This window comes from Choloepus didactylus, chromosome 6, assembly GCF_015220235.1.
Source record: "Choloepus didactylus isolate mChoDid1 chromosome 6, mChoDid1.pri, whole genome shotgun sequence".
NCBI lineage: Eukaryota > Metazoa > Chordata > Mammalia > Pilosa > Megalonychidae > Choloepus > Choloepus didactylus.
The window spans coordinates 110,075,722-110,219,900 of NC_051312.1; the positions used below are offsets into that span (position 1 = coordinate 110,075,722).

General features: G+C 36.9%; 3 protein-coding genes across 7 annotated transcripts; 2 read left to right on the plus strand and 1 right to left on the minus strand.

Annotated features, from left to right (window-relative positions):
• Positions 1-2,408: 2,408 nt before the first annotated feature.
• Positions 2,409-79,634, minus strand: MRE11 (MRE11 homolog, double strand break repair nuclease). 3 transcript variants are annotated; one of them, XM_037841140.1, is made up of 20 exons: positions 79,531-79,634; positions 78,571-78,698; positions 77,593-77,725; positions 73,041-73,201; positions 67,757-67,844; positions 66,859-67,000; positions 63,610-63,724; positions 59,965-60,150; positions 57,659-57,830; positions 53,664-53,744; positions 40,982-41,108; positions 34,680-34,780; positions 32,355-32,528; positions 30,459-30,521; positions 23,733-23,955; positions 22,638-22,727; positions 16,766-16,824; positions 14,270-14,337; positions 8,266-8,341; positions 2,409-5,790 (listed from the first exon to the last, which is right to left on the minus strand). In XM_037841140.1, exons 2-20 carry the CDS (start codon positions 78,588-78,590, stop codon positions 5,734-5,736), a joined length of 2,136 nt encoding a protein of 711 aa, XP_037697068.1. In that variant the 5' UTR covers positions 78,591-78,698; positions 79,531-79,634; the 3' UTR covers positions 2,409-5,733. The 3 variants fall into 3 exon arrangements, with proteins under 3 accessions (XP_037697068.1, XP_037697070.1, XP_037697069.1); XM_037841142.1 differs by lacking the exon at positions 22,638-22,727; XM_037841141.1 differs by lacking the exon at positions 79,531-79,634 and having other exon boundaries at positions 77,593-77,696; positions 78,571-78,628.
• Positions 79,635-79,708: 74 nt separating this feature from the next.
• ANKRD49 (ankyrin repeat domain 49) lies at positions 79,709-86,023 on the plus strand. Of its 3 annotated transcripts, none has more exons than XM_037838501.1 (3): positions 79,709-79,833; positions 82,462-82,816; positions 84,483-86,023. In XM_037838501.1, exons 2-3 carry the CDS (start codon positions 82,559-82,561, stop codon positions 84,942-84,944), a joined length of 720 nt encoding a protein of 239 aa, XP_037694429.1. In that variant the 5' UTR covers positions 79,709-79,833; positions 82,462-82,558; the 3' UTR covers positions 84,945-86,023. The 3 variants fall into 3 exon arrangements, with proteins under 3 accessions (XP_037694429.1, XP_037694430.1, XP_037694431.1); XM_037838502.1 differs by having other exon boundaries at positions 79,833-79,967; XM_037838503.1 differs by lacking the exon at positions 79,709-79,833 and adding an exon at positions 79,858-80,032.
• Positions 86,024-118,690: 32,667 nt separating this feature from the next.
• C6H11orf97 (chromosome 6 C11orf97 homolog) lies at positions 118,691-136,100 on the plus strand. Its single transcript, XM_037839779.1, has 4 exons — positions 118,691-118,835; positions 124,644-124,748; positions 133,878-134,003; positions 135,110-136,100. Exons 1-4 carry the CDS (start codon positions 118,691-118,693, stop codon positions 135,112-135,114), a joined length of 381 nt encoding a protein of 126 aa, XP_037695707.1. The 3' UTR covers positions 135,115-136,100.
• Positions 136,101-144,179: the final 8,079 nt, after the last annotated feature.

Here is a 144,179-nt window from a genome sequence, read left to right on the forward strand (position 1 = left end):
ACCTCCATGGTTGCTAACATGACCACAGACATAGGGGACTGGTGGTTTGATGGGTTGAGCCCTCTACCATAAGTTTTACCCTTGGGAAGACGGTTGCTGCAAAGGAGAGGCTAGGCCTCCCTATATTTGTGCCTAAGAGTCTCCTCCTGAATGCCTCTTTGTTGATCAGATGTGGCCCTCTCTCTCTGGCTAAGCCAACTTGAAAGGTGAAATCACTGCCCTCCCTCCTACGTGGGATCAGACACCCAGGGTAGTGAATCTCCCTGGCAACGTGGAATATGACTCCCGGGGAGGAATGTAGACCCGGCATCGTGGGACGGAGAACATCTTCTTGACCAAAAGGGGGATGTGAAAGGAAATGAAATAAGCTTCAGTGGCAGAGAGATTCCAAAACGAGCCGAGAGGTCACTCTGGTGGGCACTCTTACGCACACTTTAGACAACACTTTTTAGGTTCTAAAGAATTGGGGTAGCTGGTGGTGGATACCTGAAACTATCAAACTACAACCCAGAACCCATGAATCTCGAAGACAGATGTATAAAAATGTAGCTTATGAGGGGTGACAATGGGATTGGGAAAGCCATAAGGACCACACTCCACTTTGTCTAGTTTATGGATGGATGAGTAGAAAAATAGGGGAAGGAAACAAACAGACAAAGGTACCCAGTGTTCTTTTTTACTTCAATTGCTCTTTTTCACTCTAATTATTATTCTTGTTATTTTTGTGTGTGTGCTAATGAAGGTGTCAGGGATTGATTTAGGTGATGAATGTACAACTATGTAATGGTACTGTAAACAATCGAAAGTACGATTTGTTTTGTATGACTGCGTGGTATGTGAATATATCTCAATAAAATGATTAAAAAAAAAAAGAAAAAAAAAAGTATTTGTAAAGTCCCCTTGAGGAACTGGGGAAAATTCTGGAAATATTAAACTTCTCCACTTGAGAGAATTCCTGATATTCTCTCAAGCATCAGGGACTCTCAACTTAATAAGCAAAGCCCTCGATCTTGAGGCTTACCCTTATGAAACATATTCCTGTAAAGGAAAAGCTAAGCCTATTTATAATTATGCCTAAGTCACCCTCAGAGAACTTTTATTGCTCAGATGTGGCCTCTCTCTCTAAGCCAACTCTGCAGGTAAACTCACTACCCTCCCCATTACTTGGGACATGACTACCAGAGGAGTAAATCTTCCTGGCAACGTGAGACATGACTCGTGGGGATAAGCCTGGACCTGTCATCGTAGGAGTAAGAAGGCTTTCTGGAACAAAAGGGGGAAGAGAAATGAAACAAAATAAAGTTTCAGTGACTGAGGGATTTCAAATAGAGTAGAGAGATCATTCTGGAGGTTATTCTTATGCATTATAGAGATATCCCTTTTTAGTTTTTAGTGTACTAGAATAGCTAGAAGGAAATACCTGAAACTGTTGAACTGCAATCCAGTATCCTTGATTCTTGAAAACAAACATATAACTATACAGCTTATACATTGTGACCATGCAATTATGAAAACCTTGTGGCTCATACTCCCTTTTTCCAGTGTATGGACAGATGAGTAGAAAAATGGGGACAAAAAGTGAATGAATAATAGGTGGGCAGGAAGGGTATGGGATGTTTCAGGTGTTTATTTTTTTTGGAATAATGAAAATGTTCTAAAATTATGATAACAAATGTACAACTATATGATGATACTGAGCCACTCACTGCTCATATACTTTGGATGGATTGTATGGTATGTGAATATATCTCAATAAAATTGCATTAAAACCAAAAAAAAAAAAAAAATGTGCTCTGGACTTAAAGTTCTACTAAAAACCTCAAGATTGGGATGATAAGCCACTGGAGGCTCTGAGGTATGCCTTTAACAGGTGGATTTATTTATGTAATGCTGTTTACTTTATTCCCCATTGTAGCTAATTTTTTTACAAAAAACAAGGTAAGACATTTTAATGAATATAAAATGGATGCCCTCATTTCACAAATCTTATTTCCAGACTATTGAAAGACCGACAGAAATGCAGTTGCACGTCTCATCCTACCGTGCAATGGTCTTTTGCCTCTAACAAAATTTGCTTGAAGCCCAGATGTACCCCACAATCAGTTCAAACACACTAATAGGTAGACTGAAATTATATTTGTAAGCTTGAGTGTAGAAAATACTGATTTTTAAATATAATAAACATGAAGCCCTTGAAATGAACCTGTGACGAAGAGTACTCACATGCTAGTTTTGGGTATTTGCACAGCTCATCAGGAGTGCACAGTGGCCCTGACAGACAGAACAAAGTGTGGCCACACAGACCAGCCCAACATCCACAGAGCCTCTTTGGGCTCATTAACCACCATATGCATTCACTAGCTGAGAGCACTTTGAAAATCACTTTGCCACTTTGCCATCAAGGCAGCAAGGATTAGATATGCTTTTATTTGACCCAAACTGAACAAGAACATTTAAATTACACAGTTTAAAGCAGTGCAGTTATCCCTCAAAATAGGCAATTATGGTTCAATTAAAAGAGGTTGACAAAGCATATGTGAAAAAATCAGGACATCAAGTAAGTACCAAGGTGGAGGTATACCTCGATATGAGAAGAAAACTATTTGGCCATATCATTCAGGGCTCTAAGTCAACAATTTGTATTAGTAGTCATGACGAAAGTAACTGGAGAAATAGGCACCAAGTTGTTGACAGGTTATGTCTGGGGATTACAGGGAAACATAGGCCTTTTGACACACATCTTAAAGGCTGAATTTTGAAGAATAAATATGTATTGTTGTTAAAATTTACAAACAGCCAAAATCAGGTCTAGTGATCAAAGTCAGGGTAAAGATGTACAATGTGCACGGCAAAAGCAAGCTATGTGAACTGGCCTTACAGCGATCAAGCTAAAATTCTAGTATTTTCATTCCCAGTGAACAAACATGTTCAAAAACATTAAAATGAACTATATAAGCAAATGATTACAAGTGGACATTTTTCATTCAAGAATATGAAAGCTCTTTGGGCTCAAAACCCCAAGTTTTTATCACCTGAAACATTCATAATCTTAATGATAATTAGCTTAAAAAAGCCACAGAGTAGTATGAATTCAATATATGATGACAGATACAAAAAAGTATCTGTGGGGAGGAGGGGAGTTATTTTTAAATATAGTACATTCCAAAAGAAAAATTTTATGTTGGGAGACTTTTACTCAATTTTCTAATAAAGGACTTTTCTCTTTGTTTATTAAAAACTAAAACATTTTCTTCTTTAACCTCTGTAAGTAAAATTTATCAAACTGGTAGTTTCCACGATAACATGTTGAGCTAGCTGAAATATGAAAGGCAATTTACATATGAGATTAGAAGGCCAATTTTGGTATTACTGCATAGGTTTCTAATTTATTGCAAAACTGTACTAACTTTTTAATTTTATATTTGCAGTTGCATCTAATGGTAGAGGCACCATCTTGTGACAAAAGTAAGAATTACAGAAGTCAGGCCAGTGGTTACCAACAAAAGAGAGAACATTTCCAGGGTGCTAACATTCTATTTCTTGGCTTGTGTAGCAATTATATGAGTGCTAGCTTTATAACTATTTGTTAAATTGTACAAATATGTTGTACTGACCTTTCTGTATTATATTTCACAATTTTACAAGTTTAGAAAATATTTTTGTCATTGTACCTGAACTCAAGTTCACATGCCAAAATGCTTGAATTTCCCAGCACTACAATGAATTCTTACTCTTGTAAATGCACTATGTTTATTTTTTAGGATAGGAAATAAAACACTGAAGTAAGCTTCATTCTTTGGTAAGTGACGGAGGTTTTCCTATAGATGCTTCCACCTGAATGTTTTCATCATTGCTGTTTCAGAGCCTCCAAAAGGAACTGCAGTTGCTCTGCAATCATCAGAGAGCCCTCTACACTCCTATATGAAAGTATGAAAATTGTCAAAAACAATTTAATTTTGCTGCATCAATACAGAATGGCAAAGATATATGGCATATTTAGCTATGCCAAAAATACTTAATCAAAAAGGTTTTTCTTTCACATTGTATTTACAAAATCTCTAGGGCCTGACAGGCTACTGTTCACAAAATGACCTAAGTGAAAAGATTTTCATCATCTGTAACTGCCATGTAATCACTTTTCTTAGCCACTGTGTCCCATTTGGCACCTCTTTCATACCCTAGAGCAATTTTTAAAAAGGGAGAAGCCTTATTCTTTTTTCCCAGGAACCCCTCCTCATGGGGCACCTCCAGCCGGCAGTAGAGAAAGACCCTTGCCAACTTCCTTATTTTTAAAGAAACTTATTAGAATGTTACACTGCAATTTTTTTATTTAAGCCATTTCAAAGGTGCCATAATATAGAGGCAGCTACTATCCAAATGTTCTGCTTCTTATATTTGACACAATCTAGATCTGACAATTATGATAGTCATGAATATTGCTGTCAGGTATTTATTTCTGTATATTAAGAAATGTCAGGCTGTTGTACAGCCAGTACCTATCCTTCCTTAAGGAGTCTGCCTTAAGTAGAGCTGCTTCTTAAGATCAAAAGAAGAAAAACTCTCAGAGGCAGTCTTAAAGGGGACGATGGGATTGTTCAACAAATCTAAAGAGGTCAAATTCTCATTTCTCTTTAAAACAAGTAAGAAATTACAAAATTAATCTGAGCAGCTTCACTAAGATTTCTGGAATTGCCCATTCAGAAATATTTTATATGAACCAACATCAAGATAAATTATTATTAATGAGAAATCTAGGCATCAATATTCCATAGAAGTTGCATTTCAATATTTTAATCTAATATAACCATAAGATTCAAACTGACTACCCTATCATAAAAAAGTTCTTCAATATTTTTAAGAATACATAGTTTAAAAAATGTTTAACTTTTTTCCTCATAGAAACATAAGAGAAAGAGAGAATCATTAATGAGAAGAGAGAAAATCACTGCCATTCAATGAGAACACAATCGTTTGAAATCTTTGCTACAACTGAAATAAAAAACACAATTCTGACAGACTGTTCTATTTTTAATACAAACATATCTAATTATTAAAAGTGTAAGGTACAGCTAATCATTCAAAATCTCAGTGACATATACTCTAAAACAAGTTTTAGAAAAAGCAAAGTACTTAGTAGTAAATTGGGCTCAGGCTTGGTTTCATACAGACTGCTTAACCTTCAGGAAACCAATGATTTAGAAATTATTAAAATTATGAGGTTAAATTTTATAAGCTGTTTTCACTAAATTTTGGTTAAATGTAGCCACTTTAGAATACTGGCATAGTCTCTGACAATGAAACAGAAGAACACAATGTTTGATTTATTTTTATCCTTACTCAAGAATGATATTAAGCAAAGGTCTCCATTAGCAATATATACACTAATATTAATGCCAGAAAAATAACATTCTGAATTTTACAGAGCATCCTCAGGTAATGATAACAAGATAAAAAATAAAGAGAACCAATCCTATTATATATGCCCTTGAGCTGAGAAATTTCTCAAGTAATGGAGTCATGTTCTAGAAATAATGTTCAAAAATATAAATTCTAATACATCATTTCTTTGTTAAGCAAGCCTCTTTCAAATACTTCTGTTAACAGCAATACTTTAAAAAGGAGCTATCTGACAAAGAAAGCCATTCCTAAGAAAAACATTCAACTGTAAACTCTCTATTTGCGATGTTTTGATTTATCCTGAATCTCGAATGTTTCTACATGCCATTAAATATATTATCTTCTGTTTCTTCTTAAAGGATTAATGTTCAGAAAAGGATCATCATCATCGTCCTGAAATGACACACAAATGTTAGGTTAGTGATCATTTCATGCTCTACCAAGACAAGATAGAAGTTCTTACAAATGAGACAATGCAAGGAAGAGTCATTTTCACCAGGGACAGACTTTCACTTTTCTATTTCCTTTACCAATGTGAGTAATTCAGCAATTTATCTTTTCTCTTTTCCCTTCCTTAATAGCTATTTCACTGTTGAAATAAATAAGTCCAATTAAATTCTTAGTATTAGAAATAAAAATTTATCCTAAGCATGTGTGTGTGTATACCTAAATACTTACTATAAATGTTTCCCTCAATTATTAATCTTAATTATGGCAAACAGGTGTGGGTAATCCAGAAAAAAAAATACCCCTTAAATCATTTCTATTTGGCTTTCAACAGGTTTTTTTTTTCACTTACATTTTATTATTGGTGTATCTGCTGTTCTGAAAATTCATAGCCAAAAATATAAGCCACATTGAGAAGATCTAACTCACAATAGCTATAATTCTTACTTTCCCCTTATAATCTTTATTTTCTTAAATTCTCATTTTAATGCTAGAAATAGATAGCCACACTCAGGCTGATGCAAGAAATAACTTAACAAAGCAATCTTTCAAACATATTTTGGAAAAGGAAGTTGGAGTATTTCAGTTTCAGAGAGTTCTCATGCTGCTGGGCTGCAGATTATGTGCCTAGTTAAGAATAAAGAGGAATATCATATATCATGCAAGAATTCAATTAAACAGAATAAAAAGAACTAACAAATTTTGGATAAGCCCAAGTTACACAATTTGATGAGGATAACAAAATATTCAGAGGAGAAGGTAAATTTGTTTGCAATTTATTTATTTATTTTTCTTTTAAGACATTAATAAAAGGTATAATTATTTGGTGCTAGGCTTTGTTGATGGTATTAATACATTCAAATGTCAGCTAAGTCAGCTATTTTGGGTGAGGAATGCATGCCTTGAGAAACACAAATTCACCTTTATATAGTAATTCATTTTCTGCTACTATCAAAGGCAGAAATTGCTACTAAACCAGAGATAATCCAAACTGAAGTATAATAGAAAATTATTATAAAGGAGCTCTTTGCAGTTAACATGAACTAGTTTGCAGTTTTTAACTGTAACATATAACCACATGTATATCTAGCTGCCGTGGAATTAACAAATGAGCCAACAACGGCCTGCTCTCCTCCTGGAGGCAATGCAGGTATCTAATCAGTAGACTGAGCTCTCCATGTGGCTTATTTTTTTGGCCATGAATTTTCAGAACAGCAGATACACCAATAATAAAATGTAAGTGGAAAAAAAAAAACAACTATTCAAAGTCAAATAGAAATGATTTAAGGGGTATTTTTTTTCTGGCTTACCCATGCCTATTTGCCTTAATTAAGATTAATGATTGAGAGAAATGTTTATAGCATGTATTTAGGTACACACACACATACTTAGGATAAATTTTTATTTCTAATACTCACTGAGAATTTATTTGGACTTATTTATTTCAGCAGTGAAATAGCTATTAAGGAAGGGAGAAAGGGAAAAGATAAATTGCTAAGTTATTCACATTGATAAAGGAAATAGAAAAGCGAAAGTCTATCCCCTGTGAAAATGACTCTTCCCTGTATCGTTTTGTTCGTAAGAACTTCTATGTGCCATTCTTCTCTGCAGCCTGAGTTCCAGTGAGTCCTCTCATCAAGCTGCTTCAAAACCACAGCTGGGATAAGGGACCAAGATAGCAGCAGCTGAATCTCAAACTGAAGATGGTGTTAGGCTGATGAGGGACACCTGCAAGCAATTCAACAAAAACTAGCAAAGGCCCTCAGATGGCAGCCATGGAAGAAAAGCAAAGGCCAGTAGAGTTGGCATTGTATCTTTAATCCAGCTAAACTGAAATAACAAATGAATAAAGGGCAAGCAGCAAGTCCTGATTACACCTCTTCCTGTTCCTCCTTATTCAAGCTAGAAGAGATTTTATGGTTTTCTGTTCCAAATAACCAACTTGAATTTGAGTTCCTTCAATGTATCCTGCAAGATGGCGCTTTAGTCAATGTCTAATACCTCTGTCACATGAAAATCACCACCACATATCATCTTATACATGACACAAGGAAAGCATATAAATACTCTATTTAATATTCTATTGAAATAACATTAAATGCCTTTAGGATATCATCAACACCATTTCTCCAGAGATAAATGGCAGAAGGTGGAAAGCTGTTCTGATCCTACTGTTAATGGGTCAAATTAAGAGATAAGTGAATATCATATTTTAAAAATCTGTAGGCCTTTTGTATCTGAGAGAATAACAATGACAGGCATGCAACAGATGTTACTCATACTTAACATTAACTACATTCAAAGGAAGGTTACCAATCAAATTATTTTTTATAATTATTTTTACCAACTAACTAGCAGCCCTATTTAAAAATTTATAAACAGATTAAAATTCATTAAAATGTAACAATATTATTTTATTACCTCATCTGATTCAAAATCAACCCCTTTAGCTACTTGGCTCTGGGACATGCGTTTGCTAGATGATGTGCTTGACCACCTGAGGCAAAAACATGGAAAACACAAAGAAAACAAAGCAGAGAATGTATCACAAGTGCCTTTCTTGGTGAGGTTTTCAATCTAATAGCAGACATAAAAATATCTAATATAATTCCATTCAACCTATATGACAGGCAATAAAACCTAGTAATTAGAAAAAGGACTCTGAGGCTGGGGTTTGAATTTCAGTTTCCCTATTTACTAGCTGTGTGTCTCGGACAAGTTACTTAACCTCTCTGGGCCTCAATTTCCTGATCTGTAAAATGGGGATAATAATAGTACTTACCTCACTGGAGATTTGAAAGATCAAATGTTGTAATACTTAAACATTGGAACACTGCCTAACATTTATTATTATAGTTCTTAGCATATATTATAATATATCTACTATCACATCCCCCACTTCTGAAAAATGTGGCAATATTTAAAATAGCTTTTCTTCAAAGCTCAGTTATATTTCTGTCATGGGATAGAAGGACCTTAGGAAAGGCTCACCACTCTTCAGAGTGAATTATTCATGTTCAATTCAATTCAAATGCCAAAAATTCACTGAGTGCTTGCTCTTTGCCAGACACTGATAGGCCCTGGGAAATATCAGTGAACAAGAAAATCATAATTCCTACCCTTACAAAGCTTAACTTGTGGTAATGAAATTTATATTCCAATATTAATGTCTTTGTATTAACAAGAGTTTTAAGTCATCTTAAACTGTCATTTGTTTTTTATGGCCTGTAAGATAAGAATGTTTTCACATTTTTAAATGGCTACCTTTTAAATAGTTACATATGTACCTATATAATATATTCAATTTTGACTCTTTACCCTCAAGGACTAAAATGTTTACTACTATCCAGTCTTTTAATGAAAAGTTTTGCCAACTTCGGTCTTAAACGAAAGTATGAACAGAGCAGTATTTGTGCATGCTTAGCTAACAATTTTATTAATGTGATTTAAGATGTTATTATTTCAAAAGAAGTATCATCTGGACCAAAAAGTGGACAGTCAAGGATCCTGTGTCAGGACAAGAGAACAGAAAAATCCACAGGTTCTTATGCACAAAAGTTAAAGGACAGAGGGATTTATCAAGCAAATTTAAAGAGCAACAAAGCTTCACAGGTAGAGGATCAGCGAATCTATCAACTGATCAATCTGGGTGAGTCCCAATCTCTCCGAATTTGACCTAAGCAGGAACTGGTCAACTGTTGACTTGTTTCTCTCTCTGACAGAAACCAGCAGCTCAGCAGGAGCACAAAGCTATAGTGCCAAGGCTGGCAAATTAGGTTTCTGTTTTGTTACTGCTGGGGCTAAGGAAAGGGTGAGGGGAGGGGGACAGAACTGTAGGAAAAACACCCACTGAGACCTGACCCTGCTTTCTGATGTTTCCTCAGACAAATAACCAAAGGGGCTCAAAAACAAGCCAGGCATCTTTGATGGATTGTGGCTCATTTAATCATAGCAACAGCCATAATTCTGTAACAGAAGGTCCCAAGGAGGTCCCAAGATCTACAGAATCTTATGTACAAGTTCTCCTACCCTTAGAAACCAGTGGTGGAAGGGAAAGGAAACAGCAGTTTCGACTGCTAAATCAAATAAATGGATTTTTGTCCTGGATGCTAAAAGTATTTTATTTGATTAGCCTCATGTGGATGGGTCAAAAATAGCAGCTGGAGGGAGGTGGGTTAAAGTATCACATTGAGTATAAAGAGTTGAACATTTTCTCCATTTTTGTTCAGGTATAATTTGGGGCCATAAGTAAGAATTCCTATCTGCAGAGGTTTAGCCAAATAAGTCAGTTGTAGCAGTGTTCTCAGTGTAAGGTAACAAGTTAAATTAGGCTTATGCTGTGCCTGGCACATATAAAGGTATACTCAAAAAATGTTAGCTCCCTACACTGTGAGGTTACATAGAGTCCCCTCCCAATCCCTTCCCCTCCACCCGGCCCTATGGAGCCAGGTCTCTCCCTTGCTACTGAGAGGTGAGGGTGGTTATTTGCAGCTCTATCAAACCTGGAAGAGCCCTCTTATTCCCAGTACAGCAGGGCAGAATTTGGAACAATTTATCCAGCGAAAAGGAGGCTTTCCACTGCCAACTGGCAGCAGAAGTTTTATGGCTGGAAGCTATTTCCCTTTTTAAGCTGCCAGCAAAATTACTGCATTTATATTTTGTGTACCGTTCTTCTTGTTATCTTGTTCTATTTCCCTAGGTGGTTATTTATTTTATTTAATAAGCATGTATATAGCTGTTGCCATTTGTACTTATATAGCTGTACTTACTGTTTTAAAATATTAACCCATTTAAGCCTCATAACAATCCTATGAGGTAAATACTATTCTTTCCATTTTACAAATGAGGACACTAAGGCACAGAGAAATCAAATAACTTGCCCATAACTAGTAAATGGCAGAGCTTAATACTATAAATTATAAATGAAATAATCATTCACACCATGTTATCACTAAATAATTCAGTGAAATCAGCATAAATTGTCATCCAGTTGATGACATCAGGAACAAACCTGCCAATGTTGATTTCAGATTTGTTCCTAAAATGTCAATTTCTAAACAGCGTCTCATAATTGAAATGATTCTTACTACTTGCACAATAGTTCGAGAACTTCATCTATTATGTTGAGAGGCAGCAGCACAGATGAGCTCTGGAGCAGAATGGCTGGCTTGTGTAACCAGTTGAGTGACCTTAGGCAAATGACTTAACCTAACTCATGCTCCTCATATGGAAAATGGGGATAATAAAGGCATAACTATATCTGACACTGTGAGCATCACCAGAAAAATTCATATATAAAGGGCTCAGAGCTGCCTGACAGGTTGGAAGTGCTGAACAACTGCAGTTTATTATTACTGTTAGTACTACATGATTAAATAAGACTCTACTGAAAAGTAAACCATTCAAAATCATAAACAAAACCAAGATTTTTTTCCCTTTGATACTTTTAAATATAGGTCAACATACCAAAATAGTATTTCTATTAGTTCCAATAACGAAAAAATAAGGCCTCTCTGTTAGCTAAACTTCCATATTCTACTCAACTATTGATCCAATACTGAATAAAAATCAGAGAGCTGGGCCTGATTTACGTGTGTGTTTTAACTTACAAAAGCGAAAACAACCAAACAAGTATTTAGAAAAGGACTCTTTCTTCAGTGACCTATAGATATCCCAATACCAATGACCAAAGAGATTCCAATCCTCTTCCAATAAATCTCCTATTCCCTAAGTGAATCTGAGTTGGGTTTCTACCAGCTAGAACCAAAGGCGTCCTGATTAATACATATAACTCAGTTTGCAGAATTCAAGTAAAACTTCACATGAGCTAAAAGAAATCCTTCAACTACCTACCATGAATACACAAACCAACCTAATCTGTGCCTATCTTGGTTTTTTTTTACTCTGCAAAGGCTAGTATTGGCCTCTGTAGCTCTAAACTCTACAGGGTTTTTTCCTCATGTTTTGTTGTTGTTGTTGCTTCTTTACTTTGTCCAAGTGCTAAAAGTTTAAATGCCAGGATTGGAACAGGAGCCCTCTTTTCTCTCTACCTTCTCTTTCGAGGTGATTCCATCCATTCCAAAGGCTTTAAATACCATCTTTATGCTGTTGGGAATGAAACTTAGATACTTGTCTAAACCTCTCATCTGAGTCCTGGACTTATGCTTCCAATTGTCTACAACATCGCCTCCTGAAAATGCCACAGGCACCTCAAACTATAAATGTCTAAAACAGAGTTTTGGATGCCTTATCATCCCCTACAAAGATCCATTTCTTCTTTTTTGCCCTTGAGCACTATCGAAGCACTCAAGCTGGAAATCTGAAAATTAACCATGATTTTTTGTTCTCCTTCAACCCAAATACTCAATTCATCCCATGTTCTGCCAAGTCTACATCCAGAATACATCCCAAAACTGTGTATTCTCTCCATTTCCCCTGCCACCAACTTGGTGCAAGTCACCGTCATCTCCCTTACCTGGACTATGGACTACCTACACTAACCTCCTTTCTGTTCAGCCTGTTTCCACTCTTCCTCCTGCAACAACAGGGATCCTTTATAAATGTAAATCAGATCATGCCACTCCACTCTCCAAATACTTTTGCAGCTTCCCACTGCATTTATAGTAAAATCCTTACCATGCTCACGTGTTCCTGCTGCCTGATTTACCCTGCCTCTGTTTTCCAATCTCACCTCAAACCACCTCCCTTTTCCACTACTCTGTGGCCATGAGCCTCCCTTCAGTTAGCTCCTAGATTACACTATGGTCTTTTCCTCCTCCAGACTCTGCAAGTGCTTTCCCTCTGCTTTTTGCAAGGCCAAGTCTCTTATCTTTAAAATTTCAGCCCAAATATGACCTCCTCAGAGGTTTTCCCTGATCACCCTTTCAAGGTAGACTAGTCTATTCCCTCTGACATTACTCTTTATTTCGGCAGCCTCTTCACATCCTTCAAAGCATTCCTACACATCTTTTGATGATCAGCTCAAATGTAACCTTCCTTGGGAAATCTTCAGTGACCTTTCCCAGAAGGACATTGGCACTTAGATTTCATTATAGTTGAATGAAACATTTATCTTGGTGGATCTTAATGCCCTGTAATATTAGCACACCAGTAAAGTATAAATTCTTGTAGGCAAGTAATTTTTCATCTTTCTATCCCAACATCTAGCATATTTAACTGAATGCATAAATGTATGTGGAACTTTATTAACCAATTTTTCCAATCTAGACCCTTAATTCAGTAAAGCATTAATTCTCAGTGGGGTCAATATTGCTCCCAAAGTACAAAAATTGGGTAAGGGGATGTGGGAGAGTGGAGCTTAGATATTACAATGTTTCTTGGCCCTCCTACCCCCCCCCACAAATTTCACTCTTTAGTATTTCATTTCTCTTGTTAGGCAGAAATTAAATTAAATTAATTTTAATTACTTTAAATAAAATTTAATTTTTCTCAAGTAATAAAAGTTGAGTTCACAAAAAAAAAAGTTTGAGAGACATCAGTATAAAACTTTTTTTCTCAATTTCCCTCTTATTTCTATAACTCTTGCTAATGTCATTACTCTCACCTGGGATTACTATTCTTCACTCCACCTTTCCAAATAATTCCTATTTAAATTTTACCTCCTCTACGAAGCTCTTTCCTCCACTACAGTCCACACTCCTTGCCCTAGAACTCAAACATGGTTTGCATCAAAATCTATCACATACAACTAGCTGACTCAATCATCCTCAAATGGATTCAGATGTGTTTATCTCTGTTGCACTGCAATGTAATTATCTGAAGGCAGTAATCATATTAAAACATGTTTATGTCCCCACCAGGCCTAATACAATACAACACAGAAAATAAGTGCACACAAAAAAGGGCTGTTGATTGTTTTCTTAAGCTGAAATCTTCACTCACTGAGCTCTAGTTAAGCAATGTTCAACTAAACATGTAGAGAAGAAAATGGTAATACAGAATCAAGTCAAGCTTTAGAGTAATAGGCAAAAAAAAGTCTGTTAATTATATAAGTACTCTGAGGACAGAGTGAGCTTATGTAGTCCTCTTTTTAGTGCTTAGCACAGCACCATATGTTATCACATATGTGGAAATACGATAACAAAGAACAGCTGAAATCAAATGTTAACAAAATGCAAAACCATTTTCTGTTAATTGGGGAGAACATAGTCCTTCATCAAGAAAATCACTGGGGTAATCAAGATCAAAGGAAATTAATCATAGATTATTTAAATTTTCAATAAAAATACTTCGAATAATGCTGGATCAACTCTACGAAATAGCTCTTGGTCTGTTCATTTTGTACATCTTTAATGGTTGAAAATAAATCTGTTAAACTTCTATGACAGAAAAAAGTGTAACTGTAAAATTCTATATAATTTAAAATTTTTCATGTTTCTTTTTGCAGTTAAAAAAACCAAACTACCTTTGATCTGGTTTTGAAGTGGTGGGGAAAATCTCTTCTTCCACATCTGATTCATCCACCTCAATCACCTTAGGGGGAAAAACAAATCAGTTTTTGTGGGAATGGAACAATCTGAATAAAAATGAATTAAGTAACTGAATCTTAAAATGATTTTTTTAAATATACAAAAATGTCACAAGGAGGCAGAAGCCATGTAATCAGTGACTACTAAAACTAAAGCCCAGTCCTGACCTTGCTTCAATGTCACCCTTTATTCATTCACAAGTGGCATTCTCTAAGCTCCTGGGTGGACCGTGCCCTAGGATTTTCTTCTTCTGATGAAGAGTTAGACCATTGGTGTTTAAGTCTTCAATTTTAAATGAGGTATAAGACCACGTCCACATTACCGGATATCTGTCTTTCTCTGTTACATTTATCACTATTAAATATGATTAATTAGTTTTAAGCTCCAATAAAAATAACTCTGATTCTTGATTCTATTATCCAAAATACTGACTACTCCTCTACATTTTGCATTATCCTGACACTTGATAAACACCTTTGCTATGTCTTCATCTTAATATTGATAAAAAGGGCAGACAAGGATGAAGGTAAGGACAGAATACTGAAAAACAGCACCTGAGACCTCCCTTTCAGGCTGACACTGAATTATTAATCAAAAGTTATTAAATGCAGTTGTCCAAGCAGCTATGAGACCAGCCAGTATTTCTGCATTTTGTCCATAAAACTATCAGAAGATTGTCCTATGTGCTTTGAAGGAATCAAATGCATTCAACATTCCCCTGATTTACCACTGTGTAGAATCAATCAAAACATGAAAAAAAAAAAAAAAGGCTAGTTTGGCATGATTTGCTCTTTTTGAACTCATATCCTTGTCCTATGATAGAAAAATCTAGAAGGGAAGATACTTTGCAGTCTTGATAATGATTCTGGTTGCAGATATGTTGATCTTGAAGTGAAAGCAGAGCAATAGTTGATTGGAAATAATAAAATGGAATTTAGTTGGGAAAGTGATTAAACTAGAGGAAGGGGTAGCAACAGACAAGATGGAATTTAACAAAGGATTATGAATACTGAATCCACATAATTTTCTTTTTCTTAGTTGCTGGAGTATTAAAATAGCCAGAAGGAAAGAATTGAAATGGTGGAACTGTAACCCATAGCATCCTTTGAAATTTGTTCTATAGGTACTTGTTAAATTGTAATTTGAAAGTTATTGCCTTTTTGTATATATGTTATATTTCACAATAAGGAAATAACTGAAACTATGGTGCTGTAACTCATAACATTTTTGGAAATTTCCTATATAACCACTTGTTAAATTATACTTTGAAAAATATTATCTTTTTGTGTATGTGCTATATTTCACAATAAGGAAATAACTGAAACTGTAGAACTGTAACCCATAACATTCTTTGAAATTTGCTCTCTAACTACTTGTTAAATTGCACATGGAAAGTTTTCACTTCTATGTATATGTTATATTCTACAATAAAAAATGATTAAAAAATGAATTTAGGATAAAAGTTAGCACTGCTATATCCACATGTAAATGGGTAATAGGAAGAAGAGAAAAAAAAAAAAGAAAGATGAAGTTAAGAGACATAAAAGAACAAGATTAAAATCAGGACAGAGAAGTGTCCTGGTGAAGAGGTTGATCAACTATGTCAAATACTTGAGAGATCAAGAATGAAATTCAAGAAAAGGATATGGGGGCAAGATGCTATAAAGCAATGGTTCTCAAATGGGAGTGATTTTATCCCTACCCCACCCCTACCAGGGACATTTGACAATGTCCAGAGACATTTTTGAGTGTCATGTCTGGGGGGAGGAGTGCTATTGGCATCTAGTAGATAGAGAACAGGGATACTGCTGAACATTCTAAAATACACAGGACAGTCCCTCACAATAAAGAATTGTCCGGTCCCAAATGTCAATAGTGCCACTATTGAGAAACCCTAATATACAGGGAAGAGGGTATTGGCCCTGGACTTAAGACACATGGGTTTTGGAAGCAATTTAAGAGGAGATTCAAGCCCATACTGGACTCTTCTTGGAATCCAAAGGAAGAGCAGAAGCCTATGTTAAATCTATAGCTGAGGCATGCAGAGAGCCTTCAGTGTTTCAGGTGTAGTACCAGCTGTTAAGACAAGAGCCACAGTATCCTGACAGAATAAGTGATAAAAAGAACTGAGGTATAAATAACACCTCTATATGCAATGAACTTTTAAATATTAATATTCCATGCATGGACCCTTTGGGCTCATCATTGTCATCCTTTAAAATATTCATATATACATACATTTATGGATTTTTATTTATACAACCCATTATCAAAAAAAAACAAAAAACCCTAGAAGCTCTCAGTCAAGGTAACCAGTAAGGAGCTTTAGCTTTAATATTCTACACTTTTTCTTCTTTTGTTGGCTTTGTAGACAATCCATAATGTGGGAAATATAAATTATGAAAACACAACTATAAAACTTTTTTTCTTACCTCTGTATAATTCTTAGTAGCAACATTTCGTGAGGGCTGTTGTCTTGCAGATGTAAAGGCTAGAACAAAAAAAGATAAAACATCCATTATGTTATTTTTAAAATAACTTGGAAACATTTGCACATTTCTTTAGCTAAAGATTTCTAAGTCCTACCTGCGAAAATCCATGATGACTAATTATAAAACCATTTATATTTTTTTAAATCTGAAGGGAGGTGGAATTATAAGTCGAAATAATACAATGCCAAGCTGCCAGTCCATAATGATTTCCCAGCTTACTCAAATATAGTAACAGGCAGTGTTCAGAAATATACCCACACTAAAAACATTTTGCAGAAAAATACCTGAAGGATGAAATCTGATCACCTAATTGAGTGAAGTCCAAATACGTTGACCATAAGCCTCAAATAGGCTTTATTCACATATTCCATCTAGAAATAACCGGCCCTGAAAGCTTCCTTCTCTGTAGCTGGTGATCCCTTTCCCTGTAGCTGTATTAGGATCCAATGGGATTCTAGTAAGAGATTCCTTATCTTCCTCTGTCCCATTAGCCACATTCAGTACCTAAGAAATATACCAGAAGGGGAATTCTAGAAAACAGCATACCTTATTCCATGATAAAACCTTCCTTTGACTCTACTTTTTTAGCTTTAAAAACTTGGCTAGCAACTTGAAGTTTGGCTAACCCTTTGTCTTTTCCCCTTTTTCTTGAGACTAAAACCTAGAATAAATCTCAAACAATTACAGGCTATTTTCTCCTATGCTCATCTGTTTGCTAATATCAAATGTCTACCCCAAGATGACTCCAAAACCAGAGGACCTGAAAAAGCCAAATGCTCAAAGGATCCTGCAAAGCCCCAAATTCTCCTAGTCAGGAAACCTCAGGAATCATTCTAGCTGGTGTCAATTTCTGATTTGACCATATTTCCTATTCCAGGGCCTATCCACAATCATGTGATATCCACCTGAGAGGGGGATGAAAAGCAGAAGCAGAATTCTATCTGCCCTACTCAATAACTGACCTCACATCCTAGTGCACTCAAAAGGCTACAAGGGGCAAGTGGATAAAAACCCAGTGATCATGACACTTCCAAAGTATATTTCTACTCAATATTTACTCACTGACTCCTTAAACTTTGGCATCGTTGAAAGCAAAAACTCACCTTTCTTTTTATCCCTAGTGGATAGCAAAAGAGTAAAAAAATAAACGGACTTTACCAGAAAACAAAGCAGTGAATTTTGTTAGGAAGACAATACAGTATAGTGGTTAAAAGATCCATTTTTTTTTTAAATTCAGTTTTATTGAGATATATTCACATACTGTACAATCATCCATGATGTACAAAAAAGATCTGGTTTTGGAGTCAGATTCATTTTGACTTACTAGCTGGGTGACTATGGCCAAGTTCCTTGGCCTCTTTAAGTCTCAGTTTCCTTACCTGTAAAATAATATTAATAATATTCCATGCAGAAAATTGTTGAAAGGATAAAAAAGAGGTAGTTAATGTAAATTGCTTTGGCAAGTGCCTAGCAGGTAGCAAGCATTTAAATAAATGTGGCTCTCAGGAGGGTAGTAGAGGTAGCAGCAGTGGTGGGGGCCATGGTGGCAAATTAAATGTACACGTGGTAGCTTCAGAAGTATCTTTTGTTCACTTAGTCACAGTCCTTTTCAGGCTGATTCCAATGGAAAATTCTTGCCAACTCTTTCATTTACAAACACTGCTGGCTCTATATGTAATTTCTACCTTTCCTAGTAAAATTTCAGTATAATAAATAGCTATACTCCAAAGAGCTTGTTATAATAGAATGCGACCTTTATTTATCTCTACAGTCCTCCACTTATAACAGAGATCTAAAAGTTATAGTTTTAAAGTTGCTTTTGTATCCGGGTTATGGCAAATACAGTTAATAACCCATAGTTATTCTATTAGATTTTATAAAACAACAAATCTAACCTGAAAAAAAAAATGCTTTACACATTCATATTAAAAAATCAGTTTCAAAATCTGGACCCAACATCATGGGATTGAGAACATCTTCTTGACCAAAAGAGGGATATGAGATGAAATGAAATAAAGTTTCACTGGCTGAGAGATTTCAAATGGAGTCGAGAGGTCACTCTGGTGGACATTCTTATGCACTATACAGATAATCCTTTTAAGGTTTTAATGTATTGGAATAGCTAGAAGTAAATACCTGAAACTATCAAACTCCAACCCAGTAGCCTTGACTCTTGAAGACGACTGTATTAACAATGTAGCTTATAATAGGTGACAGTGTGATTGTGAAAACCTTGTGGATCGTACTCCCTTTATCCAGTGTATGGATGGATGAGTAGAAAAATGGGGACAAAACTAAATGAAAAATAGGGTGGGATGGGGGGGAATGATTTGGGTGTTCTTTTTTACTTTTATTTTTTATTCTTTTTCTTTCTGGTGTAAGGAAAATGTTCAAAAATAGATTGGGTGATGAATGTATAACTATATGATGGTACTATGAACAGATAATTGTACAACATGGAAGACTGTATGGTATGTGAATATATCTCAATAAAACTGAATTTAATTAAAAAAAAAAAAATCAGTTTCAGTTTTCAAACAAGGCCCAACATGAGAGTTAGTAGCTAATTAATAAAACCATGAGATCAAATCAATTAAAGAGAAATTTAGACCAATGATTTATAAAACATCTACATTCACAAATTTATTGCAAAACTGTGTCACTGATAGAAATAGCAGTAATCGTCTATTCAAATCTTACTAAGTGTTGCACTCAGTACTGTATATACATATGCTCATTTAACATGTAAAACTACTCTGTGAAGTCAGTATTACATTGCCAATTTTAAAGTTAAGGAATATGAGGCTTATAAAATAACAATGGGTTTCAAGTTAACTGAGGGCTTAATATGTAGTGATACTGTGCCAGGTGCTGCATATGTATTTTCTCATTATTTCTCAAAATAACCCAATGAGATAGATGTAATCATTACCCCATCTTACCAACGAGGTCCCTGAATCTTAGAGAAGCAAAGCCTAAGTAATGTGCTGCAGGGTACACAACTAGTAAATTAAGGCATCAGAATTCAAACCGAGGGCTTTCTGACTTTAGAACCATGCTCTTAAACTTTATGCTGTACCAGAGTCTCTAAGAGATTTTTTTACTCAGTCATTCTCAAGTGTTTAAGGAGCATCTACTATGTGCCAGACACCGTAGATATACTGATGAACAAGGACGACGCAGAGCACACACACACCCCTCCCCCCCACCTCATGGCACCTATGGTGTAAGGGCACTGAGCTGGCAGGTGTAGAGCTGGCAGAGCAAACCAGGCCTGACTCCAGAGTTTGGGTTTCTAACCACAAGTGCTATGCTGCAAAGGCACCATAGTCTTATATTTGTCTGGAACCTAATTCAGGAAATTTCAAGTTTCATATTAAGTTTGTTTACTTGCATAGCCTCTTTTCACAGATGAATATTACTACTTTAAAAAATGATTAGTTGTACCAGTTTGTGAAAATTTTAAAGCACCGTAACTGGTCTCTTGTCTTTCTACACAAATAGAATATTTATTTTACAATATCAGTCAATAACATAGCACAGTAGTCACGAAGGAATTTCTTTGAAAATCTCATTGGCATACTAGTTCTGAAAGGACCATATTAGAAAGTGAAAAAATGCTCATAAAAAATCCTGGAGACAATGGTCCTAGATGTAAAAGAGACAGCCAGACATGAATTTTGAATAAAGAAACTAAAGATAAAGCCTATGTTTCTGTAAATTGTAAGCTAGGTTATTTAGACAAACACTTCTGCTGAAAAGAACCCAAACTGCTATGTCAAACATTAAAAAATAAATTCTTAAAACCATTTAAGAGCTGATAACCTAGGTAAGGAATTACTAGGTCAAAAGTGAAGAAAAGCTATAACTTAGAGAAACAGTCCTTTTTCCTGAGGATACCTATTGATCTGGGCAAACATTAACATTGGTTTTAACAGTCTGTAGGTAAAGGAAGAAAGATCTCATAACTAGATATTAAGACTTACTATAAAGCCACATTAATTACAACAGTGGTATTGGCTAGATCAGTGGAACAGAATGTAGAGCCCAGAACACACCCGCACATAAACGAACAACTGATTACAACAAAGGTGGCTCTGCCAAGCAATGAGGAAAACACAGTCTTTTCAATAAATGGCATTGGAGCAATTGGATGTCTGTATGGAGAAAAATGAAACATGATTCCTATCTCAGATTATACCAAAAAAAAGTCAATTCCAATTGAAGCATAAGGATAAACATAGAAGAAAGAATAAAACTTTTAGAGAAAAAGCCCAGAAGTTTATTATCTGATAGAATGGACTTTCAAGTTGTTCTCCAGTCTGCAAGGTCCATTCTATCAGAGAATAAACTTAAATCTGTCTCCTTCTAGCTTTTCCCATCCATCCTCTTAAGGCTAGGAGGTCTTAATCTAGAGTCCTGGATGGGTTTTGTGGGGGTTCCTGAACCCTGTAAAATTGAGTACAAATTGTACATGAGTACTTATTTGGAAGAGGAGATACAGCTTTCAAGAGATTCTAAAAGAGAATCCATGATCCAAAATAGGTTGAAAACCATTGCCTTTGGCACTATACAAATCAAATCTATTCCATCTTTCACACAATAGAGCTTGAACTATACAAAGGTCTGAATCTTTGTCAAGATTTTTACATCTAACTTGTGTCTTGACATAACTTTATTTAAATTTCATTTTTGGAGTTGTTTCTAATTAATGAAAAACACCATAGCTACAGGCTCCTTCAACCATTTGTTATATTACATGGTTTCTTTTCTGAATGATTACATAGTTGATATCCTTCTTGAAATATAGTTCCAAGCATGAGCACAGTATTCTTGGCAATGATACATAGGGAGAAATTCCTTGTTGTAGAGATATATTACTTCTGTTAATATAGCTTAAGATGTCATTAGATGCAGACAGTCATGTTGACCTGCTACTAACGGTAACTCTTACTGACCAAAGTCATTTTTACTTGCATTGCTGCTGAAGTCAAGTACCTCTCATAACTCTATTTGTGCAGCTGTCTTTTTGGATTTAAATGCAGTTTATAGTTACTCTTGATAAATTTCATTTTTAAGAGTTAGCCCAACTCTCCAGTTGGCCTAAAATTAATTTCTCTAGGACTCAGTTTTTCCTAGCTATAAAATTATCCTCAAATAATAATTTAAGTAATAGACATATGAATTTAATCTGTATATGAATTTAAATCTGTATATAAGTAGAAAAAACATCACTACCTATCTTAACATATATATTTTATTAACATGACTAACAACTTAGTCTAATTTCACAAACTGTAATATTAAAAATAGTTTTAATAGATTGCCTAGGTTGAGGCCATTTTTAGACCATAGGACATATGCAAAATTAATTCAAAGAATTCAAATCGTAATTTCTCTTAACTAGATTGCATGACTTCTCTATACTAACAGTAGAGACAGATGAAAGCAGTATGAGGAAAGAAGTAGTATATTCAGAAGCAGTTCTTTCTCTACTTTAATTCTTGATCATTGTTGCTATAATGAGTTGCCTCACTTTTCTAAGCCCAGGTAAGCCATCTGTAAAAGGGAATAATCAAATTTGTCTAAAAGTAAGGAATTATAAAAAATAATTTTGAAGACTTACCTTCTTCAACAGCTCTAATGAATAGCAAAGACCTTTATATGAATAGTTTATCCTGTGATCCTAATAACCCTTTTAATTCCACAATGATACAAAAAAAAACCCGATGAGGTTTGCTAGTGGGGATTTCCTTAGTCTACCTATGTTTAAAAATGATGACTGGATGTTAAATAATCAGCCTATACTCACCATCTAAAATAGACATATTTCTAGATGATGTTGATGTAGGGGCCTTTGAACTTCTGCTTCGAGTAGAAGGCTCCAGACCAGTGCCTGTTACTAGAAAATATGATCACAGTCAGTAAAAATTCCATCAGTAGCTATGGTGTTTTTCATTAATTAGAAACAACTCCAAAAATGAAATTTAAATAAAGTTATGTCAAGACACAAGTTAGATGTAAAAAGCCAGACATACATAAGAAGAAACATTTAGACTCTGATCAATCAATTTTCAGAGATTACCATTAGGCCACAGTTGGTTCATACTGCTCCAATTAAAATCTAAAGAAACATTTTGTAAATGTAAAGATAAAAAAAATAATTATCACTAGAAGATGATTTCTCTCCCTACAGATTTTTAACTAAATCACTATTCATTTACCATCTTATAATTCCTACAGATAAATATTTTAATAGAAAGAAATTAAAAATATCCGCAAGGATGGATTTATATAATACATCAGGAAGTCACTAGATGACCATTTTCTATTATTTTGACTAGTAATGTGACAATGTGTCACATTAAATACATTAGTGGTAATTAATATTAATGACTGCTTTTAGAAATCAATTGTTTTTCTTTTTAAACAAATTTCATCAAGACTACCTTATACAGTGACTACTTTACAGCACATGGACACCTATAACTCACAACAGTAACAAAAATAATATTTTTATGGTCTAGTGTTTCCTTCCTGCTACCAATTAGCTAGCCAATATCCTTAACAACTCTTATTTGCCTCACTATTTCTTTGTGCATGTGAGAGTAAACACGACAATAAATGTACCCAAATGGTACTGTGTGAGAAACACAGTGAAGCCACAGAAAATACTTAAGAGAAATTAAAACCCATGTGTATGAAGCCATTCATAATTTATTGAAGTAAAAGTGTGTTGTAACTGCATTAAAGACTGACTTTATGAATTATAAAAATAAATTTTTAAAGGACTCTATTTTAGAAATAAAAACTCACATAACTCGATTCTGACAACAGGAATACAATTCTATATTTCCCACTCAATTGCCAAATTTGAATATGTGCAAAAGATTGTACTCAGTGTAACCTCGTCCTCTTTGGGACCCTCCTCTCAGGGCTGAATTCTGCCCCCTTCCACCTCTTCCTCGGCCTCTTCCTCGGCCTCTTCCCCTGCTGGCTGTCGCCGAGATGCTATCGTCAGAGTCGTTAGCCATCTGTTCTGCCACATCTATACTCATCAGGTCATCGGCGCTGAAGGCAGAGGCAGAGTCCTCCGACTGGGATCTCAGGGCTCTGGCCCTATTCATAGCCTGAGAGGGACAGCAAGGAGGAAGGACAGGTGAGCAGATGACACAGCATCCTAAACGTCACATAACTGAAAGGAGTCCAGTCTATCAGATGAACATTTAATATTGCCAAAATGTCCTCCCTGTTATTTTTCACTCACCATGCTATAAAAAGGTTAAAAAGAAGAGGAACCCCTCCCTATCAAATTCAATGTCTATGATTTGTCAGATTGATGTACACCACCACCTGTAAAATGAGACCTTTTGAAATGGTTTCACAAGAAAGATAAAATCTCACAGAATCAGAAGTTCCAGAATGTCAAGGAATATCAATAATCCCTCCTAATTCAACACCACATTTGCAGATGAAAAGACTGTCATCATTTGAGCTACTGTGTTACAATGGGTTCTTAATAATAAATAATAACAAAATATTTCCTCCACAATTGCTCTCTGTGGGTGGTGACATTTTAGGCTGCTTTTGTTTTCTTTTTTTTTGCTTGAATTTTACAAATTTTCTACAATAAACTTTTTTTTCTAAAATATTACTTTTGTAACCAGAAAAACATGAAAATAAATATTTACAAATATATAAGATAAAGGAGTAAAGAAGAGTAAATCAGTAGAAGGCTTAGAAAAGAATAGAAGCCTTAGGACCAAGAACATGCCACAAATTTTTAATTTGTCCAGAAAAACATTTTGAGACTTAAACAAATATGCTGACCAACTCTAAAATGAATACAGATTTTTCTGATTAAAAAAGGCAGAATAAAAGCAATTCTGCCCTGATCTGATCCCTTAAACCAATCAAAATATAACAAGGAGAACAAAAACAGAACACAATACATTTTCAATATTATAAAATAGTCAACCCCAAAACACAAAGTTGATAAAGAAGAATTAATGAACATAATCAACATTTGCCCTGGTGAAGGGAGAGTTGAGAAGAGACATCTGGCCACAGGTCTCTCTTGCTTATAATGGCAGGTTCTGGGTCTCAGAATGGGTGACTTGAGCATTTCTAAGCTCTCTGTGACACCACAAAGTAAGGGCGGGCAGGGAGAAGTACAAAATGAGAAGATGTGAACAAAGCAGGCAGGCTAGAAGTGCGAGTGGAGGTGGGAGAGGGAGGTAATCAGCTTCACAAAAATAATCCCAGCTGAAGGGAAATAATGGTTAAATCACTACATGAAGGGCTCAGAGTGGTATCACAATGCAAAAAGCAAAAGCTTCAGAACACAACAAAAGACTTAAATAAAATAATAGGTTTCAATTTCTCTCTCCTGGCTCAAAGGAAGTACATTAAAAAAAAGATTTAAAAAATAGGGTACCTACATTACATTATTAGTAAGCTAGATCCAACTGATACATGTTAAACTCTATACTCTGAAAACAAAGAACATCCTTTTCAAGACCCCATGAGACTTGTAAAGTGTTATATAACGGTACGCAAAGGAAAATTTCAGTAAGTTCTAAGTAATAGAAACAGTAACATACTGTCAAATTACAATGCAGTAAAATTATAAATTAATAATAATAAAATAAAAACACTACCTCCTAAAAATTAACTGGAGTCAAAATGTAAAACAAAAATAAAATTGTAAATAATCTAGAAAATAATGAAAGTAAAAAAAATACTGCATATCTGAGCAATGGGGCACAGCTAAAGCAGTGCTTATAAGAAAGCCCATAGCCCACGAAATACAAATGAATAAAAATAAGCGAATTAAGCATTAAAAAAGTTAGAAAAAAATAAAGCCTATCCAAGGAAACCACTGGAAAACAATGAATAAGAATATAATTATAAATAACAAACTTTAAACAAAGACACATTAGAATTAAAACATCCACGAATTGATCCTTTGGGACAAAATAATGACATTGATAAAAATTACTAACAGAGTAAAAAAAAAGGATGAAAACACAATATACATTATTCAAAATGAGAATGGGAGGCAAAGATTTAGGGAAAATTTTTTTGATTATGTAAATTATGACAGAACACTATGCTCAATTCTAAGTAATCTGGAAATACAAATGACCTAACCTAATCCAAGAAAGATCTCAATAGTACAATTATCAAAGAAATTTTGAGAAAATTGTTGATAGGATACACCCCCAAAAAGGACCAAAACTAGTAAGTTTCACAGGTGAATTCTACCAAATCTTCAAAAAACAGATAATCTCAATGCTATTTCAATAGGAACTGAGAGCACAGAGAAAGCAAGCTTACACATCCTTTGTATAAAGCCAGTATGACATGGTACTTAAAACTGACAAAGTATTACATGCACAAAAAGAAAACCACAGTATCTTACTTATGAATACTGGGGGTGGGGGTTTCACGAAATGATGCAAAGATGGGTCAATAATAGAATATGTAAAAATTTAACTCACCATGTTAATAAAAGGAGGAAAAAACCCATAGGCTCATTCATACCAAAAAGGCACTTAAGTGTCCCCATTTCTGATTTAAAACAAACAAAAAAGCTTCAAGGAGTAGGTGGCTACTTCCTTTCCATGACAAAAATCCTAAATATGCTGCACTATTATCTGTGAATGTGTATGCACACATACATAAAGAGAGATCACAAGTGTGTTCAAGTGAGTGCGCTTACAAAATCAATAAAAGACCAATGACTCATCCCCTCCCCCCCCCACCCCAAAATATGGGCAAAGTACATGACAATGTGTCTCAAATAAATATGAATGATTTATAAATATGAAAATTGCTCAAACTCACTAGTAATGAAAGAAGCATGAATTAAAAAACAACAGTAGGAAATAATTTCTCTATATTTGTAAAGTTCAAAAAATGTACTGAAAGATCATAATGACAAGGATGTGGGGTGATAAATGGTCCCAAACACTACTAGTTGAAATGTAAATTGGTGTAACATCTTTGGAGCTATTTGACAGTATCTAGAAAAATTTTAAGTGCATTGTGCCCTATTATTATTACTATTATTATTATTTCTTGTACTGAATTACCATCATTTCCAAATTCTGCACTTTTGTCTTTGCCTAATTATTGTATCTTCACTTGAATCATGTCAAACATTACATTCAAATATCATTTTAACCCAACTTTTTCTTTGCAAAGCCTTTGGGGTTTTTATTGGTATATTTAAAATATATTATTTCTAAGAATTTATCTCATGAGTGCAGGTCTGGAGCAAATGACAAAGGTGATGCCTCCATATACTTTTTACAAGATTTGAAAACATACTATTCTGGTATTATACTTTGAAAGGGGGTGTCAACCCTGCCTCAAATACAGGAAGAATGTAGAAAGGAGCAGAGGCTGGGAAACTGTGGCCTGTGGATTAGGCTAAGAATGGTTTTTACATTTTTAAATTTCAACAAATTTCTTTGTTTTTACAATGAATATGTAACAGAGAACATATGTGGCCTGCAGAACACAAAATATTTATCATCTGACCTCTTATAGAAAGTTTGCCAAATCCTGATCTAGGCTATTAGGATATTTGTTTATTTAAATATGAAATTATTACTATTATAAATTATAATTAAAGAAAATACTTGAGAGTTTTTCCATGAGAACAAGAGGCTTTAAAGCATAATGTTTGTTTTCCTAGATGGAAAGGCTACTGCTTTTGTTTGTTTAAATACTTTAAGCATGGTACTGGGATTCATGTTAAGCTAAACAATTCTGCAAAGGTGTACATTTCAGCTTGGAAAAGTCTCAAACTCTATTTCTCAACTTCTAAACAGTATGCTGAGAATAACAAAATTTATAATATCCCATGACAGGTTGAAAAATTACCTAGGAAGCCCTAATTTCCTGCCAAAACCTTGAAATATGGTTGAAAATCTAAACCCAAAAGTTCTTTCTTCTGAAAACCTCCCACTTAAAATTTGTAATACCTTCTCCTACACCTTCTTTGTATAAAATGCTCACTTTTACTCTGCTTTAAAGATTACTGAAAACTGAGCTTAGCAGCTTATATACAAAGCACCCATTGTAAAGAAATATTTCTTTAATCTATAAAATTGAAAGGGGTGATTAAGTTTAAGGCAGATGATCCAAGAACTAGGAATCATTTCTTTTCGCATTCATTCTTGACATTCGGCAAACTTTTCTATTTCAAGAGCACCTTGTAAGATGAATACAAATATAATAAATGTGGAAAGGAATCCCTGATCTATTTCTCTATTTCTTCTTAGCCTCAAAAAAAAAAAAAAAAAAAAAAAAAAAAAAAAAATTCCTGTAAAAGATACAGCAGTTTACATCTATGTTTATTATGAACGATTTTGATGTGCTGCACTGCAGTTTTAGAAGTTTAAAAAATTGTAGTCATTCATTGGCCATGCAGTGAATTAATGTTATTATAATCTAAAGTTTCGGTCTCAGTCTTCCTATTTGTAGAATGAGAATTGAGACAGTGTAAGTAAGGCACCCAGCAAAAAGAAAGTGATAAACACCATTTCCCTTCACCCCTTGAAAACAGTAATAAATAAAACCAAGTAGGTAATCGGTTCTGTTTTTCCCAATACATTTTGTTTGGAAGAACTGGGAATGAAACAGACGGTGGTAGATTTTTGTTCTGTAATCAGCTGTTGAAGGCTATTAATGAAAGGCATGGCATGGAAGAAACTGTAGACAACACTGGCACCATGGCTAGTAACGTTAGTTTACATTGCAAAATATCCTGTCCTTATTCCATAGAGATGACGCCAGTAGTATAAAGAGAGGGAATCTTAGACACTTAAAACTAGACATTCAGAAGATTATTCTAGGACAGTCTTTGTAGGGAAAAGGCTATTAACTGAATTACTAGAGCCTAAATTTTCCACAGATGCTAAAGAACTGGGGTACAATTTGGATGGGGGTTTGGACTTCTCCCCTTATAAATACAACATCGAACTTTTGTAGAGACAGAGGAACAAAAAAACACACCACCAAAATGTCACTTTCCTAGCCTCTAAAACTCCAGGTAAGTAGCATTTTTTTGATTGGGTTTATAACCAGGTCCAAAATCCTGAAGAGCCAGTTGGGAATAACAGATGATGAAGCAGATTAGATACATACCTGGAGGTTTAATTTTTAAAAAAGAAAAGAAAGAATAGTCTTGGAGTCTGTCTTACAGTCTCTAGAGAGATGGCACAGAAGAATTATTTGATAACTGATTTTTCCTATATCGGGGTCCAAAATTATTGTTTGACATTAAAGGCTGTAATATTACTTAGTAGTCATCAATAGATCAACTACTAAACAGAGATTCATTAGGAAGAGTTCAGAGGAAAAGAAAAAGTAAACTGAGAATCCCCATCTCCTTAGATAGGGATCTTTTCCTTCTTAGTGTCTCAGATACTGACTTTTCCTTAAGGAGTGTGCCTAAAATGAGGCAAAAATATTATTAAATTATAAATTAAAATATCATTAAGTGGGGAAGGGGTGTCTATTAATTTCTTTTTAATTATAGCAGAGAAAATAACAGAACTTGAAAAAGTTAATGTGAGGGGTATGTGAAGTGTTTCAACCCTTTTCTTTTCTTTTCTTTTTTTTTTTTTTTCACTTTCAAAACTATTTAACAAAAAGGAGACTGTACAAGTTCAACCCTTTTCAAATCACCAATGTCAGCTATGGTTCAGAAATGTTTCGAAAAGCAACAATGGACTAGTAGGACACTTGTACTACTTCAGTGAAGGTGAAACTTCAAGTCATGATAAGGCTTAGTATTTTTTATACATATTCCTGTCTACTAAACTGAAAATCCAGTGTGCTCACAGACCATAGTTTTTTCTTATTTGTATTCCTAATATAAAGCAGAATGCCTAGCCCATAATAGGTTCTAAGTAAAATGTCTGCTGAATAAAAGCAATCAAGACAAAATCCCAACAGTAAATAATTTAGAAACTAACTTTTGAATAGTAGAAAAAAATCATAAAACACTAAGGACAATTAGAAAACAAGAAAATATATTTCAATAATGAATTAACCAAGTACCAGACAGAGGCCTAAAATTTAATTAAATGGTTGCTAACCTGTAGTTCACAAACTGCAAACACGTAAGTATTGAAAGACAGTGATAGCGGTGCTTGAGCTTATTTCTAATTTCAGAAATGCCAATGGAAATGGAATATTTACTCATAACAACACTGCTAACCAAAACACTCAGCTGCTTCTTTTTGCCCAAAATAATATCAACTCAGTAGGGTTAGATATATTATAATAAGAAGATGTTCAGATAGCAATTATACATAATTTTGATTAATAAGGGCTCTTGTTACAAATACCACCCTCCCCCCAATTAAATAAGTTTTAGACAAGAGCCAAAGCAAAGGAATAAACAAACAGTAGTATCAGCAAGCAGAATATCTGCAGGCTGAACTACAACTAGTCAGAGGCAGCAATCCACCAGCTCATCTCCCATCTCCAGCTGACCACTGCCCATTCCCACCCATAACTAGAACCTGTAGACTGATTATTCTAAACAAATCTACTGTTACTCTAGTTCAGCAAACTTACATATAAGCATGAGAATTTACAGCAGAAAAATTACCTCTCGAACTTCATCATCTTCTTCATTTGCATTTCTCTGTCTACTTTCTCTGAAACGACGAACCTAGATCATAACAGAAAAAATCACAAACTTGTCATTTATTCCAGTTATGTAAAGATAAAATAATGGGCTACAACTGACGAAGAAACGCTTTTCACGGTAACTTAAAACTTTAACTATAGTTTTAGCTCACAAGAGATTGATGAAAGAAACATTTTCTTACTGACTTAAATCAAAATTTCAGGAATATACCCTACAAAATGAAAATATATTGGCCCTAAGCAAAGTTATATTACCTGCTGCCAAAATGTTCCATGTCATTGAAAAATAGTTTGTCAGACAGCAGAGGGTGAAAAAATTCTAATGGCCTATGAGTGTTATACTTTGGTAAAATAGCTTTTTAAAAATCTATTCCTTTAATTCCTTGAGTATTAAATTGCTCAAACCATTCCCGTGCACTTGGCTGCAGGACATCCAGGAGGCTTTCCGAGACAGTAGCTAAAGTGGGTCTGAAATGATATCTGAAGATTCATTTTGATCAAACAAGCATGCATATTTACTGTCTGCTGACCATGGCTGTGGTACTGCGAGGGATACAAAAGATTCCCTTTTTAATAGTTTCTGCTTACAAAGTTCTTCTAATATAGTTATGTTCTTGGAAAGAGAAACTCCATTTATTCAATAATTTATTCAACAAATGTTTACTGAGCACCTACTATGTGCCAGGCACTATTGCAGGAACTGAGAATACAACAGTGAACAAAATTCTGCCCTTGTGGAGCTTACAATCTAGTGGAGTTAGGGGATAGGCAATAAAATAAATAGATGAGTTACAATGTATTTTAGAAAGTTTGTAGGATTGAGACAACTTACAGCTAGACTGGGAAAGCTCTATCCTTACCTCTGGGGAGCCTCGGGCATCCCCCAGGGCCAATTTGCATACTGATCGTTTTCAACCACATGATCAGTTAGACAGCATGGCTTGATTATGTGATCAGAGGGCCATAAAAACCTCCCTCAGAACTTCTGCTTTGGCCTTACCCAAGATTCATGGCACTGATCCTAGTGGTCTGGTATATGAAAAAGGACCTTATGCCTGATGTCTTTCGATCCCCAATGCTTGCCTGCATTCTTTCTCAGGCTGCACTATATCCTTGGCCTTTAAATAAAAACCTTTAGTGAAAATGCTTAGTGGAGTATTGTGAGTCCTTTCAAATTTGCGAACTTGTAAAATCTCTGCAGAAGGTGGAAAGTGCTCAAAGAAAAATAAAGCAGGAAGAGGAATAGTAAGTGCTGTTGGGAGCATCAGCAAAGCCTTGCTGAAAAGATAATGTATGTGCAAAAGCTTTGAGAGGTAGGGACTGAATCACGAAAATAACTGGGAAAAGATCATTCCAATCAAAGGAAAGAAAAGGCACAAAAGCCCTGGGGCATAAGCATTCCTGGAGTGTTTTAAGAAATAGCAAGGAGGCCACCCTGGCTAGAACAAATACGAAGGTGGAGAAGTTACAAAGGCCTTATAAACAATTGTAAGGATTTTATTAGGCAGGAGTGGCACGATCTGAAATTTGTTAGGCTCACTCTGACAGCTGAATTGAGGATAGAATGGGGGTAGGGGGCTAGGGTAGAAGCAGGGAGACCAGTTAGGAGACTACTGGAATAATCAGAGTGAGAGATGGCAGTGGCTTGGACCATTTGGTAGTGGTGAAAGTGGTGAGAAGTAGTCAGAGGCTATATATATTCTGAAGACAGATCCAAAAGGATTTCTATGCCAATTTTATAGATGATGAAACTAAACAAATCAGAGAGGTTAAATATGGTTTATCAGAAAGAAATTCAGAGCTACTCTTAAGAAGAGACTGTCTAAATAAAACTATCCATACCCAAGTTACTTACCTCTTCATCAATTTTATCTTCTAGAGCATCAATATGACGTTCTTTAAGAAATCGCTGTGTTTTTTCCAACTGGTATTTAACTAATTCCTCTATGGCATCTTTCTCTTCCTTGTCTACAAATTCTTGTACTGCTTCACCCATTCCCCTTTCTGTTAGAAGTGACAGCTGCACATTCTATAAGAGAAATACAAATCACTAGATATAGAAAATAGTATCTATTCCTTATAAAATAATTATAGATAAACAAAGAAAATATTACCAGGAAAAATGACAAAAACAAAAATCCCACCTATTAAAGGGGAAAAAAACAACAACTCAGTACATAGTAATTAAGCCTACTAATAAATATTAAGGGCCAGAAAAAGCAGTCAAAGCAAGAAAAGGGAAGAGAGTTCAGGACAAGTGAAAACAAAAAGGACTGAGTGGCTGAGATAGAGAGACCAGAAATGGCAGCTGATACTTAATAAAGATAAGGCTAACCAGTATGGTAGACAGAATAATGACCCAGATGATCACATTCCAATTTTTAGGATCTGTGAATATGTTACACAGCAAAGGAGAATTAGGCTGCAGATAGAATTAAGGTTGTTAATCAGCTGACCATAAAACAGGGATATTATTACTGACTACTTGGGTAGGCCCCATCTAATCACAAGGATCCTTAAGAGTGTAAGAGGGCATCAAAAGAGGGGCATCAGAGAGAGATAAGACTATAGAGAAGTGGACAGAGAAACACACCAGTGCTAGAAATGAATATGAAGGAGGGGGGCTGTGCCACTTTGAAACCTTTATGCACCCCAGAAGAGCCATGGCCTTTTTTTTTCAAATATTCATTTTATTGAGATATATTCACATACCATGCAGTTATACAAAACAAATCGTACATTCGATTGTTCACAGTACCATTACATAGTTGTGCATTCATCACCAAAATCAATCCCTGACACCTTGATTACCACACACACAAAAATAACAATAATAATAATTAAAGTGAAAAAGAGTCATTAAAGTAAAAAAGAACACTGTGTGCCTTTGTTTGTTTGTTTGTTTTTTTCCTTCCCCCATTTTTCTACTCATCCATCCATAAACTAGACAAAGGGGAGTGTGGTCCTTATGAGCCAAGGCCTTTTAACCCAATCTTATTGGTGAAACTTTTGATTGTTTCCATGGAGATGTGACTCACCCAACTGTGGGTGAGAACTCTGATTAAGTTATTTCCATGGAGGTGGGGACCCCGCCCATTCAGGGTGGATCTTGAGTAGTTCACTTGGAGGCGCTTGGAGATACAGACAGAAGAACATTTGGAGATGCTAAGCTAAGAGATGAAGCCCAAAATTTGCCCCATGGAAGTAAGAAAGGACCCCCAGATGCTTAAAGAGAAATGCCCTGGGAGAAAGAAGCAAGGACGTACAGTAGCTGAGAGAGAGGAGCGAAAACAGAAGCCCAGATTTGGAGAAAGCCATTTTGAAACACAACCCAGGAGCAAAGGACCAGCAGATGCCAGCCTTCTGCCTTCCCAGCTGACAGAGGTGTTCCAGACGCCACTGGCTGTTCTTCAGTGAAGGTATCATCTCTTTGATGCCTTAATTTGGACATTTTCGTGGCCTTAGAACTGTAACTTTATAACCTAATAAATCCCCTGTATAAAAGCCAAGTCATTTCTGGTATTTTTGCATAAAGGCAGCATCGGCAAACCATAACAGGGGCCATGAACCAAGAAATGTGAGCAGACTCCAAAAGCTGGAAAAGGCAAGAAAATGGATTCTTCTGTACAGCCTCCAGAAAGGAACACAGCCCTCATACCCCTTGATTTTAGTCCAGCAAAACTTGTGCCAGACTTCTGACCTACAGAATATAAGATAATAAATTTGTGTTATCTTAAGCCACTATATTTGTGGTAATTCCTTACAGCAGCATAGGAAACTAATACAACCAGAGGGACTTGGAGTGGTAAATATTCTTAACAATAAAGTTGATTGACTTCACCTTCATGTGGCTGAATTAGTAAAGAAATTATAAAATTACATCTAGATGCAAGAAAACTAAATTGTGGATTCAGACTTCTGTAGTACGGCTACAAAGAAAGAAGATAACATCAACAATGGGCACACTAACAACATTAATAACTAACCTTACATAAGCACTAATTTTCTTGATGTATAATAATGAAAGTAATGAACTGTAACCATCATACTATGTGCTTCATAGAAATATTTTGAGGATTAATTTTATATAAACTATCAATTATATATACATATCCTAAATTAAAATGTGTTATTACAAGATAGCTATTATTCAAAATGTGAACTACAATTAAGAAATTACCTTCTCTGCAGTTTGAAAATACTGTTTTACAAGGTCTTCTACCCTTAGAGTTGTTCCTTCTGAAGGTTTTGTGATAAGCTTCCCAAAGTTGATCTCTTCTCCTAGAAAAGAGAAGTCCATCCAAAAACAGTTACCTTGTATTATCATGGGAAAGTGGCTAAACTCAGTTTTATCAACTGCCAGTTTGGTCAAGACAACAATAAGGCACTTTTGCTAATAGCCACTTCCTTTCCCTCCACAGTCATACTCCTTGTCCATATCTCCAAGAAGAAAGTTCTCCACGTGTGGTCCACGTATCTCTGGGGGTTCCCAAGACCCTTTCAGGGGTCTGAGAGATCAAAACTACTTTCATAATAACGCTAAGGCATTTTTGCCTCTTTTGTATAGTAACATTTGCACTGATGATGCAAAACTACAGGGTGTAAAATTGCAGTGACTTGGAGTGAATTAAGGCAGTGGCATAAAATTGTTCTAGCAGGCACCACCATGTAGTCAGTTATTTTTTTTCTCTCAGTTATCTTTTTAAAAGACCAGTTTCACTTAAGAATGTCCTTGATGAAACAGTAAAATTTATTCTCTTAATTAAATCTCAACTCTTGAGTACATATCTTTCTAATATCCTGTGAGATAAATGGGAAGTATGCATCAACTATTTCTGCTGCATTCTAGGTAGGATGGTTGCTCAGGGAAAAGCATACTGCAGCCATTTGAACTGTCAGCTTAACTAGGTGCTTTCTTCATGAAACACCATTTTTACTTCATTAGAGAACTGATGAACACACTATGATTATTCATACTTGGGAAACTTGGGCCACTTCAAGGAAAACAACAATAAAATTCAAGCTCTCAAGCAAAAATTAGAATTTTGGAAAATTTCTATCTGCTGTAAGCTTGGCATCTTCCCAATAAGCAAAGACTTCTCTGATGAGAATGGTAGCAATATTTATAAATGTGATCTTCTGATCTTATATAATCAACATCTGAAGACCTGCAAAAATCAGTCAACCGTTATTTTCCAAATGACCAATATATGATTTTACAAAATGATGCATGGGTAAAAGATCCATTCAAAGTAAGAGACCAATGGATTTTAATATAACAGTATGGAAAATACATTGATATGGTTCAGATTTCTTATCGCAACTAACCTTTAAGAAACCAACTACTACATACGAGTTTTGATATATTCTTGAAGAGAATAGCCACAATTATCTGAAAAGTCTATTAAGAACACTCCTTTCTCCATCTACCTATCTGTGGGAGGCTGGATTCTCTTCATATATTTCACCCAGAACAACGTATCACAAAAGATTAATTACAGAAGCATATATAAGAATCCACTTGTCTTCTATTAAGCCATACATCATACATGAAGAGATTTGAAAAATGCAAAATAATGCTATACTTCTCATTTAAAGTCTGTTTTTGAAGTTACTTTTTATAAAAATGTTAGTTATGTTAACACATAATGGGCTTGTTGTTACTTTTAAGTAAGTTAATAAGTAAATACTTGTGCTAGTTTGAGTCTGTTATGTTATGGACCTCAAAAAAGCCCATGTTCTTTTAATTCAATCTTGTGGGTGCAGACCTATTGCAGGTGGGACCTTTTGATTAGGTTGTTTCCGTGGAGATGTGACACAGACCTTCTGGAGTCCTCTATGAGAAGATAAAAGATAGATGAAATTTGGAGAGCCCAGAGAAGCTAAGAGAGAAGCTCAGTGACATTTTGGAGAAAGCCACTGAAACCAGAACCCAGGACAGACGGATTAGCAGATGTCACCATGTGCCTTTCCATGTGACAGAGGAACATCGGAGGCCAGCAGCCTTTCCTCAGAGAAGGTATCTACCTCTTGATGCCTTGATTTGGACATTTTCATGGCCTTAGAACTGTAAATTTACAAACTAATAAATCCCCATTGGAGAAGCCAACCCATTCCTGGTGTATTGCATTCTGGCAGCTTCAGCAAACTGAAACAATACTTGAAAATTTTCTCAGTTTTAATTTCTAATACAGTAAATATCAATAAACATAATGCACATAAACAAAGGCTCTTTGGGGTCCTCAATTTGTCAGGGTGAGAGAGGTTGGGTCACTTAATTTATTGCCTCCCAGCTCCAAATCCACCCTTTGACTGCTCCAAGGTGATGAAATGAACTCAGAAAATAGATCTCCTTTGCAGGCCATGCCGCCAATGCCAAGGTTTTCTCAGTAAAGGGTGCTGGAGGGACCTGGGGTAGGAAGGGTTTCTCTTCCTGGCGCTAGGGCGTGGGCTGCTTGTGAGGCTCCTGCAGAGTTCTTCCTATGGGCAACTTCCCCCAGCACACCCATGGCCCCCCCAGGATAGTGTCACAGTGGAGTGCCACTGGCCTTGGACAGCTTCCTTCACACCTCCCAGAGCTCTGCAGTGAGTTCTTCTGTGAACAGTTTCTACCAGCACAGTCCTTCAGGCAGCTTCACAGAGAATATCCCCGTTCAGGCAATTTTCATAGTGGAGTGCCACTGGTTAGTCACTCCTCTTAAGACTACTTCTCAGCAGCCCCGCTGAAGCTGTGCGGTGAGTTCCGCAGTGCAGCACCTCCCAGTGGGCAGCTTCCCTCAGCACTCCAGGGGGCAGATTTCTACCAAGTCCCACTGGCACAGCACCTCAGCAAACTTCTCCATCCAGTAAGCCACAGCTGAGCGCCTTGGTGAACTTCTCTATCAAGTGAGCCACAAATGAGCACCTCAGTGAATTTCTCCACCATCCAGTGAGCCACAGTTACACCCCCCTGAGAGGAGGATGGCCTAGGTGTGGTGCCTGCCCTTCCATCTGCTATTCCTGCATTCTTCAAAATTTTCCTTGTCTTTTAATAATCTGTTACTCCAATCCCTGTTATTATTTCTTTATATTAACCTTCCCCCCCGCTGGCCCCATTCAAATTACTTTATGTATTCTGTCACCTTCTTGGACTCTGACTGATACAAAGGTCCTGAAAACAAAAGGTTGAGAACCACTGGTCTGTTCTGTACCTCCTTCCCACAGTAGTTACTTTTAAAAATCAGTCCTTTATTGTTTCCCAGATGAGAGACTGAAAGTGTTGTTAAAAAACATTTTGTTGAAAATACTTTTATATTTCTTATATATAAATCTCACAAGAGTTTGGGGAGAAAGGATGACAGACATTCTCACTTTACAGGTCATATATTTACCAAAGGAACTCAAGAGGATCAGTTCTAGAAACTGACAAGTCTTTATATCACGCCAATCTTTATGGACAGAAATTTCAGACACTTCAAAAATTTGTGCAGCATGGTCAAGGCCTATACTTGTTTAATCTTGGTAAAATATAATTTTTGTATTGTGCCATTTACTAAAGAAGATATAGACAGAAGAAAAGGAATAACAACATTACAATTCTGTTTCCCAAAAGTGCTTCTTCATGATTCATAAAAGTAGAGAAATAGGATCAAAGTCTAAATTTTCAATTTACTTTAAGAATAGACTAAAGGTTTCCATTTCTGAAAAGTATACTGAAATATCAGATATAGGGTTAAATGTACAAAGTAAATGAAGTCACTTAAATCAGAAAACATAAACTACTGTATAAATCAAAAATACTGTCAAGTGAATGAATCCCTTCTTGCCTGGAAGAGTCATTGGAAAGTTTAGAAGGCAAAAAGGGTGAGGGGCATTCATTTATTGGATTTGCATGGTTTTTCTTATAAGTTAAGGTACTAAAAATAATTTGCAAAGCTTTATACATGTTTTTTGTTAAAAAAGAAAACAATGAGATTTCTCTACAAAAATCAATTAATTCTCTGTTCAAAATGAAAATACAAAGTATTATTAAGTCAGTCCAAAGAATTTTTAATTTTATAAGTATCAAATTGGAAGTGTTCACAAATATCCCAATCCAATTTTTTTTATTTGGCCCTTTTCCCCTATCTTCTAAAAATGCCATAGGTACAGACCAGGAAGAGCACTGGGCAGGAAATCAGGCAACACAGGGCCTAGTATCAGCTCTCATAACCTTCATCAGTTGAACAACTAAGTGTCTAGCAGGTACCAGACAGTGTTGAAAACACAATAGTAAAACAAGACAGGATCCTTGCCCATAAGAATAATTATTATGGTACAAGTAGATAAGTGCTACAGCACAGGCAGGAACTGATAATGTAACACCAAAGAAGAGGAAACAATGACTTTTTAAAGAAAGCTGAAAATAATGTGCAAAGAAGGTGTTACTCAAATGAAAACTTGCAGAATGAAGAAGATTCATGAAGCAAAAAAGGGGAAAAAAAACATTTCAGGCAGAGGAAGAAGTATATGCAAAGGCCTAGAAGGTATAAAGGCACAAAGTTCATTGTGCCTCTTGCTAAGTTTAAGCACAAGTGAACAAAAATCTTTTTTACATTTCCAAGCAGGATAGTTAATATTAATTAATAAATATGATTACTACATTTTATGATATACTGTAGTGTATGTAAATGACACTATGTGAAGACCATTTAAATATAGTGTGTCATCTACTCCTCCCAACAATCCCACGAGGCAGGAACAGTTATAATCCTGATTTTATAGACGAGAAAACCAAACATCAGAAAGGTTAATGTTCCGGTTTGCTAATGCTGCCATTATGCAAAATACCAGAAATGGATTGGTTTTTATAAAGGGGGTTTATTAGGTCACAAATTTACAGTTTCAAGGCCATAAAAGTGTCCAAACTAAGGTATCAAAAAGAGGATACCTTCACCGAAGAAAGGTGATGGCGTCTAGAAAACTTCTGTCATCTGGGAAGGCACAGGGCTGGTATGTGCTGTTCCTTTACTCCCAGGTTGCGTTTCAAAACGGCTTTCTCCAAAATGTTTCTGGGTCTCTCTTAGCTTCTCTAAGGCAAACTCTGGGCTAGCATCTCCATCTCCAAACATATCCAAGCATCTCTCAGCATCTGTCAGCTCCCAAGTGTCTCTCCAAAAGTCTCTCTCAGCAGCTCTTGGGGCATTCTGTCTTCTCTTAGCTCCTCTGGAGCCAACTCTGGGCTAGCATCTCAAAGCATCAGCAAGTGTCTGGGTCCACTCCTTTTAAAGGACTCTAGCAAACTAATCAAGACCCACGCTGAATGGGCAGGGCCACACCTCCACGGAAATAATCTAATCGGAAGTATCACCTACAGTTGGGTGAGTCACATTTCCATGGAAACAACCTAATCCAAATATCCCACAAGATTGGATTAAAACATGGCTTTTGGGGGGGACATAATATATCCAAATGGGCAAAGTTAAATAATCTGCACAAAGTCACACATCTAAGAAGGGCAGAGCTGGCCAATATAACAGAAACTGCTTTTAATAAAACATACAAACATGTCATTGTTTCCACAGAGTAATTTATGTTTAAACAAAAAAGGCATCACTAGAACAAAACTTGCTATGGATGAAACCCAAGAAAAATAAGGTACTAGTTCTATACTCGGTGTTCTTATGAATGCTCACCCATAAAATCTCAAGGAATTGATAGGGATGTATAATTAAAGAAAACCATTATCAATAAGCAACTAATTAATATCCATGCCATAAAAAAACAGTTTGCAGATACGGAATTTTTTCCCCCCTAAAACAATATTATATAAGCGACATTAAAATATTTGAATAACTGTTTGAGGATGAATTAACAAACCATGCAATTTCTGATGACCATGTGATATTGAAACTAGAAGCCCATTAAATCTGGCTTAATAAAAATCTAGGTAGCTTACTTTTTACTCAATAACTCCAAGAGAAGAACCTCCATATTTAACATGACCAATATTTCTTATAAAGGAGGACTACTTCAGTCAGATGACCTTTTTCGTAAATGGTAAAATAGGGGCAATTAATTAATTATCTGGAGAACAGAAACATCAAGGTATGGGACACTGCTTATTTCAAAAGACTGGAATCCTTTTAAACCACTGAAGTGAAAATACTTCATGCAAAAATTGGGGATGTATTCTCTGAACATTAATAATGTATTAGTAAATAATTGGTACTTATTTTGTGCAACAAACCTCTAAAATCTGTATATTGTTTAAAAAACAGCAGCATTGTTTACAAAAACAGCAGAGAAAGCCTTCCATGTCTTTATTGATATCCACTTGATATAATGATTGCTATCTAATTTTTAGAAGGCAATAGATTTAATTATTCGATAGATTATTTGTCTGAGATATTAGAAACATACTAAATCATCTTACGCTATTATTATTTTATACTTCTTTTACTAAAGATTCACTTACATAAACCTTATAAGAGCATATTTAACTTGCAAAAATAACTAGCTTACCTGTTTTTTCTTTTTGTTCTCTATGCCTGAAGAAATGGACAACATCTTTTGGATTAGCTACCCGATCCACAAATTTCTGGCTAAAGCGAAGAACACTGAAAGGCTCAAAACCTCCACTATAGTCTACCTGGAAAAACAGAATATGCTATGAAGGCTAGGAAACAATAATTTGCCAATTTTTTTTTTTAAATATATATTTAATTTTAAAATAACTATAATAAATCTATTACATTTTAACATGTTTTTATGAAAAAAATACATTTTCCAAAGAAGAAAAAAACAGAGAAAAGAGTTACAATTTTACGTTTTGTAAATCTCTTTTGTAACTGTCTTAGTAGAAGAAAGCTGGATTCTCATACGTTTCTTCTGTATTCAGACTCTTGCAGTATAGTTTTTTTTTTTAAATCTTCATTTCATTGAGATATATTCACATACCATGCAGTCATACAAAACAAATCGTACATTCAATTATTCAGAGTACCATTACATAGTTGTACATTCATCACCTAAATCAATCCCTGACACCTTCATTAGCACACACACACAAATAACAAGAATAATAATTAAAGTGAAAAAGAGCAACTGAAGTAAAAAAGAACACTGGGTGCCTTTGTCTGTTTGTTGGTTTGTTTCCTTCCCCTATTTTTCTACTCATCCATCCATAAACTAGACAAAGGGGAGTGTGGTCCTTATGGCTTTCCCAATCCCATTGTCACCCCTCATAAGCTACATTTTTATACAACTGTCTTCGAGATTCATGGGTTCTGGGTTGCAGTTTGATAGTTTCAGGTGTCCACCACCAGCTACCCCAATTCTATAGAACCTAAAAAGGGTTGTCTAAATTGTGCATAACAGTGCCCACCAGAGTGATCTCTCGGCTCCTTTTGGAATCTCTCTGCCTCTGAAGCTTATTTCATTTCCTTTCACATCCCCCTTTTGGTCAAGATGTTCTCCATCCCATGATGCTGGGTCTACATTCCTCCCTGGGAGTCATATTCCACATTGCCAGGGAGATTCACTCCCCTGGGTGTCTGATCCCATGTAGGGGGGAAGGGCAGTGATTTCACCTTTCAAGCTGGCTTAGCTAGAGAGAGAGGGCCACATCTGAGCAACAAAGAGGCATTTGGGAGGAGGCTCTTAGGCACAATTATAAGGAGGCCTAGCCTCTCCTTTGCAGCAAACGTCTTCCCAAGGGTAAATCCTGTGTTAGACGGCTCAACTCATCAAACCACCAGTCCCCTATGTCTGTGGTCATGTTAGCAACCATTGATGTGGGGTAGGCCAATACCCCTGCATTCTCCACAGGCTCCTCAAGGGGGCTCTACATATTTTTTTCCCTTGTTTTTTTTTAAACATTTTTTTTTTTAAATCAACTGTATGAAAAATAAAAAAATTAAAAAATAATTAAAAAAAAAAACATAGAATAAAAGAACATTTCAAAGAGACCATAACAAGGGAGTAAGAAAAAGACAATTAACCTAAGATAACTACTTTACTTCCAACATGTTCCTACTCTATCCCAAGAAAGTTACCTGTGAACTGGTTCCTACTATACCCTTCAGAAATTAACAGACCATAGCCATTCCTGGGCATTCCCAGAATGCTAAATATACCCATGATAGCTTATCTGTTCTTCTTGGATTATTGTTCCCCCTTCCTTAATTGCTCTCTATTGCTAGTTCCCCTACATTCTACATTCTACATTATAAATCGTTTTACATTTTTCAAAGCTCACATTAGTGGTAGCATAAAATATTTCTCTTTTTGTGCCTGGCTTATTTCGCTCAGCATTATGTCTTCGAGGTTCATCCATGTTGTCATATGTTTCACGAGATTGTTCCTTCTTACTGCCGTGTAGTATTCCATCGTGTGTATATACCACTTTTATTTATCCACTCATCTGTTGAAGGACATTTGGGTTCTTTCCATCTCTTGGCAATTGTGAATAATGCTGCTATGAACATTGGCGTGCAGATATCTGTTTGTGTTACTGCTTTCCAATCTTCTGGGTATATACCGAGAAGTGCAATCGCTGGATGGAATGGTAACTCTATATCTAGTTTTCTAAGGAACTGCCAGACTGACTTCCAGAGTGGCTGAATTATACAGTCCCACCAACAAAGAATAAGAGTTCCATTTTCTCCAGCATTTGTAGTTTCCTGTATGTTTAATGGCAGCCATTCTAATCGGTGTTAGATGGTATCTCATTGTGGTCTTAATTTGCATCTCTCTAATAGCTAGTGAAGCTGAACATTTTTTCATGTGTTTCTTGGCCATTTGTATTTCCTCTTCAGAGAACTGTCTTTTCATATCTTTTGCCATTTTATAATTGGGCTGTCTGTACTATTGTCATTGAGTTGTAGGATTTCTTTATATATGCAAGATATCAGTCTTTTGTCAGATACATGGTTTCCAAAAATTTTTTCCCATTGAGTTGGCTGCCTCTTTACCTTTTTGAGAAATTCCTTTGAGGTGCAGAAACTTCTAAGCTTGAGGAGTTCCCATTTATCTCTTTTTTCTTTTGTTGCTTGTGCTTTGGGTGTAAAGTCTAGGAAGTGGCCACCTAATACAAGGTCTTGAAGATGTTTTCCTACATTATCTTCTAGGAGTTTTATGGTGCTTTCCTTTATATTGAGATCTTTGGTCCATTTTGAGTTAATTTTTGTGTAGGGGGTGAGGTAGGGGTCCTTTTTCATTCTTTTGGATATGGATATCCAACTCTCCCAGCCCCATTTGTGAAAAGACCATTATGACTCAGTTCAGTGACTTTGGGGGCCTTATCAAAGATCAGTCGGCCACAGATCTGAGGGTCTATCTCAGAATTTGCAATTCGATTCCATTGATCTATATGTCTATCTTTGTGCCAGTACCATGCTGTTTTGGCAACTGTGGCTTTATAATAAGCTTCAAAGTCAGGGAGTGTAAGTCCTCCCACTTCATTTGTCTTTTTTAGAGTGTCTTTAGCAATTCGAGGCATCGTCCCTTTCCAAATAAATTTGATAACTAGCTTTTCCAAGTCTGCAAAGTAGGTTGTTGGTATTTTGATTGGGATTGCATTGAATCTGTAGATGAGTTTGGGGAGAATTGACATCTTAATGACATTTAGCCTTCCTATCCATGAACATGGAATATTTTTCCATCTTTTAAGGTCCTCCTCTATTTCTTTTAGTAGAGTTATGTAGTTTTCTTTGTATAGGTCTTTTATATCTTTGGTTAAGTTTATTCCTAGGTACTTGATTTTTTTAGTTCCTATTGAAAATGGTATCTTTTTCTTGAGTGTCCCTTCACTTCATTCATTTCTAGCATATAGAAACATTACTGACTTATGTGCAGTAATCTTGTATCCCGCTACTTTGCTAAATTTGTTTATTAGCTCTAGTAGCTGTATCGTCAATTTCTCAGGGTTTTCCAGATATAAGATCATATCATCTGCAAACAGTGACAGTTTTACATCTTCTTTTCCAATTTGGGTGCCTTTCATTTCTTTGTCTTCCCGGATTGCCCTGGCTAGCACTTCCAGCACAATGTTGAATAACCGTGGTGATAGCGGGCATCCTTGTCTCGTTCCTGATCTTACAGGGAAGGCTTTCAGTCTCTCACCATTGAGTAGTATGCTGGCTGTGGGTTTTTCATATATGCTCTTTATCATATTGAGGAAGTTTCCTTCAATTCCTACCTTTTGAAGTGTTTTTATCAAAAACGGATGTTGGATTTTGTCAAATGCTTTTCAGCATCTATTGAGATGATCATTTGATTTTTCCCTTTCGAATTGTTAATGTGTTGCAATACATTGATTTTCTTATGTTGAACCATCCTTGCATGCCTGGAATGAATGCCACTTGGCCAAGGTGTATGATTTTTTTAATGTGTCTTTGGATTCGATTTGCAAGCATTTTGTTGAGGATTTTTGCATCTATATTCATTAGGGAGATTGGCCGGTAGTTTTCCCTTTTTGTAGCCTCTTTGCCTGGTTTTGGTATTAGATTGATGTTAGCTTCATAAAATGAGTTAGGTAGTGTTCCATTTTCGTCAGTGCTCTGAAAGAGTTTAAGTAAGATTGGTGTCAGTTCTTTCTGGGAAGTTTGGTAGAATTCCCCTGTGAAGCCATCTGGCCCTGGGCATTTATTTGTGGGAAGATTTTTGATGACTGATTGGATCTCTTTGCTTGTGATGGGTAGGTTGAGGTCTTTTATTTCTTCTCTGGTCAGTCTAGGTTGTTCATATGTTTCCAGGAAATTGTCCACTTCCTCTACATTATCCAGTTTGTTGCCATACAGTTGTTCATAGTATCCTGTTATAATTCTTCTAATTTCCTCGGGATCTGCAGTTATGTCACCCTTTTCATTCATTATTTTGTTTATATGGGTCTTCTCTCTTTTTGATTTTGTCAGTCTAGCTAGGGGCTTGTCAAACTTGTTGATCTTCTCAAAGAACCAACTTTTGGTGATATTTATCATATTGTTTTTTTGTTCTCTATGTCATTTATTTCTGCTTTAATCCTTGTTATTTCTTTTCTTCTAATTGGTTTAAGACTGGTTTGCTGTTCATTTTCTAGCTTCTTTAGTTGATCCATTAGTTCTTTGATTTTGGCTCCTTTTTCCTTTTTAATATATGCATTTAGTGCCATAAATTTCCCCCTCAGTACTGCTTTTGCTGCATCCCATAGGTTTTGGTATGTTGTATTCTCATTTTCATTCATCTCTTTATATTTAGTAATTTCTCTTGCTATTTCTTCTTTAACCCACTGATTGTTTAGGAGTGTGTTGTTTAACCTCCAGGTATTTGTGAATTTTCTAAGTCTCTGATGGTTATTGACTTCTAATTGTATTCCATTGTGGTCAGAGAATGTGCTTTCAATAATTTCAATCTTTTTAAATTTATTGAGCTTTGTTTTATTTCCCAGCATATGATCTATTCTGGAGAAAGTTCCGTGAGCACTAGAAAAGTATGTGTATCCTGGTGATTTGGGATGTAATATTCTATATATGTCTGTTAAATCTAATTCATTTATCAGATTGCTTAGGTTTTCAATTCCCTTATTGGTTTTCTGTCTGGTTGATCTATCTATAGGAGAGAGTGATGTGTTGAAGTCTCCCACAATTATTGTGGAAACATCCATTGCTTCCTTTAGTTTTGCCAGTGTTTCTCTCATGTATTTTGTGGCACCTTGATTGGGTGCATAAACATTTATGATTGTTATTTCTTCTTGTTGAATTGCCCCTTTTATTAGTATGTAGTGGCCTTCTTTGTCCCTCAAAACATCCCTGCATTTAAAGTCTATTTTATCTGAGATTAATATTGCTACACCTGCTTTCTTTTGGCTGTAGCTTGCATGAAATATTTTTTTCCATCCTTTCACTTTCAATTTCTTTGTGTCCCTGTGTCTAAGATGAGTCTCTTGTATGCAACATATTGATGGTTCATTTTTTTTAGTCCATTCTGTGAATCTATATCTTTCAATTGGGGTGTTTAATCCATTTACATTCAATGTTATAACCGTGAAGGCATTTCTTGAATCAGCCATCTTATCCTTTGGTTTATGTTTGTCATATATATTTTTCCCCTCTCTCTATTAATATCCTTTAATGTACTCATACTGAATCTCTTTAGTACTGAACCTTTCTCCAAGTCTCTCTCTCCTTTCTTTGTTTCTGTCTGTAGGGCTCCCTTTAGTATCTCCAGTAGGACAGGTCTCTTGTTAGCAAATTCTCTCAGCATTTGTTTGTGAAAAATTTAAGCTCCCCCTCAAATTTGAAGGAGAGCTTTGCTGGATAAAGTATTCTTCGTTGGAAATTTTTCTCACTCAGAATTTTAAATATATCTTGCCACTGCCTTCTCGCCTCCATGGTGGCTACTGAGTAGTCACTACTTAGTCTTATGCTGGTTCCTTTGTATGTGGTGAATTGCTTTTCTCTTGCTGCTTTCAGAACTTGCTCCTTCTCTCCCGTGTTTGACAGTGTGATCAGAATACGTCTCCGAGTGGGTTTATTTGGATTTATTCTATTTGGAGTTCACTGGGCATTTATGATTTGTGTATTTATGGTGTTTAGAAGATTTGGGAAGTTTTCTCCAACAATTTTTTTGAATACTCTTCCTAGACCTTTACCCTTTTCTTCCCCTTCTGGAAAACCAATGAGTCTTATATTTGGACGTTTTATATTATCTATCATATCCCTGAGGTCCATTTCAATTTTTTCGATTTTTTCCCCACTCTTTCTTTTGTGCTTTCATTTTCCATTCTGTCATCTTCTAGGTCACTGATTCGTTGTTCAACTTCCTCTAGTCTTCTACTATGAGTATCCAGAATCTTTTTAATTTGGTGAACAGTTTCTTTAATTTCCATAAGATCATCTATTTTTTTATTTAGTCTTGCAATGTCTTCTTTATGCTCTTCTAGGGTCTTCTTGATATCCTCTGTACCTCGTACTGTGGTCTCATTGTTCATCCTTAGTTCTTTGATTAGTTGCTCTCGGGACTGTGTCTCTTCTGATCTTTTGATTTGGGTGCTTGGGCTTGGGTTATATCGTCTGCTTTTTTCATACACTTTATAATTTTCTGTTGTTTTTGGCCTTTTGGCATTTGCTTAACTTGATAGGGTTCTTTTAGGATTTGTAGACCAATTGAAGTCCTTATCTCTAATTTATCAGATCTACAGCTCCGTGGAGTACACTTTCTCTAACTAACCAGCAGGTGGTGTCCACAAGCCACCTGTTCTCCACGCGCCAGTTCTCCCCTGCTTTTCCTTTGTGGTGAGTGGGGGAGTGAGTCTCGTGGGGTCCAACTGGTGTACCAAGCTTGCGTGTGTAATTGGTGTTGCCCGCCCTGTATATGGGGCGTGGGTCTGGGCAGTCAGGGAGGGGGGGTGACTCTAACAATCAAATCTCCCTGGTGTTCCTGGAGTTTTAAAGCTGCTGCAATAGTCTAATCCTTCAGTTCAGTCCTGCCAGTTTGTCTCTGCCACTGACCCACAAGACCTTGGTATTGGCGTATGGCTCCTGAGACTTGCGAGTGGGTCCCTCTTCCAGGCCGTGCACCCCCTGGTCCTCTGTTGAAGGATGACTGTGCTATGTCACAGGTGAGTGCCGTCCCCCCAGGGCGGTTCTGGGCTGCTGGGCTGTGTAGGGAGGCTCCCAGTCTGCTGAAATGATGGCTGAATGGGGCTTTGTTAATTCACACTGCTCCACCTTCCCAACTCTGGGACAACCAGCTGAGGGTGCAGGGAAGGCTAACGTCCACGCCCAGTTTTGTGGTGTGTGCCTGTTATTTGAAGCACTTCCGTCACACTGGGTTGTCTGGGGCAGCTCTGGGCTATGGGGCTGGCAATGGGCAGGAGTGTTTCCTGTCCACCAGGATGATGGCTGTGAGCGGACACCCCCCTTTTCTTGGGAAGTTGTGGTGTTTAGTGAATTTTCTCAGCCACTGGATTATTGCGTTTTGTCTCAGGGCTCTCTTAGTTCTGCTCTTGTCTTGACCTGCCCAAATCGCAAGTCTTTGAGGCTTTCTGTATTGGGCTTCTTAGAGTAATTGTTTTAGAAACAGAAAAAAAAAAACATTAAAAAAAAAAAAAAAAAAAAAAAAAAAAAAAAGCCCTCCTCGCAGATCTAACGGGTTATTGAAATGCTAAGAGACAAAGCAACCAGGGCCATTAAGGAAAGGTCCACATGGCAGAGAGATCAGCTTTTCTTCGGGATTTGCATATGCGCCTCAGGGCCTGAGCTCTGCCCTTCCCCTTTCTATGTTCACCAGAACTCCAAAAATCCTCCGCTTTTATTTTGGAGTTTTTCGTGTTGTTTTTTTTCTATGCCTGTCTCCTCTCTGCTGGGCTGGCTGCTCTCAGATTCTCTGGTGTCTGGTCTCAGTCTATCTATGGTTGGAGTTTGGATCAGTAGAATGAGTTTCCGATAAGGGCTGCCACTGCAGTTCTCCCTTCTTCTTCCCGGAGCTGACAGCCCCTCCTTCCACGGGACTGAGCCTGGCAGGGAGGGGCGTGGGTCCCCTGGCCGCAAAAACTTACAGATTTCGCTGATCTCAGCAGTTCAACGTGTTCATGAGTGTTGTATGAAGTATGCCGAAAGTCAAATTGCTCTGTGGTGTCCAGTCCACGCAGTTCCTGGCTTTCTACCTACTTTCCTGGAGGAGTAACTAAAACATACAGCTCACCAATCCACCATCTTGCCCCGCCTCCAATTTGCCAATTTTTAAGAAACACACTTACCCTTCAGTATTTCTAGTATTAACACTCAAAACTTTTAAGTTAATATATTACTTTTCTATAATACATTTTAAATATCATGATGGGGTTATACTATTTATACTATTGAGAAAATAAAGCTTGGAATGTGTATAAGCTTAAGCAAAATACTTTATACCATGGAATTAGGATAAAGCAAAAATTTTCACTATATGGTAATAACTTCATCCCCCCATGATAAGACTAGGCACCAAGAGTACCACCTAAAAGGAGGGAAAATTTCTAAACAAATTTTAGACTTCCAAAACAAAAAGAAAATCCTTCACCAAAATAAAATACCAGCCCTAGATACATTAGTTAACCAGTCCATCATCTTGGAAATATGCTCTCACACTAGACAAGGATAAATGCTAAGAAAATCCATGTAGGAGAAGAATCACATCCATGAAATTTGAGAAATGATTACTTTTAAAACACAGTATATATATAGAACTAACAAACTCTCCCAGAGAAGCCTCTTTCTAAAGAAGCCTATAGTGGTAAATCAACCTTCATAAAGAGAAATACCCTATGTCCTTCTAAGACATAATCATTTTCCTAAACTAGCTGTTCTCAGTGTGCTCTGGGAAATAGCACTGTACCACATCACCTGCAAGAGAGGCCTTTCCCCATCAGCCCATCCCAAAAGTACTCCCTATCAACCACCCTGTGCCAGTTTGAAATGGTTATGGACCCCAGAAGAGCCATGATCTTTAAATCCAATCTTGCTGGGTGAAATCTTTAGATTGAATGTTTCCATGGAGATGTGACCCACCCAACTGTGGGTGTAGAGGTGACTCCAACCATTCCTGGTAGGTCTTACTTAGATAACCGGAGTCCTTTAAGAGAGCTCACAGAGAGAAGGAGCTCAGAGAAGCTGAGAGAGACATTTTGGAGAGAAGCTAAGATATGTAATCCAGAGTTTGCCCCTGGGAGAAGCTAAGAGCCAACAGAGACCCAGACACTTGCAGCTGCAGATGGAAAGACATTTGGAGATGCTAAGCTATGAGATGAAGCCCAGAGTTTGCCCCAGAGAAGCTAAGAGAGGACCCCCAGACGCTTAGAGAGAAATGCCCTGGGAGAACAAATGCACAGGAGCTGACAGACAGAAGCTAAGAGAGGCAGACGCCCAGAGACATTTTGGAGAAAGCCATTTTGAAACCAGAATCTAGGAGCAAAGGACCAACAGACACCAGCCACGTGCCTTCCCAGTTGACAGAAGTGTTCCGGATGCCACTGGCCTTTCTTCAATGAAGAGATCCTTGTGTTGATGCCTTAGTTTGGACACTCTGATGGCCTTAGAACTGTACATTTGTAACATAATAAATCCCCTTTATAAAAGCCAATCCATTTCTGGTATTTTGCATAACAGCAGCTTTAACAAACCAGAACACACACCACTTAAGACTTTTTATCAGATTTAGCCCTATCTGAAATTTTGTTCATTTATTTGATATTTGTTTATTTTCTCTCTTTATACCTCCACCTCCCATTACCTCCAAAGTTCAAAAGCTCATCTATTTTATGATCACTGTGTTCTCCAGCATCCAAAACGGAAGATACTCAGTAAATACCAACAAATATTTGTTCAGTGAATTAATCAGGATCCTCTAGTTGATATAATGTAATTTTGTAATATTACATGACAATATGTATTCTTTTGTTTCATGAACGAATTAATAATTTTCCTTGTTAAGGAAGAGAACTGCTAATCTTCTATTTAAGTCTAATTGGTTCTAACGGTGTCAGACAGATGCACATGAGGAACAAAGGATCTATCATGCTGATAAAGAGGACTACATGGCTCCCTCAATGTAACCATCTTTGTATTACCCAGCCCATCTGTATAGCTGCCATGTTATAAATGATGCATGTGGCAGCTGTTGGGTCTCCCCAAAAAATCTTCTGACAATTTAACAATTATACCCTAGCCTAGCTTCATTTGTGATTTTCGCCACCTAAGAATTCCCATCTCACTGATTTAACAAACATTTATGGAACATCTAGAATGTGCTAGGCACGCTGTAAGAGCTAGGGATACAACCATAAATAAGACACAATCTCAGTCATGAAGAAACTCATAAGCTGACAGGGAAGACCAACATATAAATAAGTAACTGAAAGCAAATGTGAATAGTGGTACGAGAGGTTATGTGCAAAGCAGGACGAGGACACAAAAGAAGAAACAATCAGTGCTGACTTCTCTGAAGGAGCGAGACTAATTAGGGGTCAAAGAAGATGTAGAGAAAGAAGAGGTACATTCCACGCAGCAGAATCAGCATGGGCAAAGGTGCAAAAGAGTGAAATGAGCTCACCACTGGGCTCAGGGAACAATAATTTCTAGTCTAATATGACTGGAACTTAGGATATACTGGCAGGAAAAGGAGGAAGAAGCCAAAGAGGTTAGTTAGACAGATGGTGAAGATCCCCGAATGCCATCTAAAAGAGTTGAGACTTATTCCTATTGGTACTAGGGGATCATTAAATCATTTTCAGCAGGAGCAACATGCAAGATTTCATTTTACAGAGATCACTTTGGCTTTAGTGTGGAGGATGGTTTGGCTTGTTGTGGGGGAAAGGGGAAGTCAAGGCAGAGTCCAGTTAGGAAGCTGCATCTCTAGACCAAGTAAGAGATAATGAGGGCCCAACTACAGCAATGAAAGTGAGATAGAGAGAAGGGACCTGATTACTTATTGTTCACCAGGCACAATTTAATTCATTTAGGTCTTAGCTTGTATCTATTACTGAATGCCTGTCACTTCTTTGGTTGTGTCTCGAGCATACGTGAACACCTATTGTTAAGGACAAGGACTGAAGCCATGTATGAAATGAGAACTTTATTTTTTTTAAGTCTGCAGTTCCCAAATTTCATCCACTCACAGTCTGAGCACCAAGGATCCATTTTTTCTTCCTCATTTTTTACTAGCGCAAGTGGTAACAAGGTCTTTGATAGCAAAAACCCAAGTAAGAGCCTCTTCTGTCCACGGTTTCCACTGTCACCCCTTTGCCTTTCTCGCAACTGCCCCACTGTCACTGATGCCACCCAGGAACAGGAAAAAGGAGACAGGAACCTAGACTTCATCCTTGCAGGGGTTTTCCGCATGCTGGTTCTTCCTCCCTTACCTGTCCCCATCTCTACTCTTTACCCTTCTCCTGTTCCTAAGAGATGCTCACAGACGTTTGATAGATTCTGTGGGCTCAGCTGGAATCAAGCCATGACGTATTATTGTACAGGAAAATATCTGAATTTTAAAGAGACAATTTACTAATAAGTTCTTGGGAGACATACCAGCTCATCTATTATAAACTGATGATGTACTCGGTACCCCTCTATAACCACCAAAATAGTAGCTGATTAAGCATATAAGATATGCCTCGTTTAAAGCCCTTTACATGTACTGTCCTTTACACACTATTAGTACTTAATCCTCACAGTGATCCCAGTAGGTAGATGTTACTATTATCCCTGTTTTAAATTTAAGTCAGTACTTATTTCTTCTTTGGTTCCCCTCCAGTATGGAACCTAGTATGGAATCACAAACCTGTAAAAAGTTGAATGAAAAATAAAAAAGACCCAGAAGATTTAAACAATATGATTAAAAAGGTAGATGCCATTACTTATAAAGCAAATGCCCAAGCATCCATGGCACACTTCCAAAACTTGGTTATCTAGACCATCCCAATGTATTTAAAGCTAAGAATGCAACACTACACTTCTGAAATAAAGCAATAAATTAATGGTGAAAATTTACAGAAAAACTTCAACTTCTTAGAATTTACTACTCTCAAATATTATTAATCCCTTTAATATTTTTATTAAGCACTTGTTACACCCCAGGAACTATTCTGGGATCAACGGATGCATTTGTTAACAAAATTCATAAAGTTCTGCACTTAGGTGGCACTTACCCTTTTGTAATTGAGGACAACCAGTAACCAAAATAAATACATCCCATATGGTTATTTAGAAGATAATGAGTGCTATATTAAAGAAAAAAAAAAGGGGGGGGGAGGACAGGTGCGGAAGATCAGGAGTGCTGGGGAAAACGTATGCAGATTGCCATTTTAATTGGGGTGGGGCCTCACTGAGGTGACATTTTAGCAGACTCAAAGAGGGAAGAGTGTATCTGATATGTTTGAAGAATGGAAAGAAGGCCAGAGTTGCTGGAACAGAATGGAATGAGGGAGAGTAGTAAAAGATAAAGTCAGAGACCACAGCCAACCTCTTACATATAATGACATACTACGTAGAAAATAAGAATAAAATATCAAGTATCAGAATAAACTGTGATCAAATCAAATCCTTAGAGCTTTAATATTTTTGCCTCCCAATGGTGACTGCGCTTATTACTATAAGCACACTCCTTAAGGTTTTTATGAAAATCCAGGCATACTGTATATTTCTAATGTTGCAAATTTATCAAAGTTTAATTTATAATAAATAGAACTTACTCGCAGTCGTATAAGAGGCTTCTCTGGCTGTTGAGAATTACCCAGACGTTCCCGTTCAGCATTTTCAAGCATTTCTTCAATCTCAAAATAAAAATATATAAAGATTAATAAACTGCTAATTTTAGTTTAAGCTGTCTGACTAGTATCTTAAATTCCTTCCAAAGAAAATTTCCTAAACTACAAAACCATCCTTATTTCCTAGCTCATTTATAATTACGCCTTTTTAAGTACACCTTCTTTTAATGTCCCCATTGATACCATTCCTGAATGCTTCTCTTTCATCAAAGTTCTTAATATAATAATGTTGCAATCTCTAAAATTACTCTTTGGCCAGAGAACTTAGAACATTACTCCTCTCAAATTTTCTAATCCTATTTCAATATGGTTTCCCCCTCAACTCATTAACTTAAACCAAATAAATCTAGTTTTAGTCATTTCACTACTTATTTTTTATATTTTTAAATTGTGGTAACATATGTATATCACATTTCCCATTTAAATTATTTTCATGTATACAATTCAGTGAAGTTCATTAAATCACAGTAATTAGCTGGTCTTTTACCACAGGAAGGACTGTCTTCGGGTAACCAACTGTCCTGTTTGGCCAGGGACTGACAGGATTTTCAGAAATGCAGAAAATTCAGTGCTGAAAAAGGACAAGCCTGGGCAAATCGGGACAATTGGTCACCCCAGTCCTAGTGCCACTTCTCTCAACAGAAGGATAAAGGTAGTGACTCTCAGAAAGGTGTGATGGAGTAAGCAGGCATTTGGAGGCTTGGCATGTGTGCTTGTTTGAAACTGTTATGGACTCCTGAAGAGCCTGATCTTTTAATCCAATCTTGTTGGGTGGAACCTTTTGATGATTGCTTCCATGGAGATGTGACCTACCCAACTATGGATGAGACCTTTTGATTAGATCATTTCCATGGAGGTTGTGACCCCACCCATTCCAGGTGGTCTTAATTAGATCACGGGAGTCCTTTAAGAGAGCCACGGAAACAAGGGGCTCAGAGAAGCTGAGAGAGACATTTTGGAGAGCAGCTAAGATACATAATCCAGCGTTTGCCCCCAGGAGAAGCCAAGGGCCGTCACAGACACAGATGCTTAAGAGACAGAAAGATGTTTGGAGATGCTAAACTAAGAGACAAAGCCCAGAGTTTGCCCTGGAGAAGCTATGAGAAGACCCACAGACGCTTAGAAAGAAAGGCCCTGGGAGAAAGAAGCAAGGACGCACAGGAGCTGAGAGACAGGAACTAACACAAAGCCCAGAGACATTTTGGAGAAAGCCATTTTGAAATGCAACCCAGGAACAAAGGACCAGCAGACACCAGTCACATGCCTTCTCAGCTGACAGGTATAACTGAAGCCATTGGCGTTTCTTCAGTGACGGTATCATCTTGTTGATGCCTTAGTTTGGACATTTTTATGTCCTTAGAACTTAGGTTATTCATAACCTAATAAATCCCCTTTATAAAAACCAATCTATCTCTAGTATTTTGCATAACAGCAGCTTTCACAAACTGGAACAGCATGTCTGGTAAGATGTCACTGGCTTCAACTACATTTTTTTTAAGTCAGAGAAGTTGTAGGTTTACAGAAAAACCATGCATAAAATGTATTCCCATAATGACCCTATTGTTACACCTTGCATTGGTGTGGTACATTTCTTGCAATTGATGAAAGAACATTTTTTATAATCATACTCTTAACTATGGTCTCTGGTTTACTTCAGGATTCACTGTGTTTACAGACCTATGGATTTTTTTAAAAAGTTTATTCCAGTAACATATGTACAACCTAAAATTTCTCCATAAAAACACATTCAAATATATATTTCAGTGTATTTAATTATGTTTACTTTATGTGCTATCATCACCACTATCCATTACCAAAAGTATTCCATAAGCCCAAATAGAAACTCTGTAAAATTTAAGCATTCCCTACTCCCCATTCCCTATACTCCCCATTCCCTATCCCCACCAGGCCCCCGGTAACCTATATTCTAGTTCCTGACTCTAGGGATTTGTTTTATTATTTCAAATAAGTGAGCTCATACAATTATTTGTCCTTTTGTGTCTGGCTTACTTCACTCAATATGATGTCTTCAAGGTTTAATCCATGTTGTCACATGTATCAGAACTTCATTCCTTTTTATGGCTGAATAATAATCTACTGTGTATACATATCACATTTTGTTTATCCATTCATTGGTTGATGAACACTTTAGTTGCTTCCATCTTTTGGCAATCATGAATAATGCCACTATGAACATCAGTGTGCGAGTATATTCGAGTTCCTGCTTTCAATTTTTGGGGGTATATACCTAGAAGTGGGATTGCCAGACCATATAGTAAGATCTATAAGAATAACATCTGCTAGGTTAGTTCTTTCAATTCAAACATTTAGAGAGCACCTACTTTTTGCCAGATACTAAGTCAAGTGCTGAGATTGAAAAGAAACATATGGGTCCTAACTTAAAAGAGTTCAGATGGGTAGAGCTGACCAAGTGGTACTCAACCAAGGGCAATGTCTGGAAACATTTTCAACTGTCATGACTGCGGGGTGGGGGTGGGGGGTCCTGCCACTGGTATCCAGTGGGTAGAGGTCAAGGTTGCTGTTAAACATCCTATAATGCACATGATAGCCTCCCACCACCCAAGAAAGAATGTTCCAGTCCAAAATTTCAATAGTGTCAAGATTAAGAACCCTGGGCTGACTCCAGAAAAGGACCCATGACTCAGGCCTGGCCAGTCACTGCATTTTCCATGTCCCTGGCTACACACATTAGGTTTAGGGATGATTACATGACCCTACTTGATGCAATGAAACTCAATGCCAGGGGTATAGTTGGAATTACTGGGAAAGATAATTATTCTTTCAGCTAGAAAGTTATTAGCTATAAAGACAATATAAATCTGGAAGCCACCATGTGAAAATGTGTTCCTTATAGTGAAGTTTAACATAGAAATAATCAGTGTGGGCTATAGGGTTTGGGCACAGAAACAGATCTACAATCCTAATTTAAATTTGAGTTTCTGGATCCAATCATCATGAAGTCAGCATACTTTCCCTTTTCACTTACGTGAGCTATGCACTGCTAGAAAAGCCATGTCATTGGGCTTGTTACTTTATCTGAAGTTCAGTTCCTTGTATTTAAAATGTAGACGGTACACCCTACTTCACAGCATTGTTGAATGGATTAAATATAAAATACAAAATCATATATAAAATATAAAATACTGCCAATAGTGTCAAACATACAAGCATTCAATGAATATTAGTGATTGTAATTATTGTGCCTTCATATTTTTATGAAAATAAAATATAAAGCAGAAGAGCTGGCACAGACTAAGAACTTAGTAAGTGTCAGCAATTAATGTCATCAAGCTATCAACCATATTAGTACATGCATTCACCAACTTCAACAGTGGCTCCAGAATTTCTACAAATTAGGTGTGGCAATCTGCATAGAAGGGGAGATACAGGTCTTAGGCTAAAGCTAAAAGGTGCATAGTGATCACATTTAAAGATTTTATTTGGGGTAGCTTTCAGGGTGGAAGGGAGGGATGCTTAATGGAGACTATTAGACAGGCTGTCTCTCCCCATCCAACACAATATCCCCCTAATTCCCTAAACGAAGCCACTCTCTGCTTTCCGTAAACAAAATGAACAACAAATCATCAAGCCAGGATTAAAAAAAAAAGAGAAAAGATTATGTACAAGTTCTTGAGAAGGAGGAAAAGAACTTGGAGGAGGTTTTAATTAAAGTTTCTTTTATATATAGCATTCCTTCTTCTCAATTACTTAAAATAATTTTTAAAAAAATATCTTTGACACAATTGAACCTATTTACCTAACAACAGTGGCTCCTTACAGACTACATGGCAGTATTAACTAATAAAATGGCTCCTCTCTACTCTACTGAATTATTTAATTCAGTGTAAATAATCTCTCAACTAAAATAGATCTCATTGACCTTTAGCTAAAAGAATTACCTTCTCCAAACAGAAGCTTTGTATGGCTTGAGTCACTTTAGGATTATCTGGGTTAAAAATATCTGGATGATTAGCCAGAACAACATCCTCCATATAAAACTGCCTCACTGTGTGAAGAGGAATCTTCTGCATATTCATCTTCCTCCCTTTAATACGCAACAAACCAACATGCCTAAAATGGAGAGGAGAAGAAAGCCCAGGCACACTGTAAATTTCCTCAGGAAAATATGCACATCAAAACTATCATATTTCTAACTCCATTTAGACAAAACATGTCTTTATAAACTCATACCCTTAAAAATTAATGTTTAATGGGGGGAGGAGAGGAATGGGGTGTTTGGAATATTCTTTTTTATTTTAATATTCATTTTATTTTTGGGAGTAATGAAAATGTTCAAAGTTTGATTGTGGTGATGAAAGCACAACTATATGACGATACTGTGAACAACTGATTGTAAATTTTGAATGACTGTTTTGTGATTATATCTCAATAAAATTGCATAAAAATTCATGTTCAAGCATTGAAATTCACAGATATTTATTTATTGTGTACTTGGTATATGTCAGGCATTATACTAGGTGCTCCGGTAAAACAGACTTGAAAAATGAAAATGAATTTAGTAAATAATTTGCTAATTATATCTCAGAGAAACATAGAAGGTTGTGTTTTTAACTGCAGTGCATCATGCATAGGCTTAATAATCTAAATATACAGATAAGCGTTTATTGCTTTTAATGTGTATTTAAATCATTTTAAATCAAAAGTCAGAGCACCTACCAGAAAATAAACACTGGGCAAGGTCCATACCTCTTAATCATCTCAGACTTTCACTTCCTTTTTGACGGTCATGGATTGATGGGAAAAAATACCCTTCACTTTGGTTACTTTTCTTAAAGGAAGGATTGAACTGATATTTAAAATACAATGTGCCAAAAGTAGAACCCTAAAACATTTATTTAGAGGTACATGTCCATAATCTGGACTACTTTATTAAGTGAATTCTTCCTAACCCTTTCATATTATTGATGTAAGTCATAAAATTTTAGTTTAAAATGCTACTTTAAAGATGAATCCTTTCCTCACTTCCATAAGGGAAAATCAAGTGAAACCACTATCCATATAATCATGGAAAGTACTTTGAAGGCAGAAAATGTGGTTGGTTAGACTGAGATGATAACTTTACAGTATGTTGCCAAAATTGGTATGTTTGGGTCCTTGTTAAACAGCTTCATCCATCTAATTAGTGTAGGCATTAAAAATGAGTCTTGAGATACTGATTAAAGAAAGCTATTTATCCCTTTAATAGGAAAAAAATGCATAACTTAACCTTTTCCATAAAAATCTAAAAATGGTATGCTTACACATAAAATGCTACTGCTTGTCATGGGGCTAGCTTACATATTGTGTTGCTCTAAAAAGCAAAGACGTACTGAAAATTCTTTAAATTTGTAGTTTAAATTTTAACACTGATGCTTTACCTCAAGTTATGGCCAAATGATTCTGAATTAAAATTAAAAAGCTCAATATTAAAACTGCAAAAAATATATATATATTTTTGGAAATTTAATCTTAAGGTTGTATCACAGGGAAAAAAGCGGGAAAAAAATTCTTCCCCAGAACAAAATCCATTCAGTCATCATTTTTCCTGTCTGAACATACATAAAATCTAGTAAGAAAAGACAGACATAAACATAATTATAATAAAATGTTTTTAGACTATGGTAATAGAATACACATATGTGCATACATAAAATTAATTAGCAGTGGAACCATAAAGAAAAAAACCAACAAACTTAAATACTACTACCATATTCTTTAAACCAATGCTGAATTTCATAACAATCAGAACTTGAATGGACTCAAAGGTTAAAACCTATCATAAAAGTTGAATTTAATCACTATAAACTACTCTTTTATTGCACAATTCCCCCAAAAAGAATTTTTTAAATGATATTGCATTTATAACCAGAAAAATCTCAGTTAAATAGTTTTAGATGAAACTGTTTATAAACTGATTTTGTAAAATTGGTAATCATCTACAGTACCCAAACTTGAAACTGAATAAATAACAAGGTTAGTCTTGAATTTGCCTAGTGAGCAGCAAAATTAACACCATTTGAGTGTTCTACTGTTGAGAATGGGTTATAGTCTGAGAAAATAATAAGACTATGTAGAACGATCAACTTTAATTAATAAATCTATCATATAAACAATACCATTAGTGACTTGAACCTATAGGATGATTAGTAGACTGTTACAGCAAATTTTTTAAAAACTTAATTATTAATATATAATAATTACTTACTTCTTAACAGCTTCTCCTTGGGAAAGAGAAGTAACCACAGAACTTCCAGGCTGAGATATATAAAAGAGTTGCTGTTCATTTTTGGTTGGAGCTATTTTACACTCATGCTCATGGCCCCAAATAACAAGATCAATGAAGTCATCCAAAAATTGTTCTGGAATGAAGTTAGTACTTCCGTGTTTACTCCTATACCAAGAATTTTAAAAATAAATAAGAAAATGACTCAGAGGTAGAAAAATTTCACCTGAAATAAGTCTATACAGGTATTTCTTTATCCATTCACTAAAGATATATTAAATTCCTTCTACATGCCAGGAACTATGCAAAAGTCTAGTGATACAAAGATAATCAATGCCTAAGTCCTGCCCTCAAGGGGTTTACAAATATGCAGGACACAGAAAGAAAATAACTGTTATATGTCAAACAAAAATAATTGTTACATGGCCTACTATACCAGAAGTCCCAAAGAGAAAGCAGCAATTCTACATTAGGTAGCAGATCACAAAAGACTTCATAGAGTAATGACCCTCCTTAGGGAAGTCATAAAAGCATGGGCACTACCAACGATAAAAACCTATAAACTGGTCTGATTATACATTCAAGAAAGAATACAGAAAATGAAAGTGAATTAAGTCTAAACTTTGTGGTATAAAAACAAATCTCTAAATATGTCCAATCATTTTGAACATCATGTTTCTTTTCTTTATTATAAAAATAATGGGAGCAAAAGTACCAACCTTACATATGAGATAAGAGTTTTCAATATTGAATAAAATATCATGAGTAGGTGATTTGCAAAATCTAGTTTTATAACTACATCTGTTGCTATTAGTAAAACATGTGTGAAAACCCAAAATGAGGGAACACAAGAAGGAAAATGTTTTCCTGAAATTGACTTATGTTATTGGGAATTTACGGAGAAGTGTTCAAATACTTCCACCTAGCATTCACTTATTCCAAACTGGTATTTATTCATTCATTCCACAAATGTTTACTGAGTGCCTGCTGTGTGGAGGCTTCTCCTACACACTGGAGGCACAGCAGTGAACACACAGTCCCTGCTATAGTGGAGGAAACAAGCAATACAATCTGTATGATTTTTCAGGTGCTATAAAGAAGAGTCAAGAAAAAAGTGGCAGAGAAGTGGAGGGTGCTTCTCCAGGGAGGCTGGTCAGGAAAGGCCTCTCAGACAGTTGACAAGCAAGCAAAGAACTGAGATGAGAGATCAAGTATGAAAGGGAAGAAAGTAGCAGGCTGGGGGAATAGCTGAAGGGAGAGGTGCTGAAGTGAGAATGCGTTCACAGAGTTCAAGGAACTGTGAGATCAGGGTGGCTGAAGCAGAATCAACATACAGAAGAGCAGTAAATGAAAACAGAGAAGCAGCAGACTCGTGTATCTAGGAATGTTTTTATATATCTAAGTTTTGATATTATTGCAGTTACTGAAGAAAAGTAGAGTAACTCTCTGATATAACTCAATGCAATTCTGTTTATGGATTCCGACACTTTTATGAAAGAAAAGGTGAAGATTATATGCTAGCAGGTTGACTCTTATTTATTTGTGACCTAGAAGTTGATCAAAACATTCTTATTGAAATATTTCACATGACAAAATCTCTTCTGCTTCAAATTCTTCCTTCTTCTGCAACATGTGAAAGAAACCAGTTGATATATAGAAACAAATGTGAAATAAAGTAAAATGCAAAGGGATTCAAAATTCTCACTCGATCTAAGAAAATCTTTTATTTCTTATAAGTCCATAAAAACAACAAAAGAAGTATCTAGAAATGCAAACGGTGACAAAGGAATCACAAAACCAGAGTGGGAAGAAAGAAGCTGACCTAAGTAACAATGGAAAATGATGTTCTGACTAGATATAGTTACCACAAAACAAACACAAACACACTGTACCCTAGGCTTCTTACATGGTATGGGTTAGCAATTCTGAAATTACCTTATACGCAAATCAGGATTCAAAAAATCAGTAAATATAGTTAGATAATGAGAGCCAGATTTCTAACTATTAAGAGAAAGTTACAAATAAGGAAAAGAGGGACACTAAAATGAACCTTATGGGTCTGACTAGCATCGGTTATGACCTCATGTTCATTTGTTTGTTTAAAAATATATAGATGGGTAATAAATATAAATGTGTGCATATGCATGGGTGGAGTACATACTTATTTCTAACTGTTCGATGAGAGGGCTGGCCCTAGGAACAATAAGCACACCTAGTGCCAATAACTTCGTTTCTAATACACAATAAGCCTGGTGTATCTTGTGGTGCCAGAAAGTAAGTGCTAAAAAAAAAACAGAAAAAGAAGATAAAGAAAGAAAAGATAGGGCAAGTTGAAAGGGCACAGGAGCTACCCTGAAAGAGCTTCCAATGGCAAAAGCTGGAACAATTTGAGCAAAAAAAAGAAACATTTTACAAGTCTGCCATTCTCCCTTTCAGCCTGGCTTAAATTCTTGGAATCACTTCGATTTTTCCTTCTGACTTATCCCTATTTTGGAATAACAGAAAGTGTAGCAGACCTGGGATGCCCTGAGCAAGAGAAGGAACAACTCCCAGTTGTGGAAAAAGTAGTATGGAAACACACATATCAAAACTCTGGACGGTTCTTCCAAACTGGCATAACTGATTCCAGAGGATGTCATAAGTCTGTCTCCTAACACAGTTCTTTTATCTAGTATTTAACATAAATACCACAGAACATTCTGCATTCAATAAATATTTGTTCAATAAGTAATAAAATACATATAATCAGGCTCCAAATCTCTTGGATTCTTCTTTGATAACCTCAGGTTTGTCCCATCCATTATCAGTTTCACTGCCATCACCATCATCACCTTGTATTTTTTTTTAATGCATATAAATCTTGCTTCTTCAAGGCTCGCTCTCTTCTTTTCAATCAATCCTGTACCTTACCAATGGATTAAACATCTTAAAACTACTAGCAAAAGAAAGTTCATCTAGCAATATTTACACATTCTGAAAAAACACTTGCATATATGTACAAGGAGTAGGAGTAGGAGATGTGTACAAGAATGTTCATAAGCAAGATTTATAAAAGCAAAAATCTGGAACTAATCCAAAATATTCAGAAAAAGTATAACTATATACATTAGTGAAAAAACTACACTAATAAGCATCAAAATGGATGAATCTCACTATCATAATGTTAACCATAATAGGCTTGCTGTAAAACAGACCGCAAGATTCCACTTACACCAAAACTAAATAAAATATTCGTTATCTTATATATATGTGTGTGTGTGTATATGATTGAATAAAAAAGAAAAAACAATGGAATGATTAATTCAAAATTGAGGACAGTGCTTATCTCTGGGGAAGGGGGAGAGAGATAGGATCAAGGACTAGTATGGGATAATGCAGAAGTCACATTCTATTTCTTTGGCTGAATTTAGTAATATTATAACTTATCCATATGCTATGTTCATTTACAGGTATTAACATTTACTAAAAACAATTTCAAAATGCAGTCACACAAAGCAAATCTAAGTTTTGACTGATCCTGCGCTGACAACTTGAAAGAATAAAGGGCACTTTACAGAAATAAGTTTGGCAACAGAGGTTTTGGGAACTTCAATAATGGGCTCACAAATTTTCGCAGACTAATTTTACCTGTTCTGATGAATCACAAATAAGTTAAACCAAGAGTTTTCATCTTCTTTTGGTCTCAACATTGTTACTTTTTTATTGACAAACATTCGATAGAGCCTTTCATCTGGAATGGATCCTGAAATGGACATTATAGTATTTTAAAAGTTTTCTTACTTTCGTTTAAAAAATTAACATATTATGCTTCTAAATTACATGCTTCTCAAAGTATTTCATTTTACTATTAGAGATACATTTGAAATCTGGGATCATTATTTACAAGTAGTTATTTTCCTGGTTCTTGCATAACAGATGCTGAACACTTAGTTGTATTCAAATGATGTTTTCCATTTCAAGTTTATAAACCTTCAAAATCAGAAAATATGGAATAAAAATTTTAATTTGTTATGTTTAAATTCTTAGTAAAATTTCAATGATGTTTTTCACGAATATAAATTACAAATACATATGTACTTTTGATCTAACATATAAAATGCACAGAAAGATATTAAAAGTCATGAGATTAAAAATATAAATGTATTTTAAAAACACAATATTCTCATGGATATTATGTTTTAAATTAAAATACTGTATGTTTTAATAATTGAATAACTTTTAAATTCTTCCTGTACCCCAAAGGACTGCCTTGGTCTAGTGAAAAAGGACAACAAAAAAACAAGTAAACAAACAAAATAATTACAAATTATAAGTACTATAAAAAGGAAATAAACCAGGATGCTCAGATGGGGATAACAGTGGAAAGCAAGAGTTACTTCACAAGGTGATTAGGGAAGGCCCTCAGAAGATGACATTTAAGCTGAAACCTAAAGGATGAGGAAGAATCATCAATGCAGAAGTCCAGGGGCTAGACCACTTCTAGCTAGCTAGACAAATGGAATAGATGGCTGAGGTGGAATGCAGAACATGTAACTGAAGGTTGATCTATTTAAGCGTTAAAGCACAGAGAACATGGACAAAATGTGAAGAGAGGTAGATAAAAAATCTGAGGGGAAGAAGAGGGAAGTTTAGTCGGATGGCATAAGCTTCGAGGGAGCAGAGTGTTTTCAGGCAGGAAAGGAAGTGGCTGTGGGTAGCAAGAACCACCATCCCCTGCAGCCCTAAATCCAAGGGTAAAAGAACTGCATGAGACCCAGTACCCTCAGGCGCCAGCCTGGTTTCACTGAAGGCCTCAAAGCAAAGGCAACACTCAGAGAAGACACTGACGGTAGGAGGGAATTTGCTGAATATAAGACGAGAGTTCAAGAATGCATAGAAAAGGACTGGGTTGAGGGGAGGCATAGAGGGTAGAGAAAGGGACCAGGACAGGATGAGAGGTTGGGAGACAATGGATGACGGAAGATGTGTGGCTTCTGGTGGTGACTGGGGTAGAATAGGATCCATCTAGCCTGAAAGTGGGAGAAGCAACCATTTTCTGGAGATATGATCCCTAACATAGTGATTTAAAACACCTGTTATTGCTTTTTTAAGAAAGTGTATTTCACTTTCTGTGCTATCACTTGCAGAATCAGACATAATATCCAGATCTTATTTTCCATATTTCTAAAATACAGACATCAATGATGTGCTTTTTTACTTGGAGAAAGACTGTAAGCTCTACAGAAAGTCACTAAATCAACTGTCCATTACAATTATACTTTTAAAACTATATTCAAAAAAATTAAAATAAATAATTAGATCTTCTAAGGTCTCTATTATACTAAATATCACTTAAAAATTAAAGAATAAAGACTATGTTGAAGAACTGCAGTGTGAAATTTTTCCCCAATTTCTCTCAGGGTACTTTAAGGTTGATTCAAGATGGAATACAACTTTTACGATAGTCTAAACACAATAAAAACAATACTTAAAGCTATTGCACTAATCCTAAAGCAAATAAAACCTCAAGCTGAACTTAAACCAAGGAAGAAAACAATAAATGAACTTTAAATACATTATTTCTTGCCTCAAAAATACTTGAGAGAGAATCTATACAAAATAATGAATGCACTGTTTAAAATAGTGTTAGTAGGCCCTTTGGCCTTTCATACATAATGGAATAAGCCTAACAAAGAGGCTTTCACCTACTGGACACTAAATAAGGTGAAGATCATGAAGCTGATAAAGCATATTTTCTGAGCATTATAGATAAAAGTTCTAAATTAGCACCGTCTAACATAGGGATAACATGAGCCATTAGCGGAACACAAATGTATAATTTTAAATTTTCTAGTAGCCACATTAAAACAAATGAAAAGAAACAGGTGAAGTTAATTTTTAACAATTGTATTTCAAAGAGCAGATAAGTGTTTTGCTAGGCAACAGTGGAGAAAATAAATGGGCAGAGGACAACTGGTGTTTGTCTTAATAAATAACAAAATGTCATTTACATTGCTTAAACTTTACATAATACATTACACATATTAAATAAATAAAATCTACTCTGTTGCTGTAAACCTGAAAAACAACTCCCAGGTGTTTGTGTGTATCTTGAGGTGTAGCAAATAGCTGAGCTTGAGGCAGCATCATGCACAGCCTAACTGTGACCCTCCCCCGTCCCATCCCAGGGCCTCTGGCACATCCTCTCCTCACCCCACCCTGCAGGAGACCAGCAGCTTCAGGGACCTTCACATGATAGCTCCAGAGCACCAACTCAATATATATTTATATTAACTCAGTATACACTAAATATTATTTCAGCATGCGATCAATAGAAAAAAATTGAGATATTTTACTTTTTATTTTCCTAAGTCTTTGAAACCTGATGTGTATTTTACACTTACAGCTCAATCCAGAGTAGCCCCATTTCAAGATTTCAAGTGCTTGATAGCTACACAAAGCTAGTGGATACCATATCGGACAATGTATCTCTAGATCTTTCAAAGGCTTCCAAGACATCACACACACAAAAAATGCAGTTTTTCTAAGTATCCTATAATTCTACCTTTCGGGATGCTATATCTAAGTCTAAAAAAAGTGGAAAAATCAATAAATAGATATTAAATGAAAAATTTTTGTTCACCAAAATTGCTATTAACACCAAGAATGTAAGGACTATCAGTCCTAATTAAATACTAAAAAATTTTATCTGGCCAAAACCATCTTATCAATTTTTAGTCACCAACAAGGAATAATCCGTTTTCTTCCACTTTTTTCCAAACAACAAGGTTATCTACAGAATCTCATTTGCCAGTTGTTTGAACAACTAGATATTTGTTTATATCACTTTTACCAAATGGCAAAGTACATATAAATAATAAAATAAAGCCATCTTACCTAAACCATAGAGAGCAATTTTTGTGCTTCCTTTTTGAAGCAAAACTGGACTAATATCTATCTTCTCCACAGACATTGAACGTCCAAAGTGATTCACCAATCCTGCACAACTTAAAATGTCCAGGGCACAGAGTGCATCTGCCTGCACAAAATATTTTCAAAGAATATTAATGTGTATCTAAAAACAACTAATCTGCATATAATATTATTATATATTAAAAGCATACTCCATATACCAGTTAAAAAAACACAGATTAGGATACAGTCTTCTTAAAATCAAAATTATAACAGTAAAAGCATTTACTACCTTTTTTCTAATACTATTACAAATCACCTATTACAACAGGAATCACATGCTAAACGCAAAGTTAACATTTCATCAAAACTTATGTTTCACTATCACTACTGAAAAATTAAAAATCAGCCATGAAATAGGTGCTTTGTAATATTAAGGAGATAAATAGGTAAGACAAAAAGATATTTTGAATTTCAGACCTTTAATCTTACTTCCATATCAAACAGGCAATAAGAGAAGTTAATTTAGATTTAAAACTGTTGATAAAGCAATCATTTCCTATAGGTGAGATTTTATGAGATAACAGATACAAAACCACTTGATAAAACTGTAAAGCACCATACAAATGTTAGGTATTTTATTCCTACTTCTGGCTATTTACGGTCAGTACTAAAGAAATAGAAGCATGGCTCATGTACCAATTCTTATTCCAGAATTAAATAAAAATATAAAAAGGAGATAGAAACCTAAATGAATGACAACCAGTTATTTAAAAAGTCAATTTGACTATAAATTACTGGGAAGAAGGGGAAGAAAGTTCCACAGACACAATAAACTCGCCATTTCTAAACTTTCAACAAACTATGAGAACACAATAATTACCCCCGTGGGATCATCATGATTGCCATGAATACTAAACACCGGAATTGAAATATTGAGATTGCTGTCTTGGTAGTTCACCCATGGAAACCTTAAAAAAAAAAAAAAAAAAAAAAGTTAAGTTTCTGTAAGAGACGAAAGCTGTTTTCTCCGGTATCCTCCTCTAAAAAATAAATGTAATTGTAGGCAAATGGCATGATCTAAACTGGCAAATAACCCTAGTTTGGAGCTTTAAAAAGAAAAAAAAACATAGGCAACAATTTACTGCAATTCAAATTTGAAAATATCTCAAAGTCCTACATTTTAAGAAAACAATACCCAACAATAATAAATATTTGTAAAGTGTATGTAATAGTAGGATAGCTGATTAATGGAAAATTAATAGTCATTCAGAATCTTAAAAAACCTTCATGTAAGACTGTTATTTGCAGTGGCAGAAAAAAAAGTGTACTTTGGAATCCAAGAGACATAGATTAGAAATCCCAGCTCTACCACTTACAACCTGTGCAACTTGATTAAGCTGTGAAAATAATGTTCCAGGTTACCTCACCAATGAAGTAAATCAGAATCTACATAGAATTATTATAAGGATTAAATGACTAAATAAAATATCATCTAAGAAGTGTCCAGCTCAACACCTCACTCTTAACCTCCCCGATTTGTATATTTTATTTATCATATGTTATTTTCAGAATAAATTAAATATTCCCAATGACAAAAGGACAAAAGGGTATATGGTAAAAGTCTCCTACCCAATCCTGCCCCAAGCCATTCAGCATTTCTTCACAAAGGCAAATAATGTTAGCAATTTCTAGCAAATCTTTCCAAAGATATTTTATACCTACACAAGCAAATATATTTTTCCTCCTTACATAAATGGTATGCCCACTATATAGATTTCCACACCCTGCTCTTACCACTTAATATATTTTAGAAATCATCCCACATCAGTATATACAGTTTCCTTGTGCTTTTTGTCAGCTGCACAATATCCCATTGCATAGATTACTGTGTCTATATATATCCCTATTAAAGGACATTTAGAGTATTTCCTGTCTTTTACTTTATAAATAATGCTACACTGAGTATCTTGCCATTGTGAGAATACATTTGTATGAAAAATATGTAGAAAGGAATTTTTATGTCAAGGGTACATGCATTTCTAATTTTGATAACTACTGCTAAAATCGCCCTCCACAGAGGTTGCACAAGTATACAACAGCAACGTATAGAGGGACAGTTTCCCCTACCCTCACCAATACAGTATGTCATCAAGCATTTAATTCTATGCCAGTTCTCTCAACCCTGGCTGCATGTTATAATTTGTGGAGGATCTTTCAAAAAATACCAATACCAGGCCATACACCCAGAAATTCTAAGTTAATTGGCATAGAGTGGAGACTGGGCACCAGTATCTTTTAAGATCCCTGAGTAATTATAATGTACACCCAGGACTGAGAATCACTGATCTATGCCAACCTGACAGGAGAAAAATGGCTTCATTTTGTATATTTCTTATGGAGGTAGAACTTCTTTTAATATGTTTGAGGCATTTTATTTCCTTTTTTGTAAAATATGTCCATATTCTTTAATCATTTTTCTACTAACTTGTGGTTTTGGGTTTTTTATTAGTTGTAACTGAAAAGAACTATATATTTTTTCTAGGGAAATTAGGCCTTCATTTGCAATGAGTTGCAAATATTCTTGCTGTTGAACTCTCTTCTGACTCTTATTCAGGTGGTTTTTGCCATGCAGAAATTTATCTTTATGTAGACAAACATATCCATCTTTTCTTTTATGGATTCTGGGCTTTGGGTCATTCTTAGAAACCTTTTCCAGGTCTAGATTATTTTGTAAAATATCTAACAGTTTCTTCTGGTACTATTACTGAATAATTCATATTTTTCCCCAGAGGTGAGATGCCATCTTCATCAAATATTAAATTCATACATGTATTTGAAACTGAATTTCTGGCATTTCTATTGTCTTCCATGTATCTACCTATTGATTCATAAGCTTTACCACATTTTAATTATTGTAGCATTGTAATAAACTGTAATATCTAATTAGGCAAGCCACCACTCAGTAGTCTTATATTTCAGAGTCTTCCTGTTTTTGTTCATCCATTTTTTCTATTTGAACTAGTTAACAGGAAGGGAAATTATCCAGAATGCTGCACAAAGAGATAAAGTATGTTCAATATAAAAGAGAGGGTAAGAGATATAAAGAACATTCAGAGGAGAAAAAGAGAAAAAATGGCAAACAATGTTTGAAAACATAATGGATAACTATTTTCCAGAATTGTTGCAAAAACTAATTCTCAGATTGAAAAGCATGATGAAGCCCAAGGAAGATAAACAGAACTAAATCCACAGCTAAATACATCACAGTAAAACCGAAATGCCAAGAACAATGAGAAAACTAATAGCTACCTGAGTGTTTTCTTTATGCCAGTCACTACTCTAAGCAAATTTCAAATATTAACATGTATATTGGTTGGGGACAGCAGTTTAAAATCAGATGAAACTAAGATGAAAGATGGAAAAAGAGTAAAGTTAAAATGTTTCAAGTTTTAGATTGAAACAAAAGATGGGTAGAGACTGATCAGAATTCTTAAAAACAAAAATGTATGTTAAAAATTATAGGAATCATGTAAAACCCAATTTTATATTCAGTCAAAGTATCAATAAAGAGGAATGGTAAAAATAAAACCTTTTTTTACAAGCAAAATCTCAAAAAATTTACCTTCCAGTATAAACTTTCTTAAAAAAATATAAATAGATATATAAGAAATAAATATGGACATGTCCATATTCATGGGTATTGAGGACTGAATCATGTCCCCCACAAAAGGCAGGTCCTTTGGGGGTGAACCCATTAATAATAAGACCTTTGAAGAGGTTAAGGTGAGCCCAAACTGATTAAGGATGGGCCTTAGTCCAGTATGGCTGAAGTCTTTGCAAACAAAGGAAATTGGACACAGAGAAACCATGGGAAGAAGGTGGAAGTCAACAGAACCCAGAAGAGAAAGATGCCATGACGTGCAATGCCATGTGACAGAAAGACCAAGGATCCGAGGACTACCCACAGCCAGCCCCAGAACAGCACAGTTTTTAGGAAAAAAGTGTCACCTTGCTGGTGCCTGGGTTTTAAACTTCTCCTAGCCTCAAAACCATGAGCCAATACCTTGCTGTTGTTAAGTCATCCCATGCCATGGTATTTGTTTTAGCAGCTAGGAAACTAAGACAATGGATTAGTATACATACATATATTCCCTAGCTCTGTCCTGACCAAGAGCCTAGGATCAGTGACAACCCGGCAGCAACCTAGCAGTACACCTAGTATCCAGATTCTCCAAAAGGAACCAGAGCTCCTTGAAGAAACATGTGAGTCTAAAAGCAGGGAAGGGAAAATACAAAATTAACTTGAAGCACCTCGTACTGGCAAACCAGGAAAAAAAAAAAAAAAAAAAAAAAAGATGGGGTATGTCAAAGAAACACAGAAGCCTATCTGAAAGAGTGCCTAGCAGCTAAAACTGGAGCAATTTTAGCACACAATAAATTAGGATAATACTGGATTATAACCCAAAGCGTACAATGAGTTCCAAGTGATATAAACAATTTAATAAATTCCTATGGATTTAAATGGAATAAATAAATAAACGGGGAGAAGGGACAAATTTTCCTTACAGAAGAATTCCAATTCATAAATGTAGAAAGAATGCAGGAAATAGAAATTCGCCATCAGAACACTACAGTAGTAAGTGCTGCAGGCAAGATCCACCGATAAATTCTAATATTAGTGAGGAAATTTTAAGGAGAAACAGGCCACAGCCACAAAATATACCCCTCAAAATATTTATTATTTACTGTGGTGGTATGTAACATATGTCTACAAATACTTTGATACTCCTCCCTCCAGAAGTAGAGCTTAATTCTCTTTCCCTTGGGTGGGCTGGACTTAGTAACTCATTTCTAACAAGTAGAATATGGGAAGAGAAAAACAGTAACTTTGCAGCGGAGAAACCTGGCAGACCCCACTCCAACCAAAGGATCAAAGTTAACATCACCAGTGATAAGTCAGGTTGATATCATGTACTCCCCTTGATATGATGCTAGACTAGGGCCCTTTAACTCTGTGGTGTTCTTCCCCAAACCCATAATTTGAGTCTAATCATGAGAAAACATCAGAAAAACCCAAGTTGAGGGATATTCTACAAAATACCTAACCATTTGTTCTTAAAAATATCGAAGTCATGAAAGACAACAAAAGACCAAGAATATTACAGACCACAGAAGATTAATAAAACACTGTTTAGGAAAAAAACATGAAAGTATCTTTATGACTAAAATGTATTTTGTGAGTGCTGTCTTCACACTGTTTTGAGGGTATGGCTATAAACTCTCAATTCCCCCTTGCAGGCGTTTTGCTTAGCCCACACCTTCCTAATAGAGTTCTAACAATCCTGGGCTACAAAACACACACCAAACTGCCAGAAGCCCCAGATATCAAACATCTTAAGACATCCCCTTCTCCATAGAGTTTGTGGAATTATTCAAAATACCCAACCCCAAAAGCCCATGAAGCCTAATTACATACCCCACTTGCCATAACCACTTTCTACAGTTCTAGCTTGCTGGTACCCTTTCCCCAGGTAAAATCCCTGTGAGGTCCTGTGTGGCAGCCTTCTCTCATTTGGAACTGGAAGTAACAAAGAGTTTGCCTGTTATCTACTTGAATATTTTTGTTTTCTATCCCACCATCCACAAAGAATCAATAACCATATCCAATATGTAATTATAAAACAATGATACTATGTTCTAGATGGATTTCTTATATAACTCCAAAAGCATAAAACTTAAAGAAAAAGAGTGATACATTTGATTATTTAAAAATTTGATATTTCTGTTAACAAAGGACCCCATAAATAAAATCAAAAGACAAGCCACTAATTGAATATATGCTTGACAAAGGTTTAATGCCTAAGAAATAAAAATAATTTCTACAAATTAGTTAGAAGAAGATAAAAAGACACAATTTTTTTTAATGGGCAAACAGTAAGAACAGAAGAGGATACCAAAATGACCAGTAAAAATTCAGTCCCACTATTAAGCAAGGAAATGCAGATTAATACAATAATAATGAACAGTAAATTCAAAGAACTATATTTAATATGAAAATACCTTACACTGAAGGTGGAATGGCTAATTATTGGTATGTTTATGTGTCTTGTTCAGAAAATATTAAAGACAAGTAAACATTCATTCAAGCATATAAACATACTTACTTACTAAAACCAAAGTTGACAGACTGATCACTGATAATTTCAAACTGTATAGGACGATCACCCATGCAATATTTTCTTAGTAACTCCAGGCAGGTATGTAATGTTTTTCTTGACGGCTTATTTTCATGAAAAAGATCACCACCTAATAAAATAAAATCCACCTAAGCAACAGAAAATGGTGCAATAATTAGCGTGTTTTATAGCTAAAATTTTTAAATTTTAGATGAAAAAGTAAGGAAAAAAACAAGAACCTCATAAAAGACCTAGTTACCCATGGAGATCTAAAATTTTATTTTTTATTTATTCAAAGGGCCTGCCAATGCTGTGATTAACTTGACTCCAACTTGGGTTCCTGAGCTACCCTCAAAAAAGCTATCTTCAAATTGCTACACCAAGTCCCTCACTCATGCTACCCAAGAAGATCGTATTTCTTTTTTATTATTCAAATCAAGCATAAACTTAGCACTTTAATATAGCCTATGAAAGAGATAACCAATTCAATCTGATTATTCACTCAATTCATTCAACAATTATTGAATACCCACAGGCTCTGGTACCTAAGGAAATAGCAAAACACAAAATAGAAGATGTCCCCACCCTCATTAAATACCGACAATGTGTGTTGCCCAGTAATGGATCCTAGGATACAATGATGAATAAAATGAAATCCCTTTCCTAAGTGCGTTCAATGTCTATTGGAAGAGACAAACTGTTAAGGCAGCTAAACATAGTCAGACTCTGACATGAAATAAAATGGATGTAAACAAACCAGGATCAGAGATGACATTACAATTAATTCTAAGTGAGGGGAGGCAATGAGTCGGAGGAGAGAGTCTGCAAAAGCTGCATCAACGTGAACACACTGGCACTGTACTATGAAGGATAAATAAGATTTCAAGGAATAACATTCTAGGAAAGAAATACCAAAAAAAAAAAAAAAAGCCTGACATACTCCCACTTTCAAAAAGTGTACAAATCCACCTAAAGAAATTAAAGTTCTTAATTATCAGTTAATAAAAAAGTACGGGATTTAAGCTAGGCCTTCAAAAATGAACAGGATTTGAATCAGGAAAGAAAACAACCATAATCAAAGGCATGTAAGAACCAAAACAAAATCAACAAAGAAAATTAAAAATATTAAAAAAAACTGGCTGCAGGATGGATTGACAGATAGAAAGAAGGAAGAAAGGGAGGAAGGAAGGAAAGAAGGTAGGAGAGAAGGGCAAATGAGGCAAAATTTTAAAAGTTGATAGCTCTGGGTATCTGGACAGGGGGTATGTTGGAGTTCTCTGTATGGGTTTTGTATTAATTTTGCAACTGTCCTGTAAGTTTGAAATTATTTTTTTTTTAAGTTTATAAAAAAAAAAAAAAAGAAAGAAAGAAAAGAAATACTGGCTTGTGACTCCAGGGAACACTCAGAAGGATACAACTTGCTTCTCTGGTACTCCTGCCAAAAGTACAGAACCTAAATCTAACAATAAGGAAATATCAGACATGCTCAAAACTCATGCCAAAATATCTAGCCTCTACTCTTCAAAAATATCAGGGTTGTACAAGACAAAGGAAGACAGATTAAAGGAGAATAAAGAGTCATGGCAATTAAATGCAATAGGTAATTGCGGACTGGATCCTGGACACCACCACTTTGCATCCAAATTGCTATAACAGACATTACAGGGTCATTTGGCAACATCTTAAAATTATATAATCATATTGAATCAATATTTATTTCCTGGTTTTGATAAATGTACTGTGGTTATATATGTAATATACTCTCAAATGGTTCGGAAAAATATATAAAGAGAGACAGAAGGATAAAGCAAATGTGGTAAATTGTTAGAGAATCTGGATAAAGAGTAAGGAATTCTTTGTACTATTCTTGCAACTTTTCTGTAAGTCTGAAATTATTTTAAAATTAAAAGTTAAAAAAAAAAAAAGACTGCAGCAACTAGGGAATAAAATAAGGTAGGTTGGGCCCATGTTATAGAGGACTTAAAAACTCAGGAAGAATTTAGACTTGTTTCTATAAGAAATACCAGGTACAAATTAAGGGAAAGAGTAAATATAATATGCAGCTGGAAGTCTCAGAATGCAGGGTGGGGGGGGAGTTTAAGATGAAGGGAAGCAGGAAGTTAACAAAAAGGAAGGAGAGGACAGAGGAAAGGGAAGAACATTCAGGTTCAATCTAGGGGAATAAATGTGTAGGGCCTAAGAATTAAAAGAGAAAGATCACAGACAGGATTCTCTGGCAAGAAACAGACCTCCTTTAACTGCAGGTTTCTCTGCCCTTAGGGAAAGAGGAATCTATTTTAAGAGAAGACAATACTAGCCATTTCCTCATTCAATTACAAGGGTCTCTATCGCTTGGTAGATCCATTCAAGGGACTAGGAATATAACATAAATAAGCAGAAAAGGTTTTTCACTCCCATGGAGTTTACTTTCTAGAGAGGAAGACAGATAATAAATTATTTCATATGGTGATAGCAGCTATTAAAAACAAAAAACACGGAGTAATGTAATAAAGAGTGCTTGAAGGTATCAGAGGAGACTTCTTCAAAAGGGCAAAACTTGAACTGCAAACAGAGAAGTAAACCATGCCAAGGTCAAGTGTTCCAAGCAGACGGAAAAGGACCCAGAGTAGAACAGGCCAGCAAGGATGAAGCACCAGAAACAAGGGAGCGAGTCCTACATGATGCCTCCTGGCAGGCACCACATCCAGATGAACTTTGCAGTTTGAAAATTTATTTTAGATTCAATGGAAGGTCATTTGAAAGATTTTAAGCAGCAGAATGACATGAGCTGATTCACGATTTAAAAAGTTCACTGTGGTTGCTATGCTGAATAGAGATGCAGGGGAAAAGAATGGAAGCAAAAAGACCAATGGGAGATGCTGCAGTCCAGGCAAAATATAATCAAAGTTTTGGGCTAAGTTTATAAGCATTAAGATAAACTAGTGGAGAGGTTCCAGATATATATTCTGGAAGTAGAACCAACAGGGCTCACATATAAGTTGAATATTTGGGGTGGGGGGAATATGGGAGATGGAGAGGGAGGGAGTTAAAAATGAGAGATAAAAATTTAAATGATTCTCAAGTTCTGCTTAGAACAATTAAGATGCCTATTATGTATGGATGAGTGGAGGAATGGGGATAAAAACTAAAGGACAAATGGGGTGGGATGGGGGGATGATTTGGGTGTTCTTTTTTCACTTTTATTTTTCATTCTTGTTCTGGTTCTTTCTGATGTAAGGAAAATGTTCAGAGATAGATTGTGGTGATGAACGCATAACCACGTTATCATACTGTGGACAGTGGATTGTATATCATGTATGATTGTATGGTGTGTGAATGTATTTCAATAAAACTGAATTTAATAAAAAACAAACAAACAAACAAACAAACAAAAAGATGCCTATTAGACAGCCAAAGGGAGATAACATCTAGGCAATTGGATACAAACTTAGAACTCCAAGGAAAAGTCAAGGCTGGAGATATTGATTTGCAAGTCACCAGCATTTATGTTTTTTTCTCTACTCTCTCCTGGGCTCTAGACAGACATTTCAACAGCCTGCAGAAATGTCTCCCTGAATGTCCTACTAGAATCTCCAATTCAATAGGCCTAAATCAGAATTCATTACCTTCCCAGATAAAGAATTTGCCTATTTCTCTTACTGGTACCACCATCCACCAGGTCCTAACATACCTCAGTCATACTCATCCTCTTTTGTCTCTTCCCCATCCTCTACAACTAAATAAAGTATGTAAATCCTTTGCAACATGTGTTGCATTCACTTCCCTTTTCCATCCCCAATACCACCATTTTAAAAAGCCTCAAACTGCTTTCCAAATCATGACATACCCTGCTGCCAGAGACTCTACTGAATGGAGACAAACTCCTCAATCTGGCATTGGAAGATGCAGTTCGAACCTGTTTCTGCATGCTTTTTAATATGTGGCCTACTAGTGAGCCAGACTGACTTGCTGTTGCCTTACCATACCATTTCGTCTCATCTCTGGGCCCTAACTCCTGCTCTACCTGGAATATACAATCTCAATGTTCTTCACTCATCAAAAGCCTACCTATTCTTCAAAGCCCAAGTTAAATGCCACCTCCTTCATTAAGCTCATCTTGCCATCCTCATCTGAATGTGATCTCTCCTTCCTACCCAGGAAATGCTGTTTATAATTTTCTTATGGCTCTTATCATGTAAGACCTTGCATCAGAGGTTTCTGGACAATTATCTTAGCTTGCAGGCTGGCTAACAATACATTTTTTGAGAGCAGAAACTATGATAGTCATCACCTATATCTCAAACAGAAGCTGCCACAGTATTTTTTTTTTTTTTTTTTTTTTACAAAAGTAGCTCCTTTTACAAAATAACTCCTACTTGAATTAAGGGCACAATAACTGCTTTTGGCTTTTAGTATAATGACATTTAAGTGACAATGTAAGCACATAAGCCTATAAAACAAACCACTAACTTTAGAAGGGAAAAGAGCCTGTTGACTAACGGAATATAGTAGAAACAACAAAAATGCAACCCAAACTTACCTCATTTTCCTGGGCAAGTTTGAAAATTTCATCAAGTGTTACAAATGTATCATTTCCTCTTACAGCATCTTTCTCCATAAATCCAAGATGAATATCTGTTGCAACTAAGATTTTAAATGTATTTTCATCATCACTATATTAAAAAAGAAGAAATGTTTGAACACAATTCATGAAAAGGATGCTCAGCAAATTGTGACCTAATTTATAAGATATACTGTGGCAGTTATGGAGTAAAATCATTTTCCTAGCCTTAAATTTGGTCTAAAACTTTGTAATATTCAACCAGTCTTTAATGTCACATAATTTTCCTATCGCTAACTCAATATAGAACAAATGTACATACGTTTTAAAAAGATTCTGAAATTGCTTCAAACATTTATAACCTCATTATAGCCAGTTTTATACATTCAAATACAACCTGGACCTGAAAAGGCTGTTTTCCTATCTGTTCCACAGCAAAAACCCAAGAGGACTTGAGCCCCATCTCTACCTGATTTTGCATTATTCCAGGAAACTCAGCGTTAACTTGTTAATTTTAAAAGCCCGTCCTCTAACTTTATATGTGGGTTTATACTAATATGCTAGTAACTGACATTCAGGCCCCTAAGAACACTTGTCTCTACTCTCTAAACAAAGTTAGTTTTGCATTAATAAGTTTGGTCAAATTACCAGAGTTGTTTACAATTTAATTTAAATTTAGCACTGTTCAAAAGTAAAAGGAAACCTAAAAGCATAAACTTATAAGCTATAACATATAACAAATTACTACAAGACCCCAATCAATAATTGCATATTATCTTAGTAATAAATATAGTATGGATTTTTAAACATTCCAAGTATTCTTTTTTGATGACTAAAACTTCTTTTCATAAGCAAGCTCTTTATTTACTAATTTGTTAAAGTTTTCTTTTATGGTGGTGATAGTTGATGGGCTTTAGAAACCCTAAGCAACGGAGTCTAGAAGATAGAGGCGCTTACAGTGCATCTGCAGGACTCATTTTTATGTTCAGTCCAGCTCTTCTGGGGCAAGGTTCCCTCTCCAAGCACCTGTGGGTCCTGTGATCAAATATGCCAGGAAATTCACTTGATTGCCAATTCTCCAAATTCTAAAGACAAAATTATATTATTATAAAACACATTTTTAAAGGCTGCACATATTTAACCAGCATGATTTAGGTTGCACAAGGTAAAGATTTCTTAAAGAAGCAGACTGGCTATTTTGAAGTAGTCTCATTTTCATCTAAACACATATTACACTTTTATATTTTAATACACTAAGAATAGAAAATAACATCTTCAGTGCCATTCCAGTTTCACTATCAACGATTAAATTCATTTCGTATTTTTTTTTCTATGCCCTTAATGGGAAACATACAGACAGCGTCACATACCCGTGGTTCTGATTTAAAACACTAACAACTCTGTATGTGCAAATTTTTCCTAAGTTGCATGGATAGGCTGCTCTAGGGCATGAAGGGAACCCCCTACTTCCTGCTCAAACACAAGACTTTTGAAAGGAATGAGTGGAAATAGAAGAGACCACGTTTAAACCTAGTGTAAATAAACCACAGGATCAAATATGCGGTCCACGATGAACACCCGCAGGTACCAGCAGGGCTACTGAAAAAGCCAACATATTTGGGGAGGAGTGGCTGCCACCGCGAAACAACCCCTCGCACGTCCTGAGCCCACGGTTCCTTCCGGATTCCAAGTTTCAGTATGCCCACACCATGGGACTCGGCTCTTGGACGCCAGAATCACGGAGCTCCAGGACCCCTCCCCAACAGACCCTGTTCGGTGCCCCCCACAGACGATTCAAACCACTCCGAGCTTCCCCCCTGGGAACTCGCATAGCTGGAGGCAGGTACGAGTCCTAAACTACCCCACACCTGGGCCTTCTCAACGCGCCACCTCTCGAGTTATGAGGCTATCTTTTACCGGGAAGAACGAGTGGCATTCGTGAGACGAAAGGCGAGGAGAACACCTCCAGCTTGCGTCTGAGAACCTGGCTTGACCACAAAGCTGAATTAGGCGGGAGAGAAACGCAGCTCTTTCTCTCGCGATACCTTATTGATAACGTAAGAAGACTCAAGGTCTCTTCAGCTTTCATTGGCTGCCGAGTGCAGTGAGAAGGCGGGGAAAGTAACCCCGAGGCACCGCCCTCGCGCAGGAGCCAATCGCGAGCAGCGAGGGGACAAACTCCGGAAGCGAGATTCGCGGCGGTGATTTCCTTTCGCTAAGGTGGGTCGCTCTTTTCCATCCCTGACCGTGGGTTCTGGTCGTCTCGCGCCACCTACACACTTCCGGGCCCAAAGGAGCGGGTCACCTGTCAGCGCCGACCGAGCCTTGCAGATCGGACCGTGTCCTGGTCCTAAGTAAGGATGGAGCGACTTCTCCTCCCCCTCGTAGCTGTTTTGAAGGCCGCAGGCGCTACTCCCGGGTCTGTGAAGTGACCGCAACCCCCTCTCCCTCACCCCTATCCCCGCTCGCCAGAGGTAGAGCATTCGAGCCCTCTAGTGTACAGATCTTTATTCCTTTCTTTCCCTTGCTGTCGCTTCTGAATCCCTGGGTTCAGCACATCTGTATTGCTTTGTGCCGAGAGGACTAACAAATGATGCAGTAAAAAATAATGTGGAACTTTTGAATTAGAAGATTTGGTCTTCCGGTTCTATCGAAGGACCCTTGATCTAGGGCAAAGTTGTTTTAACTTATCTGAACCACAGCGCCTGTATCTGGAAAATAGGTTTTGTAGCCCCCCACCTGCCACACAGTTGTCTGTGAGGAGCTGGCATAATTTAGATCGCTTTCAAAATGGACTGTGTGCTTTAAATTAAGAAACAAACCCTATCTGATCTGGTGGAATATCATCCAGCAAGAATCTTGATAGATATTTTAAACACTGATTCAGGGAGATGCACTTAAATTTGACCTTTTAATTTAAATCTACCAAGAAAATTTTATATGTTAATTTGGTGTATCTTGGGCATTAAATTCAGAATTTATAAAACGTTTTTATATGAAGGAGAGGTATATGGGGGAGGGAAGGGAAGATATCTGTGCAATAACTATAGGTGATGAAATTAACAAGCAAACTTGACATTATTTGTATCTGTTAAGTGTTTAATGAATTGATGTAGGATCACTTTTGCACTGTAAAGTTCAGGGAATAGTTTGAGACTTGAAGGAAACAATGGGAACTCCAAAAGAACTTATAAAACATAAAGCAGTTCTGATAGGGTCTCTCAAAAACTTTTAGTTCCTAAAACTACTTAGAAGAATCAGGGACTCTTAGAGATGGAATAGCCTCTAAAAGGCAGCTGTTTCAATCTCTGAAAATCTGGACAAGCTTTGAAAATCCTTTAGTCCAATCCTTCCATGTTATGAATGAAGTTAACAGGTCCAGAGAAGTTACTACTCATGAGTGATAGATTTAAACTTGAGTTTAGTGCTTTTGCCACTGGCAATGAAATCTAATACACATCAGGATTGTGTACTACTAAAGTCATGAAATTAGATAGAAAGAAATGAGTATCTTAGGGGACATAACTAACTCAGGAATCTTAGAATCCATTCCAGGCAAAATCAAGTGATAGGGCTTTAATTAAATTCAATTCTACAAATATTCCTTAACACCTATTATATACAAGCAGGACATAAATATAGTTAAATATAGTCCCTTTCTTTAAGCCTATAATCTTTTAAGGGCCTAAAACAAGAAGTGGTGGAATAAAGAAGACAATATGTAGCGCGCACACAAAATAGAATGCTGAGAAAGATCTAATTGGGAGAATCAAAAAAAACAGAACCTTGAAAGACTGGTAAGATTTCAACAAATATAGTTGTGAGTCTGAAGAAACAGTCTTAGTGAAGGTATTTTTAAAATATTTGTTATTTTCTTTTATTGGTTAAGTTTTATTTAATATGCTGTGAAATTCTTTAGTCTGATATTGCTTTATAAATTAATATGGCAGCCCAGCAGGAAAAACATCACTTCCTTCAGGAAGTTTTCTGTGATCATTTATGACTGGATTATTTATGACCTTCTCCCCCAACTCCCATATATTATAGTATCTGAAACAGTCCTACCACAGCACTTATCATTCTGTCTGCCAGTCATCCCCAATACACAGTAAGCTTAAGGTCAAGACAAGGGTCTTGTTTCTAATTGAATCCTCATGCCCAGAAAAGTTGGCACATGCCAGGCATTTTAATGCCATTTGTTGAATGAGGGATGGACAGCCAAAATTAAGTTCAAAACAAGAAAGAGACAACTAAGAACTATAATTGTCTGCCAATGAATAGGAGTATTTTTTAAAGCAGTGAATTTTCCCAGGCCCAAAATTATTAAAATAGTAATGGGATAATTATTATGGATGTTATAATAAAGATATCTGCATTAATAAGAGATTGGAACAGGTGCCCTTTGGAGGCTATTCCATCTCTAAGAATCCCTGATTATTTGAAGTAGTTTTTTAGGAACTAGAAGTTTTTGATTCTGCTCATATTATCTGTATATCAGGTTTACAAAAACCTTGACTGTGCCTGTCTTTATCGTATTAGTTATACTTTAAACACTTCAAGCGTTTATCACTCTTAGTATAATACAATAATACCTAAACCAATAGATTCAAAATAATGAAATTATAACCATTGACTTAGTAAAAGGAAGGAAAAAAGGCAGGAAGTTTTAGACCCTTAAAGATCATAGATAACTGAAATCTGTTATTTCCAATATTTAGTGAAAGTAAAGGGTAGCAGTCATGAGAAAGACACTGAAAAGTTTAGACAGGGTTTATTTGCACGTTATCTATTCTCTTGAGACAGCCTCACTTACTGTTTTACTAACAATTTTTGTGTTTGTGTTTTCAGACCCTGATGAATAAAATAAACCAGACATAATTAATCTCTGGAAAGATTATTTATACCCTGGCATTTGAAATGCTTTATATTTAGAAGAGCAGTAAAAATGGAAAAAGAGAAAGTAAAGGATGATAAAAAACCAGACCCAGAAAATTCCCTGGACTTCTCTGAACATTTTAACCAACTTGAATTGTTGGAAACACATGGACACCTTATTCCCACTGGTACCCAAAGTCTCTGGGTAGGCAATTCTGATGAAGACGAGGAGCAAGATGAAAAAACCGAAGAGTGGTATCAGTTACAAGAAAAGAAAATGGAAAAAGATCCAAGCAAATTGCTTCTTTGGGCTGCTGAAAGAAATCGGGTAAAAAAAATTAAAGGGGAAACCAAAATAGAGTGGCAAAAGTATTGGGTTTGGAGTTAGAAGACCTACCCTGCACCTCTGTTTGGTTGTAACTTTGGGCAGATCATACCATCTCTGAACTTCTTATTTTCTTATCTGTAAAAATGGACATTGTAGTATCTCTTTGTACAGGGTTGTAAGGATCAAATGAAACAAAGTACATGAAAGCACAGATTAAACTACAAGTCCCATACTAGGTATTATTTGGGGATTTAAGGGTAATTACCTATAAAGATATCAAGCAATCATCTATATTTTTAAATCATTTATATTACATCATTAGAGTCATCCTAGAGACATTATCATTTAGGAAAGTGAGGATGGGAATTAACATTTATTAAGTATCACTATACTAGGAGCTTTACTACATTATCTGATTTAATCCTCCTATACACCTGCAAGATAGAAATTATTCCTCCCTTTTACAGATTAAGAAATTGAGATTCAGGAATACTAATTTGCCCTGGGTCATCAAGATAGAATTAACATCAAAAGTCTGTTTTTCCCACTTGGCCACTTCTATTGCAGTATATTAAGTTCTCTCATGTCTGTGTTAGTTAATTGTAATGGCTAAAAAGTACTTGCATTTTTAGGTAACTTTTAATGCAAGAGGATCTTGAAGCCCACAATGAGCTGTAGACCAAACTGAAAATCACTACCTGAAAGCATGTCTCTAAGGTTCTAGTGAGAAGGAATTGAGCTCTTAATTCCTAGATTTCCTTATTATTGTTTTATTCTCCTGAAAAAAGTTTTATATACTGTGTATGTTGGTGTTGATAAAAACTTTTAATGCAGTTTAGGATCTCACAGTTTTATTGAGCAATTCAGAATCAGGCAGCATCCCATCTAGAAAGTAGAAGCACCCCTAAGTAGGTGGAAAGGAGGAGCTTATAATTGGGCAAAGCAGAAGGAAATGAGAAAATGTTCTGGTTGGCTGATGTTAAGTTTTCCATTTGCATGGGGGTGTCTTATAAAGTGGGGAACAGATATATATTGTGTAGTATAGCATACTTGTCCATTTTAGCAGGCAGTCCCTACTGGACCAAGACCAGCTAATCACTAATGTTGCAGAAGTTGCAATTTTGTTGAGACTGCTCTGCTTTCTTAATCAGTCCCATTCTTGGTCAGTTTTTATCTTTAAAAATAAAGTCCCTACCATATCTAAGAAAGAGGGCTGCTCCTGGCAACTGGCATTGCAGGTGGCTTGTTTTTTTTTTTTTTTTTTTTTTTAATTTAATAGTGTGATGACCTAATACAGAAAGATTAATTACTATGTTTTCTTCACAGAGAAGATATAAAATATTAAAAACAATTACAACCTATGTTATTCATCTAGAACTAAAGCTTTTGTGCAATAAACCAAAATTGGACTGAAAATAAATGTACAGTTAGATATTCACAGTCACATAATTAAAAGCAACAGAGTATGTGTGTCACTAACTTGTTCATTCTTAAATCAGTTGCCCTTTCCTCCACAAGAAGAAATTTTAAATAATTTTCATTTTGAAGTCATGTACTAACAAGTAAGTTTTTATTTAGCTTATTTAAACCCAGCACTCCTAGACAGTTTTGTTTGCTTAATTGTTTTGGTTCGAGTTGGGTTTTTTAAAGATCTTTTTCATCTCAGCTTACTACAGTGCAGAGACTACTTTCTGAGAAGGCTGCTCATGTGAACACTAGAGATGAAGACGAGTACACCCCTCTTCATCGAGCAGCTTACAGTGGACACTTAGATATTGTCCGAGAGCTGATCGCACAAGGGGCTGATGTTCGTGCAGTGACTGTGGATGGCTGGACACCCCTGCACAGCGCCTGCAAGTGGAATAATACCAGAGTGGCCTCCTTCTTACTTCAGCACGATGCAGATATCAATGCCCAAACGAAAGGCCTCCTGACCCCCCTACATCTTGCTGCTGGGAACAGAGACAGCAAAGATACCCTAGAACTCCTTCTGATGAACCGCTACATCAAGCCAGGGCTGAGAAACAACTTGGAAGAAACTGCATTTGATATCGCCAGGAGGACAAGTATCTACCACTACCTCTTTGAGATTGCGGAAGGCTGCACAAATTCTTCCCCTCCGTGTTAACGGTTCTCATAATTTTCATAAGTTTCTAAGAACCAGTGCCTCCTTTGTGTGAGATGTAAAATATTCCAGTGATACAAAATTGACTTCAGAAGTCTTACTACCAAATTCAGTGATTCTCATTATGATGTCCTTCCAAGTCAATTGTCTGACCTTAATGTCAGATTCATTTGAAAGTTGTTTGGATATATCTTTAATGATTTCTGTGGAGTCTGTGATTTTTATCAGAAATAATTTTAACTTACCTATACTTAAAAATATGACACAGGTTGTAAAGAAAACTAAAGAGTTTTTTGGTGCTGATCCAAGAGAATTGTATTTTAAGTATCCTACATCTTGGATCTTTGCTTAGTATTTAGTATATTGACATGTACTTTTATACTTGAGCTAAATCTTTATTAAATTTCCCTTTTCTGAACTCCCCTTTTTTTCCAGGTGAGGCAACTCAGAATTTAAAACTCTTAAATATACTGGTGCAGTTCATCTGCCTTTTCTATATTAACATAGCCAGATGCTTTCATTTTAAACCAGAAGGACTATCTTATTAGTGACTTTAATTACTTTATATGTTAGAAGAATATAAAAAAACCTAGATAGCCTTGTCTTTTAGAACATAGAGCATTTTCAGGAAAGCATTAGCCCATGAATGTGTAACACTGCCTGCCCTACAATAATTCACATGATCCTGTGGACAGTCCTACCTCACCCAGGTGAACCCACATGATCCTCACTCCACTGTCGAGTCAGTATGACCTTTTAGACATGCACACAGCTATACCTTGGTCCCGGAGATCATAGTGTGTCTGTTCTCTAGCTGATTTTACTTGCCTAATCCTGATTTGGGCACTGTTCATTGAGCACACAGGAAATGTTGATTTTCCAAGGCCCTCATTCTATACAAATGGTGCAGTCAAGGTGACAAGGGGAAAGGAATTCTAAGAATGAGGGGATGATTACTAGACTGGGGCTAGAACCACAAAGTGGCTGAGACTTTTTTGAAAAGCCATAGTGTGGATAGTGACAAAAAAAGCATTAATATAAATATTCAAGAAAAATAAAATGTCAAGTTTTGAAAAACAACAAAAAGGCATGAATTCTTTTTTACCTGTTTATGTCTTCCTTGGATTCATAACATATTTGTTCATCCATCATACATTTATTTAATAGCTACTCTCATCTCTCCAGCAACAGTTTCCCATTGACTACTTAGCCCCTCTGTGACTATTCCCAGAAGGTTTTCTCTAACATCTCAACACCAGGACTAACCCCGGAGGAAGGGAGCTAAACCAATTGCTGTTTTCTTCAGTTATATTTTTTAAACGTCCACAAAGGTGTTTCTCTTTTGAGCCAGCCCTCGTAGGCCAATCACCCAAGACTAAGTAATCATGTTATTCAATCATATGTGGTAGGTTTTTAGTTAGAATAAAATAGGATCAATCACTGTGATAAAAAAGAGTCTTGAGAGTTAGGAAATCAATTATTTTGTGCTCTTTGGCTAAGAGACAGCTTGGTTTCAGAGTATCAATATCTTTGATGAGGGGTTTTGACAAAAAGTGAGAGGTTGCTTTCTGTTTAATCTGGCCCAATTTAGTGATATCAAAGGACAGTTGATAAGCACTAATGGTGGAAAGAACCCCATCTATCCCAGTAAACTGTTGAAGGAGGCTGCCTAACTTTCTGAAAGTCACAGAGCCCATGGTCCCTCTCTTACTCAAGAATAGGTTGCATCCATGATTTTCCATAAACTTTCCATTTAAGTATCAGGCCAAAGAAACAGTCTGTTTCCAAGAAGGAGCTGAGACAAGACTACTTTGATTTTTTCAGCCTTCAACACTCACCAATGCTAAGTTAAAGTATCAAACTCCTTGCATAAGAAAAATCTCTTCCGTCCTTTTGACTATTACCTGTACTTTCAAGTTTATTTTAAGAAGGCTAAATAGTTCAGTTTGCAAACAAAACTTTTTCCTAATCTTGGAGAGTTTATTCAAAGATTTTTTTTAATAAAATCTTTTTTCATCACTAGGGATTTAATTTTGATTAACTTAATATGCTTGAAGAAGAGGTGACTTTGTCATTGTTTAACAGGCATGTCATAATTCCCAGACCCACAGTGAAATGAGACACTAGATAAGTTGACTTTGCTTTTGTAAATCTTCTACACATTTGTCTATGAACTTTCTGGCCCTCAACCTGCTGCAGAGATAGGGTTTAGAATCTTTATGCTACAGGTATGAAGACATTCATTTAACTTCATTGGCATCTATTATGGTATCCACCACTGTTTTAGAAGATCATGTTTAAAAGAGACTCAGAGGGGTAACAGCTGCTCTGAAGCTTTTATATCCCAGACCAAAATGAAATCTCTGGTTCAGCTCTTGATTCTTAATCAGTACATATGCCATCTTCACCCAACCTGAAATGGTTCTAGGAATTTATGGAACTCCCTTGGCTCTGGCAAGCACGAAGTATGACCACCAAAATCACTGGTTATGCCCCTATTGCAATTGGTTTATCATGAGATGCTCCAGGTTCTCTTAAGGATTGCCAGAAGACATTCAACTTGTGTGACCTGAAGTGCTTTCTGTAAAGGGAATTTAAGATCTATTTTTGCTGTGTTCAAAAGAGTAAATGAAGGTGTCCATCTAGCCTATAAGGTTTTAAGTCCCAGGCAATTTCCCTTTGAAAGCCCAAAGCTTTCATTTCTGGGAATCCAAGCAAAAATCATCTAGATTAGTGCTGTCCAATAGAAATATAATGTGAGCCACATATGTGATTTTTAATTTTTTCTAGTAGTCACATTAAAGCATAAAAAGAAACAAGTAGAATTAATTCTAATAATATATATTATTAAACCCAATATATCCAAACTATTATTTCAACATGTGATAAATATAAAAAAAGTAAGATGTTTTATTTTTTTTTATAGTAAGCTTTCAAAATACAGTGTGAATTTCATAGCACATCTCAATTCAGATTAGTTACATTAATTAGTTACACTTGATTAGTGGCTTCTATACTGAACAGCACAGGTCTAGATTCCCTGGGACATAGAGTAATGGTTAGGAGGAGGAGCATTAAACTTTAAATCATACAAATCTGGGTTCAAATCCCGATTGCCATATATGTGCATCTTTGGGCAAGTAACTTAATTTTCTCATATGTACAATGGGGATAACATCTATCTTGTTGCAGTTGTCCACAAGAAATTACAGGCTTAGCTGCAAGTCAACAATAGCATTTATTGGGGTTATTAGAGTGGCAATTTCCAGAGCACAGAATCAGATAGCAACCCAAATGGCAACCCATCGTGGGGCTTCCAAGCGAGAGTTTTTAAACAAAAAGAAGAAGATTACATAAGTTATTTGTAAAGACAATGATTGGTGGATATTTGGGGCGTTTCAAGTGTCCTTCAAGGTAGACAGTGTACTGATTTCCTTTATCTTGTATTTGGTGCATGGTGTCCAGATGTCCTCAGGGACACTGTTGCTTTTGGTTTTGCATACCTTGGCAGTTTGTGGTATCTGGCTGAGGAGAGCGTAAGAGTAACTTCCTGAATGGTCTCACGACTCCATTTTAAATCTCTTAGCCATGGTAACTCCATTTTGTTTTATCTCTTTTCTCACAGTATTGTAAGGAATAAGTGAGATATAATGTAAATAAGGTGCCTATTACAAGGTGGGAACTCTAAAAATATAGATTGGTTGGTTCCTTTCCCCAGCATTTCAAGCAGAATTAACTTTCCTATTTCAGTTATTTGTATTCTTGAGGATCCCATATGTAGCTCTTCCTTTATATTCCTATAGTTCCATCTCATGACTTTTCAGTAAGAGTTGCAGCATAGAACTTCTTTCAAAAATTCAAAACTTCCCTCCTACAAAAAATTCCTAACCCAATTTCAAAAGTCTCACTCCAACAGAAGAAAAAAACTCAAGGAATAAGCAAAATAAGGTAAAAGAATTTCTGCAAATAATTACAAGGACTGGAAGGAAATGACATTCAGAGAGAAAATGTGTTTCTAGAGTGGATTTAGGATCTTGAAACTAAAAATGGCTTATTGCTCATTCTGAGTTGAGCTTCTGGATGCTTATCAAATGAGCTGTTCTTTTAATTCAGATCTATTTTTTCCCCTTCCAGGATGGGTTCTTACTGATGTTGGGCAAATGGAATAAAAACACAAAAACATTCCGTTTTGAATCATCACTTTAATCACCCAGTTGAAACTCAGGTACATCTAACAGTTCTCTCTGAATTAATGATATGGTCCCATCTGCCAGTGGATTTCACAGTGGCAGGTTTGTAGACTGAAAAAATGGTTTAATGAAAGGAAAGCTTATAAAATGTAAAAGCCAGCTGCTACCTAATTTATTTTCTTCCTTGCCCTTCTATTATGAAATGTTCAGCATTCCATCCCTCCTAGATGGACAGTACTTGAAAATTAGGAAAACACTGTTGGAGAACTAATGTGAGGTCATAAAGGGCACTGTCTCCTGAGCAGTCATTGAAGTTCCATTTTCAGTTACAAAAGCCTGAAACAGAGGCAGTTTTTAGCAATTAAAAGTGAGTATGTTATCATTAAAAAAAAGTCAGATGCCTATCAGGTTATTCAAACCCCAATATAATAACTCATGAAGAAAATGTATCCTGATTGCAGTGACTACTTTAAGAGCAAGACACAGCTTCTGAGGTCAGAATCAGATTAAGACTTGATAGAAGAATCTGGTCCTTCAGGGCATGTACCAGAAAAAAGCAGTAGGGTTGGGATTTACTTTTGTGTGCTTTTGCATATTTCTCATTTGCAGATGTGCAATACTTACAAGGAAAATTAAAAGGAAGAAAGGGGTTTTAGGGTCCTTTTATCCTTTCTTTTGATTTTAGTCCCTGTTCTTAGACACTGAGGAGGTTTTGGAGTCTAGAGAGGTAACTGTATTTTAGGATCTTTCAACCTTTGCACTGTTGACATTTGGGGACAAATAATTCTTTGTTTGGGGTAGGGGTGAGGGGTTGTCTTGTGCATTGTAGGATGTTTAGTAGCATTCCTAGCCTGGCCTCTACTCACCAGATGCCAGTGGAACCCCTCTCCCCATTGTCTCAAACAAAAATGTCTCCAGAGGTTGGCAGGTGATCCCCGCTATGTCATTAAAAATCTCTAAAGTAGGAGATTTCACAATTTGGCCAGCCACACAATTATTTTTACTAGCATGCAAGTAAATTTTAGTTAAAGCACATTTTCCCTAGATTTTGTTAGGCATTCCAAATATTCATCAAAAATTAAAAAGTAATTGATTCTACTTTAAATTTTTAATATCTTATTAATAAGAGAATTGAAACATTCAAAAATTAGCTAAAACATACAATAAAAAAAGAGTTAACTCTCTAATATTAAGTGCCATTTGTAAGAAAACTCACATTTTGGTCTTTATGAAATTTAACCCTTAGGTCAGATGAGTTTATTTTTAGAAAAATTCTAACTTCCATGCATTATCAGAGATGATAGTCATATCCTGATTTTTAGTGGTTTGCACCATTACAAATGTAAATTTTTTGTTTCACTGCTGAATATATTGCAGTTAAGTTGACACACAGGCTTTTCACTTCTATAAGAAAAGAGGTAAGAAAAGCCAACAACCTCTGTCAGAAAAGAGAAATGGGGAGTGGGGGGCAGCTTCCAACTGTAACAACTGGGAAATGGCGTACAAGGTGGTCTCTTACTTTCTTTACACACCTAAAATTTTTTGGTCTTTTATTTTAATATAAAAGTCATATGGTATAATTTATTTTAGCAATTACCTTTAAAAATGAATTCCAAGGTGACACACTTCAAAATCATAATACTTTTAAAAATAATACATCTGTTTATTAACCTTTGCTAATCAGTTTTCAAGTACTACATGAATAAAATAATCTCATCTGATCTTCATGAAAATTCTTATCTATCCAACTTGTGGGACACCAAACCATCATGATAATATTATTAATAGCTAACCATTGAGTGTTTACCATTTGCCAGCTGTGCTTTAGGTGCTTCATATGTGACACCTCATATAAGTCTCCCAAGAATCCTATGAGTTAGGTCCCACTGTACAAATGAGGAAATTGGAGCTTAAAGATTATGGAAATTGCCCATTGTCATACAGTTAGTGAATGATGGAGGTAACTTTCAAACACTTCTGTGTGATTCCACCACCTTTGCTCTTTGCCACACACTAGTATCTGATACCAATTTATAAAGTTGATTAGAGAACACATCATTTGGTACACATTTATTGCATTTTCTTTGAACTAAGTTTCCATAAAACTCACATTCAAATGTTACAGCTTTTCATCTGTGGTATTTTTGAAACTTTATATCTGTGTAACACTGGTTAGTCTACCAAATAATCACAATTACAACAAAAAAAAATTCCACTTTCCACTTTCTTAAGTATTATTTTCATGTTATTTATTTATGGTAGGATTTGAGGAAATAAAATTACAATTATTAGGAGTAAATTGCATTTTATGACATTAAAATATAAATAAGCAAAATTTCCATTAATGGAAAATCATAAGAGGCAAAGGAAAAAAGAAAAACAAGATTGGAGGATTTTACAACTTGATTTAAAGTCTGACTATGAAACTATAGCATCAACATGTGTATTGGTGCAAGGGTAGACGTGGAGATAAATAGAACAGAATAGAGTCTGGAAATAGATCCAGAATAGATGGTCAACTGATTTTTTACAAACATGTCAAGGCAATTCAACAGGAAATTTCTCTTCAACAAATGGTGCCGAAAAAACTGAACATCCATTTAGGAAAAAAATGAACTCTTTATGTACAGAAAGCAAATTGGTAGTTACCTGGGGACAAGAACAGAGATTGTACTGCAAAAGGGCAGGAAAAATCTTTGGGGATGATGGAAATGTTCTGCATTTTGTTTGTGGTAGTGGATTTGCAGGTATTTACAACTGTCAAAACTCATTCCATATTTTAATGGTATACAGTTTATTGCACATAAATGATACTTCAGTAAAGCTGATTTTTTAAAAGTAGGTATCAAAAGAAGAAATACTGTATGTTACCACAAATGTGAACTCCTTGAACAATGTAAAATCAGTGTCTTATAATGTAAAATATAGGGGACCTAGAGATAGACAGAAGCTCGTGAAGGGGGAATGATAACCTAACATGTATAGATATGATCATGAGGGTGAATTTAAAGGTATGGGAATGGACAGGGGTGATGATGGTTTGTTAATGGGATTATCAGTATCAGTGTTGCAAGGTGAAGGCAAACATGATCAAAAGTGGTTGTTTAAAGGCATGTATCTCACAGATGAGCACTACAGATATAAATAAATGTTTGCATGACACACTTCTAAGGTATGACACTGGTACAAAGAGTTAACAACAGAGTGGTATATGGAAAAACTACCCACATTACATTTATAGACTGTATTTAATAGGAATACCTTACCAGCACTATACTAATTCTAGGGATTAATAATTAGCAGTTGATAAGAGCTCTGGGATGTCTTGTGGTATGATAATTGTTTAAAATTGAGAGTGATGATGATTGTACAAGTAGGTGAAGATAATATGAGATGCTGACTGTTTATTTTGGACAGAATATATGCTATGTGAAATTAGGAACCCCCTACTTAAAAAGTCAAGCCCTTGATCTTGAAGCTTGCTCTTGTGAAACTGATGGCTGTAAATGGGAGGCTAAGCCTTCCTATAACTATGCCTAAGAAGCAATTCCAGAGAACCTCTTTTGTTGCTCAGATGTGGCTTTTCTCTCTCTAAGCCCAACTTGGCAAATAAATTCATTAACTTACCCCCCTATGTGGGACACGACTCCCAGGGCATTGAATCTCCCTAGCAACATGGGACATGACTCCCAGGAATGAGATTAGCCCTGGCATCAAGGGATTGAAAATGCCTTCTTGACCAAAAGGGGGAAAAGAAAGGTAACAAAATAAGGTTATAGTGGCTACGAGATTTCAAATGTAGTCAAGAGGCTATCTTGGAGGTTACTCTTATGCAAGCTCATCGATATCCCAAATGGACACAGTATGCCAAGCCCTAACCAACAGTAGTCCTAAAATACCTAGGTCCCTGAGATTCTATAAAAGAAAATTCACTAAGTTTATCTCTCAGAAACTTAAATCTACCAGAGTGTTCTTTGTCAGACAAGTCCTAAAACCTAGAGGCAACAGCCTCTTTAAGAACAACAACCAGATGCAGCCCCCTTCCCTATAATGTCAATACACCTTTGTGTGTGTGTGTGTGTGTGTGTGTGTGTGTGTGTGCACCCAATACACACCAGGAAATCCCAGCACTAAGAAACCTTGGGAAAGAAATCCCATTGCCGCTAGAACGTGTGGAGAGCAGAGAGTCAGTTCAGGTTCCCAAATCAGCCTAGAATTCTGGAGGGTGCTTGGAATGCGCATGCACCAGTTAGGCTGCCCCCTACCACCAACTCACAATGAGCACAGGGTTGCTAAGCGACTGGCCTCTAACACCAAGGCTGTTCCCATGCTCTGAAAATGTAAAGGGCACCCCAAGTCTGCAGGCAATGGGGAAGTGTTCTGGCCCATGCAGGCTGGAGAAAGAGTATGGGGATGATTCTGCAGCACACATGACCCCCTGCACAGCCTGTGATTGGTGATGTTTGGACTCTCCCAGGAAGATCCTATACCAAAAGCCCCAAGGCGAATTCCTGGGTGGTGTTGGGTACCTGGGGCTTTAAGAGAAGTGTCCATGGCCGAGAATGGGCCCGCCTATCATTTTCAATGGCACAAGTGTTACCGTTGGATCTGAGACACATGGAGCTTCGCATCCCGGGTGAAGTGCTCAGTGTTATGGGAACTCACCAGGAGTCATACCCGTGTGCAGTCCAAGAAACCCCTTGAAATCAAGGAAGATGTGGATACCTGCGATGTGTCTGCCCTGTCCACAAGTTCCAGTTAACATGAGGTTTGGCTCATGGCTGTCTTAGCGCTAGAGTTTCCTGCTATTTTTTTTTTCATATTTATTGAGATATATTCACATACCATGCAGTCATACAAAACAAAGCATACATTCAGTTGTTCACAGTGCCATTATATAGTTGTGCATTCATCACCAAAATTAATTTTTGACATTTTCATTACTACACACACAAAAATAATAATAAAAATTAAAGTGAAAAGGAACAATTAAAGTAAAAAAGAACACTGGGTGTTTTCTTTTTTTTCTTCCCCCATTTTTCTACTCATCCATCCATAAACTAGACAAAGGGGAGTGTGGTCGATGTGGCTTTCCCAATCACATTGTCACCCCTCATAAGCTACATTTTTATATAATCGTCTTCAAGATTCATGGGTTCTGGGTTGTAGTTTGATAGTTTCAGGTATTTACTGCTAGCTATTCCAATTTCTTAGAACCTAAAAAGGGTTGTCTATATTGTGTGTAAGAGTGCCCACCAGGGTGACCTCTCGGCTCCTTTTGGAATCTCTCTGCCACTGAAGCTTATTTCATTTCCTTTCACATCCCCCTTTCGGTCAAGAAGATGTTCCCCGTCCCACGATGCCGGGTCTACATTCCTCCCCGGGAGTCATATTCCACGTTGCCAGGGAGATTCACTCCCCTGGGTGTCAGATCCCATGTAGTGGGGAGGGCAGTGACTTCACCTGCCAAGTTGGCTTAGCTAGAGAGAGAGGGCCACATCTGAGCAACAAAGAGGCATTCGGGAGGAGGCTCTTAAGCACAATTATAGGGAGGCCTAGCCTCTCCTTTGCAGCAACAGTCTTCCCAAGGGCAAGTCCTGTGGTAGAGGGCTCAGCCCATCAAACCACCAGTCCCCTATGTCTGTGAACACATCAGCAAACATCGAGGTGGGGGAGACCAACACCCCTGCATTCTCCACCAGGTCCTCAAGGGGGCTCTGCATATTTTTTTCATTGTTTATTTTTTTTTCAATTAACTTTTTTTTAAATCAACTATATCAAAAAAAATTAAAAAAAAAAACATACAATTAAAAAAACATTTCAAACAAACCATAACAAGGGAGTCCAACATGTTCCTTCTCTACCCCAAGAAAATAACCCACCATAGCAACATTTCTGTGAACTTGTTCCCACCACACCCACCAGAAATTAACAAATCATAGTCATTCCTGGGCATTCTCAGAAAGTTAAACTCACCTATGATAGCTTATCTGTTCTTACTGGGTTATCGTTCCCCCTTCATCAATTGCTCTCTATTGCTAGTTCCCCTACATTCTACATTACAAACCATTTATTTTAGGAGGGTGCTGTTTAACCTCCAGGTGTCTGTGAATTTTCTAAGTCTCTGATGTTTATTGACTTCTATTTGTATTCCATTGTGGTCAGAGAATGTGCTTTGAATAATTTCAATTTTTTTAAATTTATTGAGGCTTGTTTTATGTCCCTGCATATGGTCTATTCTGGAGAAAGCTCCGTGATTACTAGAGAAGAATGTGTATCCTGGTGATTTGGGATGTAATGTTCTATATATGTCTGTTAAATCAAATTCATTTATCAGATTGTTTAGGTTTTCAATTTCCTTATTGGTCTCCTGTCTGGTTGATCTATCTATAGGAGAGAGTGATGTGTTGAAGTCTCCCACAATTATTGTGGAAACATCCATTGCTTCCTTTAGTTTTGTCAGTGTTTGTCTCATGTATTTTGTGGCACCATGATTGGGTGCATAAGCATTTATGATTGTTATTTCTTCTTGTTGAATTGCCCCTTTTATTAGTATGTAGTGGCCTTCTTTGTCTCTCATAACATCCTTGCATTTAAAGTCTATTTTATCTGAGATAAATATTGCTACTCCTGCTTTCTTTTGGCTGTAGCTTGCATGAAATATTTTTTCCATCCTTTCACTTTCAATTTCTTTGTGTCCTTTTGTCTAAAATGAGTTTCTTGCAAGCAACATATTGATGGTTCATATTTTTTGATCCATTCTGCCAATCTATATCTTTTAACTGGGGAGTTTAATCCATTTACATTCAATGTTGTTACTGTGGAGGCATTTCTTGAATCAGCCATCCTATCCTTTGGTTTATGTTTGTCAGATATATTTTTTCCCTCTCTCTCTTATGGTCCTTTAATGAACCAATATTGAATCTCTTTAGTACTGAACCTTTCTCCATATCTCTTTCTCCTTTCTTTGATTCTCTGTCAGTAGGGCTCCCTTTAGTATCTGAAGTAGGGCAGGTCTTTTATTAGCAAAATCTCTCAGCATTTGTTTGTCTGAAAAATTTAAGCCCTCCCTCAAATTTGAAGGAGAGTTTTGCTGGATGAAGTATTCTTGGTTGGAAATTTTTCTCTCTCAGAATTTTAAATATGTCATGCCACTGCCTTCTCACCTCCATGGTGGCCGCTGAGTAGTCACTACTTAGTCTTACGTTGTTTCCTTTGTATGTGGTGAATTGCTTTTCTCTTTCTGCCTTCAGAACTTGCTCCTTCTCCTCAGTATTTGACAGTGTGATCAGAATATGTCCTGGAGTGGGTTTATTTGGATTTATTCTATTTTGAGTTTGCTGGGCATTTATGCTTTGTGTATTTATATTGTGTAGAAGGTTTGGGAAGTTTTCCCCAACAATTTCTTTGAATACTCTTTCTAGATCTTTACCCTTCTCTTCCCCTTCTGGGACACCAATGAGTCTTATATTTGGACATTTTATTTTATCTATCATATCCCTGAGATCCATTTCGATTCTTTTTTATTTTTTTCCCCATTCTTTCTTTTGTTCTTTCATTTTCCATTCTGTGGTCCTCAAGGTCGCTGATTCATTGTTCAGCTTCCTCTAGTCTTGTACAATGAGAATCCAGAATCTTTTTAATTTGGTTAACAGTTTATTGCCATAAGATCATCTATTTTTTTATTTACTCTTGCAATTTCTTCTTTATGCTGTTCTAGGGTCTTCTTCATGACCTTTATATCCTGTGCCATGCTCTTCTTACGTCCTTTATATCCTGTACCATGGTCTCATTATTTGTCTTTATTTCTTTGATTAATTGCTCCAAGTACTGTGTCTCCTCTGATCTTTTGTTTGGGGGTTTGGGTTATCCATAGTGTCTGGTTTTTTCATATGCTTTAAAATTTTCTGTTGTTTTTGGCCTCTTGGCATTTGCTTTACTTGATAGGGTTCTTTTAGGGTATGTAGGATTATTCAAGCCTAATCTCTAATTTGTCAGATTTACAGCTTGGTGGAGTACACTTTCTCTAACAAACCAGCAGATGGCGTCCGTGAGTCACCTATTCCCCTCAAGTCAGTTCTCCCCAACTTTGTCTTTGTGGTGTGTGGGGGCCTGGTTCTTGTGGGGTCCAATTAGTGCACCAAGTTTGGGTGTGTCTGAGCAGTTAGGGAGGCAGGGAAGCTTTAATAATCAAACCTCCCAAGTGTTCCTGGAGATTTAAGACTGTTGCAGGAGTCTAAACCTTCATTTCAGTCTCACCACAGACTGTCTCTGCCACTGACCCACAAGTCCTTGGTATTGGCATATGATCCCTGGGATTTCCGAATGGGTCCCTCTTCCAAGCCATGCCCTTCTAGGGCCTCTGCTGAGGGAAGGTTGTGCTACATCACAAGTGCGCACCGTCCCTCAAGGGAAGTTCTGGGCTGCCGGGCCGTGTAGGTGCATTCCCAGCCTGCTGAAGGATGGTTGTATGGGGAAAGTTAATTTCCCTCTTTTCACACAGCTCAGCCTTCCCAGCTCTGGGACAATTAGCTGTGGGTGAGCAAAAGGCTATTGTCCATGGCCGATATTGTGGCATGTGCATGTGTTGCTGGAAACACTTCCCGTCGTGCTGGTTTTTTTGGCGCAGTTCTGCGCTGTGGCTCCGGCACTGGGCAGGAATGTTCCCAGCCTGCCGGGAAGATGGCAGGAAGGGGCGTGGTTATTTTCCCCTTTTGGCTCCCCTCTGCCTGCCTTGCTCCAAGGCAGTTAGCATCGGGTGTGCGAAAGGCTATCTTCCATGTCAGATATTGAGGCATTCGCACAGCCCATCACTGTGCGGTTCTTGCTGCTTTATCTGCAGCCGCTTTGGGGTTTTTTTAAAAAAGAACTTGTCTGCCTCCAAATGCCAATCTACGGTTTCCCCACACCGCAGTGTGGCTGCCGGACATTCAGCAGGCTCACTCACTTATTTCAGAACACAGACTCCTGGTTTCACCAAGTTTATAGTCCCTGTGATTTTAGCAGACCTTCTCCAGCAGGTGCATCGCTGGAACTGGTGTTCCAGGTCACTGTCTGGCTTTTATCTAGTATTTGTCGTGGAGGTGTTTCTTTGCCCTGTCTCTCCTAGCCGCCATCTTAGGTTCTCCAGTACCCCTTTTTAATATGAACCGGTTAGGGTGGTCATTGCCTAGACACCCCTGAAGATCGAGAAAGTGATTAAGTGAGAGGAAGGGGTAGCCACAGATAAGATAGGATTTAACAAAGGATTATTAATGCTGAATCTTTACACAATTTTTTTTTAATGCTAGGGTATTAGAACAGCTAGAAGGAAATAACTGAAATACTGGAACTATAACCCATAACATTATTTGAAAAATTCACTCTATAGCTACTTGTTAAATTGTACTTTGAAAGTTACCACCTTTCTGTATATATCTTATATTTCACAATAAGGAAAGAACTGAAACTGTGGAAATGTAACCCATAAAATTCTTTGAAATTACCCATAAAACTGTTAAATTGTACTTTGACAGTTATCACCTTTCTGTATATATGTTAAATTTCACAATAAGGAAATAACTGAAATTGTTGAATTGTAACTCATGATATTCTTTGAAATTTGCTCTCTACTTCTTCAAACATACTTTGACAGTTATCACTGTAATGTACATGTTAAATTTCACAATAAAAAATGTATAAAAAAAAGTAGGTATCCCAAGATGATTGATTTCATACTTTCATTATTTTCCTTAGCAAACAGTAATATATGATGACTTCTTCCCCAAATTCTAGGGGTACATTATCCTGGGGCCTGCAGAGCTACGTGTTATCTAAAAAATTATATTATTCGCTGGAATTTTAAAATCTCAAGCAACAAACTCTTTGTAACTGGAAGAAGCTGTTTCTCTAATAAATGATAGAATAGAAAGCAAAATAATTGCTCCCAAAACAATTAAGTCCATTTGGTAGAACTGAACAAATTTGAAAACATGGCTTACTGACTGAAGGAAATATTTGATTGGCTTTTAAAGTAATATAAATCAGGACTGTTAGAATTTAGAATAGGATACCAAAGTGGTTATAGCATTTACTTGTCTGAAGATAAAATAATAGCATAAGACATCTCATTGTTTATTCAACTGCCTTATTATGAAGCAGAAGACTGAGAGGAATTCCAGAGTCCTGTTCTAAATCTGTAGAATTAAACACAGAATATAAAAATTAATCCACCTAAATTCTTATGAATATACCATTATGTAATTCAAAATAATATATTAACTCTGGGCTAGTTTATATTTCTTTAATAGAGATGTTTCCAACCTTTACATTCAATATAATTTTCACCTTTTTAACAATAAAAATTGAGTCTTGGGTTTTGCTTCCACCTAGTGGACATGATGATCTTTTTTATAATTAAAGGACAAGTCAACCATCCTGTTTTTGAGCTTCCTTTTAGTTTTGTGGTATTAAAAAAAAAAGGTAACCATCAATCATAGATAAAGCAGGACTTTTGTACTTCCATTTATTGATAATTTATTTCCAAAAAGATTTGAGGTGGAAAAAGCAAATAAACCACCCAAATTAATAAAGTTACTGCAACTGACAATTAAATTAGTTCCAAGCTATTTGAAGACAAATAGAGAAAAAACAATAATTGCGTAATACTTTATTATTTAAGCAAGCAAACCTCGCTGCTTTCTATCGAGTAAAAATATTTTTCAGACTAATTTTTTCTAACTTAAATATGCTTCCTTTTTGTGTATAATTTCATAGGGGTATAGAATACACACAATAAAGCTCAGAAATCTTGATGAATTGTACAAAATGAACACACTCATGTACCTACCACCAAGATGAATATATAGTACGTGACCAGCCCCTGGCAGCCTCCCCCATGTTCCCTCTCAGTATTCCCTCAAAGTAACCAATATTCTAATGTCTACCACCATGATTTAGTTAGTTTTGCCTGAATAAATGGAATATATATATATATATATATATCTGCATTTGGCTTCTCGCACTCAACGTTTTCTAAGTGAGATTCATCGATACTTTTTTTAAACTTAATTTTATTGAGACTGTTCACATAACTTACAATTATGCAAAGATCCAAAATGCACAGTCAACTGCCCATGGTACCATCACACAGCTGTGCATCCATCAACACAATTTTTTCCAATTTTTAGAACATTTTCATTACTCCAGAAAAGAACTAAAGACAAAAAAAGGAAACTCAAATCCTCCCATACCCCTAACAACTCCCCTCCATTATTGACTCATAGTATTGGTATAGTACATTTGTCACTATTGATGAAAGAATGTTAAAATACTACTAGCTGTAGTATATAGTTTGCAAATAGGTATATATTTTTTCCTGTATGCTCTTCTATTGTCTTCTGGTTATAGTGTCTTACATTTGCTCTAGTTCATGAAAGAGATTTCTAATATTTGTACAGTTAATCATGGACATTGCCCACCACAAGATTCACCGTTTTATACATTCCCATCTTTTAACCTCCAATTTTCCTTCTGGTGACATACGTGACTCTGAGCTTCCCCTTTCCACCACATTCACACACCATTCAGCACTGTTAGTTATTCTCACAATGTGCTACCATCACCTCTGTCCATTTCCAAACACGTAAGTTCAACCTAGTTGAATAATCTGCTCATAATAAGCAACCGCTTCCCATTCTTTAGCCTCATTCTATATCCTAGTAGCTTGTATTTCATGTCTATAAGTTTACACATTATAAGTAGTTCACATCAGTGAGACCTTGCAATATTTGTCCTTATGTGTCTGACTTATTTCACTCAATATGGTGCCCTCAAGTTTTCTTCATCAACCCATTTTTTTAAGATGGTTTTGTTCACCCACCATACATTCTTTTTTTTTTAAATCTTCATTTTATTGAGATATATTCACATACCATGCAGTCATACAAAACAAATCGTACATTTGATTGTTCACAGTACCATTACATAGTTGTACATTCATCACCTAAATCAATCCCTGACACCTTCATTAGCACACAAACAAAAATAACAAGAATAATAATTAAAGTGAAAAAGAACAATTAAAGTAAAAAAGAACACTGGGTGCCTTTGTTTGTTTGTTTGTTTGTTTCCTTCCCCTATTTTTCTACTCATCCATCCATAAACTAGACAAAGTGGAGTGTGGTCCTTATGGCTTTCCCAATCCCATTGTCACCCCTCATAAGCTACATTTTTATACAATTGTCTTCGAGATTCATGGGTTCTGGGTTGTAGTTTGATAGTTTCAGGTATCTACCACTAGCTACCCCAATTCATTAGAACCTAAAAAGGGTTGTCTAAATTGTGTGTAAGAGTGCCCACCAGAGTGACCTCTCGGCTCCTTCTGGAATCTCTCTGCCGCTGAAGCTTATTTCATTTCCTTTCACATCCCCCTTTTGGTCAAGAAGATGTTCTCCATCCCACGATGCGGGTCTACATTCCTCCCTGGGAGTCATATTCCATGTTGCCAGGGAGAGTCACTCCCCTGGGCACACACCATACATTCTGTCCTAAGTAAACAATTGACGGTTCCCTGTATAGTCATGTATTTATGTATTCACCACCATCAACACTATCTATATAAGGACTTCACCATTTCTTCCACAAAGAAGGAAGAAGAGTCAATGAAGGTAGAGAAACAAAAGAAAAAGAGGAAAAAAAAAACATGACAGGAAACAATGAAAGGAAAGATAGAATTAAACTAAACTAGAATAAAGAGTCAGAAAACATCACCAATGCCAAGAGTCTCACACCCTGCCCTTACGTCCCCCTCTTATAGGCAGTTAGCTTTGGTATATTGCCTTTGTTACATTAAAGGAAGCATAATACAATGTTTCTGTAACTATAGTCTCTAATTTGCACTGATTGTATTTTTTCCCCAATACCACCCTCCCATTTTTAATATCTTGCAAGGTTGACACTCATTTGTTCTCCCTCATGTAAAAACATATTTGTACATTTTATCACAATTGTTGAGCACTCTAGGTTTCACTGAGTTATACACTCCTAGTCTTTATCTTTCCTCTTTCCTCTGGTGTTCCACATGCTCCTAACCTACCTCTTTTAACCATACTCACAGTCATCTTTGTTCAGTGTACTTACATTGTTATGCTACCATAACTCAAAATTGTGTTCCAAACCTCTCACTCCTGTATTTTCCTATCTGTCTGTAGTGCTCCCTTTAGTATTTCCTATAGAGCAGGTATCTTATTCACAAACTTTGTCATTGTCTGTCAGAGAATATTTTAAACTCCCCTTCATGTTTGAAGGACAGTTTTGTTGGATAAAGGATTCTTTGTTGGCAGTTTTTCTCTTTCAGTATCTTAAATATATCACACCACTTCCTTCTTGCCTCCATGGTTTCTACTGAGAAATCTGCATATAGTCTTATCAAGCTTCCTTTGTATGTGATGGAACACTTTTCTCTTGCTGCTTTCAGGATTATCTCTTTGTCTTTGATGTTTGATAATCTGATTGTTAGTGTCTTGGCATAGGCCTATTCAAATGTATTCTGTTTGGATCTGTAATTTTATGTCTTTCATAAGAGATGGGAAATTTTCATTGATTATTTCCTCTATTATTGCTTCTGCCCCTTTTCCCTGCTCTTCTTCTGGGACACCCATGACACAAACATTCATGTGCTTCATGTTGTCATTCAATTCCCTGAGACGCTGCTCATATTTTTCCATTATTTTCCCTGTTCTCGTGTGTAGGATTTCAGGTGTCTTATTCTCCAGTTCCTGAGTGTTTTCTTCTGCCTCTTGAGATCTGCTGTTGTATGTCTACATTGTGTTTTTCATCTCTTGTGCTGTACCTTTCATTTCCATGGATTCTGTCAGTTCTTTTTTCAAACTTTCAATTTCTATCTTATGTTCACCCAGTTCACCCAGATAGCCTTCATCTCTTTTGTTATATCTTCTCTGAACTCACTGATTTGGTTTTTTATTTGATTTAGCATATTTCTTTGAAAGTCTCTAAAGATTGTTACATTAATGTGAAACAATATCTCAACTGTATCTTGATTGAGGTGTAAGTTTCTTCCTTTGACTGGGCCATATGTTCATTTTTCCTAGTGTAGATTGTAGTTTTCTGTTGTCTAGGAATCTGGTTTCCTTGGTTACCCCAATCAGATTTTCCCAGACCAGCATGGGTTCAGGTCTCAGAATGGGGTTATATTCAGGGTGTATCTTAGAGGAATGACAGACTTTCCTGTGAGTTCTCTTGGTGCTGTGCTTTTCCTAACCTGCCCAGCAGGTGGCACCTGTCAGCCTGTCACTCCCAACTGCTGTAAGGAGGTGTGGCCCCTTCAGTTTCTGTTTTGGCTCTTTTCCCCTAGGCTCTGTGGTCTGGTTCTGAAGGGAAAGCTGGGCCCTATCTCCTTACTCTTAGGGAAGATAAACCCCCTAGGGATTCATCATCTGCATTTGAATTGTCTCTCTGACTCTGTTATCTCCACCGTTGTCTGGGTCAGGGTGCTGTGAAGTGAAAATGGCTTAGGCTTTTTCCTCTGAGCCCCTCAGGTTGAGAGACAGAAAAAGTGACAGGAAGCCCCTTTTTGGAGCCAGTACACGGCCCCCCAGTTTCACTCATCGGCCATAGGTAACAACTGGTCTTTTGGGCTACCCCTCCCAGGACAGATGAGTCTTCTGGTTCTTTATGGTCAGTCATCACTAAAAGCCTCTGTCTGCTTGTTGGGGGTTTGTAGCTTCTATTCAGCAGTCCACATTTGTTAATTAAAACCCCAGTTGGAGCTCAGCTGAGCAATATTCACTTGCTCAGAGAGTGCTGCTTTTTACCACAGCGAGGCTTTGCAGCAAAGCCTGACATAGGGGGAGGGGGCTCTCGGTGTGGTTCCACAGCTTTTACTTACAGATTCTATGCTGTGATCTCAGGCATTCCTCCCAATCCAGGTTGGTGTATGATGTGTGGACAGTCATGGTTGTCCCCCAGCGGTTATTCCAAATTATTTGCTAGTTGTTCCTGGTTGTTTATTAGTTGTTCCAGGGGACTAACTAAATTCCACTCCTCTTTATGCCACCATCTTGCCCCTCCTCCATCCATACTTTTGTGTGTAACAGATTTTTTTCTTTATTTATTCTTTATTTCTTTATTTATACAATTTATATATTCATTTTATTTTTGATGAACCTTTGGTCATCTCTGGTTTGAGACTGTTATGATCAGTGTACATAGTAAGTACTTCTTTTGTGCATATGCCTAGGAGTAGGACGGCTGGGTCATAGGGTATGCTTATCACTTTATATGTTATAGCTTTAGTAAAACCTCCCAAATTGTTTTCCAAAGTGGTTGCACCTATTTACACTGTTTGCAGCCGACAATGAGAGTTTCAATTGCTCCATGTCCTCCTGACATTTCTTACTGTCATTTTGTTTTGTTTTCTTAATGGTCATTCTAGTGGTGTGTAGCAATATTTCATTGTTGTTTTAATTTGTATTATCCCGATGACTAACGATGCAGGGCAATTCTTTATATGGTGATTGTCCACTTATATGCTTTACATGCATTTTGGATCTCCTCTTTTGTGAAGTGCTTGTTCATAGTTCTCCATTTCCTTATGGCACTGTCTGCACTTTTCTTACTGATTTGTAGGAGTTCTTTATATATTCTGGATACTAGTCATTTGTTGGAGATATGGATTGCAGAAAATGTTCTCCCAGGCTGTGGTTTGCCTTTTCATTCTCTTAATGGTGATTTTTTTATGAAGAGAAAAATCCTAATTTTAATGACCTGTAATTTATCAAAATGTTTTTCTTTGTGGTACTTTTTTTTTTTTTAGGGAAGTTGTAGGTTTACACAAAAATCATGCAGAAAGCACAGAGTTCCCATTTACCCCTCACACACACATGATATTCCCTATTATTATTATTTTGCAGTATTGTGGTAACTTTGTAACAATTAATTTGATAATATTATTATAATTATACTATTAACTGTAGTCATAGTTTAAATTAGGGTTCACTGTTTGTGTTGCACAGTCCTATGGTTTTTTTCCTAATTTTTATTCTGGTACCATAAATACAACTAGAAATTTCCCATTTAATCACTTACAAATAAACAATTCAGGGGATATAAATTACATTTACATTGTTGTGCTAACATCACTACCATCTATTACCAAAACTTTTCCATCATCCTAAAACCAGAAACTCTGTATCAATTAAGCATAACTCCCCATTCCCTACTCTCATCCCTGCCCCTAGTAATCTGTATTCTAGTTTGTGCTAGTTTGGATAAATTGTGTTCCCCAAAAGCCATATTCTTTAATGCAATCTTGTGGGGCCAGATTGATTAATCTTATTGATTGGGGTATGACCTCTTGGTTGAATGTTTCCATGGAGATTTGGCCTACCCATTCAGTGTGGGTCTTGATAAGTTTACTGTGGTCCTTTAAAAAGAGCCAACACAGGCCCAAACCCTTCCAAACGCTTTGAGATGCTAGCCCAGAGGTTGCTCTGGAGAAACGAAGCTAAGAAAGGACATAACGCCCCAAGGGCAGCTGAGAGAGACTTTTGGAGAGATGCTTGGGAGCTGACAGAGATGCTCAGAGATGCTTAGAGTTGTGGACAGAAGGATGTTTGCAGATGATAAGCTAAGGACACACAGGAACTGAGAGAGAGGAGCTGAAACACAACCCAGGACCAGCAGATGCCAGCCACGTGCCTTCCCAGCTGACAGAGGTGTTCTGGATGCCATCAGCCATTCTTCAGTGAAGCTATCCTCTTGTTGGTGCCTTAGTTTGGATGCTTTTATGGGCTTAGGACTGTAAATCTGTAACTTAAAAAAATACTCTTTATAAAAGCCAATCCATTTCTGATGTTTTGCATAACAGCAGCATTAGCAAACTGGAACATAGTTTCTGACTCTATGAATTTGCTTCTAATTATTTCATATGTGAAATCATACAATATTTGTCCTTTTGTGTCTGGCTTATTTTACTCAACCTGATGTCTTCAAGTTTCATCCATGTTATAGCATGTATCAGAATTTCATTCCTTTTAGTGGCTGAATAATATTCCATTTTTGCATCTTATTTAATAAGAAATAATAAGAAATCTTTGCCTAGTCCAAGATCATGAAGATTTTTTTTAATTATTATCTTGTAGAATCTAGTGTTTTACCTAGTTTAATTCTCATAGTCCATTTTGGGGAGTTGATATTAGTGCTTGATGTGTGGTAGGAATCAAGGTTCATTTTTTTCCATGCATATGAATTGATCCAGCAATACTTATTAAAAAGGCCTACCTCCACCCCAACACACACAGTGCATTGCAGTGACACCTGTGCCATGTAGCTGGTGATCATCTATGGTCTGCTTTTAGATTCTCTATTCTATTCTATTCTATTCTATTCTATTCATCTATCCTTGTCTCCATATCATAGTTTTAATACTGCAGCTTCGTTGTTAGTTTTGCTGTCTGGTAGTGTAAATGTGCCAACTTTGTTCTTATTCTTTGAGGTTGTTTTTGCTATTCCTGGCTCTTCGCATTTACATTTAAACTTTAGAATCCCGTAGTCAATTTATATACATTTTAAATCCTGCTGCTATTTAGATTGGGATTACATTAAATTTATAGATGAATTTGATGAGAATTAACATTGTTATAATATTAAGTGTTACAATTCCCTTTTTTACAATTTTTAAATATACTATATCCTCCATTTATTTATGCATTCATTATTTTTCCTCAATATTGTTTAGAATGTTCTGGTAGTGGTCTCTCATTTTTTGATGCTTTTGATGCTATTGAAAATGGTATTTTTTTCTTTTTTTGTATTCTATTTTCTATTTCTTTGTTGTTACATATAAAAATAAAATCTACTTTTGCGTATTGACCATGTGTCCAGGGACCTTGCCAAATTTATCTGTAAATTCTCATATTTTATCTGTATATTCATTTGTATCTTCTGTGTACACAATTACATTGACAGCTAATCCTAACAATTTAATTTCTTCCTTTTGTTATTTTTTAATATGTTAAATTATATCACTTGATTTTTTTATATGTTAAACTAACCTTGCAGCTCTAGAACAACCACAACTTGATCATGACATAAGTTCCTTAGAATAACTTTTTTGGAATATTATTTCAACCATTTGGATTTTTGATAGGTGAACGATTCAGCAAAAGCCAAGGCATGTTGGCAGTAATGCAGCTGGGTGAGATGAATGTAAATCTCACACACACACACACACACACACACACACACACACACCAGGAACCCTTACTTCAACTTAAATCTTGAGCAGAATGTTAACTCAACTACATTTTAGAGCCATAAGAGCACGGAGTTTTGTATGTTTTGTTCATTACTGTATTCTCAGCACCTACAACAGTTCCTGGAACAAAGCTGTCATTCAATAAATAAGTTATTAAGTGAATGAAACAATGCAGAAAAAAGGTGAAGGTGCTTGAGTTGACAGATCACCTTCTCTACCTCCAGGAAACCCCTTGGGTACTGTGGAACAGTTTGAAAGCTGTTGAATGATCTCTAGTTTCTCCCTGCTCCAAAATTTTATGACTCTGAATTGTTCAACCAGCAATTATAAATGTAGGATTGGAGTTAGGGAGAAGATTGAACCTGGAGATATTTAGAAGACACACCTTCAGAAAGATTAAACTAAAGTTTTGGAGTTGAATGAAATAGCAAAAGAAGAGAAAAGAGTAAACATACAAGTGAGAACTTGAAAGAATGCCTACATTTTGGGGTTTGGAATTATGAAAAGAATGGTGAAAGTATTGGGGATGTAAACCCTAGAGAGGTGACTGGACAGCCAGGAAAATGTAGTTTTGGAAATCAAGAGGAAACTTTCAAGAAAAAATGGGGTATTAGATTAGAGAGGTCAAGAGGTATAAGAAAGCAAGGTGGCTTTGGAGATTAAGAGGTTCTTAGTGACCGTCAAGAGACCAATATCAATAAAGTGGTGAGATTGGAAAGAAAACTATAAGAAATTAAAAAGCGAACTAGATATGAGCAGGCAAACACCAAATGTGAATTAGTTTGTCAAGACAATAGGCCATAAAAGAAAAGAAAAAGAATGGCATAAGATTGAGATATTCGACATGGTAAAGGGAAAGATTTGTAACTTTTTGAACAGAAATGGAACAATCAGTATAGGGATAAGGAAAGAAAAATCAATATACAGGAGATAGATATTAGAAATCTGGAGGAGTAGTCAAGTGGAAGGAAAAAAGAAATGGAATTGTCAACTGTACGGTTTTAGATTTCCTTATAAACAAAATCAAGACTCTGTAAGATTCCTTTCAATTTTAAGCATCTAAAAGTTATGCAACAGGTTCTATGAAAAACAAGACTCATTTGGGACAAGAGTAAAAAGTAGGGCAACACGACTGATCTTTGATAAGGCCCCCAAAGTCACCGAACTGAGCCATAATGGTCTTTTCAACAAATGGGGCTGGGAGAGTTGGATATCCATATCCAAAAGAATGAAAGAGGACCCCTACCTCACCCCCTACACAAAAATTAACTCAAAATGGACCAAAGATCTCAATATAAAAGAAAGTACCATAAAACTCCTAGAAGATAATGTAGGAAAACATCTTCAAGACCTTGTATTAGGAGGCCACTTCCTAGACTTTACACCCAAAGCACAAGCAACAAAAGAGAAAATAGATAAATGGGAACTCCTCAAGCTTAGAAGTTTCTGCACCTCAAAGGAATTTCTCAAAAAGGTAAAGAGGCAGCCAACTCAATGGGAAAAAATTTTTGGAAACCATGTATCTGACAAAAGACTGATATCTTGCATATACAAAGAAATCCTACAACTCAATGACAATAGTACAGACAGCCCAATTATAAAATGGGCAAAAGATATGAAAAGACAGTTCTCTGAAGAGGAAATACAAATGGCCAAGAAACACATGAAAAAATGTTCAGCTTCACTAGCTATTAGAGAGATGCAAATTAAGACCACAATGAGATACCATCTCACACCGGTTAGAATGGCTGCTATTAAACAAACAGGAAACTACAAATGCTGGAGGGGATGTGGAGAAATTGGAACACTTATTCATTGTTGGTGGGACTGTATAATGGTTCAGCCACTCTGGAAGTCAGTCTGGCAGTTCCTTAGAAAACTAGATATAGAGCTACCATTCGATCCAGCGATTGCAATTCTCGGTATATACCCGGAAGATCGGAAAGCAGTGACACGAACAGATATCTACACGCCAATGTTCATAGCAGCATTATTCACAATTGCCAAGAGATGGAAACAACCCAAATGTCCTTCAACAGATGAGTGGATAAATAAAATGTGGTATATACACACGATGGAATACTACGCGGCAGTAAGAAGGAACGATCTGGTGAAACATATGACAACATGGATGAACCTTGAAGACATAATGCTGAGCGAAATAAGCCAGGCACAAAAAGAGAAATATTATATGCTACCACTAATGTGAACTTTGAAAAATGTAAAACAAATGGTTTATAATGTAGAATGTAGGGGAACTAGCAGTAGAGAGCAATTAAGGAAGGGGGAACAATAATCCAAGAAGAACAGATAAGCTTTTTAACGTTCTGGGGATGCCCAGAAATGACTATGGTCTGTTAATTTCTGATGGATGTAGTAGGAACAAGTTCACTGAAATGTTGCTATATTATGTAACTTTCTTGGGGTAAAGTAGGAACATGTTGGAAGTTAAGCAGTTATCTTAGGTTAGTTGTCTTTTTCTTACTCCCTTGTTATGGTCTCTTTGAAATGTTCATTTATTGTATGTTTGTTTTCTTTTTAACTTTTTTTTTCATACAGTTGATTTAAAAAAGAAGGGAAAGTTAAAAAAAAAAAAAAAAGAAAAGAAAAAAGACAAACAAGGAAAAAAAAAAAAAGATGTAGTGCCCCCTTGAGGAGCCTGTGGAGAATGCAGGGGTATTCGCCTACCCCACCTCCATGGTTGCTAACATGACCACAGACATAGGGGACTGGTGGTTTGATGGGTTGAGCCCTCTACCATAAGTTTTACCCTTGGGAAGACGGTTGCTGCAAAGGAGAGGCTAGGCCTCCCTATATTTGTGCCTAAGAGTCTCCTCCTGAATGCCTCTTTGTTGCTCAGATGTAGCCCTCTCTCTCTGGCTAAGCCAACTTGAAAGGTGAAATCACTGCCCTCCCCCCTACGTGGGACCAGACACCCAGGGGAGTGAATCTCCCTGGCAACGTGGAATATGACTCCCGGAGAGGAATGTAGACCCGGCATCGTGGGACGGAGAACATCTTCTTGACCAAAAGGGGGATGTGAAAGGAAATGAAATAAGCTTCAGTGGCAGAGAGATTCCAAAACGAGCCGAGAGATCACTCTGGTGGGCACTCTTACGCACACTTTAGACAATCTTTTTTAGGTTGTAAAGAATTGGGGTAGCTGGTGGTGGATACCTGAAACTATTAAACTACAACCCAGAACCCATGAATCTCGAAGACAGTTGTATAAAAATGTAGCTTATGAGGGGTGACAATGGGATTGGGAATGCCATAAGGACCAAACTCCACTTTATCTAGTTTATGGATGGATGTGTAGAAAAGTAGGGGAAGGAAACAAACAGACAAAGGTACCCAGTGTTCTTTTTTACTTCAATTGCTCTTTTTCACTCTAATTATTATTCTTGTTATTTTTGTGTGTGTGCTAATGAAGGTGTCAGGGATTGATTTAGGTGATGAATGTACAACTATGTAATGGTACTGTAAACAATCGAAAGTACTATTTGTTTTGTATGACTGCGTGGTATGTGAATATATCTCAATAAAATGAAGATTTAAAAAAAAAAAAAAGTAGGGCAACAAAGTGAACATATTAAAGAGCTTTGTAAAAAAAATTTGAAATAAACAAATCCCAGGCAAAATTCCTTTTTCTTCATTTTCTTCTTCTTGGTCTTCACCTTTTCTTCTTCTTCTTCTTTGACATTTCACTTGAAATTTGCAAAATATAAGTAAGCAAGGGGGCTTGGCAAGAGTCTGTGGTTGTGTAAGATACTAAACCCTATGCACCAGATGTGATTCATGTCCCCTCTGAACCTGGTTTTTCATTTGTAAAATGGGATTAATAACCATATTAGTTATCTTTTATTGAATCCACACTGCATGCCATACACTACGCTATGTATTTTTGAACAGCTTTATTGGGATATAATTCATACCATAAAGTTCACCCTTTTTAAGTGTTCAGTTCAGTTTTGCTATATATTTTACTATTTTAATATTTACAAGTTTCATAAAGCAGGTATTGTGATCTCCAAATGACAAATGGAGAAACAGGCTCTATGAGATTAAGAAACTTTCTTACACAGTTGGTTAAATGCCTTATCCAGGATTCAGAAACTGGAAATTTGCTTCTACCTTTTATTGCCTCCTTTTCCGAGACTCCAATGAAGGTCCTGGAGAATAGAGTCCATCTTCATACATTCATATGATTCATTTCTCTCAGTCTCATTTTATGTGCTTAGAACTGAGCTAGGGCCAATGGAGGTAAAGAGGAGAACAGTGGGGAAAACAGTATTCCAATGGCTCCTTATTGGTAATCTTTCCCATCTCCACACTAACCGTCTATTCTGCAATGATGATCTCTCTATAGCACTCATTTGACCATATTATTCTTTCCCTAATAAGCATTTTATGTGTCACAGACTTCTACTTCCAGTCAAGATTGAATAATAGGGATGGATTTGCCCTCTTGCCTGAAACATCCAAAAACAAAGGGACAAAATATATGAAGCAACAGTTTCAAAGACACTGGATATCCAATCAAAGCTTTCCAGGCATATGAAAAAGCAGAAAAATACTACTCATAATGAGAAAAATTAATCAATCAAAAGTGATGCAAAACTGACATGAATGTTAGAATCAACAGTGAAGGACATTGAAACAGTTATTCTAACTATATTCCATAAGTTCAAAAAATTAAGTAGATACATAAAAATACACTAGATGGCATTAATGCCAGACTAAGCATTGCAGATAAAAATATTAGTGAATTTAAAGACATAACAATAAAAACTATACAAAATTAATCATATAGATAAAAAAATAAAATAATGCAAAGAGCACCAGTGAGCTCTAGGACAACTTCCAGTGGTCAAAGATAGAGATGATCGGATGTTTGGGGGAGGGGGAGGGAGGACAAAAATATTTGAAATAGTCACGGTTGAAAATTTTCCTGATTTGTTGAAAACTATAAACACAGATTCCAGAATCTCAAAAAACTACAAGCATGAGAAATGAAGAAACCAATACCAAGGCATATCATAATCAAAATCCTCAAAACCAGTGCTGAAGAAACAATTTTAAATGCAGCCAGAGAAAAAAGAAGTGTTGCACACAAAGAAACAAAGATAAGGATGACAACAGATTCTCACCAGAAACAATGCAAGTGAGAAGAAAGTGGAGCAACAATTTTAAATTACTGAAAGAAAAAGTGTCAATCTAAAATTCTAAGCCCAGCAAAAGCATCCTTCTAAAATAAAGACAAAATAAACAATTTTTTAGTGTACAAAAACTGAAAAATTAATCAGTTGTAGACCTGCACTACAAGACATATTAAACAAGTTCTTCAGGCAAAAGGAAAATGATACCAGATGGAAAGATACACCTACACAAAGGAATGAAGGGTACCAGAAATGACAACTACAAGGGCAAATATCTAAGATTTTTTTTTTTATTTAACTCCTTTAAAAAGATACTTGACTGTTTAAACAAAAAATAACAACAATGTATTACAGGATTTATAACATATGTAAAAGTAAAATGTATATCAACAACAATTACATAATGTCTGGGAGGGGAGAAATGGAAGTATACTTTGTAAGGTTATTATACTATATATGAAGTGGTATAATATCTCTTGAAGGTAGCATGTGAAAAGTTAAAGATGTATGGTACAAACACTAAAGCAACCACAAAAATAACAAAACAAAGAGTTACAACTAACTTTAATGACAAAACAACAAAACAAAACAAAACAAAAACACTCAACAAACTAGGAATAGAAGGGAACTTTCTCAACCTATTAAAGGACATCGACAATAATACCCACAAATAACATCATATTAAATGGTGAAAGACTGAATGCTTTACACCTAAGATCAGGAACAAGAAAAGGATGTCTAATCTTGCTACTTCTATTTAACATTGTACTAGAGAATCTAGCCAGGTTAATTAGGCAAGAAAATAAAATGAAAGTCATCCAGATAGGAAAGGAAGAGGTAAAACTATCTCTATTTTCAGATGACATGATCTTGTATATTAAAAATCCAAGATATGTACTAAAAAATTATTCAAACCAATAAAGGAGTTCAGAAAAGTTAGAGGATATAAGATCAATATACAAAATCAATTGTATTCCTATACAGTATCAATAGCAAATTGAAAGTGAATTTAAGACAATAATTCCATTTACAATAGCATCAGAAGAAATAAAATACTTTGTAATAAATTTAACCAAATAAGTGCAAAACTTATACTCTGAAACGCAAACACTACTGAGAGAAATTCAAGAAGCACTAAATAAATGGAAAGCTATCCTGTGCTCATGGATTGGAAGACTAAACATCTTATTGTTAAGATGGCAATACTCCCCAAATTGATCTACAGATTCAACACAATCCCTATCAAAATCCCAGCTGACTTCTTTGTAGGAATTAATTATATTAAATATTAAATAATATTAATTGAAATTCATACGGAAATTCAAGGGACCCAGAATAGCCAGAACTGTGAAAGGGGACACTCTGAGCATGGCCTGCTGCCTTTGCCTGTGACTCACAAGGAGTTTTATTATAAATGGGCATGACAGGAATGGGGCTGTAGTTAGGGTGGATTGGGTGGGGAAGATGGTTTGTAATATTTTTTATTTCTTTTTGTGCTTTTAAGACAAGTGATACTAGGTCATATACTTGTACTCAGATGCAAATGTTCCAGTAATGAGGGAGTGTGCTGGTTTGAATCTATTATTTTCCCAGAAAAGCCTATTTTTTTTTTAAATTCAATTTCATTGAGATATATTCACATACCATGCAATCATCCAAAGAGTGCAATCAATTGTTCACAGTGCCATCATATAGTTGTGCATTCATCACCCCAATCTATTTCTTGAACACTTTCCTTGTATCAGAAAAAGTGAAAATAAGAATAAAAAAATAAAAGTAAAAAAGAACACCCAAATCACCCCCCACCCTATTTTTCATTTAGTTTTTTTTGTCTCCATTTTTCTACTCATCCATCTATACACTAGATAAAGGGACTGTGATCCACAAGGTTTTCACAATCACACTGTCACCCCTTGTAAGCTACATTGCTATACAATAGTCTTCAAGAGTCAAGGCTATTGGGTTGGAGTTTGATAGTTTCAGGTATTTACTTCTAGCTATTCCAGTGCATTAAAACCTAAAAAGTGTTGTCTATATAGTTCATAAGCATGCCCATCAGAATGAAGCCTATGTTCTTTTAATCCAATCTTGTGGGTGCAGACCTATTGTGGGTGGGATCTTTTGATTAGGTTGTTTACATGGAGATGTGGCTCAGTCCATTTAAGGTGGATCTTAATCCCCTTGCTGGAGTCCTCTAGGAGAGGATAAAAATCAGAGACATTTTGGAGACAGCTGAGAGAAGCTATGAAAGAAAATGCCCTGGGAGAAAGCCATTTTGGAACCAGAACCCAGAAGAAAAAGGGCCAGTAGACTGTCGCCATGTGCCTTCCCACGTCACAGACGAACCCTGGATGCCATCGGCCTTTCCTCAGAAAAGGTATCTTCCTCTTGATGCCTTTAGTTAGACATTTCCATGGCCTTAGAACTGCAAATTTGCAACCTAACAAATCCCCATTGAAAAAGCCAACCCATTTCTAGTATATTTATTCCAGCAGCTTTAGCAAACTGAAACAGGGAGAGATTGATGTAGAAAAAGGTGATTATCAGTCTGTGTCTAATCAGGAGATAGACATGGCACAGTGATTTCAACAGGAGAAGTTTAATATAAAGAATTAAGAAACTTTGATAAAAGAGAGACTACAAAATATTTTTTAACTCTATAGGCTAACCTATGGCTGAGCCAGAATACCAAAACAAACAAACAAACTTGGAAGGAGACCCAGGGCTAGGGTTCAGATCTTGTTGGAGAAAGTACAATCACAGTCCCCTGGATAGAAAGTTTACTGGCTTTCCTGGACCATAACTGGTCTGCAATCACTGTGCAAACAGCAAGTAAAGAAAGTAAACCTCTGGAGCACAGGTGGAGCACAACTGATCCACAATCAGTGGCTAGGTGGAGAGGCATGTGGGATGGTGGAGGTCCAATGGGTCTAGGCAGGAGGCAGTTGGGATGCAGGAATGATGCAAGTGGGATGCAGGTTAGCTGCAGCTGGTGGATGGGCCCATGGTCCTTCAAGGGTAGTGGGAGAACAGTGATAACCTGCTAGGATACAGGCAGGGTATAGGTGAGCTGCCAATTGGTGGTCAGGTGCATGAGTAAGCAAAGGAACTGGGGAACCAGTAAGAGCAGGAGGCCTGGAACATGCAGTGTCCGTGTTAAAAGTTTATCAGCTGGGCAGGCCTGCAAGGTCACTCAATGATGGCTGGAGACAGTGCTACCAGACATCTTCACATTCACACTACTGACCCACTGTGCAGCACCCGAAACACAGGAGAGTCCCTAACTCTTGGAATATCCCTTCAGCTGATGAAACTTAATATCATGCTCTCTGTGAAGGAAAAATACTTGAAGGAATTGTGTGCATTATCACAGAGCAGAAATTGAAGGATGAATTTGGAGCTAAGAGGCATTAAATTGATAACTTACTTAGGGGATATTTGCAGGTGAAGTCCTTGAGAAGGCAAAGAGGGGATGGGATTCAGTCCCTAAGTAGAAGGGAGTAACCTTAGCAGGAGCAAGAACATTTCTTTCAGTGAACAGGAGGAAGGACAGTGTGTAGATACAGATGCAAGTAGGCTGGTGGAGTCAGCGGTAGGAAGATGAAATAGATACAATTACAATTGAGAAATGACACATGTATGTGGCTTTTCTTCAGACAAATCACCCATCAGTTAAACCCCCAATCTATAAGCCACACGTCTATGTACAGAACTTCCAATGAGAATAACATTGCTCCCCTCCTAGATAAAGGGAAGACAGTCAAGGATCACCTGAAGATTGAGGAAAGCTACTAAGACAGAGACCAAAACAAACAGGAGCAGGTAAACTGGAGTGATTATACAAGGATTTAAAAAAATTGGAAATAAAATATATCATTAATACCCTCAAAGAAATGAAAGATATTGCATCCATGATATAAGACCAAGGTGTTATAGAAAAAGGAATAATTTATTATCTTTCAGAAATTAGAAACATGATAGCAGAAGTGAAAAATAGAATGTTTGGAAAATAACATCCAGGAAAAACAGGTATGAAAATTAGAGGACAAAGCAGAAGGTCTAACATACAAGTAAGAGAAGTTTCAGCAAGAACAAAGGAAAAAAAAAAAAAAACCACTAAGAAATCTCAATGAAATAATTAAAGAAAATTTCTCTGAAGTGAAGGACATGCATTTCTAGATTGAAAGAATCTCCTGGAATGCCTAGCACACGGAAGAAAAAATAGACCCTTATCAAGGTGTGTCATCATGAAAGTTCAGAACAATAAGGACAAAGAGAGACCCTTAAGGTTTCTAGAAAGAAAAAACAGGTTCTATACAAGAGGTCAGGAATAGAATGTCAGCAAACTTCTCTATGGCAATACTGGAAGCCAGAAGACAATGATATAAAGACTTTAACATTCTGATGAAAAATTATTTCCAATCTAAAGTTTTTATCCAGCCAAACCTCCACTTTAATAGAGAGTAAAATAAAAATTTCTTACCTGTAAGGACATTTTTACCTCCCATACACGCTTTCTTAAGAAGCTATTAGAGATATGCTCTACTAAATAAGGGAATAAACCAAGAAAAAGGAAAAGATTGGATCCACAAAATAAGGGATTCAATGTAAGAAAGAGGCAGAGGGAATGTCCAGATTGAAGGTAAATGGAAATCCTTAGTCAAAAGATGTTTAACATCAGGCCTCAAAAGTAAACAGTCCAGGGTGGAACAGATCAAAAGCCTCTAGGATGGACATTTTCAAGAAGATGAAATTGATGGAATCTCTCATGTGTTAGAACATATTAAGAGATTTACACAAGGAAGAAGAGTTTGGAGATTAATTATTGTATAGGACATTAAAAATCAAATTAATAAAAATTTTAAAAACAGGTATTAACTCCAGGCAAATAAAAAGTTGTGCAGAAAAGAAAAAGAGACCATTGGAATTATATAGCTCAGCTGTGATTAGAGTTTACATAGTCATTGTAATGTAGACATTAAATATTTTTTAACCAAAATTTCAATTTATCTATATTGGTAAGATATAGGGACAGTAAGAATATGTATGGTAAGGATCATAAAAGAGAACTAAATCCTCATCTTCTATACTAGGAAATTCAAGTATAATGCCTAAAATTGAAAAAAATATAAAAAAAAGAAATATAAGTATTTATATAAGTATTTGACTATATGACTATAAATTAAATACTAAATTATCAGCCAAAGGAGGTACAAGTGATGGTCTCTGGTTAGTGGGTGAAATGGATAGGGGACCCCTGGATTTGGTTACATGCCTTGTAGAACTATTCAACTCTATAACATGCATGCTTAACTTTCATAAAATTAACACCACAATATAATTTTTAAAAATAACCACCAAAATAACAAACAAACAACAGCAAGCAGCAACTCCTCTTTACCCAACCCAAAAATGAAACTGAATTTTTCCACTTATTATCCAAGCCAAACTATCCTGAAATTCAATTTCTTCATTTGTGAAGTTACTTGTTCTGTGAATCAAAATAGATTGTAGATGTGAACGCGCTTGGAAATTACAAGAACTTTAAAATAATAATTATTATTATCACTATAATAACAATTCTTGTTAATTTACAATCCGAAAGCAGGGAATCCTCAACAATCATGTGCTGCGAGTAGCAGGAAGCTGTACTCCGCAGGTGGAACACTGCGGCCAAACTAACAACAGTACCTTGAACTCACCTGTCCAGTACCTGTTTCCACCCCTACCTTTTCTGTTCCCGGTGGACTGTCTTCGGGCTTCTGGGCCAGACTTTCCTGGTTCAAATTTCAGTTGTGCCACTTCCTAGCCGTGTGACCCCAAGCAATTTTCTAAGCTTTTCTGAATCTCAGTTTCCCTACCTGGGAGCAATAAAGCCTCTTGTGAGAAGCTGGTATGAGAAACAAACAAGGGATTAATGGAAAGCCCTTTGCTTTGATCAGTAACTCATCGCTGCTTCCTAACTTCAGCCCCTTCCGCGGCGCGCGGGCCACTGGGGCCGCAGAGAAGCCCGCGGAGGGCGGCTGGCGGCAGCGAGGATCCGCAGTCACTATGACAACCGGACACGCCTCGAGTTCCCTGGCCGCGCGCGGCGGAGCGGAAAAGGCCAGCCAGCGGCGGGCGGCGGCGAAGGCGTCCTGAGGCATGAGGGGGGCGGAGGCGGCGGTGGCCGCAGCGGCGACGTCCGAGCCCAGCCGCGAGGGGGAGCAGCCTCCGCAGCCCGCAGGGCCGGCGTGTGGGGCGCGCGGGGAGTCCGGCAGCGGCGGCTCCCAGGAGCCCCGCAAACAGTGTGAGTTGAGCTGGGAGGGGGCCGTGGCGTGGAGACCCGGTGAAGGGGAACTGGGGGAAGCCAGAGTGGGGCTGGCTAAAGACACGAAGGTTTTGGGGGGTGGGGACTGGGTTGCTGTTTCGGCAAAAGCAGAGGTGAGGGCGTTGTGGTAGAAAGCATTTGACCCATTTTTCCAAGCCCACCTGAAAAGGCTACCTTTAGAGCTTAGGGTCTGGGCGGTCACCTCCAACTTAATTGTTCTGGAAGGGATTTTAAAACAATTATATGTACATTTAAATATATATGTATACATATATGTGTATTTATGTATACATATATATGCATTTATGTTCATGATATATATATATATATATATATATATATATATACACACATTTATGTATGTGTGTATGGATGTATATATGTATGTACACACTCACACTCACCTGGAAACATGCATATCATTTTGCCAATTCCTTCGTTTTAGAGATCAGGAAACTGAGGTCCAGACCAGAGGAAAGGAAGTGACTTTTTCATGGTCACTCAGTCAGTCCTGGAGAAATATTTCAACTCCCAGTCTATAAATTTTTCACTGACCTTTTAGAACCTTACAATAATGGGCCATATTTTAACACAGTACTATTTCCTCTCTGTCCTGCAAAACACAAAAACAACATCTAAATAAGCAAAGGCAGTTCCGGTCCACCGCCACAGCCGACATGCATGTAACTTGAATCCACACCATCTTGCAGCTGTATTGGTTCATGAATTTACAGATATTTCACAGCCCCTTGTGCCCCACGGGTCTTCAGTAGGTGCTGAGGAATGATGGTGAAAAATAATAGGCCAATGAGGAATGCCAGTGGTTTCCAGCTTTCCTGCAGCGCCTCTAGATTGCCTCCCTAGAGAGCAGCCTGGGGTTCTCGTGGCTCCCATGGGGCTAGTTAGCCCCAGGAGTGAGGGTTGGTCTGAAGTGCCTCAGCAACTGTGCTTGGGACAGTCACATGTCCTCCTCCTCCCAGACCTCCCTCATCAGAGAGCACCAAACCTCTGCTCTGAGTGAAAATGGCTTCTTCCCTCAGAATATAACTGGTTTTCATAATTCTTTCCTTTTCTTATTATTATCTTCAGCATACAGAGGCCTTCCTGAAAGCAACTAAATCCAGAATATTTAAATAACTCAGATTTAAAATTCTAAGAACTTTCTCACCAAAGATGCTCATGTTTTAAATTTCTTTTATTTCTGTGGTTCCAGGAATAAAAAGTAGAACTAATCATTTCACTCATCAACAAATATTGAGTCTTCCTATGTGCCAGGTACTGAGAAAGGGGTAGGGAAATGAGTGATGAATTAAGGCAGGTGTCCAAACTTCCGGTAGCTGACAGAGTTGGGGTGGGGGGTATGCAAAGAGCTCTTGTCTCAGCCTCCCATAGAACCTTCTTTGAGGGGCTTAGCCTAAGAGAGACAGGCTGCTGACACCCACACAGAGTACCCATTCAATTTTCAGATGTCCCTAATTTTTGGAAAGGTCTTCCGCCTCCCTAAAGTTACTATTCCCTAATCACAGATCTACTCTCAAATATACACATATGAAGTGTGGTCTTATCCCATATAAACATCCTTGAATTATATAAAAGCAGCTACTTGAGCACCCATCATATCTCTCATACATTTAGTCTTACCTTTAAATGATTTAGAGCATTTTCACCAGGCTGGCTGACCTCCTGCATTCTTCTGTTTATTAACGTTGAACCCAGTATTCTTGGTGTGAACTAATTAGTATAGTGTGGTAGAACTATAATCTGTCTCGATCTGAACATTATACTTCTATTAAATGGGTCCAAAATAACATTAGCTGTTTTGGAAGATACATTATATTGTTAACACTTACAACAAATGCAGTCTATGACATCCTTAGTTTCTCTTTCCCCCTCCCCCAAATGAAAAGATTTGATTCAGGGCCTTTCTGTCCTATACTTATGTTGTTGATTTATCTGATACTAAATACAAGTCTTTACATTTATCCTCATTGATTCCATACCGTGGAATTTCCCATTTCATTCCAGTCTATGGAAGCTGCCCTTTGAGTTCTAATTGTCATTCAGCAAGTTAACCATTTGCTCAAGTGTGTACCATTCCCATGCAATTCCTTTATTCAAATTATTAATTTAGATGGTGATCCCCATAGGACTAAGTAGAATCTCCAGAAGCTTTCAACCCATTTGGCCTTGTTAAAAGAAAATTTTTTCATTCAATTTAGGATCTCACAGCTTTATTGAGCAATTCATAAATTGGGCATCATCCCATTCAGTAAGAAGGGAGCTCTGAGGAGGGAGTGGAAAGGGGAAACTTATATAGGGCCAATGTGGAAGCAAGTGAGGAAATGTTCTGATTTGCTGATGTTAAGTTTCTGTTTTACATGGGGTGGGGTTGGTTCTTATACAGTGGGGAGCAGATATACATTGGTTAGTGTAAAAGAAGGGAGCCGACTCCATCTCTCTGTTCTTGCAAGAAGTTCTTTATTTGCTTTTTAGTACAAGGTTATATAGCATAAGCATTCTTTGGACTACGTGATTGTTTTCCCGTTTCACAAGGGAACTGCGTTTTTTTTTAAATCACAAGACTCACATGTTTACAGCTTTGGGGAACAAACTTTAGGGTCATAATAACCTTGAGTACAATCTCTTCTAGGCAGGGTGGGAAGCAGAGGCATGGAGGCAACCCAGCGTCATTCCTTATCTTAGTTGCCTGCCTTCAGGCACACATGCCGTGGCCTTCTCCTAACCTTTTAGGAGGTGGCCTCCTTGACTAACTTGCCAAGCCAGGAAACCTTCCGTGCCTCCACAGGTTAGTATGGTGTGTCCAATTGATAAGCTATCTTTCCTGAACCCAAATTAGTTTATCACCAGGTGTTGCCTATGTGCAGTTCTGTAGGGTGACTTCCACTGTTCCATTTTCTCAGAAAGCCTCTGCAGGGCAATTGTTTTTGGCTTCTGGAAAATCCTTTCTTTGAAAGGGGTCCCTCACAGTAACACCCAATGCAGGCAGCCGTTTTATTTTACTTAGCCTCCAACGGTTGATCAGCATCTTTGGCATGGTCATTCAGCCTCCTACACATCCACTTTTTCAAAGGATTTTGTAGAATGCAGATACATTGTGATTACATTTCCCTATTCTAGTAGGCTCCTAACCCAAGAGGCTTGAGATAATTATTTTTTTATGACTAGTTTATGATTTCAGTAAATTACTCTCTAGTCTATAAAATAAGACTAAATTATACCTGCGCATAAGGTTAGTGTGAGAGAGATAATATATGTAAGATGGCTAGGGCATGGTAACATTCAATAAATTGTACCTACTGTTTTCAGCTCTCAACAGAAGGAAGCAGTTTAGCCTGTTCTTAGCAGCCCCCCCCCCCCTTTTTTTAATTTTAAAGCTTTTTATTTGGAAATAATTTTTTTAATTAAATTCAGTTTTATTGAGATATATTCACATACCATACAATCATCCATGGTGTACAATCAACTGTTCACAGTACCATCATATAATTATGCATTCATCACCACAATCTATTTCTGAACATTTTCCTCACATCAGAATCAGAAAAGAATAAAAAATAAAAGTGAAAAAGAACACCCAAATCACCCCCCCTCATACCACCCTATTTTTCATTTAGTTTTTGTCCCCATTTTTCTACTCATCCATCCATACACTAGATAAAGGGAGTGTGATCCACAAGGTTTTCACAATCACACTGTCACCCCTTGTAATCTACCTTGTTATACAATCGTCTTCAGGAGTCCAGACTACTGGGTTGGAGTTTGGTAGTTTCAAGTATTTACTTCTAGCTATTCCAATACATTAAAACCTAAGAGGTGTTATCTTTATAGTGCATAAGAATGTCCACCAGAGTGACCTCTCGACTCCATTTGAAATCTCTCAGCCACTGAAACTATTTTGTCTCATTTTGCATCCCCCTTTTGGTCAAGAAGATGTTCTCAATCCCAGGATGCCGGGTCCAGATTCATCCCCAGGAGCCGTATCTTCTTAGCAGCCCTTTTTAGCAATCAGTTCCTCATTGCCTGTGCTCACAAGCCTTCTGCTCAAAAATCCACTCAGAATGTTGAAAATCAGTATCAATCTGCTATGTTACAATTTGCAAGAATTTTCCTTTCTTATTTCTTTTCTTTTCTTTCCTTTTTTTTTTCCTTCCTTCCTTTCTTTCCTTTTCTTTCAAGCAGGGGACATTGGCTACAGTAGCTGTCTGTCTACAGTAGCTCCTTACTCCTCTCTTATTTTTTCCTGTTCCTCAAACATAGTAATCTTTAGTGATTTCCTCTGTAAATTCTCTTTAGCACCAGGGCTGAACTTCGTCAGAAGACTGGAAATGAAAGCAAGTGATCTCTTCCTTTCTGCTGACTTTTTATAGGCTTTGCTTCTTTCTTAGCCTGAAGCCCATGATTTAACAAGAAAGTGTTAAATTAAGTTGGACTTGAGTAATGCTGTCCCTATCTCTCATTCACATGTCTCCCAACCTTTGGGAAAAAAGGAGACCCAGAAAGTAAGTCTACCTTGCCTATGTCTGGGAGTGAGTTTGGGTCTTTGTGACCAGGAATGACTCAGGGCCACTGCTGGAAGCAGAATCATCTTTACTTTTAGAGCTGTATCTGATTTAACAGTGCTTAGTTCCACCTGAACACAGATTGGTTGACCATCTACTATTGTGCCAAGCTCTGTTGTAAGACTGGGATGAACTGTGTGGACAACATCCCTGCTCTTTTTATGGTCTAGTAGAGAAGACAGATGTTAAAGTAATAGCTATACAAATAATTGTATGTAAATGAGTTTGTATACAAATTGCAGTAAATGGAATGAAAGAAAAGAGGAGGATACTGTGAGAAAAAATAACCTCAAACATGTCTAGATTGAGGAGTCAGAGAATATTTTCCTAAAGAATTGACATTTAAACCAGGACCTAAAATTTGAGTAGAAGTATCCAGGCAAAACATTCAGAGAAAAACAGTTCAGGTGGAGGAATCAGCATGTACAAATGCTTCCAGGTGCCAATGAGCTGCAGGGTAGCCGGAGCTCAGAGAGTGAGGGAGAGAGGCTGACAGGGACTGGAGAAACAGCGTAAGATGGCACCTCTAGAGCATTTTTGTTTCCCTGGGTTTCTGTCCTCTGGGATAAGCAGAGAAAAGTAAACTAACGTATTTAGAACAAATAATCCAGTCCTTGACTGTAACAGTAATGTCCTATAGGGCCAAGTTTAGAGGCTGGGAAAAAGTCATATATTCATAAATGGTTCACTACTGCAATTCAGGCTTCATCTTTTAAAAATGATGATTAAAAAATGTAGAGGCTGTTTTATGTTACGTGTCTCTGTCATAAGTTCCAAGCACATGTCTGTCTCATTCATTGCTATGTCCCTTGCCCCTAGCCAGATGCCTGGCACAGAGTAGGCCTTTAATAAGAATTTGCTAAATAAATGAATAAAAGTTATCTTGAAGCTCATGAAGAAAACTGAATATATTTCTTCATAAATACCTAAAAGAGGTACCCGAAACTTACCACAACAGTTCAGGAATTCCATGAAAATGTGAAATCCCCTCAAAACCCGAGTTACAGTGGAATAGATCTTTCCAAGGTAGAGCCTTCAGGGTGAATTGTCTGCTATTTGTATGGAATATGTCTTTGTATGGAATGATTGTATGGGCAATACTTATTCATGTATGTATAATGGCTACAAGGTTGGACAGAATGTATGATAAGTAAAAGAAAGCTGGGCATAACTTATGATGTTACCAATTTTGTTATTATTTTTATAGGGAAGAAATTTTTATATTGTGAGCCACATAAGAGAATTAAGGAAGTACTGGAAGAAGAACTTTATATTAAGAGAGATGAATGCCACATTAAAAATCCACCTGCAGGTAATTTCAGTAACCAATGAAGTATATTTGTGAAATGAAAATGGAATTGACTGTTTGATGGCAGGGTGATTATTTTCATTTCCAAACTATGATTATCAAAAGAAAAAGAGGATCTTGGGAAATTCTTGATACATTTTATAATTATTTTGCATATGTACAAATAAACCTTTATATTTAGGAAAAAAATGAGCTAGATAGTAATATCTACAATGCTTTCCCACTTTTTTTGTAGGGTAATGTCTATTTAATGACAAACCAAATTTTTACAAGTGCAATATAGGTATGACAAAAAAACAGTGGTTCATAGATTTTCAATTGTATCAGAATTACCTGGAAGACTGTTTTAAACAGATTGCTGGACTCCATCCCCAGAGTTGTCCAGCTCAGTAGGTCTGGGGTGGAGCCCAAGAATTTACATTTTTACTAAGTTCCCAGGTGATGGTGATGTTGCTGGTCCAGGGATGTGACTCTATGAACCACTAACCTAGAAGAATCTAAGTCATATAAATAGGTCAAATCATCCAAGGATTTTATCCCACATACACATAGTGTGTGAGTTTTATGGTCTGGGGCATTAAGTCTCATTGATAGCTCATTTGAGAAAAGATATGCTTTGAAGCCCTAGGATCCCCCATGGAGCCTCTCATTTTCACAGTTTTCTCAGCAATTACTAGGTGCATATTTCATGCTCTTCAAATTCCAGGTTTTTATCGCAACTCTGTTAGGTGCCAGCAGTTGCTGAATGAAATCAAAGAACTGTAGGACCTCACTCTGTCCTCAGGGAACCTGAATTTGCTGTGGAAGAGAGTTGAACAAACCTACAGGTGGGATCTGAATTCACTAAGGATTCCAAGGAGCAGACATATCATTTCAGAATCTGTGATGGATATGTTCACTTCAAAACCAGCCACAGAAACATATTTGGGGCATTTACATATTTGCTCATCATTAAAAATAAGAGACCAGCAAAATAGCCAATTTTGTTCATACAGTGTCTTGAAGGAAAATTTTAAAGTCTAGATTCAACTCTATGAGTGGATGCAAAATGACCTACTCAATTGCTGCAGCCAAACCCAGCCTATGTGTACTAAACTTTTTCACTGCTGGTTAAAAAAAAAAATTAACTCTTAGATTTTGGGTATATCTTCATTGTTTTCAAAGATTACATCAAAGTTAATCTGCACACTAATTGTATGCTGAATTATCCTTATTTGATACATTTATTGTGTGATTGCCTAAGTAAACAGGAAATAAATTAGGTTTATAAAAATTCCTTTTTAAAGCAACCTTTTCAAATATCCTTCCTGCATATAATATGGAAATCTGTGGTCTGCAGTTCTATAATACCCACCAGAGGTCGCATGGAAGTGCCATTGTAGCCTGGAAAAATCTTTCAAAGTTGAGAATAGATTCTGTAAGTTTAGGTTTTAAAGGGCTTTACTTGTGGGAAATAGAAACCTGCCTCTTTTTCTTTTTTCCCCTTTTTTATAGCAGTAGCCAGAACAGAGAACTAACACATGGAGAGGGTATTCATACTCGAGTCTCAGAGCATTGGCAGCCCTGGGCCTGCCATTGAAACTTCTAATTCAGGATTTTAAACAATTTGCAGGGACAAACTCCTTTAAATAGCTGATGAAAACTATGGCTTCTCTTGGAAAACAGACCCTGTCACATACACCCTGAGTTCTACATACATTTTTAGGGGCTTGTATGACTCCTACAGGAGCTATTTTTAAAATATTAAGAGCAAGTACTCTAGACATATTATATCTACTTCTTCATTTATTGTTTGCTCCTTCACCCATTGGATTTAGTATTTGTTTCCACCAGTTCCTCTGAAACTGTTCTTTTCCAGATTGCAAATGACCTTCATCTTATAGTTCAATGCCAAAGGGGACTTCCTCATACTCAAACTCTCAATAACATTTGACACAGCTGTTTCCTCCTTCCCTCTGAAAACATTTTCTAAGCTTGACTTCCAGGTCACCACACTCTCCTGGCATTGCTTCCACCTCTGTGGCCAGTTCTAGGTCTTTGCTGACTGTCCCTCCTCCTAACCTCTTAAAGTTGGAGAACTCAGTCACAGGTCCTTTTCTGTCTATACTCACTCCCTGGGTGACCACATCTAGCCCTAAGGGGTTATCATCTATGTGCTAATGACTCCAGCATTTCTTGCTCTAGTCTCTACCTTTCCTCTCAACTTCCAAAAGCCTATTTGACCTCTCCGCTTGGATGTCTAACAGACCTCTCAAACTCATATATCCCAAACAGAACTCTTATTCTGTACCTCAGCTTTTAAAAACCCACTCTTCATCAGTCTTCCCATCTCAAGACATGGCCCCACAATTCACTCAGTTGGTTAGGTCTGACACCTAGAAGTCAAATCCTCAAACTCCATATCTAGTCTACCTACATTTGAAATACCTCCTAAATCTCCCCAGTCTCACACTTACTCACCCCACCATCATCTCTTGCAGGCTCAGGAATAGCCTTCTATTGTAGGCCTTCCACCTTCTATTCTTGTCCCCTACAGTCTAAAAAGAAACCAGAAGGATCTTTTACAAATATAAATTGTCGCACATCATTGCCATGCTCAGAAATCTACCATGGCTTATTATTCTTAGACTAAAATTTCATTTACCATGTAAGGCCTGCTCAATTCTCTGACTTCATCTCCAATGCTTTCCACCCCACTCTAGCCATACAGCTTTCTTTCTTGATGTTCTGGAGCATGCCAAACCTATTTCTGACTCAGGACCTTTATGTTTTACCCAGACTACCAAATGTCCTCCTCCCTCTTCAAGGTTTCAGTTCAAATGTCACCTCCTCAGGGAAACCTTTCCTTACCACCAGGTTAAAATAGCAAGTGCCCCTCTAGTCACCTCACCCTCTAATCCCTTATACTACTTGCTTCATTCTGTTATTTTCTATCCTTACCTGATATGATATGTTTATTTGTATACTTGCTTATTGATAGAATCAATGTCCATGTGGTTGAACTCAATCTGCAGCCCCTCTCCCCTCCCAGAGGTCGGAGAGGTAGGCTGGTAGGACATGGCTCAAAGGCCCAACCCCCTAGTCACCTATTTGGTCTTTTTGGTGGAGGCAGCCCCTACCCTAAAATTGCAGGTATAGCTAGCCCCTCCCTGTCATCTCCTTAGGATATGAATCCTCAGGTGTGGTCCTGGGCCCACCATGAAAAAGCAAGACACTCCTATCCTAGGATATTCCAAAGATTCAAAGGTTGCTTCCCCAGGACCTGAGGACAAAGACCAGCCAAGTTTTTCATTAAACCATACAGACAAATCTGGATTTCTAGATTATCTTGGAGGGGGTGATAAAGATCTGACAACACTGAATCCACATTCACACCTGGCAACAGTGGTGAGAGATGTATAATGCTGTCCACTACTGACCTGCCCATGCCGTTGTTCACGATGCACACCAAGTTCCCAACCCAAGTGAAGGATATGACAAGTTCTTAGACATTTATGTTCATACATTCACTGCAGTATTTCTCTTCTCATGATAGAAATAGGAAAAAAGTATTTCTGGTATCTATACCTCCATCAAAAGTGGAAAACAAGAAAAAGACTGGAAGAGCCAATTATGCCTTACAGCTGCCCTGTTTTACATATACTACTTGCCTGGCCCAGTATATTGCAAATACATTTTTGAATTTGTGACTTTAGATGACACTAGTGTACTATTTCTTAGACATACTTAGTCTATCTAAATTCTAGGGACACCAAGGTATATGCATGTATCCAAGTATACGTGTGTAGCTATGTATGTATTGGTTGAGTGTGTTTGAACTTTTTAAAGAGTCAGCCCTACCCCAGTGTCTCTCACAATAACCTGATTGATTGGTGAAGGTGAGATTTCAAAAAAGTTCGGACTATGTTTCCCCTTAACCACAGATAAAGCACAACCATATTGGGTTACATAGCAAAGTAGGGGTGAACTTCCCAAAGATCTTGTGCAATCTATAAAATTGGGATTTGTCCTGAAGTTAAGCAGTTTAAATTATAGCATGTTTTATTTGTGTAAGAGCTAATCATGACAATTATGGAAATGCCTAGAATCAGAGGAGTTAAATTCTTTCTGTGCTTCTTTTCTTTTCCTTTGGTTGAATGAAAATGATTAAAAGAGCCACCAGGATGAAAATGATTCCAGAAGTTAGGTTTTATGGAAATTTAACAGAGGGAGCCTTCAATTTCTTTTGGAATGTTGTGTGGGTAGCAGACTCTCATAGCAGACTGATGAGAGAGAGCTGCTCAGTTTGGGGCCCTCACCTCAATGACTCTCCCACCTGGTCTTGGTCAAAGGCTGTGAAGACAACAGAATGGCCAGGGTGTCCCAGGTGGCTGTTGCTATGTCCTCCATACTTGGTCTAGGGAACGGCAAGAGTAGCAAGAGGAAAAATGGCCTACCAGGCCTCTAAGCCCTTCCTTCTCCAGACTTTTGATTCCTTCAGGCTCCTAATGCTGAGCTATGTGGGCTCAGTGAAAAGCATTGGTTGCTGGGGGTGAGAGATAAGGTTTGGGCACAGTGCGTCTCTCAATAATATGATGACGGTGATGACAATAATAAGGCTATCATTTAAGGAGTGCCTTCTGTGCATGATGATTTTTACAAGTTATCTCTTTTAATCCTTGCAACAACCCTAGGAGATTTGTGCTCTTATTATTCACATTTTGGAGATTTGGAAACTGAGGCTCAGAGATTTACAGTGACTTGCCCAATGTCACACAGCTAGCAAGTGTAAGAGCTCATAGTTGAGTGCAGCTAAAGTCAGAAACTAAAGTCGTTTGTGCTTAACCATTGGGTTATACCATCTCTCTTTAAAACATAAGAGGATGCTTTACGTAAGGAAAAATGTTTGATATTGTGTTGGTAACATGGTATTCTCTTCAATAAAAAAAAGTCTCATCTTCACCAGTTTCAACCTCAGTTTAGGGTCAAACTTGAGGCAAAACAGGTTTCAGAGGCTTTATGCATTCCAGTCAGATAAGAACAGGGTCATGAATCTACAGGAAAAGATTTTCACCATCCTCTCAAAAAAGAAATGCAATTTTCTGATCAGATCTTCTGATAGGATGAAAATGGAATTTGGGACAACTTATGGAACTTTCTGGATAACGAAGAATTTAGCTAATCTCATCATTATATATTCTTAGCAATTCCCTGAAGGTTTTCTCTTCCTTACAACTTTTTTAAAAAAAGTAGGCTTGTAAGACATTCAAAATGGAACTTGTGCAATTATTTCGCTATTTATTTGTGAACAAATTTGACATTTTTCAGAATTTCTATAGAGGACTTTTCAGAATTAAATTAATGTCTTAATTTAATGTTTCCAAATGGCAAGGGCTTTTGTATTTTTCTGGCTAAATCCTGCAGAGCATTAGTCCTGAAAGATTTGGTTAATGAAGCTTACTGGCTTTCTCTTACACAACAGTTCCTTTTCCAGTGAATTTCAGAAGTGTACTGCTAAATCTGTCCGTGTCTGTGTGTCTTAAAACATGAAAACCTAATTTTGAGGCTGATTTATTTTATTACATTTAGTACAAATTTAGAGAATGTAAAATGTTACTAAGCAAGTGTGGATATGTTTGTTAACCATTCATTCAACGAAAATGCTTTGTTTACCTACTAGATGCCAAGGACATGTCAAGATAATTACAGAGACTAGAAGTCACTGAGCATAAATTAAAATTACTTATTTTTCTTTCTCTGGTCAAATCTCCACCCATGTTTACACAAAGCAAGTATAGACATATGACCCTAAACTGGCTTTTCAGGCTCTAGTGGTCATTTTGCATAGTTCAGCTGAGACAATGGAAGTGAATAAAAATATTTTTAACAGGTAAACCTACTTTTCCTGTTAAGACCAGGCCAGGTCCCACTGGCTAGATTTTTGGCATAAAGGCATAGGTCAGTAACTTAAAAACTCAGGATAACCACATACATAAAAAAGGTCTCCGAGTGGAATGTTGGGGAGATAAGAAGAGATGAAAAGAGGAAGGAAGAACCTCTAGAAGATTCTGAAGCATGGGAAAGGATTTTATTCCTTTCTCTTAGCTCCTCTTTGTGCCTGCTGCACTTTTCCTGTTCCGGTTAAGTGTACCAAAACTGAGGTCTCTCTGTCTTTGCTCCCCTCTATGTCTTCCTAACTCTAGCTGGATGCACATGCCCACAGCTAAGGGAGATAGATTTCTCTTAAAAGCAGCAGCTGTCTCATAGGGCATCCATGTTCCTTCCCAGATCTCTTTCTCTCTAGTTGAATATAGATCCTTCTCTACCTTCTCCACTGTTCTAGTTTGCTAATGCTGTTGAAATGCAAAACACCAGAAATGGATTGGCTTTTATAAAGGGGGTTTATTTGATTACACAGTTACAGTCTTAAGGCCATAAAGTGTCCAAGGTAACACATCAGCAATTGGGTACCTTCACTGGAGGGTGGCCAATGGTGTCTGGAAAACCTCTGTTATCTGGGAAGGCATGTGGCTGGCGTCTGCTCCAAAGTTCTGGTTTCAAAATGGCTTTCTCCCAGGACGTTCCCCTCTAGGCTGCAGTTCCTCAAAAATGTCACTCTCAGTTGCACTTGGGGTATTTGTCCTCTCTTAGCTTCTCCAGAGCAAGAGTCTGCTTTCAACGGCCATCTTCAAACTGTCTCTCATCTGCAGTTCCTGTGCTTTCTTCAAAATGTCCCTCTTGGCTGTGGCTCCTCTTCAAAATGTCACTCTCAGCTGCACCAAGTTCCTTGTGTTTGTGAGCTCATTTATATGGCTCCACTGATCAACTTAGACCCACCCTGAATGGGCGGAGCAACACCTCCATGGAAATTATCCAATCAGAGTCATCACCCATAGTTGGGTGGGGCACATCTCCACAGAAACACTCAAAGAATTACCATCTAATGAACACTGATAGGTCTGCCCACACAAGATTACATCAAAGATAATGGCATTTGGGGGACACAATATATTCAAACTGGCCCATCCACCCAAACATCATATAGATCAAAGCCATATTATTTTTCCAGCAGCCTCCTGCCCTGAGTATAGTGAATATTTACTCATAACTGTATTTTGCTTTGAGGTTTTTTCCCTATGCATTTTTGAGCATCTGCATTTATATTTCAGATATCTTCCCTATTTGGTTGTAAAGTTCCAGCTATTCCTGTGATCGCATGAGAAAGAGCATGACTAAATTAGACTATTTCAATTCTTCTATCTGATTTGATGTGGTTTGTTTACATAGTTCTGCCACTGGGTTTTAAACTGTTTTCCATATTCCAGACTTCCCACAGTGTGGAACAAATTTAAATCTATTTCTTTAGGGGTGTCTTACAGAGTGTTGTGTACAAGTGGGTATTTAATAAACATTTGTGGACTCTTAAATTTTGGAATATATAACCCAGAGGCTGGGGAGCAGCCCTTTTCTGTCTCTAGAAAGCATAGAAAAAGAAAAAGTGGCTTGAATAGCAGGCAAAGATTTAGGTTAGATACAAGCAACAGCTTAAACTTTGTAACGTCTTGACAGAAGGAGACTGTGGAGTCTTCCTTGAATGTCTTTGAAGAAAGGAGAAGAAAGCAATCTTAACAGCTTCAGCTACTCTATTCAGGAGAGGACAAGGAGAGGCAAGTATTGACATTCAGCTTTGTGAGTTTACACAATGTCTGTGTCTCTAAAAGTTGAATCTGAGCCCATGCTTGGACAGGAAAATAATTATCCCTGTAAAAATAGTAGCTACCATTTATTAAGTGCAAAGCACTTTATACCCATTTCATCCAAATCTTACCTTTGAGGTAGATATTATTATCCCCATTTCATAGATAAGGAATCTGAGACATAGTGGGTTAAATACAAATGATGATGGAGCAGAGACTGAAACCCAGATATCTTCTGAACCCAAAGACTGTGCTCCTGATCATTACATGGTATGGAATATTGTAGAGGCATCAAATGTCAGTGAGGGTCCCAGTGTGTAGCCTCAGATCTGTGGGGAAAATTCCACAGGAAACTCTCAGTGTCAGGAAGGGGAAAAACAACTTGTAGCGCTAATCTGAATTCACCACCTTACTTGAGTCACAGTTTTCCACACAGTGAACGTTCACCAAATGCTTGTTGACTGACTCTCAAACCTCAGCAAGTGACTTTGGAATACAGGGGATAGCTCAATGCAAATCATTACCAAATTGATACTTACTAAATAGTATTAGAACATAAGACCAATAATTTGCCTTATACCAATGTGCAGACTTCACATTCCAAATACTTTGCTATAATGTTTTAAAGGTGGGATCTGGTGAGCTTATTGTTTCTTTCAAGGAGAAATTAAACAGCATCTAGTTCATGGCTTTTAGAAGATTCTTGGATCTATTGGATGAATTAAGGTGGTAACATCTGGTTCCATTATCTTTGGAAATATTACACTTCTAGGAATTAAATTTGAATAGATAAGGTTGATGGAATGAATCTGTGTATTGTGTCATTCATTCCTGGTCCTTCTGTGTTTTGTTATGTGTATTTCTGAATTGATTTTCAACTATATTGGTTTAGGAGTGAATTAAATTATCTAGTAGCACTGTAGAGGCTTAATATAGGCAAAAAGAATGATTGAATGAATGAACTGTGATAAAAGATTGAATGTTGTGATTTCCATAACTAACTCCCAGAGATTAATAGTCAAGTCACACAGTCGGGTTTCAGGGGACTCACACAAACACTTGGGTCTTGCTTGATACTAGTTCCCTTTCCTGAATAGAAAAAAATATATACTGTCTAATGGTCTATGTGTTATCTATTATTTATTCCTGATCCTTCAGTGTTTAATTATGTATGTTTCTATATAATAGAAATTTTCATCTCTATTCATTTAGGGGCATGTTAAATTATCTACTAGCACTGTAGAGATCTCCTGTGTGCACAGGGCATTATTGAATGAATGAACTGGAATAAAAGATTGAACAAATAATAAAGACCTACAGTGGTTTCATGAATCAGACCAAATAAATCTCTACCCAAATGATTGTAGAAATAATCACAGGAAAATACTTTAAAAATAATATTGCTAAAAAGAGAATAAGCTAATAATCATCATCTTGCTTTTGACAATATTGACAGTGGCCCTGGAAGGGATTTGGAGCATTAAAAGGAATCTCTCTGTGGGAGGCTTGAAGCCAGGACTGCTGAGCAGAAACAGTTTACTGCCACAAGCCAAGTACTATTCAAGGCACGGAGGGCTGAGAAGTAAGAGCCTCACAACCTTGACTTCCGTTGAAGCCCCTGAGCTTACTGTGCAGGTTACACAGCACTGGTATATGCTTTATTTAAAGATTGCAATCAACATTCGATCTTCCTTTGACTTGCTTCTCTCAGGTTACTTTTAGTTTAGCCACATTTATGTCCTTGTGGAACTCACACAGTTCAGCTAACCCGTTTATCCCAAATTATGCTCATTACTTTTTCCTTTACTTTTTATTTACGTAAGACTTTCTAGCGCCATCAGCCTCTGTGAGGAGGAGTCTTGCACTGAGTTAAGGACAGGGAGATGAGGGAATTAAGGAAGAAATAGGCAGCTACTTTAATCGGCTTCCTTAGCTCCACCTTATTCTAGGCAAGAGCCAGCAGGTTAGGCCTGGTGTGATGCTCCTCAAGTTTGGAGCAGTGTATTACTCATTCTTCACCGTCATAGACTGTCTCTTACAGGAACATTTGTGGCATGCAAATGGGTACATGAGTCCTTAAAATAGATCTACAATTGGGAGGTAACCGTGGGGTGAAAAGGAAAGAGTGAATAAAAGCCAAATTTGGGTAATAATACCAAACCGTATATATTACCTATTATTCTAGACTCTCCATATATAATGATTCATTTCATCTTTATAACAATCACATGAGATACGTACAGTTCATTCTATAGATGTGGAGCATCTACTTTCACTGCTTTCATCTACTAACAAGTTTCATTTATTTACTCTCATCACTTCCTTTTTATTCTGTGCCACGTAAAAAAAACAAAAAGTTGTCTAGTCCAGTGCTTCTCAACCTTAAATCACATGGGTATATTATTAAAATTCAAATTCTGATATAGTAAATAGATCTGGAGTGGTTCTGCATTTCTAACCAGATACGGCTTGTCCAGAAACTATCCTTTGAGTAGTGAAGGTCTAGAAGACTGAGTATTGGTTTCTTCAGTAACATGGATTAAGTGGGCATGGTTCTCCCATTCTGCTTTACCAAAGGAAGTAGTGTTGGGAACACCAAATCAAATTTTGATTAAAATGGGATTGGGATCAAAGTATTTCCTAAAGTAAAACTCTGACTTACTTGTTCACATATTTCTTTACTCTAAGGATAAGATGAATGAATTTTCCTTTGAAAAGAAACTTCTTTCTCCTGATGTCTGAAAAAAGAAGAAACTCAACCTTGTTCTACAGTTTAAAATGTGTAAAAAAAAATGCATGTTAGTCTGTCATTCCTATTGTTATTAATCCCTATTTGTAAATTAATCCAAAGTGATAAAAGACTATTGGTAAAGTTTGCTAAGCATCTGAAAAGAGAGAAGGGAAATATACTTATTTTTAATTGTCACAGTTGGAATACATTGGGCCTCTAATTCAGCTTATTCTATTAAATATGTGAAACTGTGGTGAAACAGAGGCATGTTTTATTGAGTCTTTTCTTCAAGGTAAAGATTATAAATTTTGATCCTTTGCCATTGTATATGTTCATCCATAAAAATCCATAAATAAATCTAGGTACAGGTAAAGGATAGTGTATGAATGACATAGATGGAAAGTCTCTAACTCAGACTCAAACAATTTTATGCTAGCCTTGGCAGAGCTAGTCATTTTTCTAGAATGTGTCTAGTAAATAATAAGAATCCAGTATAAGTATGGACATTTTTTAAAGCATTTTATCAATAGTGGTGGGTTAAAAAGAAAATTAACACATCCCCTCCCCACTGCTTTCCAGTTTTCTAAAGCTGCCGAAATACAATATACCAGAAATGGATTGGCTTTTCCAATGGGGGGTTTATTACTTCAAACATCTGTAGTTCTAAGGCCATGAAAACGTCCAAATTAAGGCATCAACAGGACGATACCTTCTCTGAAGAAAGGCTGATGGCATCTGGGGTTCCTCTGTCACATGGGAAGGCACATGGCCAGAGTCTGCTGGTCCTCTCCAGGTTCAGGTTTCCATGGCTTTCTAGAAAGTGTTCCTGGTCTTCTGTCATAGCTTTTCTGAGTTTCTGTGGGTCCTCCTTGCTTCTTCCGGGGGCAAACTCTGGATTACATATTTTCGCTTCTCTCCAAAATGTCTCTCTCGGCTTCTCTGGGGCAAACTCTGGGCAACATCTCTTAGTTTATCATCTCCAAACGTCTTTCTGTCTGCTTCTCCAAGTGTCTGGGTCTGTGTCGGCTCTGAGCTCTCTGAGCTCTCCTAAGGACTCCAGTAAACTAATTAAGACCCACCTTGAATGGGTGGGGTCACATGTCCATGGAAATAATCTAATCAAAATTTCCCACCCACAATAGGTCTGTCCCCACAAGATTTGATTAAAAGAACATAGTCTTTTATGGGGTACATAACAGATTCAAACCAGCACACCCCACATTGTCAAAGTAACGTGTGTAGTATAGAGAAACTGGAAAATAAAAAAATATCAAGGAAAAGGAACCTCATCTGTAATTTAATTCCCAGAAACAACCACTAATTACATATTGATATATTTTACTCATATTCATTTTTTCTAAGCAGTTTTATTTTACATGTTTGAAGTCATACTGTATATACATTTATCACCTTTTATTTAACATAATTTACCATCATTATAGTGTCATTTTAAATAACGACATGAAATTCTTTATATGTTTGTATTAAATTTACTTATTTGTTTCTCTATTATAGACACAAGTTTTTCCTATTTGTCATTTTATACATAACTATTGTGTTTGATAGCCTCCCTTTTAAAATTTCTTTTTCCTGGTATTCAGGTCCCACACCTTTCATTGTCCTTCCTCTCTATGCTAAGTTCATCTTAAAACTTCCTCTAATTCACTGTTCTCGAGTTCATTACTCTGTCTTTAATGTAATTAATCAAGTTTACACAACAAGAATTTGTTGACTGGGCATGTACCTTCCCCACTTAAAAATATTTACACTATGACACAGTCAATATTCTCTTGAGTCAAGATCCAAACATTTACAGATTAAATATAAAAATTTCCAGTTAGCTAATACACGCTAGATCACAGCCTACATAAAAAGCAATTCCAGCCACCACTATGTTTATGGAAATCTGTCATCACTGGCTACTTCCAAAACAGTGTTTCAGGCCAATGGCTAAATTTGGAGGAATTACATCTTAAACAATATTAATCACCTGAAACTCCCTAGGTTTGGAGTAAAGCATTTACTAGTCTTACAAATCTAAAATCTTAACCTTCTAACATTTTTTACCAACAACCTTTTTGCATGCAGAGTTATATTAGGATGCCACACAAAAATTTCATCGGGTGGGGAGCTTTGACTTTTATTTATCCATTAGAAATGATGCCTGATTTTCAGTTGAGTTCCCAGTATGATTTCACAAACACTCACTCAGGGATTTCCTTTCTCATTCCCACCCTACTCCTGCTCAATAAACAAGGTCCCCTCTTTATTCCCAGCCTTCCTGCCTGGGCTGGATGTTCGCATCTGAGCAGGTGCTATCAAGGGTTGCTTTTGTGACATCCCTTGCAAGGGTTTCTCTGTCCTTATTCCATTCTGAGGGCCCTGGTTCCATTGCAGTCAAATTCTGTTCTTCATTGCTCCATTGTACATCTTCCCCACTGGATTCATGTGAAGAGCTATTCTTGCCAGCTTTATTTAGAACAGTGAATATCTGAACCACCTAAAGCCCAATGTAGGGGACGATTTTAAAAATTACTATTTGATAAACTAGGATGCAACTGTTTAAGTCATGTTTTCAACTGCATTTAAAGGCACTGGCAATGCTTGTAATATTAAGAGGAGAGAGTGGGATACAAATAGCATTACAAATGATCCTAATTTACACATACTGTATATTCATTAAATACCAAAATATGTACCATTGTTATTTTGGGTTGAGGGTGGGAGGGGAGCATTATAGATTACCTTTATTTTCTTTATATTTTTCTATATGTAAAAGTATCATATAATAAATGTGTTGTTATGAGACACAATAAATGCTATGAAAAAAATCCTCCCTGGCTGTACCAAGATACTTTTATATCTTTTGTTTCTTAACATGCCACCATTACTTTTAGCTTTAATGATCTTATCCTTCAGAAGCCCTTTTGATGGAAAAGGGTAATGACCACTTGTTCCAGTTTGCTAAGGTTACCAGAATGCAAAACACCAGAAATGGATTGGCTTTTATAAACAGGGGTTTATTTGGTTAAACAGTTATAGTCTTAAGACCATACAGTGTCCAAAGTAACGCATCGACAACCTTCACTGGAGGATGGCCAATGGTATCCGGAAAACCTCTATTAGCTGGGAAGGCATGTGGCTGGCATCTGCTTGCTCCCAGGTTGCATTTCAAAATGGCATTCTCCAAAATGTCTGCATCAGCTTCCAATGGCCATCTTCAATATGTCTGTCTCAGCTACTGCCAGCTGTGAGCTCCTTCAGTCTGAGCTTACAGAAGGCTCTAGTAAATTAATCAAGGCCCACGCTGAATGGGTGTGGCCACACCGCCATGGAAATTATCCAATCAGAGCTATCACCCACAGTTGGGAGGTTCACATCTCCATGGAAACGCTGAACCAATAGGTTCCAACCTGTGAAAAACAAGCACTATTCCTAAAAGGAATAAATGCTCACCCAATTGTGGAGAAGAAAAGAATTTATTCACGATCTTGAAAGAATGGGCGCCCAACCAAAATATGGGGGGTTGGTGCGCAGAACAATAGACCCAGCAGAATTTATTTCCTACACCTAACTGCAAGTCCCTCCCCTGTTTCTCCAGTGACTGGATACTCCAGAGGTTACATTCTATTTGACAAGCCTAACTAACCCGCGCAAATTTGAAACATGCAGCCTGCACAAATTGGAAACATTTGAAATAAGTTTCCAGCGCAAATTTGCAACATTTGGGAGGGTTGGAACAAATCTCCACCCCTGACTATAATGGTTATGCTCAGGCCTCTTTAGAGCCAGTCTGGGCTAGTTGGGTAACAGTTATGAGGCTATTTTGGGAACCTCTACCCTGAGTCTCCAACTTGCAAGGATAGTAGATAGTGGGCGGATAAATGGGGGGACTGACTGTGGACTACAGTTTGTCTTTTTAACCTTCTGCCAATTCTTGAACTGCCCCACCCTGCCAGGCATATCTATCCTGTGTGAAAGCTAAACTTAATATTCTCACAAACCTAATCCACACTAATATGTCTTTCCCCACAACACTGCACCAAAGAATATGGCTTTTTTCTGGGGGACATAATATATACAAACCAACACAAGACTCTTAAATAATAAACCCATATTTTGTCTGGTGCCTATGGAATAATGCCACTTAAAAATGGGACAGTAAACAAAAATATTTGTAATGGCTTTATTTTTCATAGCCTAAAACTCAAAACAACCTAAATATCTATCAACAGAAGACAGGATAAACTGTGGTATATTCATACAATGGAATGCTACATAGCGATTTAAAAACAAAAATACACAAACTACAGCTACACACACCACCAATGAATTTCCCAGCCATTATGATGACAAAAAGAAGTCAGACAAGAAAGAAAATATCCTGGAGGAATCCATGTGTAGATTTTTTTAAAAAACAGACAAAAATAATCTATGGTGTTGGAAATCAGAATAATGGTTTCCTCTGGGAAGTAATGAACTTAGAAAAGGACATAAGGGAGCCTGTTGGGTTCTGTAACTTTTTTTTTTAACTAAAGCATGTGGATTTATTTGGAAATTCACAGTTTCTAAAGGTACTACAGCACCATAGTTACATATTATAAGTTCTCTTTCCACAACACTGGTTGCTACACACAGATGGTATAATGGGTTCCTGATCTTGATCTGGGTGGTGGTTACGAGGGTGTGTGTGTATATGTTGCATGTATGTAAAAATTTCTTTGAGTTGCATGCTTAAGATTTGTGTACTTTAGTATACTGTGTGTGTTATACCTTAAACAAATAAACAAAACAAAAAAAGGAGAACAGAGTAAAAACAAAACAAAAAAAGGAGAACAGAGTAAAATCTTGGGATAGATTTAACGGTTGTCTCCTTTACACCTGCATTCTTTTTATTTACATATCCTCTCACCCAAAAGAGGAAATTAGTCCAGAAATACCGCTGCCCATCAACCCCACAAAAGCAAGAGGAAATTAAGAATGTTACTGACTGAACTTTTCAATGGTTTAGATTATGAATCAGTTAAATTTATCCTGCTTATTCCTCTTATCTTATTTTCTCTTGTTTTCTTCTCCTAAAATGTTCCTTTCCCTTGAAGGAGAATTTTACAGTTGTTTTTAAAAACATCTCTAAAAATAAATGAACACAACAGATAATTCATTTGTAGCTATTAATCTAAGTAAACCAGAAATTCAGGAACGTATGGTGCTAAAAAGCAAGACTCGGCAAAGACAGTGGCAGAATTTGAATAAAGAGAATCAATAGATAGGGATTCATTTGATAGAAATAAACATTGTCCTAGTTTGCTAATGCTGCAGAATGCAAAACACCAGAGATGGACAGGCTTTTATAAAATGGGGGTTTATTTCACTACACAGTTACAGTCTTAAGGCCACAAAAAGTCCAAGGTAACACCTCAACAATCGGGTACCTTCACCGGAGGATGGCCAATGGCATCAGGAAAACCTCTGCTAGCTAGGAAGGCAGCTGGCGTCTGCTCCAAAGCTCCGGCCTCAAAACGGCTTTCTCCCAGGACATTCCTCTCCAGCAAGCTTGCTCCGCCTCAAAAAGCCACTCACAGCTGCACTCACTTCCCTCTCTTTGAGTCAGCTCATTTATATAGCCCCACTTATCAAGGCCCACCCTGAATGGGCGGGGCCATGCCTCCATGGGAACATCTCATCAAAATCATCTCCCACAGCTGGGTGGGGCACATTCCAAGCAAATCCAACCAGCACCAAAAACGTCTGCCCCACACAAGACCACAAAGATAATAGCATTTGGGGGACACAATACATTCAAACTGGCACAAACATCTAAGTTATTCTAATAATTTCACCAATTGTTTCCAGTGTAAATTTTTAGTCCAATGAGAATTTTGGAATTTTCAGTGTTTCCAGTATGCTTCTGAAAACTTTATAAGGAGAGTTCGCAGATTGCTGTGTCCATGTAGCATGTACTTTCTCATTTCTTACAAAGAAAGAAATATAAAATTTAGACAAATTTTATACTTATACTTACTACAAGGATGGATGATGTATGCTGCAAAATTCTGGAATTAGTTGGTCAAGGAAGTTGCTGGCATAATTTTTGAGTGTAACATCCATCGAAATAATTGGTAATTTGGGGGAGGGGGATAAAGATTGCCACAAGGATAAACTACACCGAGTGAGACAGAAGAACCAAACCTGTACAGTTCATGAAGGTGGACAAATTAACGAGGACTCATTATTTAAAGTGCTCCTAAAACAGTTTTGGAGAAAAAAAAAATCTCCTGAGAAGTTTTATTTGCTTGGGTTTTTTCGTCAGCTGTTCTGTATGAAAGACTATTGTTATCAGGAAACAGGAAGTGGTAGATAAGTTGTCTTTTACAGAGCTGGGAGGAGTAAGTCTCTAAATAGCTGGTCTATGGTATCAGTGTAGATGGTAGTTTAATAATAAGGTTCTCAGTTTCAAATGCTGGCCCTTCTTGGATATGTGACTTAACCTCTTTCTTTCAATTTCCCATCTGCAGGTTGATAACCTGGTGGTTTTGAAGACTGTATGAGGAGCATTTGAAGGGCAATTACAAAGAGTGTCTGAAAGATAATAGGTGCCCAGCAGAAGTTATCCATCCTGCAGAACTTGTAGATTAATTGTTCCAGAATCTACTCTTGTTGCCAGATCCAACTGCCTGATTTTGATCCTTCCAAAGGGCTATATTATAGCTATTTTAGTTTCCTAGCTGCTAAAACAAATACCATACAATAGGTTGGCAATGGGAATTTATTCGCTCATGGTTTCAGAGGCTAGAAGGCTTTCTTCTTCCCAGGGTCGGTATTTTCTGGCTGGTGGAAATCTCTGGAGTTCCTGGCTTTTCTGTCACATGGCAATGCACATGGTGGCATCATCTCCATTCTCCTCTGGGTTCCACTGATTTCCAGCTTCTGGCTACTCCCTGTGGCTTCTCCCTCTGTAGTCTACTCTATAAGGCCTCCAGGAATAGGAATAAGAAAATCTGATTGATTTGGGCCACACCTTCACTGAAGTAACCTCATCAAAAGTCCTACTTGCAATGGTTTCGCCTTTGCCTTTTAAAAGGAGACATCTTGTAACTCGGTCACTATAAAGTATGAACAACTATTTTTTTATAGAAGACATAGACATATTATCTAAGAAGACATTTAAAAACACAACCCTGATATTAAAAAAAGAAAAGGCAAAATCTTAACATAGTTAAGACACTTCTGAGAAGAGTTAAGATGGTCTAAGTTCATTGTTTTTCACTGTATATCTTAATATAGAGAATGAGTTTGGACAATAGAGAGGAGAGATGGTCAAACTCCCTTTAACTGTCTCTTATGTCAACCCTCAAAAAGAGGTTTTGGCAGTAGAAGCTGGCTGGCTGATGTAGAGATGGAAATTCTCCCTTCTGACTGCTGAAATCACCACTTCTCCTTTTAAAGCCTTCAACTGATTGGATGAGACTCCTCTTCTTGTTGAAGGCAATCCCCTCAGTTGATTGTACATGTAATCAGCCATAAATGCAATCAACTTACTGATGAGTTAAGTCCACAACATATCCTTACAGTAACAATCAGACTAGTGCTTACTTGACCAAACAACTGGACATCATAACCTGGCCAAGTTGACATAAGAACTTAACCATCACAGAAAGGAAGAAAGGAAGGAAGGAAGGGAGAAAATTTTAAATCCTAGGAAAATTCCTTTAACCCAGAAATTCGACTTCTGATAGTTTAAGGAAGTAACTAGAAAAGCACATACAGGTAAATAAATAAGAATGTTAAATATAAGAAAGTGTGGAACAAAGAAAACAATCTCAAAGTTCAAAAACAGAGGCTTGCAATACATCCATATACATTCAAACAATGGGATATTATAATGGGTATTAATTATGATAAAAGATGTTCATGATGCAATGAAAAAAAACAGGCTATAAAATAGTATGTATATATAAAAGTGCTCTTATATTTATAAAAATATGAATATATGTACATAAATTCTGGAAGGTTACTCTCCCAAAATATTAATGGGGATTATCTCATCTCTACTATCTAATTTTCAAATAATGATATATTTGTACAATAAAAAATAATAACTCATGCAAGGTCACTCCTGTAGCATATGCTTCAAATATTTCTGGGAATCTGGACATCTAGCGAGTACTCATGAGCTGGTTCACTAGTACTAGGCATAGACTCCCAGTGGCCTGACACAATAGAGGCTTATTTCCCTTTCATATCAAGTCTAATCGGTGGCAAGAGAGCAGTGTTCCATGAAGTCACTGGGGGACCAAAGCTGACAAAAATTTTTCCATTTTTCAACACATGGCTTCCAAGTTTACCTTAAGTGTCAACAACAAGCAGGGAGAAGGAAGAAGGAGAGCAGATTAAGCCAGAGGTGTCCAGGAGTAGCGTAGGCAGCCTCCAAGGTGGCTCCCAATAATTTCCACCTCCTGGAACGTGTACCCTTGTGTAATTCCCTTCCCTGAGTGTGGGCTGGAAATAGAGACTCGCAAATAGATTTAAGCAAAAGTGCTGGGATGGCACTTCTGAGATTATATGATAAAGAGATTGTGACTTCTGCCTGGTGAGCTTGCTCTTTTACTTTCTCTCTTACTTGCACGCTCTGAGGGAAGCGAGCTGTTAGGCCAGTGAGGAACTGAGGCCCTCAGTCCTGCCAATGACCATGTAAGTAAACTTGGAAGGGAAGCCTTTGAGACTGCAGCCCCAGCTGAGAAACTCTGAGTCAGGGGACTCAGCTAATTCCCACCCAGAATCCTGAACCAGAGACACTGTGCGATAAGGAGTGTTTGTAACTTTAAGACACTAACTTTTGGGGATATTTGTTATACAACAATAGGTCAACTAACATAAGGAGGACAGCGAAGGTTTGGTGATCAGCCATCCCATTCCCATGCGATTGCCCAATCATCCCTTGAGAATTGTGCCACTGGGCACAGCAGTCTCCTCTAGGTGTCACGATATCCTGTTGGATATGCCATCGACAGGAGGGCAGTGGGTCTC

Coding starts and splice junctions, on each gene's coding strand:
- MRE11 (XM_037841140.1), bottom strand. CDS start 78,590: ATGAGTCCTGCAGATGCACT. Junction 67,001..67,756: donor ATCATGATGATCCCACGGGG/GTAATTATTGTG, acceptor TATTTTGTGCAG/GCAGATGCACTCTGTGCCCT. Junction 8,342..14,269: donor ACTTCAAAACCAGATCAAAG/GTAGTTTGGTTT, acceptor TTTTTGCCTCAG/GTGGTCAAGCACATCATCTA.
- ANKRD49 (XM_037838501.1), top strand. CDS start 82,559: ATGGAAAAAGAGAAAGTAAAGGATGATAAAAAACCAGACCCAGAAAAT. Junction 82,817..84,482: donor GGGCTGCTGAAAGAAATCGG/GTAAAAAAAATT, acceptor TTTTCATCTCAG/CTTACTACAGTGCAGAGACT.
- C6H11orf97 (XM_037839779.1), top strand. CDS start 118,691: ATGAGGGGGGCGGAGGCGGCGGTGGCCGCAGCGGCGACGTCCGAGCCC. Junction 118,836..124,643: donor CCAGGAGCCCCGCAAACAGT/GTGAGTTGAGCT, acceptor TTATTTTTATAG/GGAAGAAATTTTTATATTGT. Junction 124,749..133,877: donor CATTAAAAATCCACCTGCAG/GTAATTTCAGTA, acceptor CAATATTGACAG/TGGCCCTGGAAGGGATTTGG.